Source organism: Nelumbo nucifera, chromosome 8 (assembly GCF_055504915.1).
Source record: "Nelumbo nucifera cultivar China Antique chromosome 8, China Antique-T2T, whole genome shotgun sequence".
In the NCBI taxonomy this organism is placed as follows: Eukaryota; Viridiplantae; Streptophyta; class Magnoliopsida; order Proteales; family Nelumbonaceae; genus Nelumbo; species Nelumbo nucifera.
Window position 1 is genome coordinate 34004672 of NC_142656.1, and position 144179 is coordinate 34148850.

General features: G+C 36.8%; 3 protein-coding genes, 1 non-coding gene and 1 pseudogene across 8 annotated transcripts in view; 2 read left to right on the forward strand and 3 right to left on the reverse strand.

Annotated features, from left to right (window-relative positions):
* The window catches only part of LOC104603183 (calmodulin-binding protein 60 C), a 19141-nt gene extending 13909 nt beyond the window's left edge, over positions 1-5232 (reverse strand). For 3 of the 4 annotated variants that reach the window (XM_019198726.2, XM_010267155.3, XM_088893227.1), the window contains exons 1-3: positions 4801-4960; positions 4438-4694; positions 2937-3012 (exon numbers count right to left, since the gene is read on the reverse strand). In XM_019198726.2, coding sequence (XP_019054271.1) covers positions 2937-3012; positions 4438-4556 — 195 coding nt within the window. In that variant the 5' untranslated portion in view covers positions 4557-4694; positions 4801-4960. Of the gene's footprint in view, positions 1-2936; positions 3013-4437 lie in introns of all 4 variants that reach the window. The other variant, XM_088893226.1, reaches the window with a different exon arrangement.
* Positions 5233-15179: 9947 nt separating this feature from the next.
* On the forward strand, positions 15180-17483 carry LOC104603219 (zinc finger BED domain-containing protein RICESLEEPER 2-like). The gene is made up of 2 exons (XM_010267195.1): positions 15180-16176; positions 17299-17483. Exons 1-2 carry the CDS (start codon positions 15180-15182, stop codon positions 17481-17483), a joined length of 1182 nt encoding a protein of 393 aa, XP_010265497.1.
* Positions 17484-67712: 50229 nt separating this feature from the next.
* On the forward strand, positions 67713-69757 carry LOC104603185 (G-type lectin S-receptor-like serine/threonine-protein kinase SD2-5; annotated as a pseudogene).
* A 7359-nt stretch (positions 69758-77116) lies between these two features.
* Positions 77117-116219, reverse strand: BIO1 (adenosylmethionine-8-amino-7-oxononanoate transaminase). 2 transcript variants are annotated; one of them, XM_010267160.3, is made up of 14 exons: positions 115256-116218; positions 98501-98671; positions 97995-98256; positions 97661-97741; positions 94365-94485; positions 94054-94202; positions 91868-91962; positions 88836-88951; positions 88598-88738; positions 87591-87724; positions 87344-87475; positions 79409-79543; positions 78680-78792; positions 77117-77725 (listed from the first exon to the last, which is right to left on the reverse strand). In XM_010267160.3, the coding sequence occupies exons 1-14, from the start codon at positions 116008-116010 to the stop codon at positions 77545-77547; spliced, it is 2586 nt and encodes an 861-aa protein (XP_010265462.1). In that variant the 5' UTR covers positions 116011-116218; the 3' UTR covers positions 77117-77544. The 2 variants fall into 2 exon arrangements, with proteins under 2 accessions (XP_010265462.1, XP_088749572.1); XM_088893446.1 differs by lacking the exon at positions 97661-97741 and having other exon boundaries at positions 115256-116219.
* Positions 116220-136358: 20139 nt separating this feature from the next.
* Positions 136359-136464, reverse strand: LOC148789845 (small nucleolar RNA R71). Its single transcript, XR_016079925.1, has one exon. It is a non-coding gene; the product is annotated as a small nucleolar RNA R71 (small nucleolar RNA).
* Between the last annotated feature and the right edge of the window lie 7715 nt (positions 136465-144179).

Below are 144179 nucleotides of genomic sequence, written 5' to 3' on the forward strand. Positions count from 1 at the left end.
CCCGGGATCCATGTGAGTAGAGAGTACAACACTGCACCTCTCACTATGGGCTGAGAGGTTAAGTGTAAGACCATTGAGGGTTATACCTGATGGGCTAATCTTGCATCTACCCACAGTCCTTGGGCCTTCATAAAATGGCTGGACCCAAGGACCATTTAGTGTAAATGTTGGGCCCATTGTATTCAATAGTGAATTCGGCCATGCCTTGTAACAGATGCTAGGCTGAACCCATGTGGTTGATGTGTAGATCAATGATAGGGTCCCACGCCATACAAAGAGAGCCAAGCTAGCCAACATTAAAGAGGAAGTGAGCCTGAAAGCTTAATGGGCCTAAAAGCCCATTTCAGACTGGGTTAATTAGATTAATTAAATAGGGGCGGATCTAGGATTTGGATCAACAGATAAGGATAATAGGGTTACTCTTATCCACTTAAAGAGTCCAGATCCAAATAAAGATTTGGATCAAGGAACTCCTATTTTGATTAGGAAGGTTGATCTTTATCTGCAGATATGATAAGGGATTATCTTTATCACTTAAAGAGTCCAGATCCAAATAAAGATTTGGATCAGGAAACTCCTAATGAGATTAGGAAGTTGTCTCTTTAAGGCTATAAATAAGAGAGCAGGGCGGACCTGAAAAACACACTCACTCAATACAGAGAGAAGACAACTCAGTTAAACTAATCTTGCCTTCAGTTCTTTTTCTTCCTGCTCTTGCCGCCCTACCCTATTCGATCTCTAGTTCTTGGATTTGATCAAGATTTGATCTTGATATTGTTTCTTACCAGAAGAAATGATTTAGAAGTTGTGCTCACTATCTCATTCGATTCTTGCTGAAGAATCCCAAGTTCTTGGTGAAGACCTACCTGCTGATCCTACCTCATCCTAAGCTGTGTCATCTTCAGTGGAGGGAGGATTTGGTACACTCTTTGGGTGTGAACACCTACGTTGGTAGGAGCATTCTTGCGTGGATTTCGTATCAGGTATATCCCTCCCTAATTTTGGTTTCAGATTTGGTCCGATTTGGTTACAAGAACGAACCTTGAAAATGCAATTTTCTAAATTGGGAATAGGATTCCCAGATGGGAGTAAAAAAATTTTTGAAATTTCGCCCAACCTTCCTACAGGGTTCGGCCATCCATATGATGGATCTCCCATCCCTTCAGGCACTTCGTTCACCAGCTTCATACTCGCCAACTATCTCTATTCCACTATCCTCTCCCACTCCTCCCTGGCTCGCTCCATCTCCTTCCACCTCGGCAACAAGTTATGCTCTTCCACCCTCTTCTACGATCTCTTCCTGAACTTCTTCTCGATCCGCTCGCCACCCTGTTCTAGATCTACCAATCGATCTCTTCCTGAGCTTCTTCTCGATCCACTCATCACCCTGTTCTAGATCTGCCGACGTAGAGTTGCAAGGAAAGAGAGTGAGGGACCTTGGACGGATGTAGATTCAACTTCAACTTCTGTCTTCAACGGCACCATTGGTGAGGGAGTGGTGTGGTGGGTACAGTTGCAGATTCAACTTCAACTTCCGTCTTCAATGGATGCCAAAGCTACGATTCAATCTCTCTCACTCAACTTCGTCACTCAACTACAGTTTTCTGGAAACTTCAACCTCAACTTCGTCTGCGCTTTGTTCACTTGAATTAACCTACGACGAGATTGGATCATAACTCTCTCTTTTACTCAACGGATGCCAGAGCTACTTGATTTCAATGGCAATGGAATCCACAAGCGACGAAGTTGAAGTTGGAATCGGAGTTGGAGTTGGAGTTGGAGCTCTTCCATCATCTGCCCGGCCGAGTCTACTGGACACAACCAGAGACTCGGAACACCACGACCACAACCACTGGAACAAACTGCGGGTTTCTTCTCTTCTGTCCCAAAGGAGGCTTCCTCAGTTCCGCCGTTAACGTATAGGAAATATCATTGGTGGTCGGACGAGTTCATTTGATGATGATTGATAATTTGCAAGCCCCTGTGAAGGCTGGCAGCTGCACACAGCGACGAACCAACGGCCTCTTCGAACACCGAAGAGTGAAGACGCAGCTGCACACAGTGGTGAACCAGCAGCACCCCCTTCTCGCTTCAACAGCAACGATGAGCCCTTTTCCAACGAAAACAGAGGGGCGGAGGGGAGAGAGAGACGAGAGGTTGAGAATGGAAGGAGAGACCAGAGAGAGATAGAGGCAGACGGGGAGGTATTATTAGAGAGAGAGTGGGGACTCAAGGTACAAGGGCAATATTGGGTTTTAAAAAAATTGTATAGGTCATGTGGGGTCACATGTGCGTAGATTGTGACGGAGCATTAACGGATACTAACGACAGGGGTAGAGTTAGTCAATTGTTAGAAACAATAAGGGCAGTGTTAGTCAATTTTCAAACAATAAGGGTACACTTAATCAATTAGCTAAACCATAAGGGTAGTTTTAGAAATTTACCCTAAAAATAATCACTAGAGTTCACAATCTCAACAGTACCCAAATCCCCTTTTCAACTTTGTAAGTTAACCAAGACATTTAATTGCTCCATTACATTCTTTCCCTATTGTTATGTATGCTGTCCCAACTTACATAGGATCAGATCAGACATTTCATCCATAATAGATACACCTATTTATAGTGGCTGACTGGGAGAGGGAGTTATTCTATTTCTTCTCCCAACAGGTCACTCTAAAACCCTTCTCTTATTCCCTTGCTACACAGACTTCAACAATGCCATAGTCTAACATACAGTGCTTAGAGTAGCATGAAAAAAATTTAAATCATATGATTTGGACCTTGGTAACGATAAAAGGAAAGCTTTAATTGAGCATTTAACATATTTACGCACACAATATAACCACAAGGACTACCAAACTTTTTCCCAAGCATATCAGTAGAATAGTTAGGCATCAAAAAAAAGTAGTGCTAGCACAAGGCCATTGATCTTACAACTCTACGAAGAATGGGCTCCAGTGATGAACAAAGTTTCTGCAAGCTGTCGACCTTGAGAGCTTCGACAATGACACTGCATGTCAATGTTATTTTTCAATAAAATGGATCTTTAGTATACAATCTCTGCGGGTAAACCAAAATAAAGCTTCAAGCTAAACAGAAAAAAAAAAAAAGACCAAAGAAAAAGGGGGAAAGAAAAAGAGAATAAAGGTCCTGCTTAAAAGAAGCCAACAGTTTTAACTGTAAAGTGTGCTAAAAAGATCAACAAGAAACACAAGTGAAAAAATTACCCAGCTTGAACTGTTGAGCAAGAAGCAGCTAAGTAATTTGATTGGGCTAATTGAATACCTTTACTATCTCTCTTCTCAGTCAGACATTCCCATAACCCCAGAGTTAAGTTATCCTGCATTCTTGCTCAATATAAGTATGCTTAAAAACTTTAAATGAACTAGAAGGGAGCATCTAGGGTCTTGAGATAAGAAATGCAGATGGGCTTTAGCCATGTAATCAGCCACCTGTCATGTTTCAGGAATTGGGACCCACTCATGAATGGGTTACAACTTGCAAGTTCCAACTTCCAACTAAAACAATGGTCATGCAAAAATCAAGAAGGCAATCAGGGATCTGATGCACAGATTAATCGTCCATATAGTTATCAGATGCACAGATTCCTCATGTGCTTGCTTAATCTTATTGGGTTTTGTAGCCTGTTGTACATGGATTGGTTGTAGCAACTGGTGGAAAAATCAACTAAACCAGATGTACTTTTAAGCATCATTAGTGAAGCTGCCTTTTAAATACAAAATATTCCCCATAATCTAATTTAAGTGATCAAAAAATTAAGTGATTTAAGGGTTATAATCTTCTGTTCACCCTAATTTTTGCCATAGCTAATCTTTTGGTAATACTCATTTGATGGTGGGACCATGCTCAATAAATGAGACAGGATACAAGTCGTTGGGGTGGGCAAACCAAGACTTAACCAAACTTATTGAATCCTAACAATAAATAAACCTGAGGATTTCAGACATGACAAGAAACATATTGCACCAGATGCAGTTGAAGAGACTTCCGTATGCAACTCAAACAACCAAAACCTTGCCGGTTCTAAGAACCCTAAATTTGATTGACCATTTCACGTTTACAAAATAAAGAAATGAAAGAACCATTACTTTAAGTTTGAATTCTACCACTCCTACGTTTGTAATTACAATTTTATTTTCAGAATAGGACAAAATATTAGCAACAGATAATCTTTTCTTATTTTGGTAAGATAGCAACAGATAATCCAGTTCCACTAAAATCAGCAAATGGTTCCTTAAGTAGAGGTATTCTCTCGGTAACCGCAAGTTCTCATACTTTGGTTTTTTGAGCAAAACTCTTTCCATAAGAAAACTGACAAACATTCACCAAATACAGTTCCAATTGAGCTAAAATAGTTCATAGAAACCATAAACTAGAATCCTAAGCCAAACACAAAAATGAAGAAAACGAGTACCTAGCAAGAGCAGGTCGCTTCTTCTCCGGCTGCCCTTCTTCACCCTCACTAGGGTCTAAGCCGCGTTTCTCCCTGGTCATGGTGTTCGATCTCTCCAAATACCTAGTCTGCCTCTGCATTTAATTCGACTTCCCAGAAAAAAACCCTCAAAACAAAGCTATAACTTCACAGATCTGAAACGAAAACCACACTTTCACTCCAAAATCCACCCAAAATTAAATCCCCAACCACTCCGTACACCAATCTTCCTCCCCGATCTACAAGTAGTCACAGATTCGACTCAGTTTACGTGAATTTCACTATAGTAAAGCTAGAAATAATAACCCTAAATGAACGAAAAATAGAGAGTATAGTCCGTGGGACCTGAAAAGCTGAAACGATGGAGAATTTTCGGTGAGAGAGAGAATTCGAAGACACAATCGGGAACATGTGCGTGGGGCGTGTCTGCGATTGCGAATTTGCGATCTCTCTCTCTCTCTAGGAAATGGGAATTTGCTACTCACGAAAAAAAAAAAATAGTCGGAGTTTGGTTTGGCGGCTGAAGTAGCACTATATCATTTCTTTTTCTCTTGGTCGTCGCCCACGATCGTCGTGAGTTGACGGGTGTTAGATCCTCGCCGTCCGATTCGACAGATTTCACAGCTTTTTTGAGAAATTTGCGACGACACTAAACTATCCAATTACTGCACTCCAAAGTAGAGATATCAAGAATTCGTACGGCGCTCCACACGCGCCCTACGGCCCATCCCAGCTTTGTATCGGAAACATCTTCATGATAAGATGCTCTTAATGCACGCTGAGATGTTTGTGGGGCGCCAATTTAAACTCGGCTGTCAGCTTTGTATTGGATTTTTTTGACTTAAACTTAAAACCGGCATGGCGGCATCCCGTCGGATGCGGATTTGACTCTATCCAATTCGATAAAATTCAAGCTCGATTATATGTAATATAATAATATATATATAAAATTAAAATTATTTAATTTTTTATTTTGGTAAAAAAAAATTGAAAGGGATTAAATTCAATTGTGAACCGATCTGATCCGAATTGAATAATTTGGATCTCACGTCAATTCAAATTTCAAATTTTAGTAATAAGATCAAAAATGGTGTTTTTTGATTGATTCTCACACAAATTGAGACAAAAAAGCATAAAACTAAATGTCTATATGACGATGAACTAACTGCCATTTTTCGAATAAACAAACATAAAACCAAATACCATCTTAGTAATAAGATCAAATTCAGATATATTAATAATAAAAGTATAATCCGATTAAATCCAAATGTGACCCAAATCTCATAATTTGGATTTCATATCAGATTGAGATTTCAAATTTTAATAATGTGAGTGTGGCGATGAGGCTATGTATGGGGTCTTCTTGAAGGACAAATGAAGATCGGGTGCAGGAAGTAGGCTAAATGTTAGGGCAAATGAGAATGATAAGATGATGATTTCATTACGAGATAAACCCCTATTTAGGGGAGAGATCCCAAGGTTCCAAAAAAAAGGAGTCAAAAAGCATTTGATTATCACTAGGAAAGGGAATATTGGATTCGTTGTCAGTTGTCAATAAGCATTGTTAAGGTTTTGCCACGTGTCTCATGAGATATTTCAGGGACGAACTTTCCTCTCGTCTAAGGATCCTCATAATCCACGTGTTATTTCCCTTTGTGACACTTTTAACTGACGTGGCATAAATGACATCATTATTTAGCTAACGAGTCCTTATTAGGCCCACAGAGCATCCCGTCATGCATGTAAATTAAAGATGCATGTGTTTCTAACATTTATTCCTAATTTGCAATGATTCTACGCTTGTAGCGGTTTTGCAATAGCTTTAAATCCCTAAAAAATCAAAATGTAAAACCTAAAAACCCTAACTAATTTTGGCCATTATGAATAATTGAACAAGTTTATTAGATATGAAAGTTTCTTTTTTTCAATTTTTTATTTTCTAATTTTTATTTTAAAATAAATAAAAATTTTGGAAATAATTTAAAAGCAACCCAAGAATGTTAATTGAGTCAAACATCTTAATGGTTAAATCGTTCAAGTTAGTAGTTCTTTGATCATTTCAACGTTTTTTTTTTGTTTGTAAAATAGCAATTTAGGGCCAAAATGGAATTAGTGACCTGATTGGTTTCCAATCCAAATGGTTTGATCGTCCGTTCTAGTCTGGTTTTTAAAAAAGTAACTAAAATACTCATTTTTTTAATTTAAACCTTATTTAATTGTAAGGTTTAAATTGTAAATTGAAATACTACTTTTCACCTCACTCAATTCCATCTATTTAAGTATTATATTTTTTTTGATAAATGAACAACAGAAAAAAAAAGAAACCAAAAAGATAAAAGACTACAAAAAGAAGAGTTTAGCCAAGTAGGTAAACCTGTTAATGATACTTGAAACTTCACAATTTGATTCAATTATCACATATTTGAATGAGGTGTTTATGTAATCAATTTGAATTTTGCAATTTACATCTGATTAATAATAAAAAACTAAAAAATACATAAAGTTTATAGAAAATTTTGGATATATTATTATCATAATTATCATCATTTAGAATACCCACGTGCAAACCCTTTACTTCTTTATTTGAGAAAGAGTATAAAAGTCATTTTATTATAGCTTTAATGGCTATTAAAATGCCTATAATTTTGTATTTAATCCATTTCTAATTGTAAGTGTTGAAAATGTAACTTTAATTACTACTTAAGGTATTAAATCCAATTTTCTCTTATTAATTCATATATTTTGAAGTTATTTTTCACTAATAAATGCTACTAATTAAATCTATGTCAATATTTTTAACAATGTAAACCCATGTATTTTAAAACTGACTCAAAAACAAAACCAATTTTTATCCAGTGGTGGCTAAGCAATTCAACAATCTAAACCATATTAACCAGCTGAGTCATAGTTAAGTATTTTTTTTTTAAATATAAACAAATATAGAAAATTACAAAAAGTAGACACATTTATGATATTTTTATAAATTAAGTTAAAAAATAAGTATAATAAACAAGAATTATTTTTATTGATAATGAAAATGAAATACATAATTTAGAACTAACCAAAAATGAAATATAAAAATTAATAATAAATAGTTCAACTTTTGGTTTAAATGTGTTAACCTTTAATGACATAAATAAATAATAAAAATTAATAAAATATAAAAATATAATATCACGCACATGTATAATATCATATTAAATAAAAAGTACGTGTGATATATTAGAATTATTCTTACATAGAAAAATAAAAAAAATTATAGAAAAAATTGAACACAACTAGAATTCTATATTTACACTAATGTTAAAATTATGAATAAAATTGTGGAACTTTCTTTTGACTAAAATACTCAATTTTGAATTTAGTCCCTATTTAATTGTAAGGTTTAAATTGTAAATTGAACTACTACTTTTCACAATGTTTTCGAACCGTTGTTGACCCGGACGGTCAGACTGTTCGGACCAAAAATTGTTCAGGCGACTGGATTTGTTTTACCCAAACCCAGTATTTGGTAAAAAATTGTTGAATTAGTCAATAAACTGTTGACCCAGACGATTTGACCATTGAACCGTTCAACCTAGAGGATGGTTTGAAGTTTATTAACTTGTCATAACAAAATGAAAAGAGAAGAAGCTCTCTCAGATTTGAGATCTACTGAGATGAGAGAGATCTCACATTTAGAAATCTGGGAGAGAAATTTAAACTCTAGACGACAGATCTACGAGAGAGAGTGTGAGATCTGAGACTGAGAAATCTCATATCAACTTTCATCGCCAGTTTTTTACCATCGTTGCCACTATTTTCGTTGTTATTGCCATCATCATCACTATGCCGCTGTAAGTCGCCGCCATCGTCGCCGTTGCAACTTACAAGTCCTCTTCCTCCTCTTCCTCCTCTTCCTTCTTCTTCTTCTTCTTCTTCTTCTTCTTCTTCTTCTTCTTCTTCTCTCTTCTTAACTCTTTCAGCCAACAACTTTTCAAATACCTCTCATTCAATCTTTATTTTCTCTTATATTTATATGCATCTTACCATAATATTCCAATCTAATGGGTAAGATGGCATATCACTGTTAACATATTCAAACTGTTCAAACCGTTTAACCCAGACGATCGAACTGCTAACCCGAAAACCGGTGGCCAAAACGATTCCATTTCTGGGCCGGTTTTTAAAACATTGACTTTTCACCTCATTCAATTCCCTTTATTTAAATCTTACAATTTTTTTATAAATGAACAAAAGAAAAAAGATACACCAAAAAGAAAAAACACTACAAAAAGAAGAGTCTAGCAAAGTAACTGGTAGGCCTATCAATGATATTTGAAACTTCACAACTCGATCCAATTATCACATATTTGGATGAGGTGTTTATGTAATTAGATTTGGATTTTGCAATCTGAATTTGATTAATAATAAAAATGAAAAATAAAAAAATACATAAATTTTATAAAAAAATTTGAATATATTATTACTATCATTATCGTCATTTGGAATTACCACGTGCAAAGCATGTGCATGCTTACTACTAATACTATAGGACTAGAACGTCTCATCCTTTTTATACTTTTGATGAGGTGTTCTATCTTATCTTGCAATCTCTTTCCTAAGTGAAAACAAGTTAAGATTACTTCACATGTCCATTTCTTATAAGTGAACCTCTAAGACCCCCTTTCCTAACCTAAGAAAGACTAACTATAGCCATTGAACTTCCAACACCCAATTTCAGCCATTAAGATTTAATGCTATATAAAAGCAAACTTCTCTACAAATAGAGGTCCTATCCAAACCTAAGGGACACCACAAGAATCTACACAAGAGATCTTTCTAAGAATGTTGAGATGAAGAAGAGCCTTCCAATGAGTATTAGGTGCAAGCTTGAAGTTCATATTGAGCAATAGATAAATGATGTGCATCTAGCAAAATTTATCATCATCTAGGCTATATTCCGTCATCACCCACATAGCGTTCAGAGGAAGAAGATTTTATCGGTTGCTATCATGTTAGTTCTACTATTCTCTCTTGAATTTTTATCACTTTATTTCCTTCTTTAGTGCAATTCTCAGTTCTTATATCATCCATTTCCTTCCTAGAGAAGTCCATTTGCATATCTATGGATTTGCATCGCTTGGTAAAATAGAAGCATGGGTCATCATTTTGTTTATTTTTCCCTTTTTTTTGGTTCATAGCTTAGATTTTATGCACTTTTTCCTCATAATTAATTTTAGCTACACAACAGGGGTAGTCCATCCTCCTCCCTTAACCCCCAACCCTAGTGATAGTTGGATTTGATCATAGGTCTCCATTCCGACAAGTCAAAGATCTTACCAACTGAGCCACCATCAGTTGGTATTATCAATAAGTAATTTACCTATCATTCATGTCATCATAACAATGTCACTAGTAATTAACCCATCGAAGGGTTTCTCTCTGCGGGAGGGTTTCTCTCTCACATTTATGGATGCGAGTTTTTCTCTCTCACACTCTACATGAAGGTTTCTCTCTCACATCTATGGATGTGAGTTTTCTTTTATTTCTCTTCATATCGGTGTTTGTTAGAGAGGTTCTTCAGACATATTTGAGGGACGACAGTTTTGATCCAAGCCTATGGAGCAGACTTGGGATCTTTGGTTCTATTCATTCTAATCTTCGTTTTCCCTTTACTCTTTTTCTTATTTTTGTTGGGCCATGGTCAAATTTGTGTGTGGTGTGCCTTTGGGGTCTGTCATGGATATCCATTTGTTTTGTAACGATGTTATCATTCATGGTAAGCCATTTTCTAGCGATCTTCGAGTTCTCTCCGGCGATGTTCATGCTCCAATTGTTTTGGTTTCTATAACGACATTGGTGGGTGGTTTTTTTGCACATTTTACATCCCTACAATTACAAGTTACAAATTTTTTTGGGCACTTTTGGCTTTCTGTGGGGCCTATTCCTTGAATATTTGGACAGTGGAGTGTTAGGGAGAGTTTTGTAACAGGAGGCGATCTTGGGCCTCTCCCACTTTCATGTTTTCAATATTGCCATGGATTGGGTGCCATGGTACTTGTTTTCTCTATACCCCTTGAGGGTTTTGCGTAGTTGATCCAAACCCATTTGTTAGGAGACACACTTGCTAGCTTCATCTCTGTTGGAGGCATTTAGCTGACCTTTTTGGTGTTTCTTTAATTTGCGTCAATTGCAGAGATTTCTCAACTTGTTTTTCTCCCGGTGCTCGTGGTTACCTATCTTTTGTCTCAGCATGCTTAACATGCTTTATTGGTTGTATTTTTTATTGCTGTTATTTTTTCTACTTGATAACATGAGCATTTATGAATGAATTTTTCTTTAGGTGTAAAAAAAACCATCTGAGATGCGAATTCAAGTCCTATTGTTACTACTTTTTTTTAAGTTATCATTGTGTTGCGTTAAATAGCAAAAAAAAAAAAAACATCGTTAGTTTCTTGTGCACATTCGATCGGTGATTCATCAACCCAATAGCAGATTAATGAATAAGGTCAGTTTTCCTTTTCTTAGGCAATTTTATTTATTTCATTTCTTTTATTTATCCACCAGTTTAGTAATAAGTTTTTTTTAGATTTTCTAAATATTTGTCAATTTCGTTAATACACTAACACTTAATTTCCTTAATCAAACTTGTTCCTTTGGTTGTCTTAGCATAGTTTGTTTGTTTCTCTTAATTTAATTCACTTGCCTAATTATTTCAAGTCCATTTTTTTTCTCTGGCTTCAGTTTATTTGTTCACCTCATATCACTCATTTGTTTTTTTATTAGGGCTTGCTTAGTTTTCCATTATAACGTCCTCCTTTAATTTGTACACCTCATGTTTCAAGTCCATTATTAGGGCTTATTTATTTTTTAACTTAAGTTATAAAATTATTAAATTGTCCTTACAAATTTGGTAAAGTAAAGGCCGGTTTAACTAGGCACGTGTAGAGTGCCTAACACCTTCTTACATCATTGGACCCACAATACAATCTCTCTTCATTGGGTTAAAGAGTCGTCAAGTATAATGGTTTTTCCTGAAAACTCGGGTTTCCCTAAATTCTCAATTATAAAAATTTAGGTGACGACTCCATTTAAAAATGAACTGACCTGATTAAACCCCTTCTAGGACCTCAGCTTCTCACACACCTATGACATAGTGTTCATTGTCTTCTTCGATAATTCCTCATAGTTTCTGAGATTGTTCTTGTGTCCTCATCCATATCACATCTCTATAGGAATGTTGTAAAATGATAAAGAAAGTAGAATGGAACTTATCGATAATCGCTTTCCAAACTAGAAGTTGTAGGAGTGCGCTGGTGCAAAATTTTGAGACTAGGAATTGTAGAGAGAAGGAGGGCTAAGTCGTGCCACTTTGTCACTCTCCTTAAAACCACATTTTCCCCCTATAGTGCAACCGGGTGAATGCAAATTGGTCGCCAAGATAAAACAACCTACAGGCTACTGGTAGGCGTGTACTCACTTACCAGATCTCCGCGAGCCACAGAAAGATGATGCTCAGATTTATAGAGAAGACTGAGAGGAAGACTTGTCAAACATTGATGATGAATAATTGGGTTGACCAACATCCTTTTTATAGATTGGTCTTAGACCCGAATGGACACAGAGGTGTGCTTTCAGACAGGAGCCTCTTCATAATGGTGCACCTGTTCGAAGAGGCACATGAAGGAAGAGACACGAAGTTCAAAGTTAAAAAACACATTTAAAATTCAAAGAAACACAAAAACATGCCCCGATCTGACCCGACCCGGCTCGGCTTGGCTCAGCGCGCTCGCATGAAAAGCACCCCTATACCCCCCCCTCCCCCCACATTCAAGGAATATCTATAGTGCTCTCCTCCTATGGGTTCCTACCCATATAGAAAGCAAAACTATAGATATACTTTAATTCCACTCCTTTCCCAAGCAATGTGGGACAAGGAGTCTTCCCATGCACTCAAGAGTGGGAAGAGGAAAAGACAAAAAACAAGAAAGGAAGGAGAGAGATTCTTGAAATTTTGAATCTCCCTCCAACAATCCCCCACAATATTCAAAATTACAAGAAGGTCGAACAATCTGATCATCATAGTGAAAAAAGTATTCATGGTGATGTCTTTTGAACTTCAATCAACACTTAGGTATAATAGGCTATGTCACAGAGTACGGGTGGAGTCATACTCCTTCAACCTTTCCTCTTTGTCATAACTAGCTAATCGGCCAACCAACTCAACTCACCAATTCTTTAGTGGTTCTTTTGTTTTGGAACATTTCGGCCTTGTTCCCCTCTTGGAATCATGAGTGTTTTAAAGAATCAGCCCTAGATCTCTCTTACAAGCGGCCACACTTCACACTCACTTAGGTCAGTTATTAGCATGCATTGCACACACTATTCTTAAATAGGGGTGGCAATTTTACCCACAAAATTGGGTCCTTGATCCGCCCCGCCCCGAACGGGGTGGATTTTCCCCGGTCACAAATGCATATGGGTCGGGTTCGGGGAATTTTTTTGCCCTGGACCGGGGACGGGGCGGGGATGGGGTTTGCCTATAAATTCCCAAACCCACCCGACCCTGGTTGTAATTTATAACTACACCCTTATATATATAATGTATTAAACGTATTAGGGTATGAGTAATATGTTCAGTTTCACTGTTCAACTTCAACCTTCGCTCATAGAAGGCAAAATCGCAGTTCGCAGTCGCACATAGCCACATACAGAGACCCAAAGACCTTCATCCTTTACACAATCGCCGACCATCGGGCATCACCGCCACCGTAGAACCACTGACCGCCGTAGCACAGAGTTGCGGCTCAGTTTGCAATCGACCAATTGTTTTCAGTTCAATCTTCAATTGTAGATTGAGAAATTGAGAAGTCTTGTTCGTTCATCGACCGTCAGGCGTCATTGCCATCGTAGAACCGCCGACCACTGGTCGCCGACCATCGTAGCACAGAGTAAACCAGTTTTTGTTTTGAAAATAGGTCTCACTGGTACTTTTCCTTCACTCACTTGTATCCATGCATATAAGAAAACAAGCAAATACATGTACAATGTTTTTCATTAGACGCAAACCCTTTTTCTGTGTTTGTTTTTAATTTTTTATTGGGATCTGTCGTTTTATCAAACATTACTAGATAAGGTGTAAAGATTCCCCTTGTGCAAGTAAAACTTTTGTTAGATACTATCATGTAGTTGTTTCCTGCTATGAGTGACGATGAAGCTGTTGCCTCCTTCTAACACTCCTTGTTCAATCTTTGCACTCCCAAAGATGGACCATCCTCTCAAACCATGATTGAACTCTGGGTTAGCAATGATACCTCCTTCATATTGAGGTCTGTGAGATTCTGCTAGATACTGAAAATTTGGATAAAAGATGAAAGAAAACAAATATTAGAAAACATTAATTGTTTGCAAAACAAAATGCCTATGAATTTATGTTACAAAAAGCACGCCTCAATGCTTACCGAATAGTCATAGGATAAAGCTTCAGCAATGGACCCTATAACCACAAAGAAATAGTCTGCAATAAGTATAAAAGATGAATTTCAACTAATGTAACCTAAGGTTTGGATGGTGAAAGAAAGGAGCTACACTACTCTATAAATATATATTTTTTTCTTTAAGGTTATAAAATATATTAACTACTGCTCTGTAAATCTTGATATTTTAACTATTTATAAAATATATTTTTCTTCTTTAAGGTTAGTCTTGAATCTTGATGTTTGGACAAGGAGATAATTCCAACTCTCTACCAGTACCGGCTAGCCAAAGTGCTATCCCGTTTCCTGCTTCAACCCCAAATGAAAATGATACAACTATAATAGCTCCTCCATATTCAAGCTTTGGGAATGATGTTGGCAAAAGAAGTTCAAGTACCACAACTATAAAGGCATCATCTAAAAAGAGAGTCATTTCTATTGTATGGGAACATTTTAAAAAAGTAACTATTGATGGACAAGTCAAGGTAGTTTGTAACTACTATAATAAGAAGCTTGGTGGGGAATAAAAGAATGGAACTAAACATTTGCACGAGCATTTGCATAGGTGCCCAAGGCGTAATCAACTGGATATAAGGCAACAATGTTTAGGGGCAAGTCAAAATAAGGATGAAAAGTTTAAAGTCACATACAACACCTTTGATCCAGAAAACTCAAGGAGAGAAATTGCTAATATGATCATTCTACATGAGTATCCTTTCTCTATGGTCAATCACATTGGATTTAGGAGGTACTCATATAGTCTACAATCTACATTTATAGTGGTTTCGAGAAATAGAATTAAAAAATATATTCTGAAGATTTTTGAGCAAGAAAAAAAAAAGATAATTAAGTTGTTGGAGAAGAATGAGAGCAGAGTAGCCACCACAACTGACATGTGGACTGCTAATAATCAGAAGAAAGGGTTCACGACCATCACAACACATTTCATTGATGCTGATTGGGTTTTATAAAGTCGAATTATAAGGTATGCCTTTTTAATATAATAATTCATTAATAGTATTTTGTATTCTTAAGTTTTGTCATTTTTTATATTTACTTTTGTTGCTTAGCTTTTTTTTTCTGTTTTATTTATTGTTATAGGTTTGCTTATGTGTCTTGTCCACACACAAAAGAGGTTCTTGTAGATATGTTAGTGGAATGTTTTTTAAATTGGAATATTGATAGAAAGTTATCTACAATTACCGTTGATAATTGCACTACAAATGATGCCATTTTCAATGCCATTTGGATGGAAGATTCTTGAATATGCATTGTTGTGCACATATACTCAACTTGATTGTACAAGATGGATTAGTTGTGATTGGAGATGCCATTGAAAAAATTCGTGACAATATTGTGTATTGGAAAGCAAACCCCAAAAGAGAACAAAAGTTTGAGGAGACATCTCGGCAGTTGCAAATTCAAAGTAATAAGAAGTTGTCTCTTGATTGTAAAAGCATATGGAATTCAGCATATGAGATGCTTCATACTACTTTGATTTATAAGGATGTTTTTTATCGCTTAAGGCAACGTGAATCACAATATAAATGTTTGCCAACTGAGGAAGAATGGGAGTTGGCAAAGGAAATTTGTGGGAGGTTAAAGTTGTTTTATAATGTCATTGAGTTATTCTCAAGAACTAAGTATCCCACAACAAATTTATATGTTCTCAAAGTTTGTGAGATCAGAATAGCATTATCTCAGTGGCTTAGATGTTTATGTAAGGTTGTAAGGAAGATGGCATTGAAAATGGTGGAGAAATTTAACAAGTATTGGTGTGTGATTAATGGCATTTTGGGTGTGGCAGTAGTATTGGATCCAAGATATAAGATGAAGTTGATGGAGTATTTTTTTCCTATGATATATGTGGATGGTGCACTGGATGAGATTGAGAGGATTCGTCAGTTGTATTATGACTTGCTTCATGAGTATCAATTCAAATCCAAGTATAAAGAAGTTGGACATGGTAGTGAAACTTTAGTTAGTCCGGTTTACACATCTGAAAACATTAATATGGAAGAACAAGATCCGCTTTCCAATTATGACTTGTTTATTAATAGGAGTTCAAGTAATTTGACTGTAAAGTTAGAGTTGGACCATTATTTGGAAGAAAATGTGCTGCCTAGAACTTGGAACTTTGATATTTTAGTTTGGTGGAAGTCAAATGGACTCAAGTATCCTACCTTACAAACAATTTCTAGGAATGTACTAACTATTCCTATTTCTACAGTTGCTTCAGAGTCTACCTTAGCACTGGGGGAAGGCTAGTAAGTCTACATCGTAGTAGACTTCATGCCAACACATTGAAGGCATTGATGTGTTCTCAAAATTGGTTGGCACATGAAATTCAAGGTAATGTTATTTAAATTGAATCTTTATATATTGAAAAAAATGAATGTTCATCATTTCACCTTTATAATTTACTTTCTTCTTTTATGTTGATGCTCCTGTTGGTGAGAATCCTTGCACTTATAACACCATCAATAGTGATGGTTCAGATATAGATGACGAGGTATTTAAATAGTGATGATTCTGATATAGCTTTAACTTAAACTCCATATACTAACTCTTGTTTTTTTTTTATTGTTTTAGGAAAGTGGGGCTGTGGATTGAAGTAGAAAGTTGATTGAGTGAGATGGAGCTGCATTTGTGTACTTTGGATCAAGTAACACATTTTCCAATTTGTTGGAAATCTAGGTCATGGTGACAAGCATGACCACCTTTTGATTCTCTAGGTTCTGTGTTTCTAGTGCTGGGTATATATGGTTGTGGGGAACCACTGATGTTACAGAGGTCCTTGCATTGCTTGCTTTTGATAAGTCCAACTAGGATGAAGGGATTAAGGCATGATTGTGGGTACATTTCCTGTCACATATTCAAGCTTATATTTTTAACTGCTTAAAAATATGGAAATGTGAGGTTAGATTTTAGGAGCTTTAGATGCATGAGACATAAGCCTCATGGATTTCTCTTACTTTATTTTTATTTTTCTTAAGAGGAGAAAAACAAAAAGAATATAACTGAAAAAAAATTATTACTTGAACAAGCCTCAAAAGATTTAGTGGAAGTCAACTCATTCTTAAAAACCCTTTTAAAAAACTACAAAGGGCTTTAAATGTAAAATAATTCTTCAAAAGGTTTAGAATATGTTGAAATGTAGACATTAGCATGCATGTACACACAAAGCATCTCATGATGTAAAGGATGTGCTTTCTATTTTCACATGTGAACCTCACAGTGTAACATTTTAGGTGTTTTTATTCGGCCTTGCTTCAAGGTGAACCTCAAGGCAAATGCCCTATCAACTTTTTAAAACACTAGCAATAGCAGTATTTTGAATGAAAAGAAACGGGTGACTTAGTTCCATTGCTGGTTATTCCTTCAGACAAGAAGTGCAAGCGAGAGCAGTTCTTGGAATCAGATGACAGGTCTGTTGTTATAGAGATCCAGAACAAGTCTAAAACTTCCAAGGCCTTTGTTGTTGATGAACATGCTTCCGAGCAACAGGAACATACAGGAAACTTTACAGAGATCCAGAATAACTTTACATACCAATGGTTAGAGATGTAAAGTCACCAAAGGTCATGGGTGAACAGGGACATGAGCCTAGGTCATACACTAGTGGATCCAAATTTGTTGTTGCTTGTGATACATGTGGTAGCAGAAACCATGCAACTATAGGTTGTTCCTTGAGTCATTGATTGCTTCAGCACCTGGTATCCATGCTGACAAGTTGGCATTTTTTACTTGACCCTATGGAACACCAACTAGCTAGAAACTCTCTCAAGGTCTTGAGAGGTACCCAAACCAAACTTAGGTTGCATTTGGAATTCCTTATTTTAAGGACTTAGCTCCTTTTTGCTGTTAAAATGCCCATAAGAAAACTGAGTTTTTAAGTGCAAAAAGGAGATAAATCCTTAAAATAAAGAATGCCAAATGCACCCTTAAAGCTCTCAAGAAATGCAACTAGATCTCATACACTGTATGGCAATGGATAAATAAATATCCAAATTATCTGGAACCTGGCAACCTGCCCACAAAATTGACAAATCAATGACCAAAGAAATTTCCTTATCTTTTATTTTCTAAAATAATGATTTGGCCATTGAATTTGATGACCAGAAAATTAAGGAGGGAATTCTTTCTTTTTCTGTTTCTTTTAGGCTACAGACTGACATGTTATTTTCAGGTACAATTTTTTCTTATTCATAAATGTAGCAATCTTAGCATAATTATGACATGGAGTCAATTAGACCTATAGTAAAATTGTTTCTCTATGTATCTTTCTCTATATGATTAAGTCAAATGTAATTTTTAGCAACAGAAAAAATAAAAGTGGTGAAGAAGCTAATTTTTAATTGGATTACCATCTATAGAACTTGGTTTGTTAATATTAGCACCACATACAGTTTTGAGGTGCCTTAGAATAGCCTCTATCACGAGTGGGGCTCCCATGGTACTACCATCCAAAATAAGCACAATACTATACTGGAGTTCATTATTTATGAAACAATAATAGGCAAATAAATAATGATTTTTTTCTTTGTTTTGCCATAACAAATGAGCCATTTGAGCATGTTCGTTCAGTTAGTGCTGCCCCTATGTGGGGTGGGGTGGGGTGGGGGGTCCTGCTAAGGTGCCTAGCCTAGACCAACTGGTTTGTGCCACCAGATCCAAGAGAGTCCTGTTGATCGAAAGGACGCAAGCAGAGTTGCCCTGGATGGCCAACTTTTAGTGTAATTTCTGTATGGCCAAATGTGTCCTTGCTTTATCTGGGTAACATAGTCCAAAATTCCTATTCTTCTACACATGTAATTTTCTTCAATCACTAGACTGTCAACTAGTTGCCCTCGGGGACAGTCACTGATCAAAAACCATTTTGGCCTTCTCACCAATTGTTCAGAAACTTGGGGTTTGGACAGTTTGCTTTTTATATATTAATGACAAAAGTACCTGAAAGGGTTAAAACGGTTTTTTTTTTTTTTTAAACTTTGTAATGGTTTATTTTTATTTTCAATTTTGATACTGTTTTACTTTCCCTCTACTTTTCCATTTTTAATTTATTTATGCTGTTGCTTTATGACATGAGTCAAATTGTTTAAGGTTGAAAAGTTATCCATAATTGCTAGTGCCACCAAGTAGATGAATTGGTTGGTTTCCAATTCATTTAAGGGGGTAGCACCTGTAAGTTGACTGGCAACCGTTTCTTCTTGTGAACTTACTTCCCTACTGTACTTCTTGCATTTCATTTCCAAGAAACCATATGGAGGGTTAGCTGGGCTTCTCCTTAAGTCATGACCTTATAGAATGCATAAATTGGTTGCATTTTACCCATTATTGCCCACCAATTAATGGAATCCAATTTTCTGGTCAATTATTCAAAAAACCAAATGGTTGGATTGCTCCATTTTCTCTTATGTCTCTTTCTTTTTCTGTGTTACTGTTTACAAGACAATGTGTTCATTTTTTTTCTTGGTTAAATAACAGAAAAAAATATCATAATTTTTTATTGCTGATGTGGCATTTTTCTATGTTTTCCACATTTGGCAGAGCTCCATCTTTTGGTGTTTCAAGAAATGCTCTTGGATATGAAATTCAAAGTGACTGTTCTCTCTACTGATTTCTGAGGAATTGGGCACTCCAAAGTGACTGGCATGCATTTGGTTTTTCCTGCAGTTTTGATTTGCTGATTACGATTTAGTGCAATGTTATATAATAGCTACAATTCCAAACACCATCCGAGTATATCAAGGGCTTTGCAATTTAATTGTAATTAAGAGATTTTCTGGTTGCATGAACTTGGTATTATTGTACGGATTTATAGACATTGTCCTCTATATTCTGGTTTTCTGCAAAATTGGCCTTTGGTGGACATGAGTCATCCCGAAAATGTTGGATAGAAGCAGATTATAAGAGAAAACCATGAGCTCATGAGTTGGTTAATACCAATTTTGAACAATAGTATATACAATAATGTGATCATTTTTAATGCTATTCAATACCCAATTGTATCTAAACTGGATTCAAATATGAATATAAATAAATCAAATTTGGAAATTGGAATTGGATATAGTCATTGGGGCGGGGAAATGTCGGGGATTACCCGTCCCCAAATTATTGCTTGCGGGGCGGGTACATGTCGGGGATTACTCATCCCCGACGGGGCCGGGAATGGGGGTTGAATCTTCACCTCGATATCGAGGATGGGTGCAGGGATTTTAGCTATGGGGTGGGGACAGGTGCTAGGATTTTAGCTATGGGGTGGGGACAGGTGCTGGGATTTTAGCTACAGGGCGGGGATGGGGAGTGCGTGCCCCGCCCCATTCCCACCCTGTTGCCATCCCTATTCTTAACTGATTAAGAGCCTCATGCTCAACCTCCTCAAACTACAGTGAGCACTATCATTGGAACACAAAGTGCTTTCCCAAGTCATCTAGCGACTTGTTTTTACCCATTCAACCTAATTCCAAGGATCTCCTTTCACATAAGTTGGGTGTCCATCACTAATGACTTATGTAATGGGCTTCAGCCCCATTCCTACCGATGCCTCATAAACCACCTTAGAAGTTTGTGGTTTGGTTAACGGATTTGCAAGGTTCTTTGTAGACCATACAAAATCTAGAGCAATTGTATTTTCACTAAAGTGTTGTCTTACTAGGTTATGCCTTAAGTAGATGTGCCTTCTTTTACCATTGTACATCTAGTTCTTGGCTTTGGCTATTGCTACTTGGCTATCATAATGGAGAGATATGGATAGAACTAGCCATGGCCAAAGTGGTATATCTACCAGTAAGTTCCTTAGCCACTCTACCTCGGACCCAACCAATTCTAGAGCAATAAACTCGACCTCCATTGTTGAACTTGTATTGCATGACTGCTTTACCGATTTCCACGACACTGCTTCTCCACTTAGAGTAAACACATATCCATTGGTGGAAGTACTATCCTTCGAATATGAAATCCAATTCACATCAGTAAAGCCTTCTAAAACTAGAGGAAAACTTGAGTAGTGTAAACCAAATTTTATGGTTCCTTTTAAATATTTTAATAATCTTATTAGAGCTTCCCAATGTTCATTTTCTGGGATTATGAGTATGCATACTTAATTTTTCCACAGCTATAACTATGTCTGGTCTTGTACAGTTCATTAAGTAAGATACAAATCCAATTGTACTTGCATACTCCTTTTGTGAAACAGATTCTTCTACATGTTTCCTTAAGTGAATAATACAGCCAAGAGGTGTTTTAACCAGTTTATAGTCATAGTGTCCAAATTTTCTAAGAATAATTTGTACATAGTGTGATTGGTCGATAATAAAGTTTCCTTGTTGTTTATGGATTTTAATCCCCAAGATTATCAGCCTCACCCAAGTCCTTGGTATCAAATTTGGACATTAGAAATTGTTTTGTTTCTTTTACTACCTCTAGACTAGTTTCCATTGTTAGCATATCATCAACATATAAATAGATTATGACTCCTTTATCATTTTCAAATTTTCTATAGACACATCTGTCAGAATCATTTTTGCTATATTCATTAGTTACTAAAACATTATCAAATTTTTCATGCTATTGTTTGGGATCTTGTTTTAAGCCATATAGAGAATTAATTTACATACTTTATTTTCTTGTCCTAGCATTATGAAGCCTTCAGGTTGCTTAATGTATATTTCTTCCTCTAATTCCCCATTTAAAAAAGTTGTTTTTACATCCATTTGATGAATTACAAGTTTGTAAATGGATGCTATAGCAAACAAAACTCTAATTGTTATTGACCTTGCAACCGGGGAATTAGGTGTCAAAGAAGTCTACATCTTTCTTTTGTTTGAACCCTTTAGCAATTAACCTGGCCTTGAATTTATTTATTGTACCATTTGATTTTAGTTTTTTCTTAAAAATCCACTTACAATCCAGTGCCTTAGTTCCAGGTGGAGATCTACAAGTTCCCAAGTGTGATTAGTGACTAAAGAGTCTATTTCACTTTTTATGGTTTCTTTCCAAAATACTACATCAGGTGAAGTTACAGCTTCCTAATAGGTTACTGGGTCCTTGTCCACCAGAAATGTGAACATTCCATCACCAAGTTTGTTTCTCTTCTTTGTCTTTTACTTCTTCTTAAGTCTGGTCCTTGCCTAAGTGAAGTGTTAACTTCTTGAGCACTCAATTGTTCTTGGTTTTTGGTTTGGTTTTGGGGAGGTTCCCTATTTATTATTTCTTTTCTCCAAGGAAAGATGTGCTCAAAGAACTTTGCATCTCGGAACTCTATTATTGTGTTGTTTTCAACAACATTATCAATTGTTTTAATTACAAGGAACCGATAAGCTACATTGTTTTGTGCATATCCAATGAACACATAGTTACAAGTTTTCAGTCCTAATTTCTTTCTTTTAGGTTTAGGTATTCCAACCTTTGCTAGGCAATCCCAAACTTTTAGATAGTTCAAGCAAGCTAGGTTTTTTATTATGCCAAAGTTCAAAATGTATTTGTCCTTTCTTCTTGGGTGGTATTCTATTATATAGGTGACAAGCCGTTAGGATTGCTTCCCCTCACAAATTCAGAGGTGCACCTGAACTAATCAACATTGCATTCATCATTTCTTTCAGTTTTCTATTAAGTCTTTTTGCAACTCCATTAGATTCAGGTTGTTAGAGAGTTGTAGTTTCATGTATGATTCCATTTTCTTCAAAGAATTTTCTAATGGTTTGTCCATCATATTCAGTCCCTCTATCTATTTTAGGTCTTTTTATTTTCTTTCCTAACTGATTTTTTACTTCAGTTTTGTAGTTTATGAAAGCTTGATCAACTTCATCTTTTGATCTAAGTAAAACTACTTTTGCATATCTAGAGAATTCATTTGTAAATGTTATATAATATCTTTTTCCTCCTCTAATTTCATGACATTTTAAGGTCACCTAGGTCACTGTGTATAAGTTGTAACAATCCAGTTTCTCTTTGTACACTTTTATGAGGTTTCTTAGTGAATTTTGCTTCTACACATACTTGGCATTTTTCATTTGTAAAGGTAAAAAGAACATTCAAAACTCCTAACTTACATAATCGTTTTAAATAAGGAGCACTACGGTGTCCTAGTGTAGCATGCCAAATATCAAAAGATTCAACAATATAAGTAGAAGAAGAAGTAGTTTTATTCATAACAATATCAGAAATATTTAGTACAAACAATCCATCAACATTGTATCATTTTCTAATAAAAACATTATTTTTAGTTAACAGAGCCTTGTCTGCTTCAAATGTGAGCTTCAGTCCTAGTTTGCTGAGGAGTGCTCCTAATACCAAGTTCCGTTGGATCTCTGGTACATGCAATACATCATTCAACATTAGAATTTTTCCTGAAATCAGTTTTAGGAGCACATTTCCTTTGCCGATGATCTTCGAAGTTTGTGAGTTCCCCATGAAGACTTGCTCTCCTTCAAACTGAGTTGTATACTCATAGAAGGAGCTACAGTCCCCACATATGTGCTTGGTAGCACCAGTGTCTAGTACCCACTCCTTTGGCTTATCAACTAAGTTTGCCTTAGTTACCATGGTTGCGATAACATCCTCAGTCAAATTGACTTTCGGTTTCCCAGAGTCCTTCTTTCGGTACTGGCAGTCCTTCTTGAAATGTTTGGGTTTGTCACATATGTAGCAATTTCCTTTCTTTTGTTGCTTCTTGAATTTCTGATCATTTTTCACATTTAAATTCTTTTTGAATTTTGTAGTCTTTTCCTCCACCAAATTGGTTTTGGAAAACCGGTCCTCATCTTTCTTTCTGTTCTTTTCTTCTATCTTAATTCAGACCACTACTTGGTCCAAAGTAGTGTCCCTCCTCCTATGCTTTATACTAGTCTTGAAATCATTCTATGTATGTGGCAGTTTCTCTATGAGAGAACTGGCAATGAATTCATCTGGCAGTACCATTTCTTCTTTCGCTAGTTCCCCCACAAGAACTATAACTCATCTATTTGGACAAACATGTCCATGTCTTCTTTCATGGTGAAGTGCAGGAAGTTGGCAATTACATATTTCTTATTTTCGGCATTTTCCAGAGCATACTTATTGTCCAAAGCATTCCGGATTTCATAGGCAAAGTTATAGGAATAAACATTATACAGTTCATTGGACATGCAATTGAGGATATGGTTGGTTTAGAGGTGGTCGATTGTAGTCCAGTGTTTTGCAACAACAGAACGGGTTGTTTCCTCCATGTTTGATGGGTTCAGTTCAGTCAAAGCAAAGGCTACCCCTAACTGTTTTAAGGCAAAAAGCAAGTGTTGTCTCCAATGCTTATAGTTTGTTCCATTGAAGGGTTCAATATTAGAGAAGACGGGAACTACTGACTGTATCCGAATCCTCATGAAAGGGTTAGCAGTGATAGGTTCCATAAATGCGATTTTAAGATTGTTGTAAAATGATAAAGAAAGTAGAATGGAACTTATCGGTAAATGTAAAATGATTTTAAGATTGTTGTAAAATGATTTTAGGAGTGCGCTATTGTAGAATTTCGAGATTGGGAATTGCAGAGAGAAGGAGGGCTGAGTTGTGCCACTTGGTCACTCTCCTTAAAACCGCATTTTCCCCCTACAGTGCAGTCAGGTGAATGTAAATCAGTCGCCAAGATAAAACAGCCCACAGGCTACTGGTAGGCATGCACTCGACTTGACGCGTACGTGTGAAAAGCATCCCCACCCCGCCCTCACATGCATGAAATATCTATAGTGCTCTCCTCTTATAGGTCCCTACCCATAGAGAAAGCAAAACTATAGATATACTCTAATTCCATTCCTTTCCCAATCAATGTGGGACAAGGAGTCTTTCCATCCACTCAAGAGTGGGAAGAGAAAAGACAAAAAACAAGAAAGGGAGGAGAGAGATTCTTGAAATTTTGGATCTCCCTTCAACAAATCCTTGGCCACCTCCTTTCTCCCTCAATTTCCCCTGTTCGTCATGGGTCATCACAATTGTCAACGGAGAACTCTACCACCTCAGTTTTTCGTTGATATATTCTATGTTCCTTTCAATCCCATTTTGTCACCTTTAACTCTTCTCCATATTACCTTCCACCCTTTCATTCCCCTTCTCTACTCTTCCCCGTCAACTTGGTCCCAAATCAATTCATTGTTCCCTTGTTCTCACTGTCCCCATTAGAATTAGAATACCGGGTTCCAGTTGAGCCTCCAACACTTGTGGTAAGAATCGAAGTTCGCCTTGGACCATCTAAAGATGGAGTCAAGCTTGAGAAGGTTGATTCAACAGTGAGGCTTGCAACAACAGTTCGTCTAGGTCAAAACTATAACCAGGGACAGGTGCATACTCTACTATCTTTAGTTAGTTTTTTTCTTCTCTTCTACTTATAACATGCTAATCAAATCAGCAAGAACTTGAATGATTATCAATTGTAGATAGTGGTATGATTGAGTTAGCTCTTACAATTTTCAAGTCTCTATGTGTTCAAGTTCAGTAGAACGAGAATCAAATTAACCTTTCCTTGCGTTTAAAATTTTCTTTTCTTTTTCTTTGAAACTAAGCCAGATCCCTGTTAGCTTATAGTCATTTCTTTATGTTATTTATATGCCAATGCCCCTCAGTTTTAGATTGAAACATTCATTTCTTTACGTTATTTACAGGCTAATGCCCCTCAGTTTTATTGATATTCCTTTGCTTGTTCTATGCATTTGGTTCTATATTTTTGTGGTTTGATTTGGATAGCTGATAATGTGGAGTTAATCATATATTTGGATGGCCACATGGAAAACTTTTTGAAATCTAATGCTAACTGTTTAAATCTGGAGTTGCCAAATATGTCTTAGGCCATGAGATCTTAGATCTATTTTGAGAGCCTGTGATTGCTAATGATTGAACCATCCTATTTTGAAAGCATGTGATTTCTAATTATCCTATGCTTCTTTGTTTGAGAAAGGGTATAAACTCCATTTTATTATAGGTTTAATACTTGTTTTAGTGGCTAATAAAATGTCCATAATTGTGTATTTAGTTCATCCCTAATGGTAAGGTTGAAAATGTAACTTCAATTATTATTTCCTACCTCATTAAATTCTCTCTCATTAAGTCTTATACTTAAATTATTAACTCTCATTTTCTCTTATTAAATTAAACCCATATATTTTAAAACTGACTAAAAAACATACCATTTTTAATCCAAGTGGTGGCTAAGCAATTCAACCATTTGAATCAAATTGACCAACCTACGAAGTCATAGTTAGGTAATAAAAATTTTAAAATAGAAATAAATATAGAAACAAAAAAAATGTAGAAAAAATTAGACACATTTATGATATTTTTATTAATAAAATTAAAAAATAAGTGTAATAAACAAGAGTTATTTTTATTGGTAATGAAAATAAAATACATAATTTAGAAATGACCAAAATAAAATTATTTTACTATTTGGGAAAGATCAAGAGTTCAAATTTTGGGTCAAACATGTTAACCTTTAATGCCATAAATAAATAATAAAAGTTAATAAAACATAAAAATACAAGAATGAAAAAAATACAAAAAATTTTGCAAAAAATATTTAGGCACATGTATAATATCATATTAAACAAAAAGTAAGTGTGACATATTAGAATTATTTTTACACAAAAATATAAAAAAGTTATAGAAAAAATTGAACACATCTATAATTCTATATTTACACTACTATTAAAAATATGAATAAGATTGTGAAACTTTTTAGATCTTTTGACTAAAATACTCATTTTTGAATTTAGTCCCTATATAACTATGAGGTTTAAATTGTAAATTGAACTACTACTTTTCACCCCATTCAATTCCCTCTATTTAAATCTTACATTTTTTTAATAAATGAACAAAAAAAAAAGATACACCAAAAGGATAAAATATTACAAAAAAAAAGAAAAATCTAGCTAAGCAAGTAATCCTGTCAATGATACTTTAAACTTCACAACTCAATCTGATTATCACATATTTGGATGAGGTGTTATGCAATCATATTTGGATTTGCAATGCACATCCAATTAATAATAAAAAACAAAAAACAAAAAATACATAAAGTTTATAGAAAATTTTGGATACATTATTACTATCATTATCATCATTAAGAATTACCACATGTAAATCACGTACACACATATATTTTAAAATTGACTCAAAAACAAAATCATTTTTAATCCAAGTGGTGGCTAAGCAATTCAACTATCCGAATCAAATTGATCAATATACAAAGTCCTAGTTAGGTAATAAAATTTTTAAAATAGAAATAAATATAGAAACTTACAAAAAATGTAGAAAAACTTAGACACATTTATGGTATTTTTATTAATCAAATTAAAAGAAAACAAGTTTAATAAACAAGAATTACTTTTATTGGTAGTGAAAATGAAATACATAATTTAGAACTGACCAAAAATGAAATTATTTTACTGTTTGCGAAAGATCAATTGTTTAAATTTTGGGTCAAACATGTTAACCTTTAATGTCACAAATAAATAATGAAAGTTAATAAAATATAAAAATATAAAAATAAAAAAAATACACAAATTTTGTAAAAAAAGCATTAAGGCACATGTATAATATCATATACTTATCATATTAAACTAAAAGTAAGTGTTACATATTAAAATTATTTTTACACGCAAAAATACAAAAAAGTAATAGAAAAAATTAAGCACATCTATAATTCTTTATTTACACTACTATTAAAAATATGAATAAGATTTTAGAACTTTCTTTTGATTAAAATACTCATTTTTTAATTTAGTCCTAATTTAATTATAAGGTTTAAATTATAAATTTAACTACTACTTTTCACCTCATTCAATTCCCTCTATTTAAACCTTACATTTATTTTTGATAAATGAACAAAAAAAGATACACCAAAAAGATTAAATATTACAAAAAGAAGAATCTAGCCAAGTAGGCCTATCAATGATATTTGAAACTTCATAACTCGATCTGATGTAATCAGATTTGGATTTGCAATCCATATTTAATTAATATATATATATATATATATATATATAGATAAACAAAAAATAAAAAAAATACAAAAAATTTATAAAAAAATTGAATACATTATTACTATCATTATCATCATCTATAATTATCACGTGCATACTTACTAGTCTATATTATATATAAAAGTGAATGTAATGTGGAACTTTTTTTTAACTAAAATTACCCTCTATTTCATTGTTTGAGAAAGGGTATAGAATTCATTTTATATAACTTTAATGTTAGCTTTAATGGCTACTAAAATGCCTATATTTGTGTATTTAATCCATTTCTAATTGTAAGGGTTGAAAATGTCACTTTAATTATTATTTTCCACCACATTTAATCCCCTTTCATTAAGTCTTATACTTAAGGTATTAAATCTCATTTTATTTTATTAAATACTATATTTTTAAGTTATTTTTCACTAATAAATGCTACTAATTAGATCTATGTCAATATTTTTAACAATATAAACTCATATATTTTAAAATTGACTCAAACACAAAACCATTTTTTATCTAAGTGGTGGCTAAGCAATCCAACCTTCCGAATCAAATTGATTAACCTACAAAGTCATAGGTAAGTAATAAAATTTTCTAAATAAAAATAAAAATAGAAGATTACAATAAATTTAGTAAAACATTAGACATATTTAAGATATTTTTATTAATCAAATTAAAAAAATGTGTAATAAACAAGAATTATTTTTATTGATAATGAAAATGAAAAACATAATTTGGAACTAACAAAAAATGAAATATAAAAATTAATAATAAATAGTTCAATTTTGGGTTAAATGTGTTAACCTTTAATGTCATTAATAAATAATAAAATATAAAAATATAAAAATACATAAATTTTGCAAAGAAAAAAGCTTGTTGGCACATGCATAATATCATATATTTGTCATATTAAATAAAAGGTAAGTATAATATTTTAGAATTATTTTTTACACTCAAAAATACAAAAAATGTAGAAAAAATTGAACACATCTATTATTCTATATTTAAACTACTAATAAAAATGTGAATAAGATTGTGGAACTTTCTTTTAACTAAAATCCTTAGTTTTGAATTTAGTCCATATTTAATTGTAAGATTTAAATTATAAATTGAACTACTACTTTTCACCTCATTCAATTCCATTTATCTAAATCTTACATTTTTTCTATAAATGAACAAAAGAAAAAAGATACACCAAAAGGATAAAACATTACAAAAAAGAAGAGTCTAGCCAAGAAGTAGCGTTGGACAGTTATGCCCTTAGCTGTAATCAGATTGATGTATCTTTTGACATTTATTATAAATGAATAAAGTGCATAATTGATTCATGTCATTGTGGTGTGTTTCTGTATTTTTACCCATAAATTGGACACTTATGATACTCGTGTTAGTTTAGAATCTTCGCAGCCGTTGGATAGATCTGGGGAGGTCTATCCTGCCAAGGCTGACACTGATGTGCCACCAAGCTGGTTGAGATGGCTTGTCTCAGCTGCCAGGGTGAGACCTGAGGTACATATAGTGTAGGTTTTCTTGAAACCCTGAACCGAACTAATTTCCAGCATTGCCCTGGACCCTGGAGAAGATGGGCAAAACTGGAAAATTACACCTAACCCCTAGACTCGATTATGGTACTACACTAGGTGTCGGATTGGGCTATCTTTGATATGCCAATCAGTGAGATCCTTAGAGGGGGTCAAAACCTGGGTATGTTGGGGCAGTCTGAGAATTAACCTGAGTGGGTGATCATAGTGACAGAATCAGCCCCTTTGTCGGACAAATCGAATGACCGGGTAATGCACTCTCTCTAATGGAAACCTAAACTATCGGAAGTTGATTTCAAACATTGGGATTTGTTTTTGCAAAATATATATATATATATATATATATTATGGTTTCAAAATGTTTGCAAAAGGTTTTAATTCCCATGATCCATGTGAGTAGAGAGTGCAACACTGCACTTTGCAGTCGAGGGAGAGGTCCTCTCTTGTCGGGTAGTGTTTGATCATTGAGGGCTGAGAGGTTAAGTATAAGACCATTGAGGGTAATACCTGATGGGCTAATCTTGCATTTGCCCACAATTCTTGGGTTTTCATAAGGTGGTTGTATCCAAGAACCATTTAATATAAATGTTGGGCCCATGGAGATGGACTCAGGGGTTCACTGTGACATACAATGAATTCGGCCAGGGCTTGTAACAAAGGCTAGGCTGAACCCATGTGGCTGATATGTAGATCAATGTTAGGGTCCCATGCCATACAAAGAAAGCCAAGTTGGCAGCAGATTAAAGAGTAAGTGAGCACATATGCTTAATGGGCCTAAGGCCCAATTTGAACTGGGGTTAAGTTAGTTAATTAAAAGGGGGCGAATTCAGTTTTAAACTATTTAGGAATAGCTGAAAGATAAGAGAAGTTTTATCCATTTAAGTGTCCAAATCCAAATATCAGATTTGGATTAGGAAACTCTCTCCTAATTTAGGAGGCTGATCCAGAGAAGGCTATAAATAGGGTGCAAATTCTTCCGATTTAACACACAACAGCAAACCTGTAGAATTCTTCCCCAATTCTTGCCGCCCCTACTCAGTTCGATCTCCACTTGTGGATCTGATCAAGAAGAGTTCTTGATATTGTTTCTCAGTAGAAGAAACAATCTAAAGTCGTGCTCACTAGCCCTTGCTGAATTCTTGCTGAAGAATTTAGGTTCCTGCTGATGAACCATCCTACTGATCCTGCTTCACTACACATTATGTCATCTTCAGAGGAAGCGGGATTTGGTCTTTTCTATGGGTGTGAATACCTGCATTGGGAGTTACTGTTACATCGTATCAGGTATCTCCCTCACTATCTTTTGGTTTCAGATATGTTCCGATTTTGGATTCAAGAATAGACCTTGAAAATGCAGTTTTCTAAATTAGGGAATACGATTCCCGAATGGGAGAGATAAGAATTTTTTAAATCTTTTCCAACCTTCCTGCAGGGTTTGGCCATCCATATGATGGATCTCCCATCCCTTCAATGGTATCAGAAACAGGTTCAATTCTTGAATCGAAAATAAACCAGATCTAATCTGCGCAAATCGGCAAAAATTGTTCTACCCAATTTGTGCAGTTTGCAATTTTGCTGGAAAATTGGTTCCCAGTTTTGGGTGAATGATCTGAAAATTAAATCTTTGTTAATCTGCAATATATTTAGAATTGTTCTATTTATATTCCTTGGATTTTGGGCTGTTCGTATGGTGGAGATCAAAATCTTTTATTGGTGCAATGAATCTGCACAACTGCTGTATTCTATTCATTCTTGGTCTGTAAATAATTTTTTATTTTTTAGATGGAATGTATAGGATTTGATTCTGATGTAAATTAATAGAGAAATTATGTTTTTTTTTCTATTTTATTTCGTTGGAAGAAGAAGCTGGTTAGCGTGGTGGAGAAGACATTTGCACAGATGAGAAATCTGCAATCTGCGATTTGCAAAAATCAAATCTACAAGCTGCGACTAACCTTTTTCTTGCAGGTTTGGATCCACACGAACAACCCACTGTTATGTTTATTTGCTGATTATTGATTGCCATTTATCAGCCATGATTAATTTTCAGATTGTCTTGAATTAAATCTTGAATTAAACACCAAACCCTAAACCCATTCGACTCAGATTGAACCAAACTAGTTGGACCAAATCGGTGGTTCAATATGGGCTGTTCACAGCCCTGAAATTTCATATATGGGCCGAGGGTTTGATGGCTAATTGCAAGATGCAATTCAGCCCACCTCTGTAACACCCTGTTTTAATTTGTTAAAATTGCTTTAGCCCATTTCAGCATAAATGCTATATGGGCCAAATTGTTTTTTGTAGTTCAGTCCATATACCTAGATAATATTATTTGATAATATTATGGACTTTAAATGGGCTGAAAAGGTTTTAAATTTTAATTATGGGTTTTACAGTTATTTAATTGATTGGATCAATTGTGGCTTTTCATGCATGTAATGCATGTGACGTGATGTGCTACGTACACAGGCCATGAGTACTTGGCCCATGTTAACTCAATAGTGGCTATTTCGAACACCATGGCTGAATGCACATCATTGCCATGGTGTCCTTAAAGATCAATGGATGATCTCCCTTCTCAGTGGGGCCCGCTTTAGTTTCTCCCCAAGAGGAACACCCTGGAACCCTAGTAGTATTGGGCCCACTTTGAATCTAACTTTAAGGAAGTCAATGGGAGCCACTTTAGTTTGACCTAAATCAGATCTAGGGGGTTATCCTTTTCGTTCTCTCTAATAAATAAAAGTTCATGTGATAGGGAATTTCATATGATGAAATTTTTAAAGGCCTTCCATCATTAGTATGAATGTTGGCTGTATTGGTGGGTGGAGATGCACCATAAAATTGGGCTATCCATCTGCTAATGCAGTTGGATGGATTGCTTCATAAGATGATAGGGGCATCATAGACCGATGTGGGAGGGGTCTATCCTAAAATGGAAGACTTTCTCACGGTACCTTAATGTTCGCAAACATGATGGGTGAGCACTTATTGGATAGAAATGTTTAACCTAAAATGGTTATGAACCTTGTTTGACAAAGGCCAAAGGGAAAGCTCATATGATGAGTTGATGAGATCTTTCACAGAAGGTGGTGGGGTTTTGTAGCTAAAACAGTTGGCTCCATGCACCCTTTGTGGTTTCCCACATTTCCAGAGACACAACTGTCTCCGTTATTGAGATTGGAGAGAATCTCATAGATGCCCAAAATGGAAATGGAACATAGATTAAAAGCCCTTTCTATGTGATGACATGAATCAATTAGGTTGTGGTGTTAAATCTGCTTTGCCTTTACTAGAAATGGCAAACAGAAACTTTACACTCAAGGGCCCTAATTATGCTGACTGGTTTTGAAACCTTATGCTGGTTTTGATGTCCGAGAAATTGGAAAAAATTGCTAAGAACCCTGCTTCGGATCGTCCGAGTGACAGAGCTTCTGAGACCCGAATGAGAGAATATCAAGAATGGGAAGAGAAAAATTCTCTTGCCAGGTGTTCTATCATAGCCTCTTTAGACAATCTGATACAACGGCAATTCGATAAGATCAAAGTGTCTAGAGATATATTGGATAGTCTGAAGACTATGTACGAAGAGCATAATCGTTCTACTCGACAAAAGGTCTTAAAATTGTTTATGACTGAGAACCAATAGGTTCATGACCATTGTCTAAAGATGATGGGCTATATTAATGAACTGGAGGCTCTCGCATCAGGGCTAGATCATGACCCCAAAATTGATGTTGTTCTTAATTCCTTGCCTCCGTCCTTCAATCAGTTTATCATGAACTACAACATGAATAAGCTAAATGTTAGCATTCAAGAACTCAACAATATGTTGCAGAGGGCTGAAGAACTGGTTAAGAAGGATAAGATGATAGCCATGCTTGTTGAAGGTGGCAAATCGGGCAAGAAAAAGCGGAAGGCTAAAAGGAAGGCTCAGAAGAAGGGTAGCAAAGCCAAAAAGCAGAAGAAAGACAAGGCATCGGATGTCTGTCACTTCTACAAACAGACTGGCCACTAGAAGAGGAATTGTCTTCAATACCTGGAGGCTAAGAAACAAGGTATGTTCGATTCTTTCATCATAGAGACCAATCTGTTGGTCACTTCTGCATCCTGGTGTATTGACTCCGGGGCTTCTACTCATGCGTGTAACTCACTCCAGAGGTTCAAGATAAGTAGAAGACTGGGTGATGAAGAGGTGACACTTTACTTGGGGACTTCTGCAACTGTTGCAGCTACAACCATAGGCACTGTAGAATTAGTTTTCAGAGAAGGGATTATTGTACTGAAAGATTGTCTTTTCGTACCTAATTTAAGAAGAATTTTGATTTTTGTCTCAAATTTGTGCATGGATGGTTATTCCATTTTGTTCAGTAATGTGATTACTATTAAACGGAATAATAAGTTCCTAGCATATTGGGAACTTGAGAATAGTCTTTATGTTCTTCATCCCTCTCTGGAGACCAACATTACCGAAACTACATCGGAAATAAACCCCAAGAAAAGAATCTGTGATACAGTTTGTCCCATGTGCCTGTGGCATTACCGACTTGGCCACAATATCTTAGATTGTATCACAAGGTTGGTAAATGATGGTCCTTTAGATTTTCTAACTATAGAAGATCTTCCAACTTGTGAATCTTGCCTTTAGGGTAAGATGACAAAACGACCATTTATCAGTAAGCCTGAAAGATCTAGAAGCACACTTGACCTGATACATACTGATGTATGTTGTCCCCTGAATGTTAGGACACATAATCAGCATGTTTATTTCATAACCTTTACCGATGATTATTCTCGGTATGGTTACGTGTACCCAAGGAAACATAAGTCTGAATCCTTTGAAAAGTTCAAAGGGTTCAGACAAGAATTCGAGAAATAGTTAGGAAGAGAAATTAAAGTTCTCTGATCAGATCGAGGTGGTGAGTATCTCTCTGACGAATTCAGGGACTACTTAAAGGACAATGGGATAGTATCACAATTAGCTCCTCCCACTACACCACAGTTAAACGATGTATTGGTGAGGAGGAACCGGTCTTTATTGGATATGGTCTGATCACTTCTCGTCCACTCAGAATTACCTACATCCTTTTGGGGATATGCATTGGAGACTGCGATTTACGTGCTGAATCGGGTTCCAACCAAAATCCATTCCAAAGACTCCCCATGAGCTTTGGACTGGTAAGAAACAAAGTGTGAGACACTTGAAGATTTGGGGTTGTCCTGCACACATTAAATGAACAAGTACTGGCAAATTGGAATCTAAGACCAGTCGTTGCCTATTTGTAGGTTACCTATTCTATGATCTAAAAGAACAAAAGGTGTTTTGTAGTCGAAATGTCTGTTTCTTAGAAGAAGATTACATCCTAGAGAAGCTTTAGCAATAAGTTGTTCTTGATGAGAAGAGGCAGGAGTAGTGAGAGATGTCCCACAAGCTCCAGATACTCAACCTAGAAGGTCTATCTCGGTATCCAGGCCTCCAGTTTGTTACGACTATGACCAAGAAAGTTATTTGGTGGAAGCCACAACAAGTGATTAGGATCCTACGACTTATGCGAAAGCTATGTTGGACATAGATTCTCTGAAGTGGGTAGATGCCATAAAAGCCGAGATGGACTCGATGGAGACCAACAAGGTCTGTACTCTTGTAGACCCACCCCCTGGAGTGAAAGCAATTGGTTGCTAGTGGATTTACAAGAGGAAGAAGGGCCTAGATGGTAACATTGAAACCTATAAAGCTCGTCTTGTGGCAAAAGGGTACACTCAGAAAGAGGGAATCGACTATGAGGAGACCTTTTCGCCGGTGGCTATGCTAAAGTCTATTAGGATCTTGCTAGCTGTAGCAACATACCATAACTACGAAATTTGGCAAATGAATGTCAAAACCACATTCCTGAATGCAGATCTTACTGAAGATATCTATATGCAGCAACCACAAGGATTCATTGCTACAGGTCAGGAACACATGGTATGCAAAATTTACCGATTCATATTTGGACTGAAGCACGCTTCTAGTTTGGCTTTGAGCAGAATCTGGATGAGCCCTGTGTTTATAGGAAGACTAGTGGGGATAAGGTTACGTTCTTGGTTCTGTATGTAGATGACATTCTACTCATTGGGAATGATGTAGGAATGTTAACTACAGTAAAAGTGTGGCTTTCACAATAATTCTCCATGAAAGATTTTGGAGAAGCCACCAATATTTTGGGACTTTGACTCTATAGAGATAGATCAAAGAGGATAATTGGATTATCCCAGTCTACTTACATTGACAAGATTGTCAAGAGATACAGTATGGACAACTCCAAGAAAGGAAATGTTCATTTCAAGCATGAAGTCACTCTCTCCTAGGGTATGTCTCCCAAGACTCCCGAGGAGATTGAGGGCATGAAGGAGATTTCCAATGCCTTAACCGTAGGGAGCATCATGTATGCCATGCTGTGCACTCGTCTTGACATTGCTCAGGCAATGAGTGTGGAAAATAGATACCAGTCTAACCCAGGACAGGAACACTGGACAACTATGAAGAACATACTGAAATACCTTCGAAGGACAAAAGAGTTTTGTCTGGTATTCGATGGTGGTTCACTACAGATCCAATGGTATACTAATGCCAATTTTCAGTCAGATCCTGATGATAGAAAGTCAACATCTAGATACATCTTTACGATGGGGACCTGTGCAGTTAGCTGGAAAAGCAGCAAATAAGGTTTCACCGCAGATTCCACAACCAAAGTTGAATACATTGCCGTAAGTGAAGCTGCTAAAGAAGCCATTTGGATGAAGAAATTCATTCAGGAATTAGGAGTATTTCCACCCAGCACATCACCCATTCCACTGTTGTGTGACAACATTGGAGCTATAGCTTAGGCTAAGGAGCCACGAGCCCACTTGAAGTCGAAGCACATCGAGAGGAAGTACCATGTACTACGGTAGATAGTTGGTAGAGGGGACATCCTAATTCAGAAAGTAGCGTCAACGGAGAATGTAGCTGGCCCTTTGACTAAGCCGCTTACACAGAAAGTGTTTGAGAAACACGTGGATAGTATGGGACTCCGTCTTATACCTGATTGGACCTAAGTGTAAGTGGGAGCTATTGGACAGTTGCCGTTAGCTCCAATCAGATTGATGTATCTTTTGACATTTATTATAAATGAATAAAGTACATAATTAATTCATGTCATTGTGGTGTGTTTTTGGTTTTTTACCCATAAACTGGACACTTATGAGACTTGTATTAGTTTATAATATTCACAGCTGTTGGATAGATCTAGGGAGGTCTATCCTGTCAAGGGTAACACTAATGTGCCACGAAGTTGGTTGGGGTGGCTTGTCTCAGCTGCTATGGTGAGACCTGAGGCACATGTAGTGTAGGTTTTTTTGAAACCCTAAACTGGACCAATTTCCAGTATTACCCTGGACCTTGGAGACAGATGGGCAAAACTGGAAACTTACACCTAACCCCTAGACTCCATTATGATACTACACTAGGTGTCGGATTGAGCTATCTTTGATATGCCAATCAGTGAGATCCTTAGAGGGGGTCAAAACTTGGGTATGTTGGGGCAGTTTGAGAATTCACCTAAATGGGTGATCATAGTGACAGAATCAACCCCTTTGTCGGACAAAGTGAATGATCGGGTAATGCACTCTCTTTGATGGAAACCAAAACTGCTGGCAGTTGATTTAAAACGTTGAGATTTGTTTTTGCAAAACATATCTTTATATAGAGATATACATATACATACATATATATATATATATATTATGTTTTCAAAATGTTTGCAAAAGGTTTTAATTCCTACGATCCATGTGAGTAAAGAGTGCAACACTGCACCTTGCAGCCGAGGGAAAGGTCCTCTCTTGTTGGGCAGTGTTTGATCATTGAGGGCTGAGAGGTTAAGTGTAAGACCATTGAGGGTAATACCTGATGGGATAATCTTGCATCTGCCCACAGTTCTTGGGTTTTCATAAGGTGGCTATATCCAAGAACCATTTAATGTGTCATTTTCAGTGGAAGCGGGTTTTGGTCTTTTCTTTGTGTGTGAACACATGCGTTGGGAGTCACTATTACTTCGTATCTGGTATATCCCTCACTATCTTTTGGTTTTAGATCTAGTCTGGTTTTGGATTCAAGAACGAACCTTGAAAATGTGGTTTTCTAAATTAGGGAATACGATTCTCGAATGGGATAAATAGAAATTTTTGAAATTTCGCCCAACTTTCCTGCAGAGTTCAACCAATCCATATGATGGATCTCCCATCCCTTCAAGTAGGCCTATCAATGATACTGGAAACCAATGTTTTCAAAACCGGACCTGGTTGGATGATCAGACTAAAAAACCAGGAACCATTTAGGTCTCTGCTTTTGGTTATACTATAGATCGCTTTTCTTAAAAAAACTTTGGAAAGGTCAAAAAACTACTAACCCAAGCGATTGAACCGTTAAAACCATTCGACCCGAACAATGGTTCACAGGTTATATGTTTTATTTTTCTATATTAAAAAAAAATTCCACCAGTGTCCCCTTAGAATTGATAATTGGGGTTAGTGTTTGAACGTAAATCATTTTCGTTCTTCCCTTATCAGTTGCTCACTTAGCTTGACCTCTGATGGCTTGTGGTGATAGCGACCTATGGTGAATCACGACGACCAATGATCGGTTGTTGGGGCTCCATGTACGGTGGCTTATGGTGAATGCAAGGTTTGCATTTCTTAGTTCTCACTTTGAGTTTGAGTTGTTGATGAGTGCATAGTTTTGTAGTGGCAACCGCAATTTAATCAATGGTAACAACCATTTACAAACTACCAACAACCAATAACCACCACCAATTTCATCAACAATCTACGATAGTTTTGCAGTGGCAATTTCTTCTCCTGTACTGATGAGTCTATAGTTGCAGCAACGATTTTAATCACTAGCGACCAAACAACAATCCATTGGTGGCAATTTTTCCCCTCTCTATGAACCCAACACCGTCACACCTCCATTATCGGTGGTGATTTTTTTGTATTTTATTTAATTTTTATGGTATTGTTTTATTATTATTTTTTGTATTTTATTGAACCATCGAATCAGAAAACAGTGCCTTGACTGGTTCTATTTCTGGGTTAGTTTTCAAAACATATCTTGAAACTTCACAACTCGATCCAATTATCACATATTTGGATAAAGTGTTTGTGTAATCAGATTTGGATTTTGCTATATACATCCGATTAACAATAAAAAACAAAAAAAAAAAATATAAAAATGAAAAAATAAAAAATACATAAAATTTATAGAAAATTTTGGATATATTATTATTTTCATTATCATCATTTATAATTGCCACATGCAAAACACGTGCATGCTTACTGATATATATAAAAGGGTAAATGTAGTGTGGAACTTTTTTTGGAATAAAATTGCCCTTGATTTCTTTGTTTGAGAAAGTATATAAAAGTCATTTTATTATAACTTTAATGTCAGCTTTAATGGGTACTATAATGGCCATATTTGTGTATGTAATCCATTTCTAATGGTAAGGGTTGAAAATGTAACTTCAATTATTACTTTCCACTTCATTTAATCCTCTCCCATTAAGTCTAATACTTAAGTTATTAAATTCCATTTTCTCTTATTAAGTTCTATATTTTAAGTTATTTTTCACTAATAAATGCTACTAATTTCATCTATGTCAATATTTTTAATAATATAAACGATCTATTTTAAATCTGACTTAAAAACAAAATCATTCTTTATTCGAGTGGTGGCTAAGCAATTCAACAATCCAAATCAAATTGTTCAACCTATGAAGTCATAGTTAGGTAATAAAGTTTTTAAAATAAAAATAAATATATAAAATTACAAAAAATGTAGAAAAAATTAGATACATTAATGATATTTTCATTAATCAAATTAAAAAATAAGTGTAATATACAAGAATTATTTTTATTGATGATGAAAATAAAATACATAATTTAAAACTAACCAAAAATGAAATACAAAAATTAATAATAAATTGTTTAACTTTTGGGTAAAATGTGTTAACCTTTAATGTCATAAATAAGTACTAATAAAAATTAATAAAATATAAAAATACAGAAATGAAAATATCCATAAATTTTACAAAAAAACATTCAAGCACATGTGTAATATCATGTATTTATCATATTAAACAAAAATTAAGTGTGACATATTAAAATTATTTTTACACAGAAAAATATTAATAAAATTATAGAAAATTTTGAACACATCTATAATTCTATATTTACACTACTATTAAAAATATAGATAAGATTGTGAAACTTTTTTTTGACTAAAATTATGGTTTTAAAAATTGACCCAGAAACGAAAAACGTTTTGGGTTCTGGTTTTTGAGCCAACGGTTCAACCATCTAGTTTGAGCGAGTGAAATCGGTAAGATGTAAAATATAATGTAACTTTTTATTTTGACCATTAGGTTAGATTAGGTTAAAGTTTACCATATATATACATTATTTTGAGAGGGGAGTGTGAGACTTTAAGAATGAGGCAGTTGGTTAAAGTTGAAAGTGAGAAAAAAGAATGAGAAGAAGAATAAGAGAAGCAAGTGTCATCTGAGGTGGTTGTCACCATGTTCATCGAGCATTGCTGCAGAACAGTTTGCCCTTAGAAGAAGGAGAAGAAATCAGCGGTGGTAGTGGCAATTGTCTCTTTGTTCATCATCACCACCACTACAACACTGCTAGCCTTCTTCTTACATTTCCCTCATCTCTCTAAAATCCCAAATCATTTGCTTCATTGGTGTATCTCATATTTTAATATAAGATCGATGTTTAATCTCTCATCTCTTGCATCGATTTTTTAATTTCTTCATTGGAGTTGCAATTTTTTGTTGTTACAACTAAACCATCCGGATCAACAATTCTCTAACCATTTTCAATGTTTTTTTTCAATAGCAATTTAGGGCCAAAACGGAACAAGTGACCTTACCAGTTCTTGGGCTAAACGGTTTGACTGTCCAGTTTGGTCCAATTTTTAAAACATTGATTAAAATACTTATTTTTGAATTTAGTCCTTATTAAATTGTAAAGTTTAAATTATCAATTGAGCTATTACTTTTCACCTCATTCAATTCCCCCTATTTAAATCTTACATTTTTTTTATAAATGAACAAAAGAAAAAGGATCTATACTATATATAAAAGTGCAGATGTAGAGTGGAATGTTTTGGACTAAAATTATCATTTATTTCTTTGTTTGATAAAGGGTATGAAAGTCATTTTATTACAACTTTAATGCCAACTTTTCATGGCTACTAAAAGGCCCATATTTGTCTATTTATTACATCTCTAATTGTAAGGGTTGAAAATGTAACTTCAATTATTACTTTCCACCTCATTTAATCCACTATCATTAAGTCTTATACTTAAAGGTATTAACTCCCATTTTCTCTTATTAAATCCTATATTTAAGTTATTTTCACCAATAAATAGTACTAATTAGATCTATGTCAATATTTTTAAAAAATTAAACGCAAATATTTTAAAATTGGCTAAAAAACAAAACCATTCTTTATCCAAGTGGTGGCTAAGGCGTTAAGCAATTCAACCATCCAAATCAAATTGATAAACCTATGAAGTTATAGTTAGGTAATAAAATTTTAAAATAGAGATAAATATAGAAAATTATAAAAATGTAAAGAAAATAGACACATTTATGATACTTTTATTAATCAAATTATTTTACTATTTGGAAAAGATCAATTGTTCAACTTTTAGGTCAAATGTGTTAACATTTAATGTCATAAATAAATAATAAAAATTAATAAAATATAAAAGTTCAAAAAAAAAGAAAAATACATAAATGTTGCAAAAAAACATTTAGGCACATGTATAATTTTAATTAATTACCATATTAAAAAAAAATAAGTGTGAAATATTGGAATTATTTTTTTTTACATAGAAATATAAAAAATATAGAAAAATTGAACACATCTATAATTCTATATTTACACTACTATTAAAAATATAAATAAGATTGTGGAACTTTATTTAAATCTTATATTTTTTTGAACTACTACTTTTCACCTCATTCGATTCCCTCTATTTAAATCTTATATTTTTTTGATAAATGAATAGAGAAAACACCAAAAAGAAAGTATTATAAATAAAAGAATCTAACCAAAAAGGTAAACCCATCAATGATATTTGAAACTTCACAATTTGATCGGATTATCACATATTTAGATAAGGTGTTTATGTAATAAGATTTGGATTTTGCAATATGCATTTGATTAATGATAAAAAGCAAAAAGCATATAAAAACAACAAAAAAAAAACACATTTATAGAAATTTTGGATACAATATTACTATCATTATCATCATTTAGAATTAGGGGTGTTCATGGGTTGGTTGGGTCAGTTCAAATGATTTTTTTAACCAACCCGACCTTGTCGGGTTGCTTATTCACCAAACCTAAATCAACCCACACTGAAGTAAATCTGACCCAAACATGAAGGGTGGGTTTGTCGGTTTAGCTGGCTGGTTTGGGCAATTGGAAAATGAGAAAAACCAAGAGGTTGTGTAGTATTTAGTGTGTACAACAAAAATTTCAAACTCTCCCTAAGTTGAGTCAAACTTTTCCCCATATTCCATTTCCATGTTTCCTTTTCTGTGTAAACCTTTTAACTTGAAAAACAAAGTAAAAAAGAGAGTAGAAAAATATTAGAAAAAGGAAATAACAATTCCAAGACAAATGAAATTCCCCATTTAGCTAATGTTACTTAAATAAAATTTACTAGGATAGGAAATGACTAGGACTAAAGAAAGTAAGAAATAATAAGATAATAGCCAAGGATGGAAACACTCTACATTAGTGTTGACACCCAATTTTTGCTCCCTCCCTTCACCCTACCTCTTTGTACCCCCCTCTTAAACCCCAAAACTTAGAAACACAACCATATCAACTCGAGACATTCCAAAACCCAAAATACCCTCCTTTGACGCAATCCATAGGACAAATAACAACATTGAGATCAACATCAATGTACGATCAGACACTATTTCCGAACATGGAAAACTATAACTTAGTTCACATCAATTTTTATGACTAAACTATAAAGATCCAACATTCATCATGCCAATTTCCTTACTAATGACCCCAATCTATGTGATATTCAAATTCCAACTCCTCCAAGATAAAATCCAGCATATCCATCACCCCAAGATCACTAGGAAACAATCAACTAGCGAATCCCAATACGAATCTACGACATCCAATCGTAAAAATATCAAGATCCCATTCTGATGGTCCTGAACGATTACCAAGGTTAATCATATCTTTCTCATATCAGAACCATCCACTTGAACACTCACCCTAATCCATGCCCATCTACCAAATTGTAGCTCAACATTCCCCCATTTGGCCCATCATTAAGCTTAGATCCTATTTTAGCAAATCTCATTAATTGGAGCTTACCATCTGTCATCCCAACCTCATATGGCCAGTCAGACCTTACCATTGTTTTCGGAGACCCAAAAAAAACATAGCATGTCAAATTTCACGACCAAACACCTTCATTTGACCGTTGAAAAAATAAGATTCCATTTTGAACCCTTTCGTTAATTGGAAAACCAAAAGCTAAGACCATGATTTGAACCATATCAATCAATATACTTCTCTGATCAAAGATCCATCACTTCCATTAGATTCAGGATGTTCAAAAGTTCCAACTTACCAAATTTCATCAGAAAATTCCCCAATTTGACCCTTTATCAAACAAAGATTTTATTTCAGCAAATTTTATTGACTCGAACTTGTCATCCACAGATATCACTCATCCAAACCCCATTTGTCCAATCAGACCTCACCACTATGCTCAGAGATCCAAGAAACCCCAACACGCAAAATTTCACATCCTAATTCATCTGTTCATCGTTAAACTAGAAAGATACCGTTTCAACACACCAGAATAAATTGCCACGTCATTTGTCCCAACCATAAGCCTTAAAAGAGTAATGGCTGATATCAGACCCATTCTTGACTCATTAGAACACTTGGACCAATGAAATAAAGCTTAATAGGCTTAAAAAACTCAAAATACCAAACAAACCCCTACTTAAAGTTAAGAAAAGACAAAACCACATTTAAAAGTTCATCAAATTTATGTTTTTTGCCACTGTCAGCCCCAAATACGGGGTTGCAACGTCTGGCACGCCCCAAGCTCCCGTTGTATACACAAAACCCATGAAAACCACCCCCAAATCAAAGAAAACGTTTCACCAAACAGGAAAGCTTAATTGAACGTCTATTTCTTTGAAGAATCTTTGCCTATTTTCTGAAAAACCTCTGTTGAATCCTAGTCTTAGGCACTGTAGCTAAGCGAATTTCAGACCCATCTCCCTCTATTTTCTCTATAAATAGAGGCCTAATTCGAGCTCAAAGGGAAAAGGAGGAAGGAAACCCAAGAAAGGCTCCTAGAGAGAAAGAGAGAGGGAAGAGAGCTCTCTCCTAGACCATATACTGCCTCTTGTTCACCCAAAATTCAGAGGTGCTCTGAAACATCAGATTCTAAACTTGTCTCCTCCACCTTCAAGCGGAGGGTGTTGCAACCAGAAACACTCTCTAGCTCAAGAACCCAACTAAACTTCATTTTGTCTTATCCCTAGCTGCTGGAAAGCTCCCGTCAAGGTACATGTGAAAGGTAAGTCTTCTTTAGTCTTTCTGGGTTGCTTGAGGTTCTAAAATGTTGGAGGACCATTGTTTGCAATTTCTTCTTGGCTAAGAATAGAGACAGAGAGGTAAGGGTCTTAGGGAAATCAGTACTAAGATTCGATAACATCACCTCAAAATCAGTCTTAGGAGAGGTTAAAAACATGTTCCTCCGGATTTAAGAAATTCTTACAACCATTTCTGTTGCGCTCTGAACAACTCCCGTATTGGGGTTACTATAGCAGCTTGGAGAGAGGGGTGCCTAACATCTTCCCTTTCCCAATCCTTTGAACCTGAAATCTCTCAGTTATGAGCCTTTTCCATGGAAAACGGAGTCACTATCAAAGACTTTAATTGAGTTTTTGAATCAGAAAATGAGGGCCTATTTCCTATAAAAAATGGGTGGCGACTCCAACTCTTTGAGCCGACCATGAGCTTTCCAGAGCTCATAGCTGGTGACTCCACTGAGGAGAATTGGAACCTTTACTTGGAGTTGTTCAAACTTAGTTTCTTTTTGTTTTGCGTTGGTAAGTTTAAGACTTGCTATTTTGTGATTCAAAATCGCACCTCAAGAAGGTTGGGTGTGATAGACCTTCCTAGTGCAATCACCCAAAGCCATTCCTATTCTAAAATCGCACCTGAAGCTTCACCTAGAATCATACCTTTGTCGAAATCACAACCAAGGTCTCACCCGAAACACTTCTTCAAAATTGCACCTCATTTCATCTTTGCCATAGCCTTAAAGTCCAAAATCGCACTTCCTTTCAACCTTTTTGCAACCCAGAAATCCAAAATCACGGTCCCTTTCAACCTTATCGCAACCCAGAAGTCCAAAATCTCACTTCCTTAGAGCCTCATCGCAACCCAGAAGTCCAAAATCGCACTTCCTTAGAGCCTCATTACAACCCAGAAGTCCAAAATCTCACTTCCTTTCAACCTTATCGCAACCTAGAATCCCAAAATCGCAACTCAGATCAACCTCATCACAACTCAGATCAACATCATCGTATCTCAGATCAACCTCATCGCAACTCAGTTCAACCTCATCGCAACTCAGATCAACCTCATTGCAACCCAGAAGCCCAAAATTGCAACCTAGATAAACCTCATCACAACTCAGATCAACCTCATCGCAACCTAGTTCAACGTCATCACAACTAGGTTCAATCTCATCGCAACTCAAAAGCTACTCATCACACCTTCTCCTTACTCATCACACCTTAGAACCTACCCATTGCACTGTATTTCAGTCTTATCGCACCTAATTGCATCCACCCATCCTTCCCGTTCCCTGTTATCACACCGCACCCTTCGTTGTAGCGCACTAACTGTCTACTACGAATAGCCTTCAATATAGTAGAAAACCTAGTTTTTTTTTGCTTTTTTGTTGTTTTTTTGGTTTTTTTTTTCTCCCCCCTTTCCCTCTTTTCCTTTGGTAATCTCTCAAAATTTGTAGTTTTTGCTTTCTCTATAATTGAAAGTGTTTAGCTTAGTTTTGGTAGTAGAAAATTGCATTTGTTCCTTATTCTTTAGTTAAAAAGCATCAAGAGAACTTAGCTTCTATTAGATCTCCAAATGTTGCCACCTGGAGACTTGTAGGATTGCTTGTAAGCTTGAATATGTGGCTGCATTCTCCCCTTCTTTTATTTCTTTTATGTTCATTTCTCTGCATGCTTGAACACTCACAATCACACACACTCTCATGTAAATAGAGTTAGAATCCCATTCCACCTATTAAGGGAATGATAGTAGGTGTTTGTAGTGTAAATAGGACTAGGACACTATGAGTGTTGCACTATGTGGTTGCCATCTTTAGAAGCAGGATAAAAAAATGGAGCCCAAATTCTCTCTACTCATAAAAACAAACAAACAAACAAACAAACAAACAACAAAAAAGAAGGGTTGACTTTCATTAAAAAACACTAAAACACTATAAAAGCCAAGTCTAAGTCCAAGCTAGATCCCAAGTAACACCTACGCCCAAATTTCCAAATGTAAGATAAAAACAATCAAAACCAGTTAGATAAAAAAATAAATAAATCAAAACTAGATCTACAATTTCATATAAGATTCAAACTACAATAATAAAAACTTTAAGGATAGGAAATCTAGGAATTAAGATCAAAATCAAAGCTACAATTATTAGAATCTAAAACTCTCAAATAAAATGACCATCTTCTGACTCTAGGTTTTTGTTCCCTATCATGGCTAAGTAGATGCATGACTCTATGAGCTCAGCTCTTGAGAGGTAGCATCAAAAGACCATTTTGACCCCTTTCATTATCTGTCCTAAGTCCATCTCTTTGCTAAGTAGATGCATGACTCTATGAGCTCAACTCTTGAGAAGTAGCATCAAAAGGTCATTTTTGACCCATTTCATCATTTGTCATGTGTTCGTCTCTTGGCTGAGTAGATGCATGACTCTATGAGCTTAACTCTTAAGAAGTAGCATCAAAAGGCCGTTCATTTTGGGGTATCATATATCCTATGGCCATCTCTTGGCTAAGTAGGTACCTAACTCTATCAAAATGCCACCTGAACCCATTCTAAGTATTCAAATTCTGGGAGGATCTATTTGATATATATGGTAAAGGGTCTAACCCTCCCTTGACTAGTATCAAAGGATTTTTCATTCCCTCAACTGAACTTAGGCCAAGTAGATGTTTGGTTTTATGAGTTACTCTTGAGAAATAACATCAAAAGACCACTTGAACCTTCATACCTTCAAAACTCCGGGATGTCAAGTAGGTACACATATGGTGTAGGGATTGACATTCCCTTGGCCAGTATCGAAAAGACATTCTCACGATCATTCATAAAATTTCAAGCTCAAATATCTTTATTGCTTAACTCAATGAGTTTGCTCTTAGGGAGCAATATAAAAAATGTTGTTGTTTCATAAACATGATACAAGAATTAATTACTCTCGGCATTTCCTTCACATCCTAACATTTTCCCAAAACCTAAGAGTATTTGTTGATCATAATTACAACACTACTTGCCCATGTCCCAAAACTAATAATAAAAAATGTACCAAATAGCATCAAATCCCAACACCTAACTCACAATAAAAATCTATAGAAATCTATCCATAAAATGAAGAGAAATAAAATTGTCAAACCATCAATTTCTATTGTAAGTCTTATCAAATAAAGTCTCTTTATCAAATCCTAACTCATATAATTTCAAGTCAATTGCAAAAATCAACATTCCACAAACTTAAGCAAATACCAAAGTTCATGAATGCTCTTAATCGAATTCCTCAAACCCCAAAAGATTTTTCAAAGCTTCTTTAAACATTGTATTTGTTTTCCAACTTCAAGATCAATCTTAGTTTTTTTTTTCTTTTTTTTTTACTTTCTAAATGCTTTTTAATTTTCGATAGAGGTCCACTAATTTAAGGGCATCCCCCTTGCATAACCTATTCTAGTTGACCATAGATTCTTTCTTTCTTTCACATCCTTTCTAGGTTCCCTTGACCCACTCCAAGGAAGCCATCCTATCTAATCACTTACACATCTAGCCTTCTGAGGACTCCTTCAATCAATTGCCACCGTAGAATTGACAACCCTAGCACTTCACACCAAGTCTATTACCACAACCTTACCCATAGCACCTTACACCCTTGCAAGTCAGGTTTAACATCAACCCATTCTTGCTTAGTTTCCAATATCTAGGTAGCTAAGTCATAACGACCTCAATATATCTAGGTGCATACTAGGTAGCCAAGTCAGATTTTCCATTGTTTTTTCCCGCACTTCATCATTTGCATGAGCATATTGCTTGTCATCGCATGTTGCATCACTAGAACTAGTCCTTAGCCCACACTAGTCTGTTCCCACCCACTAGATGCTTACAACCTAGATTGATACCTTTATAGAACCAATAGCATAGGCCCTTTAGACAACCAAGTTTAAAACATCTACCTAGCCTAGCACCAATAGAGTAAAACCAAAGGACAATGATTCAAAACAAACAAAAATTCAAATCCCTCTTAAACTAAAAGGAACCCTTTCAGGATCATCGTAGAACAAGCCTTTCATCAACCTCTTATGAAGGACATACGAGCCTTCCAACTAGAAAAAAATAATCAAGTGTCCTCACCCTAACCTAAACTTTCTTAAAAATGTTAAAATCCAAAAATTCCACAAGTATAATGGATCTAGTTGTCTCAGAGCTCACATCCTCCTTTATTGTACAAACATGTTGCAACTTGGATCTAAGAGCCTAAAAGGAGTTGCTTTGGATTGGCATACCTAGCTCAACCTAGACACTCAGAGGACATAGGGAAAATTGGCGGAACAATTTATTAATGTTTTGTTTGGTTTAAAGGAAAAGGTAGGGAAACCCCTACAAGGTTTGTAAAGGTTTCCCTACCTTTCCCTTCCTTTCCTTACTTTTTCCTTCAAACCAAACACAACCTAAGAGTTTTGTTGATCTAGAACACCTTAGGATGACATAAGACAAGCTTTCCTCAATCACAAAAGTCTGGTGCACACATCAAATGGGGAATTAAGCAAAAGAAAATCCGCATAGCATCCACAAATCCATTAGTTGAGATCAAAAAACCTATTGTAGTTGTCACTATACATCAACCTTCCCCTTCAACACAGAAACATCGAACTTTAACTAGAAGGGTCAAGAGATGATTCACTCCCCTCCCTCTATAGTCTCAATTGCCACCTCGACTGATTGAGAATGATTGAGAACAGATATCTAACACCTTTGTCACCTAAACTAATTCCCAATCTCCTACCAAAGAGCTTTAAGATGGACAAATATTGCTCTTATCACCAAGGACCGGGGCACTCGACCAATAATCGCACAGTTCTCAAGGTCAACATCCAAGATCTAATCAACGTCGGATAATATCCCTTAAAACATAACTAAAATGTGTAATAAAAATTGTAACATTTTTAACAACTACGACTAATATGATCCCTCACAAGGGGTACATAGGCAACCTGGGTAGTGGCGCTTGAGTGCGATTCGGATAAACTAATAAAAATAAAACCTTAGGACTCTCAACTAAACACCTTTTAGCATCTTCACCTAAAGCCCTAAGTTTTCTACCCAGACACTTTAGGTACCAACCCAAATAGTCTAGGCATTGCTTGTATCATCTTTGCATTAATTCCATGCATATCCGCATTCCGTCTAAAGTCTAATGCTCTTAGCAGGAAAGATGACCTCACCTACCAAAGATCACTTCGAAATCCAATAAGAGATTGAGGGACTTTGAAAAGCAGTGAACCTGTTAACCTTCAAAGTTGATTGGCTAATCTCTTGCACAAGGGCAATACCACCAGTTTTTTTTTTCAAATCCTACACCACCGCCTCAACCAACCAAGAAAGAAGTGAATAAGTTCAGCACATTACCTTGCCAACCTTCCCAACTTTTGCCCATCTTGTTCGAAAAAGGATACCTTCATTTATTGCCTTGGAAGCCTCCTACAGATCCAAGGAATTTCAACCAAAATGCATATTGCACCTACAATCAAGGACCAAGACACGAAACCAATGAATGCTGGCAATTGAAGTATGCTATCCAACACCTCATTGATGATGGCTAATACAACCTTGAACTCAAACTTATGGACATGTTGCCACCCAAGGAACATTTGCATTGAACTTTATTTTTCTTTGTGTCGTAAAGCTCAGTGTACTCAGTTTTTACTTAATAAAATCTTGCTTTGTGTCTTTTATCAATCTATGTTTGTGTCTCAATGCTTACTCCCAACAAAACAACGAATTCAACTAGGCCCAATTTATCCTTCTAGTGTATCCAAATTTGATGATAAAAAAATTGCAACAAGTCTCATCGATATGTTCTTAAGAAAAATTGATTGCTAAATGGAAATTCAAAAAAAAAAAAAAATTCAGAGAAGGGATAGCCCCGAGGTTGTAGAAGCACTGAACGAAATAGGGCATTAAATCGACTTTGCAGCAGCTACTTCTAAGTCAGCATAGGGCATCAAAACCAAATATAAATTGCTCATTGATCAAAGAAAGGACTGGAGGCCATTTTTGGTCGATCATTTCCCTCGGTCCCTCATCATTCATTTAGACGATAGTCAGCCCCTTTGAACCTTTCTTCTAAACCATTCTTTGACAAAACCCACAAGTTTCCAAAGATGCTTGAATCAAAAGGGAAGCTCAAAGGGCCAAAAAAAGAGGAAAAGGGGAAGAAAAAGCATGAAAAGAGCATGAAAAAAAAGGAAAAAAAACTAGGGGAAAGTTCACTAAAGGGCCCCAACATTGTCAAAGAATAATACTTCTCGCTTGAAGGATCAATGGGGACAAGCTTAACATGTATTTCATTTCACAAGTCATACATCTATCAAGAGGCGAAGGGAGGCCATTTATCAATTATTTTACCTTGTCTTTGATCCAATAACCAATCCTCTGAACCTCTTCTTTGAATAAACCCCTGTCTCAAGAAACAGATGTCAAATGTTCAAATGCCCTTACACCAAGTCAAAAAAGGGAATAAAGTCAAAAGAAAGTGCAATTTTTGAAAAAAAACCGGGGCAACTAAGCTAAAGATCCATTCTCAATTTCATCCTAACCCCACATCATTCTTCACCCTGACGAGAAGTCCTCTTGGATCAAGAAAAATGTAAGGCTCATGGCATTGAAAGACATAAAAAGCATCTCTCATCAAAAAAAAAAAAAAGAGAAAAAAGGGAAAAGAAGAAAAGCCAAAAAAAGTGCTAAAGGCCCCATTTGTCAATTCAAGCATCTAAAACCTATGCCAAAAGAGTATTTGAGCCTCCTATCTTTCGATTCTAAACCATGTCCTAAGCTACATTTTGTCCCATCTTATAAGACCTCCTCAATCTTTGAGAGATTAGCAAATTAACCTTGAACACACAATTTTTCGTTGATGGAATCAAGTGAAGGCACCCTAGATGAGAGAAAAAAAAAAGAAGAAGGAAAAAGAAGTTGAACCTGAAAACAGTAAACCAAGGGCAAAAAGAGCAAAAAAAATACAGAAAAAGAGAATGATACATTCCAAAATTGGGGCAAGCATATCAAAGCACAAGAAGCTTGACTCAACAAAGCCGTGGAGTTTCAATCTATGCACGAAGAGGAAACTACCTATTTCAAGAACATTTTCCCAAAGTGAATTTCTAATTGGCATCTAACATTTTTAAGAAGCATGTCTCTGAAACCAATAGTGCATCTACCATAAAATCTCACACCACTTTAAGGGTAAGCAAGATCTTTTGAGTGTCATTGTTTTTTCAAAACTAAGCTATCACCTTTCACTTAATCCTTGTCAACCTCTTGTCATCATCTTTCTGGCTGACATCATACGTATTATCCTTTTCTCTAGTCCAAATGTTTTAAAATGGCCAATCATCACAAGAAAAGAAGAAAAGGGTCCTCACGCGTTTACCATGCTTTTTAAATCATCCATCTTCCAAATAATCATGTCATCTCCTGCACTATGGCATACAAATCAGTGTTTGATCATCAAATTTATTATGAAGTCCCTCATGGCATCAAAGTCCCTCATGGTACTAAAGTCCCTCGTGGCACTAAAGTCCCTCGTGGCATCAAAATCCCTTGTGGCACTAAAGTCCGTTGTGGCACTAAAGTTCCTCATGGAACGAAAGTCCCTCGTGGCATCAAAGTCGCTCGTGGCACTAAAGTCCCTCATGGCATCAAAGTCCCACTTGACATTAAAGTCCCTCGTGGCACTAAAGTCCCTCGTGGCATCAAAGTACCTCGTGGCACTAAAGTCCCTCATGGCATCAAAGTCCTACATGGCATTCAAGTATCTCGTGGCACTAAAGTCCTTCATGGCATCAAAATCCCTCGTGGCACTAAAGTTCCTCATGGCACTAAAGTCCCTCGTGGTATCAAAGTCCCTCACGGCATCAAAGTCGCTTTTGACAAAAAAGAAAAAATTATTGCATCATCGCATAGCGAGAAGCTCAAAAGCATTATTTTTTCTTGCATTTAAAGCATCCAAAAATTTGTTTTCTAAAAAATCCAAAATCTTTCATCCCAACCATCCAAAAATTTTTATACAAATCTCCTCAACCATCAAAAAATCATTCATCAAATCCAAAATTTCGGCATGTACCTAATCCGAAGTTCTTTCCACCTAAATCCATCTGCCTTCAGGCATCATCAAATATCGTCGAAATCTCTCGCTTTATGCGATCCACCTTTGGGCATAATCGAATACCCATCAAATATCATCGAAATTTCTCGCTTTGTGCAATATGCTTTCAGGCATAATCAAATACCCATAAAATATCATCAAAATTTCTCGCTTTGTTCGATCCATCTTCGGGCATAACCGAATATCCATCAAATATCATTGAAATTTCTCACTTTGTGTGATCTGCCTTTGGGCACAATCAAATACTCATCAAATATCATCGAAATCTCTCGCTTTGTGCAATCCACCTTTGGGCATAATCGAATACCCATCAAATATCATTGATATCTCTCATTTTGTGTGATCCGCCTTCGGGCATAATCAAATATCAACCCATCAAATATCATCAAAATTCTTCGATTTGTGTGATTCGCCTGTGGCATAATCGAATACCCATCAAATACCATCAAATTTCCTCGCTTTGTGCAATTTGCCTTCGAGCATAATCGAACACCCATCAAATATCATCGAGATCTCTCGCTTTGTACGATCCGCCTTTGGGCATAATCAAATACCCATCAAATATCATCGAAATTTTTCGCTTTTTGTGATCTACCTTCGAGCATAATCAAATACCCATAAAAAATCATCAAAATCTCGCTTTGTTCGACCCGCCTTCGGGCATAATTGAATACCCATCAAATATCATCAAAATTTCTTGCTTTGTGCAATTCACCTTTGGGCATAATAAATACCCATCCAAATTCATCAAAATCTCTCTAGCATAATCTCTTACCTATCAAAAACCATCAAAATTTATCACCTTGTGTGGCTTGCCTTCATGCAAAATCTTGGAGTCAATCAAAAGTAGTCACTTGGCCTTATCCAAAAAAAAACTCCCATGTGAGATACCTTCGGGCAAATAACTCAAAAACTTTTTGAGCATTCCTGAAATCAATTGTAGAGTTCAAAAATCTTTTTCCCCTGATGCATGGCAACATGTCCAGAAGCACAGAAAGCTTGATAAGTCATAACCAGACCACCTTATCCTCAAACCACCCTTGTAAAATCTTAATAGTCATAACCAGACCACTTTAACATCGTACACTTTGCACCACATAGTTTTCATTGCTCGAATTATCGAAGCTTTAATGCACAACTACCTATGTCAGAATGACAACATGCGCTATAGCAATCACATGACCTTTGTCAAGTTTTCAAAATGGTTTCCTAAAATGATTTCAACATCAAACATAAAAAATCAAACCCCAAAACAAAAATCAAAATCCATATTAAACTTCCATCAAATATTTTCAAAAATCAAAACCTGTAAAAACTCAAAAAAAAAATCAAGATCCATATTAAATTAGTAAACTTCCATCACATATTTTAAATAACTTCACCCAAAAATCAAAATCCATAAATCAAACAACTAATCAAAGCCCATACAAATTCAAATCAAGAGTCAAAACCCATCAAATATTTAAATTAAATGATACCCGTAAAAAATAAAATATTTTCAAAAATAAAAACCCATAAAAATTTAAACAAAAAGTTAGAAACCATCAAATATTCAAATCAAATAGCCAATTTCAAAAATCAAGCCCATAAAAATTTAAATCGAAATCCAAAGTCTAGCAAATATTTAAATCAAGTAAAACCTGTAAAAAATCATATATTTTCAAAAATCAAAACCCATGAAAATTCAAAATCCATCAAATATTTAATCAAAATCAAGACCTGTAAAAAACTCAAATCAAAACTCAAAATCCATCAAATATTTTATCAAAATCAAGATCTGTAAAAAACTCAAATCAAAAACCAAAATCCATATCAACTTATTAAAATTTCATCAAACATTTGAATTAAATAACAAATTCGATCTTCAACATCAATTATGAAAAACCTAATCAAAATTTATAGGCTTTCATCAAATCATAAATTCAAATGCCACAAACAGAAAAAGGTCAAACCAATACAAACTTAACCTTTAGGCACCCAACAAATAACAAATTTTAAATCCATAAAAATAATAATAATAAAAAAACTTAACAAGCTTTATCCCATATTAAAAAATATCAAATCTTTCAAAACATATGCATGCATTAATCAAAAATCAAACATCAACTAAGGCTAACTATTTTTGGTATGGCACCACTATGTCTTTCTCGTGTTTGTTTGATAGTTGCAATTGCCTTCCAAGGCTTAGGACAGTAAAACACCTTCCAAGCAAAGGCTTTGCATTACATCAACTTCAACCTTGATTGAAATTCTAGCAGCAAAATCCCCTCCTCCAAACTCTTGGCCCTCACAAAAATCTTTGTGTACTTTTTTTCTTTGTTGCTCCGCAGCCTGCTACCTCCAACAAAGAGGGGCAGCTTTTAGCACCCAATTTTTGTTCGCTCCCTTCAACCTATCAACTTAAGACATTCCAAAACCCAAAATGCCCTCCTTTGACGCAATCCATAGGACAAATAACAACCTTAAGATCAACATCAATGTACGATCAGACACTATTTCTGAACATGGAAACTATAACTTAGTTCACATCAATTTTCATGACTAAACTGTAAAGATCCACCGTTCATCACGCCAATTTCCTTACTAACAGCCCCAATCTATGTGATATTCAAATTCCAACTCCTCCAAGATAAAATACAGCATATCCATCACCCCAAGATCACTAGGAAACAATCAACTAGCGAATCCCAATACAAATCTATGACATCCAACCGTAAAAATATCAAGATCCCATTCTGATGGCCCTGAACGATTACCAAGGTTAATCATATCTTTCTCATATCAGAACCATCCACTTGAACACTCACCCTATTCCATGCCCATCTACCAAATTGTAGCTCAACATTCCCCCATTTGACCCATCATTAAGCTTAGATCCTATTTTAGCAAATCTTATTAATTGGAGCTTACCATCTGTCATCCCAACCTCATATGGCCAATCAGACCTTACCATTGTTTTCGGAGACCCAAAAAAAACATAGCATATCAAATTTCACAACCAAACACCTTCATTTGACCGTTGAAAAAATAAGATTCCATTTTGAACCCTTTCCTTAATTGGAAAACCAAAAGCTAAGACCATGATCTGAACCATATCAATCAATATACTTCTCTGATCAAAGATCCATCACTTCCATTAGATTCAGGACGTTCAAAATTTCCAACTTACCAAATTTCATCCGAAAATTCCCCCATTTGACCCTTTATCAAACAAAGATTTTATTTCAGCAAATTTTATTGACTCGAACTTGTCATCCACAGATATCACTCATCCAAACCCCATTTGTCCAATCAGACCTCACCACTATGCTCAGAGATCCAAGAAACCTCACCCTTGATGTCATAATTATGTAATAAAAATAAAAAAAAAAGATGAAAGAATATTAAAAATTCGAAAAACTTGGTAGAAAACATTTGGGAACATCTTGAATATTGTATATTCATCGTATTAAGCAAAAATAAGTGTGACAAATAATTACAGAAAATTTTGGAAATATATTATTTGCTATCATCATCATAAAAAATAAATCCATGTGCAAATCACATGCACACTTAATAGTAACTAATAAAAATGCATAGGAAAGTAAAAAAAAAAAATGATAATGTATAAATAAATAAATAAGTAGAATAAAGTAAGATAGATAATGTATAGATAATAAAAGCTAAAAAATGTCTAAACAATAGAATAATAGTGAAATGTAGTAAAAAATATATCTATATATATGTATAATAAAAGAAATACAAAAGTAAAAGAATAATGATAAAATAATAGAATAGAATGTGATAAATGTACAATTAAATAATTAGTTAGTAGAAAAAGAAAAAAGAAAAAATAATCATAATGCATAAATATAATAAATAAGTATATAAAATAAAAGAGATGGGGGTAAGTTTCTTGTTGTGATGGGGGTAAGTTTCTTGTAGTGATAAAATAAAAGTAAGTTTCTTGTAGTGAAAAAAAAAGAGAAATTATTTTGTTGAGCTGACAAGTAAGTTATTTTGTTGAACATGCACAACTACAAGTAAGTTTCTTGTAGTGAAAAAAAAATAATGATAAAATAAAAGTAAAAAAATAAAAATAATATGAACATAAAAAAGAGATGGGGGTAAGTTTCTTGTAGTGATTATTTCTTACACTATTCTTTGTTGAGCTGACAAATTATTTTGTAGTTGTGCTTATGCACTTATCCTTGTGCTTGTTCTAAAACATCCTCGTGGAGTCGACCTATTGGGAATAAGAGCAGAATGCCTAGCCCCTACTCTCTTTCAAGTTTTACCTGAACTAGTTTAGTTGGTGCCTCGGGATTTGAGTCACTATAAATCGAATTGATTTTTGAACAAATTCGTAGAGGTCTTATCACCTCCATCTCACTTAACTGATGGGTGATGACTCCAAATCAGCCCAAGTTAGGGCAATTTCCCAATACTCATACTAGTCAAAAATACACTTTTCACATCCATTTTTAGTCTAGCAATTTCCCAACGCTCACACCTTCTAATGTATTCTAGTCTAGCTATGGGTGTGTAAGTTCCAAGAAGTTCATGAATGACACAAACAAAGGAGATTCCACCCATTTTTAGAGGAAACGAGTCTTCATTTTAGACTTAGAAAACAAAATTTTATTTTGACAATTTGACAAATTGTGACTCCATTTGCTCATCCAAAAGACACTTCACTAAGAGATATTGAGTTCAATTGGATTGAAAGAGGGAAGGGGTTATAAACCACTCCCCAAGTTGTAATGACAATCTAATTCTAAGATTTCCTAGGCTTAATTTCCAAAGAAATTTTAGTAAGAAAATTTTTCAAAATTCTAAAATCTTGTAGAAAAAATCTTCTAGTTCTTCCTAAACATGGTGTGATGAAATGCTATCAAGAATTAGGTACTAATTTCCTTAAGACCCTTGCCTCTTTACCTCTTTACCCAAGTCTAAAAGAAGTTAGAACTGCAAACTCCCCAAGTTTTTGAAAATTTAAGCAACCTATAACTGCAATGAACAAAATAACTACTTGAAAATGATATAGATTATCTTAAATGAACTTATTAAGCAAGTGAATAAGAGTGAGAGGCTTACCTCTTAGGTTTCACCTTGACAGAAATTTCCAATAGCTAAATTGGGTTGAAAATGCATTTGAAACTGCAATGAGCAAAGTAACTACTTAAAAATGATACTAAATTATCTGAAATGAACTTAGTAAGCAAGTAAATAAGAGTGAGAGGCTTACCTCTTGGATTCCACCTTGATAGAAATTTCCAATAACTAAATTGGGTTAAAATTGCATTTGAATGATTCCTTGAGCTTGGGGGCTGTTTCTAATTGATCCTCTAAGTGAAATAGGAGAGGGATTTATGTCCTCTCATGGCTAATCATAATCAGAAAGTGTCAATGAAACTTTATGGGCAAATTTGAGACACATAGAGGAATTGAAAATGAGAGAAAATGCATTTTTAAAGTTAGGATGGGTAAAATAGGTTTAAAACTTGCCTAATCTCAAAGCTAAGACCCTAGAAAAGGCATTTTCAAGTAAAAGGTTAAGGATTTTAAATGAAGAAGGTTTGGAGTCAACGTTTTTCCTTACTTTGGGTTCAATTTCGAGGTGTTTTGTGCATCCTATAGGATTTTGGGCATCTCATGTTGGGATAAATGAAGGGAAAATTTAATCAGGTGTGTTGAAATAGAATCTTTCTAGTTTAACGACCAAATAAAGGAATTGAATTACGAATCTTGATATGTTGGAGTTTTGGAGTCTTTGAACATGTTGGTAAGGTCTCATTGCTCAAAATGGGGCTTTGTGATAGACATCTATAGTTGATAAGTTTCAATTAATGAGATTCATTAAAATAAAATCTTGGTTTAATGATGGGTCAAATGAGGGAGTTTGGGATTAAAATTTGATGGGTAAGCATTTTTTAATGTTTAGAATTTAATGGAAGGGACAAATACTTGATTGGAAGTATATGTTAAAAGATTTGGTTTAGATTAACATTTTAGCTTATGGCTTGTCAATTAAAGGGAAGGCATAAAATGAAATCTTATTTATTTTACAAGGAAACAAAAGAATTTATGGTTGAGATTTGATAGGGGGTTTGGTTATTTGGACTGTAGATTTTGATGTGGTTTAATTTTAAATATCATATTAGAAACTTTGATAATCAAAAGGTTAAACAAAGGAATTTTGAGCTAAAATTCAATGTGTGGGCAATAGTTAAGGTTACAATCATGTGGCGAGTTCAAATCTGGTAAAGAAATTAATGATCTTGGTTGTTTCCATTTTGTTCATCTAAGGCCATTAGAATGGAATCTTGACAACTTTTATGGTTGATCATTAGAGATTTGAGACAAGATTTGATAGGTGATCACATCTTAGTGTTTTTGAAGTGGTGTATGTTTTGCATCTAATTTTTTAAGTCAAGCTTTAAATATTGCAATGCTCGAGACTATTAAAAGGAAAGTTGGTATGATGAATAATGCATCTTTGGAGTTTGGTCATGAAATTTAATGTGTCACCATTCAATTTCCGAAGTCCAAGGTTTGTGTTTGATTTGGATACTAACGCCCATGCACAATGACTCACATGATTTTAAACGATCTACGATAACTGGATAACACATTTCTTGTATGACTTGCTTATACTGCTTGCAAAAACTCTAGATGTTTATAACTTGTCCATTGTTTGACATATATGTAACATAATCAAGACTTTTATCACACTTGGTTACTAAAGGATTTGAAATTTTTATAGTTTGTACAACAAGATTCATTTGTAGCCTCTTTTACCTTCTTGTTATACTCACTCTCCCCCTTAGTTCTAGGCTTCCTAAGAACAACACTGTATAGTTTTTTGAATCTATTATTCTCAAAGGAATTGAAGTTTAGAATTACTTTAGTGCTGATTCCTTCCTTTGTTAGTGAAGACTTGCAATCATTAACATAACTATTGATGCATCCATAGAATCATCCTCCATTAGAGATTGTTGTTTTTCTACATTCTTTTAAGGTAATCTCAAGAATCCCATCCACTTCCTTTGAAGCTTTCATATATGAAATGTTTGCATCACATTCCTCGGTTGAGGATGGGTATTCTTTGTGGTTGACCATCATCTTTGTTGTATTGTGTTCTTTCTCCTTAGGCACTTTATCTTCATCCTCTTCTAAAATAGATGCCATTTCTAAATGCTCACCATGTGAAAATTGTTCTTCCTACAAATACAAATCATCTTCCTTGTATAAGATGCTAGTAGTAATATTCATAAATTTAGTCCCTTCATGCATAAATTGTAACATATGCCAAATTTCATATTTAAAGGTGCATGAAGTGACCTTATTTAGCTCTTCATTACTAAGACCTCTTTTTAAGAGGTTCATTACTCTTTCATTTACTTTGTCCCTTGTTAATAGACCTTTCTTAATAGTTTTCCATGGATCATAGTCTGGGGAAATGAGGTAGATCCTCATTCTAGCCTTCCAATATATATAATCACTACCATTGAAAATAAGAAGCAAGAATATTGAGTGTTCCTCAACAAATGGAGCACTTTCTTGCATATCCATTATTCACCAAGCTATTAAGCTTTTTTAATGGTGAACCTACTCTAACGCCACTTGTTAGGATGGATGGCCTTCCCCAAGACGTGGTGAATTGGGTATGGCTTAAAGAACTTCACTCAAAAACTAGATATAAGCCTTCTTTAAAGAATAAACTAGATGTAGTGGAATAGAAGGCTTAGAGTGTGTGTGGGCTATGATTAAAGCAGTTGAATAAGAAGATTGATAACTCTGCATTTTGATGCCTTAAGGGCATCATTTCAGGGGTATTTTCAGCCTTAGAATAGTCAAAGTATGCCCTTTTCCCAGTTAAATTCAATGTTGTGACCTCTAAGGGTCTCTGTGCAAATACTATGGAAAACTGGGGACGTTACATGGCTGAAATGCAGTTTTTGGGAAGCTGGTGTGAAGTCCAACTGAGAGAGGGGTGTTTTTGTGAAAAACTGAGAATAGGAGGGTGCCTCCTATCTGCTAAACCCAGTTTGGCGCCCCTCTACTGTATTAGCATGCTCCCCTCTCCTTAGCAAATCCTAGGGTGCCTTTTAACCCATTCTTTTCACTCTTAGCAAACTCTAGCCGCCCCCAGCTATTTAATCTCCACCTTCCACTCCTAATCTCCACCACTCATTCTAGGGCACTATTTTTGTAGCTTTTAAAACCTAAGGCGCCACCTAACTGCTAATCCTCACCATTCAGCCCCTAACCACTATATCTCAGCCCTCCACTCCATCTTATATCTCAACCATTCACTCTAGGGCACCACCCACCTCTTTTAATCTCCTCCTTTCAACCCTAGGCACCTCAATCTCCTCCATTCATTTTTTGGTGCCCAAATCACAGCCCTACATAATATTGGGTGCCATCTTCTTCTATTCTCAGCCTTAGGATCACCGCAAAACCATCCTAACCCTCCATTAGAAACCCTAAGGCGCCCATAACTTTGCTAAAACCCAGCTGCCACCCCCCTCTTTCTCTCTAATCCCAAATTTATCCACCATTCTCTATAAAAAGGACCCCAGGGGCCCTGGAGAAAGGGTTGGTCAATTCACTCAGTTACAAGGCTAAAATTTCTTGAGGAGTTCAAGGGTTGTAGAAGGGGAGGACGCCCAGTTCTTGTCAGGAGGGGTTCCTGCAAGCTGTTCAACCAATCTGCAACTACCGCCACTGGATCTGATCAACCACTCTTTTATTTTCTTCATTTTCTTTTCTATTATTTTTATTTATGCATTCTTTTAGATTTAATTCTTGTTCGTTTCTCTGTTTTGCATATCTGATTTCGTCTACTTCAAGGCTAAGGTGTCTCTAGGGGTTCGAGGGTTATAGAAAGGAAGGACACCCGGTTCTTGTCAGGAGGGGTTCCTGCAAGCTATCCGGCCGATCTGCAGCTACTGCCACTGGATCTGAATTCTGGATCAACTTTGTTTATGTCTTTTATTTCTTTTGTTGATTTCCGCACTTTGTTAAATTCTGAATTTTAGTTATTGTTTTGTTTAATTCTGAATCATTTGATTTCAGTAATAATAGATTTTATTTTCTTATTTTCTACATTTCTCGATTATATTCTCTTATCCGAATCTAAGTACATATTAATTTTTTCCCTCACTTCCCTGTGGATATGATCTGTTCTCATCCCTTTACTGTGTTAGTATTTGTTTGAGAATCGGAATAAAATTATAAATGTTTAAACTGGTGTTCCGAAGTATTTAACAACACGCTTCCGGACACACCAAAAATTCAAATGGTAAACTAAGCAACTGCTTTGAATCAATTGCAAGAACAATATAATACACTTATATAAAGTAAATGAATAATATATTCAAATAACTACAACTAATAAACATAACTCACAATAGCAGCAAGTAAAAGTAAATGAATAAGAATGTAAAGAATAGCTACAAATGTAATCTTTGTGCAAAATGTATAATTAATTCATTAAATGTGAATGAACAATAAAAGTAAAGTAGTTGTATGTTAATGCTTTGTTAGTGCATATAATAAAATGTTGGTAAGAAAAGTAAATAACTATAGAAACTAAAGCAATGACAAAATAAAGCATAAAGAAAATAAAAGTAACAATGCATACAAAACTTTTATAGAGGTTAGGCCAACCCCAACCAACATCCTTTACCTCAAGAATCCCTTGAGGATTTCCACTAAACCAACTAGACTTCTGGGCACCAATAAAGACTGTACAACCAACATAGCTTCTGGGTGCCTAAAATGAAGGGATGGGAGATCCATCATATGGATGGCCGAACCCTGAAGGTTGGGTGAAATTTTCAAAAATTTCTTTTCTCCCATCCGGGAATCATATTCCCAATTTAGAAAACTGCATTTTCAAGGTTCATTCTTGTAACCAAACCAGACCAAATATGAAACCAATATTAGGGAGAGGTATACCTGTTATGGAATCCACGCAAAAATGCTCCTCCCAACGCAAGTGTTCACGCCCAAAGAGTGTACCAAATTCTCCCCCACTAAAAATGACACAACTTAGGATGAGGCAGGATCAACAGGTAGTTCTTCACCAAGAACCTCTAATTCTTCAGCAATAATCGAATGGGGTAGTGAGCACAGCTTTAGAATTGTTTTTTCTAACAAGAAACAATATCAAGATCAAATCTTGATCAGTTCCAAGAAATGAAAATCAAATATGGTAGAGCGGCAAGAGTAGGGAGAGAAAACTGAAGGTAGAAACAGTCAAACTATGTTGTTGTTTTTTCAAGTCCGCCCTGCTCTTTATATATATAGCCTTAAAGAGATTATCTCCTAATCTGATTAGGAGTTCCTTGATCCAAATCTTTATTTGGATCTGAACTCTTTAAGTGATAAAGATAATCCCTTATCTTATTTGCAGATCAAGATCAGCTACTCCTAATCAAATTAGAAGTTTCCTGATCCAAATCTCTATTTGGATCTGAACTCTTTAAGTGGATAAGAGTTATCCTCTTATCCTTATCTACTGATCCATACCCAGATTCACCCTTATTTAATTAATCTAATTAACCCAGTTTAAAATGGGCTTTACGCCCATTAAGCTTTCAGGCTCACTTCCTTTTAATGCTGGCTAGCTTGGCTCTCTTTGTATGGCAAGGGACCCTATCATTGATCTATACATCAGCCACATGGATTCGGCCTAGCCTCTGTTACAAGGCCTGGCCGAATTCACTACTGAATACAATGAACCCTTGAGTCCATTACCATGGGCTCTTAATGGGCCCAACATTTACACTAAATAGTCTTTGGGTCCAGCTATCTTATAAAGGCCCAAGGACTGTGTGCATATGCAAGATTAGCCCATCAGGTATAACCCTCAATGGTCTTACACTTAACCTCTTAGCCCTTAATGATCCAACACTGCTCAACAAGAGAGGACCTCTCCCTTAGCTGCAAGGTACAATGCTGCACTCTCTACTCACATGGATCCCGGGAATTAAAACATTTTGCAAACCAATTTGAAACCATAATATATAAGTATATCTCTATATAAATATAATTTGCAAAACCAAATTTCAAACAGATTTGAAATCCACTACCGGTAGTTTAGGTTTCCATCAGAGAGAGTGCATTTTCCGATCATTCACTTTGTCCGACAAAGGGGCTAATCCTGTCACTATGATCACCCACTCAGGTGAACTCTCGGATTGTCCCAATATACCTAGGTTTTGAACCCCTCTAAGGATCTCACTGATTGGTATATCAAAGACAGCCCAATCCGACACCTAGTGCAATACCATAGTCGAGTCTAGGGGTCAGGTGTAACATTCCAGTTTTGCCCATCTGTCTCCAAAGTCCAGGGCAACGCTGGAATTTGGTCCGGAGGGTTTCAAGAAAACCCACATTGCATATACCTCAAGTCTCACCCTAGTAGTTGAGACAAGCCACCCCAACCAACTTGGCAACACATCAGTGTCAGCCTTGGTAGGATAAATCTCCCCAAATCTGTCCAACGGCTGTGAAAATTCTAAACTAACACGAGTCTCATATGTATCCAGTTTAAGGGTATTAGACAGAAACACACCATAATAACATGAATCAAATATGTACTTTATTCATTTACAATAAATGTCATAATGTACATCATACTAATTCGAGTTAAGGGCATACACTGTCTAACATACAATACCTTGTAGAACTTACGATTGCTTACCCAACCTAACTTGGTAGAACCTATAGGTGTTGACCCAACCTTTAATTGTGTTCACATCTTCAATACCTTCTATTCTCAGATAGTATTACAATCAAGCACAAAAATCACAATGCCTCTCAAATAGGCACATCATACAAAAATAACACAAACTATTCAAATGCAAGAGATGTCTGAACACATATTCAACTCAGTGAAGAGATTCACAATAGTTTTGTGGGAAACAAATAAGCCTAATGGCCACTCGAATTTTCTCATAAGATTGAACTAATGAAACTTAGAAATCTTTTCAAGAAATAATAAGACTTACAAAATTTGCTTTCAAAATTATATAATATATACAATGTGGGCTCTTAAAGATTTCATGTCAAAACCTCTTATTTATAGATGTTGAAAGCAAGTGACTATTTTCTAGCCATTGGGAACTTGAATCCTCAATAGAAAATGTTTTCAACTTGTTCCCAACAAGATAGAAGGAATTCCGAGTATAGAACTACTTGTCATACCTTCTAAAGGTCAAATTATTGTCATAGTAGTTTACTAGAATAGGTTGGTAACCGACTGCTAGATGAAGGGAGGAATCGATTGGTTTGTTATACCATGTCTTGGCTATGATAGGTAGTTGACTATAGCAAATTGAGTAGCCAACTATTGAATAGTGTCAGAACCATGGGGCAAGGATAGTCTAGCTACGAAGGTCCAGAGGAATGGGTTTAATGTATATATAAAGGTAATGGATATTGGGTAACTAATGGGTCCCCATATGGATATTGGGTCCTATTTATAGTGTTTTGGGTTATTTTCTAGAGTTTTCTCGTTCTTTCCACTTTTCCCATTTTCCCTTGTATACATGTCTAATTAATGCACGTGTTCTTAATTATCATTCTAGAATATTCTTAAATATTATTATTCTAGAAAGGTTATAAGTCTTGAACTGTTAGTGTATTTGTAAATAATTAGTAGATAATTGATTTGACTCGGTCCATTCTAACTCGAATTTATGATGGATTAGTCGAGTTGATGTACTCATATAAATCCACTGTCTACATTAGCCCTCTGCTTAACAATGGCAAATCCATTTGTTAAGCAGAAAATGTGTTAGGTATTAGCCCCCATTTTGGGAGTGTGGTCACAAAATGATGCTTTCAAAATTGAATATATTTTTATTGTTGAAGAATTTTGTTACAAAATTAGCCTCCAAAATTCTAAAGAAATTAGTGAAACTTAGCCTCCAAAGTTCTAAAAAAATTGTGAAAAAATTAGCCCCAAATGTCTAAGGAATTTTCTGAAAAATTAGCCACTAAAATTCTGAAGAAATTTGTGAAAGATTACCCCCCAAATTTCTGAAGAATTTTTTGAAAGATGAACCCTCAAATTTCTGACAAAATGTGTGAAAGATTAGCCCCCTGATGTTTGAGGAATTTTAGAATCATTAGCTCCCGAAATTCTAAAGAAATTTGTGAAAGATTTGCCCCTAAATGTCTGAGGAATTTTCTGAAAGATTAGCCTCCAAAATTTTGAAGAAATTTGTGAAAGAGTACCCCCCACAACTTAAGTTGTGATCATGGGCTATGTAATATCTAAGTATGAATACATGGCTATAAGTGATGAGTATAAATGTTAGGCATAGTATGTCAATATGTCATGTGCGTATACCATATGAGTTGAGTGAACTTATGTGAGTATAGCATGTAAATATATTATATATGGGTTTGGATGTATGAAGTATTATTCTATTGATGCCTGGGGAGACCAGGTTTTTTCTTGGATTGCCCATGGCGACTAGGGTTTTGATAAGTTCCTAGGGAGGCTAGGGCTTTGACATGATCTGGGGAGACCAGGGCTTTAAAAAGTGCCCGAGGAGGCCAAGCCTTTGCTATATGTATAATTACTGTGTTGTGAGGTGCAAGACCTTTTGCAATATCATTGAGCTTTTGAGAAACAAAGCATTTCTATGTTATAGCATTGAACTTTTCTTTTGATGGTAAGTATGATCATTGAGACACAGAATATTCTTTTGGAATTACTATCTAGCCGGAGCTCCCGGAGTTACTAGTTTGCCTTTGGGCCTTTCTTTTGATATAGTTGGGCCATTGGGGCACAAAATCTCTTCTAAAATTACGGTTGAGTTAGAGCCCCCTAAGTTACTGGTTTGTCATTTAATGAATTTAAAATATTTATTAAATACAAAAAAATTAATTATAATATTTAATAATAAGAATATAAAATATAAATAATATAAAAACTTTTAAATATTATTAAGATAATGAAAAATAGATTAAATAATTTGGAGGTATTGAAGCTTCCAAATAACAAAAATATGTAATAACTTTCAAAAAAAATATTTTTAATAGATATTAAAAATTGAATAATAATTACAAATATTATTATGCTAATAATAAAAACATTATTTCACTTTTAATAATTAATAATTCCAAAAATAATTTTCAAAAAACTAATATTTATTATTAATAATTTTAAAATCTTTGTCTATATCTATTATATATTTATGTATACTAAATTTAATATTTATTGTACTTTTAGTAATTATTTGTTATATTTGTATGATAAATTTATTTTTGATAATTATTGGAGATTAAACTATTATTGTTTAACTTTTGAAATTTAATTTATTTTACTTATTGAATTTATTGTATTTTTTTATAAATTTATTTTCATTATAATTTATTGATTAATATTTGTTAGAAATAAGCTATTATTGGAGATTACACTATTTATTGATTAATTTAATATATTTTTAATATTTATTTACTGTATTTTTGTTATAAATTTATTTTCAGTAATTATGTATTTTCACTATAATTTTTGAACAATTATTGAATATTAAGCTATTGTTATTTGTTAGAGACTAGACTGTTAATTTAGCTGAAATTAATTATTGTTATTTTCATATTGTAAAAAATATTAGAAATAGAATATAAAACATAAATTTTTATTAATTATTTAAAAAAAATAGAATATAAAAAAATTGTCTACTCTTATTTGTTTTTATTGTTTAACTTTACACACCCCCCCCCAAAAAAAAAAAAAATACTTAAGTATTTTCATCTGCCAAGTTGTGAAACTTTGTTAATTCATTTTTTTAGGCATTTGGTGATAACCCCTCCCCAAATTCAGTAGTTGTGTGAATCGAATATGCTGGAGTGAATCAGCTAACATACCAACTGAGCCATCCCTCAACTAGTTGTTAATTCATTAGAAATAAGAGATTTTTACCACTACTGACTACATATCTCCAATCCAGATCTGCTGACCACAACACATTGTTGGCCACATTCATCCAGCCTCATAACAAGAATATCCACTATAAATGATATGAGAGATGTTCCCAATGTGTAGCTAGATGAATGTGACCAGCAATGTGTTGTGGTCAGAAGATCTAAACTCCCTATCTCCACTACCCATTTTACCTAGGCTTTTACAGTTTACCAAAAAAAGTCTTTGAAGTTTATAACTTCTGTGATAATTGATTATTAAAATTAGTTACTCTCTTATTAATAATAGGGTAAAATACAAAAACCTCCCCTGAAGTTTTTGACAATCATAAAAATCTCCCTTGAAGCTTCTAGCAATCATAAAAACTTCTCCTATAGTTTTACTTTAGCAAAAACCTCCCTTTTATTTTCAAAAAAATCAACAAAAACCTCCCTTCCGTCAATGATAAGACAGAAAACGTTAAACCCATGATAATTTTTTTCAAAAAGCCTATTTTACCCTTCAAAAACTGACGGGAACAATGATGGAAACCATCCACCGGCAACTCTGTCATGGGCTTAAACATGAAGGATACAGGAAATCTCGTGCTCTTCGACGGAAACAATGGAGCCGTCTAGTAGTAGAAGGGTAGAGGCTCACAGCCAGCATCTCATCTTCGAACTGGTCTACGGGTGTCCTATCACTTTTCGTTACTAGCAATGGAGCCGTCTGGTTTGTTTGCTCTTCGAACTAGTCTACAGGTGTCCTAGTAATGGTTTGTTTGCTCTTTGAACTGGTCTACAGGTGTCCTAGTAATGGTTTGTTTGCTCTTGCTCTAAATGCAGGACCGAGCTATGTTAGATTCCTGAATGGAAATCTTTCTCTCTACATATTGTTCGCCGAGCCACGCCAACTTGATGATACAATTCCTGTGAAACCAGCAACCTCGATGCAGTACATTAAATTCGGGTCAGATGGGCATCTGAGAGTTTACGAGTGGAACTCGACCTCAGGGTGGACGGAAGTGGGCGATCTTCTGACAAAAGATTTATCTGATGGAGAGTGCAGCTACCCAACTGTTTGTAGGAATTATGGTATTGGCTCAACTGAGCAGTGTAGTTGTCCTGGAGGAACTGGTAACAACGATAGCTATTTTAGGCAACTAAGTGATTGGCAGTCGGATCTCGGCTGCTTCGAAATTACTCCATTTTCTTATGAAGCTTCTGAAAATCACAATTTCAAGACTTAAAAGATGTAACTTACTTCACCTTTTTCGCCGGGGATGCAAACACAACTGAAACGAGTTTGGAGAATTGTAGGCAGGCATGCTTGAATAACTATTCTTGTAAGGCTGCTTTGTTTCTGTACCATACCAATGCTTCCGCAGGTAGTTGCTTTTTGCCAACCAAACCTTTTTCATTGGTGAACAATGATAAGAACAAATGTAAGTATAATACGTCTGCATTCATTAAGGTGCAGATACCAGATGTTTCTCCTACCCCATCCCTTCTTCTTGAAAAGAAAACAAGCCAAACTGCAATAATATTAGGGTCCAGTCTTGCAGCTCTGTTTTTTGTTTTTATTGTAGTTTGCATCTTAATTACTCTTTATAGGAAGAAAAATGATGAGGAGAAATATGAGGAGGATGATTTACATCAAGTACTAGGAATGCCCAGGAGATTCTCTTATCAAGATCTCAAAGATGCAAAAGAGGATTTTTGTAAGAAGCTTGGAGAAGGAGGATTTGGATCGGTTTTTGAAGGGACTCCCGGAAATGGCACAAAAGTTGCAGTGAAGTGTTTGGATGGTTTGGGCCAAGTCAATGAATCGTTAAAAGCTCTTTCGATGCAAGAAGTAGACACAGTATGAAATTGTTCCTTCTTCCAAATCAGGTCCCAAGTTCATGCCGATTCCTTCCCCAAAACTCAAAAGTAATGGGAAAAGGTTGGTATTGGTATTACCAACATTTGCACCATTTCCGTAGGTCGCGGGCTTCATTTTTCTCCACATCTCTGCAGCACTGGTATGCATCTTCCCAGATACATTCTGCCTAGCCATCAAAAAATCGAAACCGAATGCCGTCAATCGCTCCACTGAAGAAATCGACCAACAGGATGAAGGACAGTCGTCGTCCGATGAAGAATCATCAACCAACAGGATGAAGCACGATCATCATCCGGTGAAGAATCATCGCCAGAAGATGTACAGAATATTCTGGGAAGTTAAATATTCTAATAATTCTTCATCGTTCGTTCTTCACCCATGCTCATCTTCAGATTGCACAAAGATGAAACTACAATAATAAGGGGGGGCAAAGGGTATTTTAGTCAAAATAGGTGTACAATAACTCCTAATGGGGTAAAATAGGCATTTTGAAAAAAAATTATCATAGGTTTAACGTTTTCTTTCTTGATCATTGACGGAAGGGAGGTTGTTGTTGATTTTTTTAAAATAGAAAGAAGGTTTTTGCTAAAGTAAAACCATAGGAAAGGTTTTTATGATTATTAGAAACTTCAGAGGAGGTTTTTGTATTTTATTTAGATTAATTTGTTAAGCCGTGAATACATATTTTAATTACTTTACTATTTTCCGATGTTTCCTAAGCATATCGTGGTATTTTACATTCCCCATAAACCACTAAAATACATATTTTAATTACTTTGCTATTCACATTCCCCATCCCACTAATATCTTAAAATTGCTTTTTAAATGCTCTTTGCGTTTCCAATAAATTGAGCCTTGGTACACAGTGAAACAAGAGTATACCAACATTACCAAGTCTCAATGCATACACATTCCCATACATTTGCTTCAATTAGGAGTTATCATTCTTGGTTTGACCTGAAAACCCGACCTGGGCCCGAGTTTTTTGTGTGCAGGCAGTAGGTGACCAGTGCCTGCATTATGCCCAAAAAATTCCAGCCCAAGCTTAGGTCAAACATTTTAAGTCGAGCCTGCAATATAATATAATATATTTTTTAAATATTAATATATAATATACATAATATTTCTATGTTATAGTAGTATATTATGTATTATATTTAATAAATTACATACACTTCATATCTTATATATTATATATTTTGTATATAATATATATGCAACTATATTTTATATTATATTAAGCATTTATTATTTTATATAAAATATAAAACTTTATACATATAAATGTGTTAATACAGTCAACACGTGCCAATACATGAGAATAAAGACCATTGCCATACTTGAGAAAGCTCAATGAAGGCCTTTAACTTTAACCATAAAAGGATAAATAAGCCAAGCCAAACCAAGCTAGGAATTAAATGAAACTTATGCCTTATTTTTTGTGTTATAGTTCCAAAACCTAACCAAATCCAACCTGGCTTGGGTTTAAGTAATATTTTTTTCATGTATTATATATTATTTTATTTAATTTAAAAAATCCAAATAATTAAATTTTTATCATTAGATATAATGGGCCGAAAGTCATTAGGCCCAGAAAGCCTATAAGCCTGACCTAACCCATCCCATGATCACCCCTAATTCCAATACAAATGAAATTGTAACACAAACGAATATGGAATGTAAAGTTAAAGGAATCAAGCTAGGAAAAGACTCTCCTCCAATTTCTCACCTATTGTTTGCTGATGATGTCCTCCTCGGGAAAGCAAATAGAGAAGAGGTTACTGACTTTAAGGACCTCCTAGAACACTTCCAAGAAATGTCAAGACTTTAGGTTAACTTCCAAAAATCTGGTATCTTTTTCAGCTGCAACACACCAACTAAACGTGCTAGGATGATTAGAAGACAACTAAAATTCTCCCTCCTAAGTCCATATAGCAAATATCTAGGAATCCCTCTCTTTTGGAAAAAGGAGAAGAAGTAAATCCTATGGATTTGATTTATGTGCACACCTACCGTTGAGGGAAGATTCATTTATGTGCATGCCTACTTGTCATAAACGATTGACATTATTACTTTTCTCGGTTTTGAAGACAAATCAAGTACAAACGTTTAATTAATAAATAGAAGGTTTACCAAATACATATGAAAATGATAAACACTTAAAGTGGCATCCACGAACAAATTGTATGCTCCAAAAGATAAAGGTGGTCCAGGACTAGGCAGTCTAACATTCAGGAATAAGGCCCTCATTACAAAAATGAACTAGAGATTTGTCACAAAGCCATATGCTTTCGGGGTCAAAGTCATAGCAGGCAAATACCTTAAAGGGAAGTAGTCCTTCACAAGGAAAGCCCCTCTCTCAACTTCTAGAGTCCGGAAAACTATAGTAGAGTCTTGTAAAATATTTTACAAAAAATTGTTCTCAGACCTTCAAAATCTTCTCACGCAAGTTTGGGATTTTCCTTGGATTGAGTCTAATGGAAATTACTTTGCCCCTATTGCCCTCCCCTTTGAAGAAGGATAGCACAATACTGTCTGAGGGTCTGTTTGCCAGGGAGGAGTCTTGTGCCTTCGCAGTTGCGTTTTTTTCTGTGTAGGGGTCAGTGCCCCCTTCTAAGAGGTTGCAAGTTCCAGATTCCATTATTCAATAACCCATCTGCTCAGGCACCCAGGTGGGTAAGGTCGAGGTCGAGCTTCGTCGCCGAAAACACGAGGCCCTTTTCCTTAGCGAGAAGGAAGGGAAGGTGCACACCATAGCTCTCCTGGCTGCCCTTCCCATGGGGGACAAGGCGCGTGAATCCATGCGCGGCTGAGGCTGCGTGGAGCTCGGCCAGCACCGCATACCACCCTGGTCTTAGTGAGGTGGCATTCCCTTCAGCATGTTTGTTCTACCATAAATTGTGTCAAGTGGAGGGCCGATGCCAGCTCTCGAGCCTGGATGAGGAATTGCTCGCTTAGAGGGTCTCTCTGAGGCCGAGGCCAAAACCAAGGGCCAGCCCGTCAGCTGCGACCAAGGTCTGTTAGACTCCCTGTCAAAAGGGGTGAGCAGGTGTGTGACCTCTAGCGGGCCATATGCCTTGCGCCAACATCCGGTTCAAGCGTGTAACCTTAGTGAAGGTTGTATGCCACAGCCAGTCGATTGTTTGAGGGCGTGTGGCCTCCGGAGGGTCGTATGCCTTGGGTTGACGTTCGGTCCGGGCGTGTAACCTTGGTGAAGGTTGTATGCCGCGACCAGCCAATTGACTGAGGTGAGGGACCTGGCAACTTGGCATATGACCTCCCAGGGTCGTGTGCCTTGGATCGAGGTCCAGTCCGAGCGTGTAACCTTGGCAAAGGTTGTATGCTACGGAAGGTCGCTCGGTCGAGACGAGAACGTATATGCTGAGGGTTTGAGGTGAGGTAAGAGAAACTTGCTTTATTACAAAATGTTTACATGGTCGGCCGAGGCCGAGTTCTTGTGGTTACATGGTCCGGCCTGCGGTCACGCCCGAGGCCAAGGTGTTGCTGATGAGTGACTGATTACAACTGTTGCTGCTGGGCTGAGGTGATGAGGTCGGTGTCAATGTACTGCTTCAGATATCCACGGCGGATGAGGGACTCAATCTCGTCCTGGAGATCGTAACAGTCTTTGATGTCGTGGCTGACGCGCAGTGAAACGTGTAGTATTTTGTTGGGTCATCCCTCTTGGGGCTCCTCTTTCTCTTTCGAGGCCACTTTATATACTCCTCCCCTCATACTTGCATGAGGATGTGTGCTCAGGTAGAGTTGAGCGGCATGTACTGGTCGTAGGATGAGGCCGGCAACTTCCTGTTGTTGTCACCGCCGCGACTGTCTTCATGTTGGTGGTCACCATGGTCGTGGTCGGCCTCTCCACCTCTGTACTTGTCGGCCGAGGCTTCCTCGACAGCGATGTACTTCTGTTCCTTTTTCAAAAATTCCGCCTTTGTTCTAGGTGGTATCTTGGCAACAAAGCACTTAAGGGTCGACCCGAGGAGGAGGCCTTGGGTTGCTGCATGCATGGAGACCATGGGGTTGAGGTCGCGAACCTCGAGTTCTTCTTTCTTGAAGTGGTCGATGTAGGACCGTAGGCTCTCGTCGTGTCGTTGTCGAATGGCCATGAATGCGATGATGGCCTTATGACATCGTTGGCCGCTGATGAAGTGAGCAAGGAAAGGGTTGGCAAACTAGTCCCAAAAGCTGATGGAGCAAGACAGGAGCCCAGGGAACCAGCGCCGAGCTGCCCCCTTGAAGGTCGCCTGGAAAGCTCGGCACATCAATGCGTTAGAATACCTGTACAGGAGCTTGAGTGCTAGAATCTCTCCAGGTGTTCGTCTGGATCCGAGGTACCATCGTAAGTCTCCAGTATGGGAGCTTTGAAATGATGCAGAAGAGGTTCCAAGGTGATGGTGGCGGTGAAGGCATCCATCCTGGTGGAGGGATACTAATTTGCCAAGGTGTCACCTCGGCTCTCCTTGACTTGTCGAATTTCATCCTTCATCGCGCCGAGCTGTGCCTATAGGTCGACGATCTGCTGGCCGACGGGTACCTTGGCTTCGTCCTAGTATCCTTAGCAGTGAGACGGGCCAGTTGCATCTCGGTCCCTTTTGGCCCGTCGATCATCGAGGTAGTCTCAAAGGTCCGAGGTGCGAGGTGGAGGTGGCGTTTCTTGTTGGCGACGGTGTCCTTGGCTTCGGCGTTGGTCGCAAGACCGTATCAATTCATTCTCCTTTCAGACGAGAGGTTGGAGGGTTCTCAGCGGCTGACTCACACTTCGGCCACTTCCGCCAGACGTCAAGGGGTTGGCCTGGTAAGGTCTGACAAGGCGCTTTGCTGGTGTAGCCCACGAAGGGTGTCTATTGCGATGCCCTAGGTTTCCAACAGGGTGGCCACCTTGCGGGCAACCTCCTACTGGTCGCCCCACCTCGTTCAACCTCTACGTGAGGTTGTCAAGCCAGTCGAGGACTGTCTGGAGTTGGTCCCTGGTGACCAAGTTCTGTTTAGTTCTCTTGTTTCTAGCCATTTCGCTGGAAGCTGAGTTGTAGTGCTGGGAGGAAGGCTTAGCAGTCGTTCCCACAATACAGTTAATTTGTTTTGCTTCCTGGATAGGCTGGCTGGTAGATGGATTCAAGGGGCACTGAGGCTGAGGGCTAGAGGAGCTCAAAGTGCATTGTAGCTGAGGATTGGTGATGTTTGCCCAATGTCAGCCGAGGTCGGATGAGGCCGAGTACCTGCGAGGAAGGGAATGTCAGAGGCCTCGGGTGATAACCCGAGGTGGGGACTCCGACGGTCAAGTTAGTCAGGGCGTAGAAAATAGGGCGGACGAGGTCCCTAGAAAGCTAGAGAGAAAGAGAGTTTGGAGAAATGAGAGTCTCGACTCAGTCTTAGATCCCTTACCTTGGGGGAGTCATGCCCTATTTATACTTGAGATCGCTTGAAGGCAGACAGATGTGGATGGTCAGGATGCGGTCAGGATGCGGTCTGAGCCCGCCGCATGTGGTCGCGCCATTGGTCCCACGCTGGGCGCTGACCTCCGCCCTGCCTAACACGCTGATTGGCTCTGCCCTTAGCCACATGTCAACGCGCCAGAGGCCTGCCTAAAGTGCCTACATCAAGGATTAAAGATCTAATCCATCATGACCCCCTAGGGTGGAACAAAGGATGATTCAAGCCATTCTATCAGAGTTGGAAGATCAGGTCCTCAGTATTCCAATTCCTTCAGACCAAAAAGATAAATTCATCTACACAGGATCCAAAAATGGGGAATTCTCTTCCAAGCAAATCTATAATTCCCTTTGGGAAAACATGGATACGGGCCTCTCAAGAAAACAGTGTCAAATGGATAAAACTTTCTTGGAAACTCAAATATCCTCCGAAAATCAAGTTGTTCATATGGAGACCATCGAAGGCTTTGTCCTTTGCAAATCTGACCTTGTGAACAGAAGAATTTTGGACAATGCCATTTGCCCAGTATCGTAACATGAGGACGAAACTCCTCTGCACTTATTACTTTGGTGTCCCCTTGCTCAAGCTGTTTTATTTGCCAGTCCTTGGTCCCTAATTTTCCCTCAAGGTCTATCAACTTTCTAGGAGGCTCTCTTTCCTTGGTCAAAAATTTAATAACAAAATCCTCCTAAATCAAGTGTTATCCTGGTGTGCATTTGCTTGGTACTTTAAAACCATTATAACTGGCCTTAGGCAAGATCAAAACAATGACTTTAAAACCATTATAAATTGTGATGGTGCTTTGGCCTGATAGTTCTAGATAACAACCGTAATTTTTTTTTGTGCTATTGGTAACAAGCTTAATGTTGTTCGCAGCAAAGCTGAATCAAGGTTTAAAATTTCGTCACATATCGGCTTGTATCAACCGATACGTATCGTTCCAGCAAGTTTTCGGTACGGTACATGGTATCAAATTGAATATGCCGTATCTATTCATCGTATTAAGGTCGTATCTTTCACGCCTCTAGGTAGTGGAATGCCTTTGTGTTTTAAAACATTGATATTTATTTTTTTTTAATTTTTAGAATAAAATATGCATAATAATTATTTCATCTATTATGTCCATAAATCCATTCAATTTTTTGTTACATATTTACTTTTCTTAATTTTAATTTAATTTTTAAAATAAAACATACAAAATAATTATTTGAATAAAAATAAATAATTATTTAGTTTTTAGAAAATTAGAATAAAATATGCAAAATAATTACTTGATCTATTATGTCCATAATTAGATAGTATGTTTCTATTCCCAACTTCCTGTTTATTGATTATAATATGTTTTTTCATAAAACCCACTAAAATGTGTTATTTTTATGCATAAATAGCTTATTTATGTCTTATATTTAGTGATATTGATGTTTATTTATGATTTATTAGAGTATTTATAGCATTTTTATGTGTTTCCATGCATATCTTAATTTTTCGTCCATATCCATACATATCCAAGGCATATCCCGATACGCCTCTTAAATTTGCCTTTCCGATACGCATAGCATTTCCGATACTTTAAACCTTGAGCTGAATGCATGGCGGTGCAAGAAAATTTATTTTTTGTGAAGTCAATCGATTGTTCCAACCTTTTTGTTGAAACTGATGCAAAAACTCTTTAAATTTGATAACTCTTATCTTATTACCTGGAGACCATAAAGAAACTCTTTAAATTTTTTGTATGTAAATATTAGCTTTAAAAATAGAACTCTAACTTATACTCAAAGGCTGACCCAAGAGGCTTAACATTCGGGAATTTTTTGGTACCGGGAGAACTTACCCAGCTGGTTGGACTCTGGTGACTTTGTCTGCTTTTAATTAAATCCTATGTTTATTAAAAAAAAAACGACTAAAGCCTTGAAGAAAAACAGAATAAAATATCTAAGCACCCCTTCAACAGGCCTAGGTGTTATTTTCAAGGTTGAGTCCCTAGATCCAAATTCCATACAAGCAGCCGCCAAAGTTATAAATAGGGGTGACAACGAGTTCGTTTGCTAATCGAGCCTAATATAACTTGGTTTGTGAAGCTCAGGTGCCTAATCAAGTTTTTACATATATATACAAAGTTCAAAGTATCGACACGTATTGGCTCGTATTGGCCAATACGTATCGTTTCAGGATCTCTTCGATACGCCCCTATAGTGGGTGTATTAAGGGTTTGCCAGTTCAGGGGGTGGAGCCCTAAATCGGCCCCATTGAACCAGTTGCAAAAAAAAATAAAAAAAAGGCATCAAAAGCTGTATCGATTCGCCCGATACACCCATACTGGCGTATCGAGCATATCGATATTTTAAACCTTGTATATATATATATATACGTACATACAAACATACATACATATAGCATTTTTATTTTTATATATAATAATAACTAATTATTATAATTATTAATTTGTAAATGTCAAATAAAAATACATTTATATATATAACTTTTTACTTTTATAAAGCATTTAACTTGTAGATGAGCTCGAGCCAAGCCGAGCTCAAGTTTATGAGCTTTTGACTCGAGCGCAAATAACTAGCTATTCAACTCGGCTTAGCTCGAATCCACCCCCATAAGCTTGAAGACAGCTGTAAACACCAATTATAAATGGGCCTCAAGGTCCAAATTCCAGACAAACAAGGTTCTAAATATCGATACAAGCTTAAAGTAAAAAATCGGTGAATCACCTACACCGATATGATACATATCAGACAAGATGGGCCTCAATATTATCCCTGGCTTGACCCACTTTAAAAATAGTTTACCAGGAACCACTATAAAATTTGCTCCTAAACCTGAACACAATGCAGGTGCACGGTGCGCCCAAGAGCCGGATCAGGATAGACCAGCCGACTGCCTGTCATATCTTGAAGACTTGCATTTTTTGTCATGAATATATTATCAATTATGGTAAATAAATAATAGGTGCCATAGAATCAAAAGTACATGACAGAACGTTTGTAGTTGCATGTTACAGGCTTATAGCCATTGAATAGCATTATCGCAGTATCTAACTTACAAGACCGATATTTATGCATTAGCTTGGCTGAATTCATTGAGTCTCCTGTGAAGTTTGCTGATTAGCTGACTACAGATTTGAGGAGATGTGCATGGACCACACATTAGATAAATAACATTACCAAGAGGCCTCAAATAAACACCATCTTCACGAAGCATCCGAACAAGAGAGCTCGCATACAATGATCCATACCTGCATAAAATCCAGAAATTAAGATTTATGGACAAGTAATACACCATGAAAGTCAGAAAAATTCTGTTGGAAGAAACAATTAAACCCAATTTTCTAGCTCATAGCCAGTAAAATAAGGCTTCTATGATGATGATAACGAAGATACAAGAATATAATAGGAAAATGGATTTGTTTGCAAGAAATACCAACCAGCTAACATCGATATGTACCGTTCTCAAGTACTAGGTCATCTATGAAAATAAGTGGTGATAGTTAAACATTTTTGAAGTCAACTAACATCTGTCATTAAAAACTCAAAAGAATAACATTTTATGGTCCATCAAAGAGCCAGAATATAGTGATAAAAGGTCTGCTAACAAGATCAAATAGAATCAGATATAAGGTAGATCTAAATCCAAATTTGATTTGTTTATAATTGAATTCAAATTGCAATCACCTATTGATAGTATAAATAGATTAAATTAGAAAATGATCAAAATATTATAAATTATTAATAAAATGAACTAAAAATGGCTTTAATATTGTATTTCATGAACAAAATGGAATGAAAATTACTTGTGCGAATAGTGAAACTTGAACCTATCACCTATCACAGTTTAGTATAAACACAACATTCAAACCAATTTCACTAATGGATATAAATTTTAAGAATATACAAGCATAAATATTTAAACTGAAACAAATACAATTATATAGGGATTTAAATGGATTGAATACAAATTTGATTCTGGAAAATCTGATACCATTTGCAGCCGTAAATGGGGAAAATTGCATACCAAGGAGGATGTATTAAATGTTTACTCAAGACAGTGGTTATAGGGGTGTAAATTAGGTAACCAATTTGAAGAATTTCCCTTAAAGATTTAACAAATGCTCAACCCAGGGCCAACCAGGGTGTACCGCTGAGTGTCAACAATTGAACTCAGAAAGGAATAGAAGCTAATGAGATAGTACCCAGCATCATGGCCTTCTGCACATAATTCTAGAGCAAAAAGTGTTCCTAATGTCACCACCCTCTGCACTGCTGGATGTAATGATATCTGGTGTACAAGCTTCGCATCCCATAACTGCAAGTATACATCATAAACAGATAGAGGAAGCTCATGAGCAATGACTCTAAGCCTGATAGATAATGTTTGATGAGAATAAGTTGAAACAAATTCATTCATCAAAAAAATAAGTTGAAACAAATTGTTCATGCCACTGAAAGCAGATTGACATTTTTCCTTCGAAAATTAGAAAAAATTTACGCATGATAATAAAGAATTAGAAATTTAATAGTTTCTACAATAAAGAAATATAGAAGGAAAATGTCTCTGGTTGTAGTATTAAAACTTTAAAAGATATAGTATCATCATAACCAGATATAATGTAGAATTATATATGAAAATGCAACTTCAATTTATGATGGTTAACAAACTAGAAATAATTTTTAGTGAACAAAAATGCAATTAATGGTCAACAACAGTTAAATCCTCATTCTTCTATTTGAAATAAAAAACGGACTTTGTAGTCCGACTCTGGATAGATTTTTTTCCTTCTGTTGAAACAATATAAATCATAGGAGATGGGACTAAGACAAACTTCACATATAAGCCCTCTTGCCTTGATTGTTTAGTGTTGGGAGAGCATCCAGCAACATGAAAACAACATATGAAACAAAAGTTTCTGCATAATTCATACCTCTCTAAGCCGCCTTCCTCTTGCAATGATATTTGAGTTTGTCTGGGGATCTTTAAACCATCTTATGGCTTTCGTAGCAGCTGTGCAGCCCATTGCATGTGCACTGTAAGAATGCCCATGCAGAAGAGCCATGAGCTAAACCAAAACAAAGGAGAAAATAATCATTTCCTTTCTGTGAGAGAGAGAGAGAGTATTGTAAACCAGCTATGCTCATTTACATAGAATGCTTACATACCATGCATAAATATGCAACTCAAAACAGGCAGATTATGTGACTTGCACTTTTTTTAATTGCATTTTCTGAAATTTCTGAGGTAAGGAAATCTTCTAACTATTTTCAAATATTATTTTCTTGCTCCTTTCTTCTAGATTATTGATGTCCATGCTTATGCCCCCAGAATTTTCTTTCAAGCTGAACTTGAAAAGCCCTGTTCTACCAAATATTAGGGCTTTTATGCTGGAAGAGTGTACATGATGGTCGGCTGCTAAAATGTGTTCCATAAGAAATGCAAGAACAATAAGCTTCCCTGTTCATATGCACCTTGTGCTTGGCGTAAGGTAAGTTAACCACCTCTTTAACTACTGTGATTTTTCTATGAGCATATGCCTCTATTAGCATTCATTGGTGTCTATGCCTGACTATGATGCCCAGATAAGGGTACTGTCATGGATGCAGATACAGGAAAAATGGACAAAACTCCTTTTCCATAATATGGTTTTTCTAACACCAAAAAAGTTGTCAATGCTTTAAAGATATAATTTTTTTTCCTATTATGGTTTTTCTAATTTCTAACACCAAAAAAGTTGGGCATGAACAGGTATTTGGGTACCATAGGTGCCTGATATGCAAAGTCTTTTCCATAATATGGTTTTTCTAACACCAAAAAAGTTGTCAATGCTTTAAAGCTATACAGTTTTCTTTTTTATTATAATATGTTTTTCTAACACCAAAAAAGTTGGGCATGAACAGGTATTTGGCTATTTATCACCATCCAGTAAGGGAGGGAAAATCATTTTGACATCCCTTGCTATTTTATATGATACTTGGGAGGCAAGGAATACTATGTTCTTTGTTATAGAACTCATTCCATTATGACTTTTTTTTTATCTTATCACCCTCAAATCAGCCCATTTATGATAGGGGATGGGCTTTAGATGGTTTACAATTTTACATTGATTTTCAAAACAAAGGTGCAACTGGAGACTGCATTCTATTGCAAGCTTTTTGGTCTATCACTAAATAACTGTGCAGGCCCTCTCCCCCACCAACAGACTTGGAAAGAACTGTTGAAACAATTGCAGCTCCCTAGGGAATATGATTATCATTTAGAACCAGTGGAATTTCAAGAGATCATGGAAGTATGGTCATCCTTCATTTATCAGGATTCAGGCCAGAGTTGTATTAGTACAGTAATACTATCAATCTGTGATTTTGGCAACCCAGGGACAGAGTTTGATGTACTCCATGTTCAAACTCGTTAAAGTTGTGGGGTGGCTCTCAAGTGATCATGGGTGGTAGAAGGGGGGTCGGTTGATCCCAGGAATTTCAAAGGCTTCACTCTGGATGCAAGAACTTTGAGAAGGGTGATTTGTTATCTCCCAAGGCTTGGCCACCAGTTCCTTTTGTTTTCTTATTGCCGGTATTTATAGTGTTCTCTTCCGCTCTTCTCTTTCAATAAATCCTTGATTATTTTTTCAATCAAAGAAAAGCATCAAGCAATAGAAAATGCTAACTTAATTACAAACACAAGATAATTTAAACAAAAAAAAAGTACGAATTTAAAGAGAGCATTTGTTAGAAATGGTATTTGATGCAAGATATATTTAAGAACTCTTCTTCATAAAAAAAGGATAAACCTTAACATAAATAAGCAAAAATTATGACATGAAACAAGTATTGCGGAGAACCAATTTGGATTTATGCCAGGGAGATCAACCATGGAAGCTATCATTCTTTCGAGACAATTGATAGAATTTAGAGATAAAAAGAGAGATCTACATATGGTGTTCATTGATCTAGAAAAAAACTTAAGATAGAATTCATAGAGGGATATATGGTGGGTCTTAGAAAAGAAAGGGTCCCAAATGGTTACATAGAAAAAATTAAGGACATGTACGAGGGTTCAACAACTAATGTTAGAGCACCTGAAGCTAGGCTATCAATAAGTTGGTTCCACCTTATCAAACCGAACCAATTATATCGGTTCAGGTTCCGTGATTTTGTCCCAATTAATAATTGGGTTAGTTCTGGTTCTTGCTTGTTCCAAACCGATTCAGATCACAACTGATTGTTTTCTTAAAAATACATAAAGGTTTGTTCTTGATTAATAACAATAAGCTTTATTAAAGATATGAAACTATAATTACAAGAGGGATGGGGATGGGGGAGGTAAAGCATCTTAACTCCCCACCAGCACATTACAATGAAAGGGGAATTAGAAATTAGCCCAAAACAAAGAATCCCTATTCACCCCCTGCTTGGCTAACCCATCAGCAATTGAGTTAGCAGTTCTCTTCACCTAACTGTACTTCATCTCAATGCCCCTAGTAAGCCATTTGAATTTTTTCTTTTCATTATTGTAGCTCCACATACCATTGTTGTCTTCCTTTAGCCATCTAACCACCACCTCCGAGTCACCTTCAATGACCAATCTTCTGATGTTCAACTCTGTTGCTCTTTGGGTTCCTTCTAGAGCTGCACAAATCTCAGCCCTAAGGGAGTCACCTTCTCCAATTGGGCCTGAAAACATGGCAAGAATAATACCTTTCTCATTCCTAAACACTCCCCCAATCCCGAAAGGCCCTAGATTCCTTATGCTACTACCATCAAAGTTCAGTTTTATGAATCCAAAGGGTGGAGAGGTCCAAGAGTGGCTGGGAGTCCTCTTAATCTGGGCAGAGTTAGCTATCTCTTTCCAATTTCTCACAGAGTTAGCTATCTGTGAAAAGTTTCGAAGATTTCAACCAATGGGCCACCCTTAAGTGTATCAGCTCTAGCAAGTTTTTAATGGTTCTTTCCTTGTATGAAAAAATTCATGAGTTTCCCTTTTCCCATAAAAATCAACACATGACCTTATAACAATACAGGCCCATCTCAATTACAAAGCCTGTCTTTTATTGGTCTTCAGGGTCCATCAGGATCTGATTATAGCCGGAATAGGCATCCATAAAGCTCAGGAGCTCATATCCTGAGGTCGCGTCCACTAGGCGATCTATGCGGGGTAGGGGAAAGCTGTCTTTCGGGCAAGCTCAGTTCAGGTCTGTATAATCTACGCACATACACCACTTGTCATTGGCCTTCTTTACCAAAACCGGATTCGCTATCCAGCTCGGGTACTGGACTTCCTTAACGAAGTCCACTGTTAGCAGCTTTTCCACCGCTTCATCTACTATTTGCCACCTTTCTGGCGTGAGGTTTCTCTTCCTCTGTCGGACGGGTCTAAAGTAAGGTCAACATTAAGTCTATGAGTTATGAGCTCATGGTCTATGCCGGGCATTTCTGCAACCGACTAGGCAAATACATCTAAATTATTTAATAGAAAACTTACTAGTTCAGAGCGCATAGGCTCTGCCAGGCGAGCTCCAATTTGCAGTGTTTTTTCCAGGTTCTGTCTTGGAGACAGGGACCGTAACAATCTCTTCTGCTGGACAAGCTCGCTCCTCAATATTCTCTAGAGGTGGCTCCAAATCTATGTCGGTGGCTATCTTGCCTTTTGCTTTTAAGGCTGCTACGTAGCATTTTCGTGATTCTAACTGATCACCACGCAGCACGCCTATTCCAGTTTCTATAGGGAATTTTAATGCCAGGTGGTACGTTGAAACGACAACTCGGAGAGTGTGTAAGATAGGTCGCCCCAGTATTGCATTATAGGGAGATGAGGTGGCAACTACTAGAAAGTCATGTTCGAAACGTAGAGTGTGAGGAGGCGAGCCCGCCTCGACCGACACTCTTATCTTACCAACGGGGCGGACTACCTCACCGCTGAAACCTACTAGTGGGACATCAATAGGCTGTAAATCTGTCTTACCAAGCTCCATACGCTTGAAAGCTTCCAAAAATAAAATGTCAGTCGAGCTGCCGGAGCCAACCAGGATTCCCTTTACCTTGAAATCGTTGATCAGCAGTTTGACTACTAGAGCATCATCATGTGGGTACTGGATCCCAGGATCCCATGCATGTCATCTTCAGTGAAATAGATCACTTCTTCTCGGGGTCGCTTCGATGGGTTACTGTCTTCCTGTTCCAGCTCCCTGACCGAATTCTTGCTTGCTGAAGTAGTGCAGAGAGCGATAATCGAACCTCTAGTAGTCATGTTTATGGTCCCTCGAACCTGTGTTTCTAGTTGCTACTGATTTCGGGGAGCTGGCTCCTACTCCCTGTTGGCCTAAGGTTCTTCTCTACTTGTCCCTTCCTCAGGTCGCCGCTCGTCTTTGATGAATTGTCTCAGGTATCCTCTCTTAATGAGATCTTCTATCTCATTCTTCAGGTTCTAGCAATGCTCCGTATCGTGACCCACATCCTTGTAAAAGTGACAATTGGGTTCCTAGTAGTAGGGTCCCCCCTCATCTTGGGTGGCCATTTCACATAACCATTTGACTTGATCTGCATTAAAATCTCCTTCCTTTTAGTGTTCAGGGGGGTGAAGGTCCAGGTGTACACAGGTGGTGTCGTTGACCGCTTGTTTGAACCTCTGGCTGGTGACTTGCTCCTCCTGCACGGCGAGCTACTACGCCTGCCTTTCGGCGATTTGCTCCTCTTAGGGGATTGACTTCTTCGCTTGGTCTTACTGCTACTCACTTCTTCCTCTGCTCACTTTCTTTTTCCAAACAGGTCGGACTTCGAACCCACTGCCTCCTCGGCTTTCATGAACTGGTGTGCTATGTCGAGAACTTCTTCCATGGTGGCTAGAGGGCGCAATTCAATCTACCACTTTAGTTCGGGGTGTTGTACCCCATTCTTAGCTGCAATAAGTTGTACGGTGGGCTCCAAGTCCGGGATCTAAAGGCGCTCCATGTTAATTCTTCTAATATAGTCCCTTAGCGTCTCATTCGGTTTTTGGATCACATTCAGTAAACAGGTCGCCGACTTGGAGTGCCTCTTGCTTGTGGCGAACTGATTGATGAACAGTTGGGCGAACTGGTCCTAGTTCTTGATGGAACTGGGGGCTAGTCTGGAGTACCAGAGCCAAGCTTCTTCCTTTAAGGTTGTCAGAAAAGCTATGCACATACTTACGTCGTTTTCTCCATGGAGTAGCATGAGAGCCTAGAAGCTATTGGCGTGTTCGACCGGATCTGTCTTGCCTTTGTAAGATTCAAGGGTCGGTGCCCTGAGGTTCTTCGGCCTTGGGGCCTCAAGGATTTCAGGGGCCAACAGAGTTTCCCGAGTTAGGCGAGGTGGTTCGGAGAGGCAAACCATCCTACGGATGGCTACATTGTCTCCTCCCTTCTGGACTTCACATCCTACCAAGGCAAGCTGGCTTTTCTTCCTAGTGCGGTGTGTTCGCCTCTTGTGTCTCTTCTCAACACCTTCAGTCAAACTGGCGGCGTCAATCCCGGTGGGAACCTCATCTCGGCTTTCCACCGAGAGCTGATTATCATGGGCTGCGTCATCAAAGCGGTTTTGGTTGTCATCTCTATTGGGGACTTGAATCTGGCTGCGAACTCGCGGAGGGATCGGATCTTCCTGGTCGGTCTGGTTCAAACCAGCATTCTGTATAAGTACCTACTGAAGAGGTACTTGCTGACTGTCCCGAGGTACTTGCTGACTGTTCCGAGGCACTTGTTGACTGTTCCGAGGTGCTTGTTGACTGTTCTGAGGTACTTGTTGAAGGGGTACCTGCGGAAATCGTTGTTGTTGTTGTTGCCCCCTGCTATAAAGGCAAACCTATTCTCCCAAGATTGTAGTTGCTCAGTCATCCCTTGCACGCACCGTACTATATCGTTGAACTGGTGCACATCAACCACTACGGGAGCTGTTGTGGGCTCAACCGTAGAGTGAGGCGCGTTCACATTGTCCAGTCGCCCAGTTGGGTGTAAGGGAACATTAATCTGACCAATGATAACAGTAGGGATTTGGCCATTGATGTTGTTGTCGTGGGTAGGGGGATTGCTCGAGGATGCCATTGCTGAATTTCTGAAAGTAAGAAAAGGGAACTTTGCTTTTTGTTGTGGATCCCACAAACGGCGCCAATTGATGTCACGCAATCCGGACGCTCCCTTGTGTACCGTGATTCAGACTCTGACTAGATGTCAATCTGGCTATGCCGAGCTATGTGGCCAAGCTATGTGGCCGAGCTGATGTCTGGATGTCCGAGCTAAAGCAAGCTGCAAGGGAAGAAAGATGAGTGCCCGGGTAGTTTTTACCCGGAGAGGGCACTTCGATGCTTAAGTCAGTAGGTGAATGGGAATTTCTCTGAGAGTGTGAGAGAGCTTGAGAGTATAAGTGCGCGTACCTCCCCAAGTGAATTATGGGCTCCTTTTATAGTCATCAGGGGCTCAGGATGCTTTGGCAACGTTCCTGAGCTACTAGCGGAGATGTTTCCACAATACAAGGCGTATTAATGTGTCAGTTACAAGATCTGTGCAGCGGTTATAGTTCGTTCGCTTAGATTGTGGCGCACGATACGATGAGCTACTCCAATGGTCATGATATTGGTGCACCCTCGGTAACGGGGTGTGGGTGCAGTTAGACGAGCTCACCTTCGTGGGTCGCCTCAGCTCAACTGACTCCTTGGTGAGGTTGCCAACAACCTTAGGGCTCTGCTAGCTCGCCCTTGCCGAGGTCGAGGTCGGTCTATGCGAGGTGCTCCAAGCTAACCTGTTGACTTAGCACTACGTTGTCGATAATGGCCATGTGTCGTTATTTGTTTGGGAGGACCAAATTACCCCTCATTGGTAGGCATTCTCTACAATAAGTGATAAAATGAGAGAATGTAGACTTAGATGGTTTGGTCACATTTAGAAGACCATCAACAACACTCGTAGGTAGTGATTTGTTGCAAATTGAAGGGGCTAAAAGGGCTAGGGCTAGACCAAAAAGGATGTGGGTAGAAGTAGTAAAAAGTGGTTTAAGCACAAATAATTTAACAATGGATAGGATTTAAACAAAATGCAATGGAAAAATAGGATTCATTAAGCAAGTAGATGAATATAACAATATTACCAAAATTTGGGATGATAATGATGATGACTTGGACGATGATGATGATGATGATCAGAAACTTTTTTTAGAAACTGAAATATCAGATAATATAGCAATATTACCAAAAGCAAGTACATACCAATGTTTTAAAATGTGGAGGCCGAGGCATTCCACCACTTGAAGGCATGAGGCATTGTTCAAAATGTAAGAGGTATAGACCTCCCGAGCGCAAAGATGCTTAAGAGGAGGGGATGAGGAGGAAGGAGGAGGCGTAAGCCATCCCTTCCTTCTCTTTTCTCTTTTTTTCTTCTTTTTCTTTAGTTCTCTCTTTCCCTTCCCTTTCTTTTCCTCTACTTTCTTGAGTTTGACTATGATACCGGAAAGACATAATGTGGAAAAACATATAGCCAATCAACTGGTATCAAAAGAGATGACCAATCAGAGGTATTCATCAAAATTCATGGGGGTGCTTTAATTGGTCAAAACTCTTCCGGTACCATGCCTCATGCAAAAGGCATGTGAGGCAAAGCCTCTTGCACCTGAATATACACTTCAGAGGTATCAACACCTCTGGCATATGCCTGAGCGCATTTTGGGGGAAACTCTCCAGGTGTATGGCTCCCATGCCTTCTAAAACACTGGTACATGACAAAGAAACTGCCCTAAGATGAGCTATTTGGCAGTCTGATGATTACAAAAATTTAAATCCACTTGAAACTTGATGGATGACCTATCAAAGATACTAACAGATCCGTTATTGTCATACTAATGCCAAAGACAAAAAAAGGATATACCTTGGAATCTCCTTTAAATGCATCAAAGATAGCTTCTGTCGCCAAGGTGGCAGCCAAGGGTATAACCCCACCAGTCATAAGCTTTGCATAGCAGGCTATATCTGGTGTACAACCAAGTAGTTCTGCTGCAGACTAGAGAATGAAAATCCAAGCCCATTAATTATACAACTATAACCCCAGTGAATCAAGAGAATATATAATAAGAAAGAATAGCAATCATAAGTAACAGCATATATCAGCAGCTCACCTCAGCACCAAGACGCCAAAAACCTGTAAAAACTTCATCAAAGATGACAGGAATTTTCCGATTTCGACACTCTTTGACAAGCATTCGCTGAAAAAGTGGATCAACCATATGCATTCCACCAGCAGCATGTATGACTGACAATAAATAAATAAATAGACTTAACAGCTGGATAAATCACAGTATAGCAAGCTCTCAAATTATCAATCTAGATGTGAATAATTGGTTCATGATTGTGAGTGCATACAGGTTGCAAATGCATAGGATTGTAAGAAGTGGGGTGATTGCTCAGTTAGTGTAATCAACATGCTTTTTTCCAGTGTAAACAAGATAACCCATGCCAATAGTCAACCTGATGCTACAAGTTGTAAGGTGTGTTCATGCGAGTAAAGGTGCAGTCTTTTCATTTTCTTTAATTACCCGACAGTCAAATAGCAATAACAATAAGTTGTAAGTTGCATATGCATAAGGTCATAGGAAGAAGGAACTATTGCTCAGCTAGTGCAATCAAAATGCTTCTTTTCAGTGCAAACAAGGTAACCCGTGCCAAAAGTAAACCTGATGCTATCAATACTTATATTTCACTCACTTTCTTCCCCTTTTGGGGGGGGGGTCTTCCAAATTGTGGAGTGCATTCTTGCAAGTCAAGGTGTAGTCTGTTCATTTTCTTCCATTACTACAGTCAAATACAGTAATAAGTTGGTGATTGTGATTAGCCAAGTGACTTAACCTATGTATAATAAAATGTCATGAGAAGAAGTAAACAATGGTTCTCAACTGTCTTCTCCCCATCCCCACTTGCACTACATGGCACAAGTGCATCTTCTTGATGCTATAAACAGATTTCATATTCATACATGCCCAAGTCCAGTATAGAATGAACAAAGAAAACCTAGATAAAAATTAATTTAATTCTGTAAGGCAATAAAAATACAGGCTTTTATTTCCTAATGTCATGGAAAAAATGTAATATGATGAGCAGCGAAAAAAAAAAAAATGCACCATCTTGCCTGGCTCTATAATCAAGGCTCCAATATGATCTTCCGATCCCAAAAATAGGCACAGTTGCTGTGTTATATATGTTGAATAGCTCCTTGCGAGATCAGAACTTTCCCTGCTCCCATTGAAGAGTTCCTCACATGAATTGAAGACTGCAGAAAATGCCAGCTTCAGATAACACAGAAGAGGACAAGCCAAAGAGAAGTTAAAAATGAGAGCAACAAGCCAAGGAGAACGTGCTTCACTTACTCATATTTTCAAGCTTCAGACTTTTAGATTGTAGCACTTCAGGTAGGGAAATATTCCAACTCCCATTGCAGATAAACACTGTAGGAGGATCTAGAAAAAGGCCCCTCCCTGTATACCTAAAAAGAGAATGAAATTTAAAAAAGAAAATGCAGTGCATGTTTTGAATCATTTCCTTCTTACCATCTATCTGTCAAATGCATAACAAGGATCCGAGTTTTAAACCCTAATGAAATAAAAATAAAACATAGGGATAATTTATAAAAGGTTGAACAGCACTTCAGTACACTAGGATATCATGGATAAAGTGATTTTATGACCATAAAGAAGTGGACATAAAGCAGAAGCATCAGAAAGAAGAACCCAAGGCTACCAGTAATCCCAAACACAATGTAATAAAACATTGAATCCAATGTTTTGAAATGTGGAGGCGTGCAAGGCGTCCCACTACCTAGAGGCATGACAAAGGGGCAGGGAGCAAACCACTTTCTTTCCCCTTATCTTTTCTTCTCTTCCCTTTCCTTTTCTTTCCTTTTCTCTTTTTTTTCTTCTCTTTCTTTTTCCTTCCCTTCCCTTTCTTTTCTTTTCCTTTCCTTTCCTTCCCTTTTTTTTCTTTTTTCTTTGCATGAGGCGTATGCCTCTTGCACCTGAGGCGTACGCCTCAGAGGTGTCAACGCCTCTGGCATACGCCTTAGGGCGTTTTGGGAGTGCCTCGCCTGGAGGCACGCCTCCAGGCGTATGCCTCCCATGCCTTTTAAAACACCAATTGAATCAATAAAAATATAATAAAATATTGAACCCTGCCGATCATTAAAAATAAACAAAAACATCGAATCTTCCAACATAAAAATTAAGATAGAGGCACATAGCCATGTTCCAAAGGGAAATCTGTTCCTACAAGTCCATGAATGCTCACTATAACCTTATGTCATAACCTGCACTCTTCTAAAGACAATCTTCAAAGCCATTTACCCAATAAAGTCTCACCTAATATGTCTCTTGCTTTACCTTGGAAATCCATCATTACCATTCTTCCCACATTTCTTAACAAAAGAAAACCAGTCCAACAATATCTTGATTGTAAAACAAGAAAAAATAAAGAAAGAAGGAAGAAGAAGCTGTTCAGGAGAAAGAAGAAGAAAGTGGAAGAAAAGGGGAGGAGAAGAGAGCTGAATCATATCTCTCTCTATCCCTAATCACTTTATATATGCTGAAATAAATAAAAAAGACTGTTTTTTACTCCTCCTGGAGACAATGAAGCCTGATGATATTCACAGCAATGAGGTCTGTTTCTGTCTTGTTTTGGGTTAGACACATGCAGTGGTGGTGGTCGCTCAATCTTTCACTAGGTGGGAGGGGTGATGCACTTCTTTTTCCTTGTTGTTTGCAACTGATGGTGAACCCCCTTGCCACTACCTGTCCAAGTCCGGTCACCTGATGGACTTGTCCTTTTTGTGCATTCCCAGTCTAGTGAAATCTTGAATCTCTAGGTTCTCCAACACTGATCTACATCTTGGATGCATACCTTGAAAACATTCATCCACAAAGTCCTTTTCTTTGACATATTCATCATACACATGTTGTATGGCCCGCTTAAATTTCAAGACATACTCTACAAGATCATCTGCAGTTTTTGAGAAGCAACATGGAGAACTTCCATTGTCATCCTTCACTACATGATGTGCTTAAGAACTTCTCCAATAATTTTTCCCTGGATCTAATGCTCCTCAGGGCCAGATTCATGAACCAGGTATAGGATCATACTGTCAAGGTCTTTCAAAACTCTCAGAGATCTCTTTCGGAAGCATAGGAACCTAACACATCTTCAAATTGGATGATATGCTCTCTCGCACTGCCACTCTGACCATCATACAAGTACCATTGCTGAGGCATTGTGTACCCTTGTGGGCAAGGTTTTTGTGCTATAGTTACTGAATAGGGTTTCTAGTATAAACTTGCTCTCTCAATTTGCCAAAATTTCCACCAATAACCAATAAGATACCTCCAGCTGGATTTGGTTTTGTGCTAGTGAAGGAAAACTGATGTTCTAAGGCTGAGGCGGGGTTCCATTGACCACCGCTACAAGTTTGGCTAAATTGAGAATTTGCCGACTCCATGATGATTGAATCTGGCTAGATTGGAGGAGATACTGCCACACACTACCCCTGTTGCAGTTGTCAAAGTATATCATCATCTCTTTTGGTTGTTGAATTAAATCTAGCTTTTCTTCAGCTCGATCTTGCTGATCCATTAATCCAGACACCTTGTGGACCAGATTTTCAAGATCAGCATATTCTCCACCACCTTCTTGGACTACTTCTGTAAAGTGAGACAAGTACTTAGCCAATTGTTCTTCCGCCACCAGTTCATCTGCTACTTGAGTCCACTGTCGTACCATTGCTACTGTTCTTGAAGATAAAAAAATGAACCAGAGATTCTTGATGTGAGACAACAGGCTGAGCTGGGCTGTCTATGTTTGAAAGTTGGAATGGTAAGTAGGAAGACCCCAAGAATCTCCCCTCAGACTACAAACTGAAAAGCTTCCATCCAAAAGTGGACAAAGAGAACAAGTAGTGCTCCCTTGCATATCTTTACTTTATTGGTTTTTGTCTTTTCCCCATTATTAATATTTATGGGATCACACACTCTAAGTTTTCATGTCAAATCCCCTTTTCCACGCTATATCATATGTCCTTTCTTTGCAGTCACAGCATTCCCTTCCCGCAATCACACGTGTTAATAACTCTTTCATCCTATTGTATTTCAATTTATCTAAGGTAACCAAAAATGTTGTCAGATTCTTATCGGTTTGATCCCAAAATTCACAAAATAGCTTATTGAACTTGCAGGTTTGTTGCTGTGAAATTATGGAATCCACACGGTTTACTGGCTATAGCCTTTGGCAAGGCCCCATTCTTACAACAGTTACCAATCAAACGGTTAAAAAAAACTAGAACTTAAACCAAAAGGATAGAATTTTCAATAATCAACCATTAAAAAGGATTCGAAGTACCAAATTAACTATGAATTCATACCATGGTTGCTGAAGGAAACCCGTATATGAAGATGGTGCCTGTGCTTCCATAGCACCCAAAGTATCACCATGGTAAGAACCACTGAGAGCAAGAACCTGAATCAAAGAAAATAACAATCAGCATAACCTCCATTACTAAATTGTTGACATTTGATTGACATGAAGATACATGGTAAATTTCATAATCACAACAGCTGAAACGCAGTGTTCCTAGCCCTGACTTCATAATTACATCTTTTTTTCTTGTTTTTATGATGAAAGAAGCCCTTTATTAAGAAGAATGAGATATATAACACTAGCTGAAATGCAGTGTTCCTAGCCCTGATTTTCTTTCCCTTCTCTTCCCTTCCCTTCCCTTCCCTTTCCTTTTCTTTCTTTTTCATTTCCTTTCCTTACCTTCCCTTCCCTTCTCGTTCCTTTCTTTCTTTCTTTCTTCTTTTTCTTCTTTCTTTCTTTCTTTCTTTCTTTCCATATGAACCATGCATAAGGTGCATGAGGCATATACCTATAGTACATACACCTCATGCAAAAGGCATTTGAGGCATACACCTCAACCTCAAGAGGCATCAACGCCTTTGGCATGCCTCCCTAGGTTTGCACCTTGCACCTCAAGCCCAATTGCATTCATATCCTAAATGCATTCATTTGGGGCTTTAGCCTAACTGAAAGGACCTTCAAATGATTTTGGTGTCGTTTGACAAGTCTTTTTTGAAAGATCTTCTGGAAGATCTGACAGCCAAAAGACATAAATGAGCTTTTACATAAAGATCTTGGCAGCCCATGGACCGTTTGGTTGGAGGCGCATCTTTCCGCACAAAGATGAGATGAAAAAATGTGAGAAGCTCCACTTCTAGCTTCCTGAAATAAGCTCGAATCAAGATCTTTGTGTCTTTTTGGGGCGCAGTCTTTCAGCGGCTAGATCTTCCCCCAACCAAACAGGAAAAGACGAAAACGCGGGCTTCCGGGCTTCTAAACAGACAACTGCCCACGCAGAAAAACGTGCAAACAAGGCCTTTATAAAGACTACCAACCAAAATAAAAAGCACTCTTAGTGCACCTAGGCAAGGTGAGTGCCTTTTTGAAGCAAGGCGCAAGGTGAGGTGCACGCCTTTTAGAAGCAAACCGCAAAAATACAAAAAAAAAATTAAAACATAAAAAAAAATGTCAGAAATTCAAAAAATTCAAAAAGATCAAAAAGTATTGAACATATATTACTAAAAAATATGAACTTAAATTTTAAAATAAATGTTTTAAAAAGCCTATTACCTAAAATTAAAATACATAAACACAACATGTAAAGCGTATTCAAATGAGAATTTAAAAATAAAATCAAACATATAAAACATTTTGAAGTATGTAAGAGCTTGTTCCATTTTAAAACATTTTCAAACATATAAAAGCGTCCGCATTTTAAAACATTGGTTTAAAGGAAGCAGGAAAACAAAAATTTTATGGAGCTGCATCCCTTTTGCAATATACTAGACGTTATGGAAGGAAAGAAACAAATGGCTATTCGAAGACAAGTCCAAAGGCATTGAAGCTGTGGTGCCTCAGTAGGAAAGCTTGTTTCAAGCTGGGTCTCGATTCTACCAGAGTTTGAGCAATTTAATAGTGCAGATCTAGAAGAAAATTTCTGGGGTGTTCTTGAGATCCCAGCCTGCAATGAAAACATGTTTTCATAGCTTCAGTTGTTCGGGTGTTACCTTAACACCTACTAAAGTAGTATCTTTCTTTTTATTTAATAAATTTTTTCTTTACTCTTCAAAATAAATAATATTCCTTAACTTCCATAGATTTTCCAGTGTTTTTTGTGGGCTTCCATAAAATTCCACAAATGAATTGCATTTCCATCGAACAAAGTTTAAACCAAAACTGAAGTTTGCAACATTGCCTTCATACAATATATCAATTCAAACACATGTAATACATTAAACTATGCATCAAATTGTGCATAAATCGCATTGTTATCATAAAGTTAATGTATTTAGAAATGACAATATTAATATGATTTACAAAATGCCTAGATGCTACTTTTCTTTGCATGTAGAAATTCTTCAGTGATGTAAACTTTTAATAGCAAATGTGCACCAAAATCTTACTTCTGAGGCTTTCATTACAAGAATCGGATCCATGGGTTCAAATTATTCTGTTCTAAATGTAATATAGCCTCCAATGAATAAGACCTACCTTGAACACAAGAGATCTTTCAACCAAATTTCCTGTAACAGAGTCCAGAAGGATCCCATGATCATGTGAGAATTTGCGGAATGCCATCTTTAGAGCAATTTCAATTGCTGTTGATCCATTGTCAGAAAAGAAAGCTCGAGAAGCCCAACCTGCATCATAAACATCTAATGATATCACTGTCTTTTCTGTACAAACTACTTGAGGTAAAATGAGATGTGAAGTCAATCACAAAGAAGTAATGATCACACATTTCAGTTTGACAAAATAAGTGGTAGAAATTGAGAATGCAAAGAAAATTTGAAATAACTAACCTTTCCCCACACCTTCAAGCAAAAGTTCTGCACATAGTAAGGCCGGTTCATAAACATTCTCAGGAAACATCACATGTCCAAATCTTGCAGCAGCGTAACCCATATCTCTTGCAAGCTCAATCTGAAACCACCTAATTAAAGCAAATTGTAAAGAAAAACTCCGAGTACTTCCACCTGGAGAATATGAAATAGAAAAGATTTCTTATTGCTGATTGCTGAATTGCTGTTACTGTTATTGTTTTTTCTTTCACTTATAGGTGGAAGGGGTATTATTATAGTCGCTGTAATATTTTTTTATTTTGCTCACATATAAATAGCAATTAGTAGGCTGGTAGAACCACAAGATTCTGCACCCCTTTTATTTGTTTCTCTCTGTGACCTCTCTTCTTCTTCTCTACTGCTCTTCCTTCTTTTCCTTCTTTTTCTTTGCTGATTTCTCTGTAAAACCTAGTTTGATTATGAGCTGTTTCAGCAAAGTTGGTATCAGAGCAGGTTTATGATCAAGTAGCATTCCCATGTGGACTTGATCCAGCCAGCTGCATGAGACTTTCCTAGGGCTGGAGTTTACATCTCTTGTAGCTTGATTCTTGGAGATAATTGGAGAGTTCAGTTGCTGCCCAAGGTGTTTTTTGATCTTGGAGATTGCCCGGTGACCAGGATGAATCAGAGGAATCAGTTTAATTTCTTTTATTAATGCTGAATACTAATTGAAGATGGAATTTCATGAATGCCCCCAATGGGCAGCTGACTTGATAAGCAATAAAAAGAAATAAAAGGTCTCCCATATACCTAAGGCCCAATATAAGAGAAGACAATTTAAAGATAAAACAATAAAAAAAGGCAAATTAAGGCCCACCCCGCCCAATCTTTCTACACTCCCTCTCGAGCTGAGCATAGATGTCAATCATGCCCGGTTTGCTAATACCATGCTGCAGCTTTGCCTTTGATACTCCTTTGGTTAAGGCATCTACTAGTTGTTCCTCAAATGCAATAAAAGGCAATGCATACTTCTCCTAAATCAACTCTCTCCCGTGTAAAGTGTGTATCCACCTCAATACACTTTGCCTTATCATGTTGAAATGGATTATGAATAATGTTGATGACCACTTCATTATCACAATACATCATAGGTTTATCATAATCAATGCCCAATTCTTGTAGGAGAGACCTAATCCACAATAATTCTAAAACTCCATGGGCCATAGCCCTATATTCTGCTTCAGAAAAAGGTCTAGCCACTATAAACTGCTTCTTACTCCTTCAAGAAACAATGTTCTCATCCCAATCTACATTTATGTAGACTTCTATTTTCAAGTGACCATGTTTGGCAACAACCATGTGTATCCCAAGGAGAATGCATAAACTAACTCTAAAACACTCCCCTATCGACTAGCAATTCATCATCAGTGGCAAACATATGATTTGAATCAATAGGGGTAGATATAGGTTTAGCACCAAATTCTCTAGTGAGAAGGTCAAGAACATCTTGCATTAGGAAATGAAGATGCCTTCCTTGGACCAAGAAACCTTAATTCCCAAGAAATATCTCAATTCACCTAAGTCCTTATTTTCAAACTTCATATTGAGGAAGCCCTTGAGTCTGCTCACTTCCTCGATATCACTGTCAGTGACTACAATGTCATCCAGATAAACAATAAGGAATGTCACCAAAGTGTCTCTCCTCTTAACAAAGAGGGTATGACCTAACTAAGTCTGAGTATAACCAAACTGAATTAATACATTCCGGAACCTCTTAAACCATGCCCAAGAAGAATACTTAAAACCATAAAGGGACTTCTTTAATTTGCATACCTTCTCTTGCATCTCCTTCCCATACATCCAAGAAGAAGACACATATACACTTCTTCATGAAGATCCCCATTCAAGAAGGTATTCTTCACATCAAACTAATAGAGAGCACAATCAAAGCATGCTACTAAGGAGAAGAGAACCCATACCGAAGTAGTCCACTCCAAACATTTGTGTGTATCCCTTTGCCACCAAACTAGCCATAAACCGTTTCAATAGAACCATCGGCATGATATTTGAAAGTATAAACCTACTTACATATAACCGGTTCCTTCCCCTCAAGCAACTCAACAATATCCTAGGTGTCATTCTTATGTAATGCTTCTATTTCAGTTTTCATAGCACCCCTCCATTCTAGTTTGGCTAATGCTTTTGAAATGGATTTAAGTATAGGCTACAAAGAAACAAAGGTTAGAAAGGAATAATAGGATGGTTAAAAAAGGATATAAGAAAGGTGTTTAAAGATACAATGGGTTGTACATTTTCTTTTACCCTTTCTTATTACAATAGGTGGGTCCAAGTCTCGAAAAGTGGATGAGGGTGCAAAACCTATTGTCTCTTTATTCGAGCCCCTATCAGCCGCTAGGTTCAAAGAAAACAAAAAAGCACCAATTATCCTGCGCTGCAAAGACTCATAGGAGCTCGACTAAATCGCGCACCATGGATGTTACTAAGGTTTTCTCGCGGCTAAAAGATGGTCTAGTTGGTGTGGGCACTAACTAACAAGTACAAAAGAGTGCATATAGGAAGGGGAGCAAAACAAAAAGTTTCTAGACATGGGGCTTGGGGCTCAGACCGAAGAGGAGGTTGGACAGCTAGATTGCAGTGGTAAGAATAAGCAGGCGGTGAATGCACCTGCAGGGGAGGTGGTGTCAAGTGGAGTTTCAGAGGAGAAGATTAGGGAGGGTGGTAGTGAAGTTGAAGAAAGATCTTGTGAGGCGCCTTCAGAGGGGCAGGGGATGAAGCAAGGGAGTATGGAGATAGAGAATTTGATAGATAGGGAGGTTAAGGTGGGCAAATCACTAGGCTTATTTTTGTTAGAAGGAGAGGCTTTGGTTAGAAGAGTTTTTGAAGAGTTGAGAGGAACAGAAGGGAAGAAAATTTGAAGAAACCCATTACTGAAGGAGGCGAAATTTGAATGAGGAGGGTGGACAGGAGGTGTTTCTTGACGGGGAGTCGTGAAACTGAAGTTGAGTAGGGCCTGGGTAAACAACTATGTTTTGGGGGAAGTTTGTGTCTGCTTTCTGTTGTCCCAAGTAGTGAATTTTATAAGTATTTTTCTGTTTGTCCAAAGGGGAATGGGAATCAGGTATGTAGGTGTCGTCTTTTGGGGCTGGTATTTTGATTCTTTTTTTGTACTGCTGATACACCCTCTGCACCCTATTGGTGGCTGTATATTATTTCCTTTTTTTAATAAAATTTTTCTTTCACCAGCAAAAACAAAACTACTACAAGAATGCAGTACAGAAAATTTGCATATCAGCGACCTGTAGGGTAGTATCAGGTCCTTGAGTCCACCAACTAGCACAAGCATCAAATTGTTGAGTAATAATATCAGCATTCTGAACCTACATTGAAAAAAATAAATAATTAAAGGCTTTTTAATTTACAAACAAAGGAACTACAGCCATGTTCTGGGAACATTAACTATGAGATAAGGAAATGCTTCATGACTGAGCAAACTTCCATTCACCAACCATAAACTTGTCCACAGAAATATACCCTCAAGTTCAAATAAGAAATACAAAAGCAAAACATAAACCACTTAACAAATCAGATTAAAATTTTCTAACAAATGAAGTAAAATAGCTTCATACAAACCTTATGGACTGCAAAGTTCTCACCACAACGTGAATCTATAACTGTGACAATTTCTTCAGGAACAAGTTTATGCTGTGTAAATGGCCACCAAAAATTATCTCTTGCCTTTTTTGGCATGTTCTGCAATCTCTGCAATCTTTCCAAATAAGCAGAAAGCATCATCTCTTTAAGAGAACCAAAAATGCTCTGAGATTCATCAAACCATTCCATAAGGTTGTCTGATTGATCTTGTGGAACAGGTGGAAGAACAAGTACTGGTACCCTAAAAGAAGAAGAAAAATGAAAAGATATCACAAGAGACGCACAGAAAACCAGGGCTAGATATAGAAAGTACAACATAAATTCCCTTGGGTGGGGAGGGAGACAAATAATACAGATAACACATAAAAGCATCTTCAAAAGTATCATACATGTAAAGTAATGCTCAAAAAGAAGAAAAATGGAACATTATACATGCAAAAGTTTAACCCAGGAGAAGAACTGAATCAATTGACATAGTCAAGTACCTGTGCCGGAGATAAGACAACAAGGGAACCTCATTTATTAGACCATGATCGTCAAAAATAACAGCAACAATATCATAACCACGTAGTTTTAAGCTCTCATAGGCCGAAATAGTTCCAGAAATTCCTCCTAATCGTCCATCACCAACAAGAATAGCAGGCAACCTGAAAGGTCTAGTTTTCAAACAAATGTAAGAACAACATAAAACTTAAGGACCAATACCAAGTATAATTATAACTCGGAAGAATACATGATAGCTTACCAATAAAACATTAACATATGTATATAGGCATGTGTATATGAATGGACATGTACATATACTTGAGTTGTAATGCAGAAAAATTAGAAAGAAAAATAGCAGAATTATAGAACAGAAAGATAAAGAATGAATGAAGAACAAAAAAGAAGAGAAAGATGGGAGGAAATAACCAAATCATAGAGAATGTTATGCCTCCTGCCATGGTTCAAAGTATCAATATTTACTGCCATATCATACAATATGTATCAGTATTTGGGGGGACAGATATGCCAAATACTGGGAATTAAGGGAAGTATATATGCTGAAGGTTAATATCATTAGGCAGTATCTATTATTGGAATAGACTGTCAATAGAAATATATATAAAAAAAAAGTACTAAGACTTTGATACACTCAAACTTGAAATTTCAGTATCAAACATGTCGACACTTTGAACCTTGCCTCCCATTGCTATGTATATCCCTTGCTGGAAATAAAAAGGTAAATAACAGTTCCAGAAGTTTATTTCATTCTTATTTGGCTTTTCTTATATGTCGGCATGCCATTACTTATTTTTTATATTGTACATACTCTAGTAGGCAGCAAGGTGTTTTTGTAATTTTGCTCACCACTTAAATAATAAAAGATGGGGATATTCTTACTGCCCTAGTGAGTTTGTCCCCAAACTTTCTTTTCTCCCTTCATTCTTTCTCTGTTCTCTTCTTCTACTGATTTCACTCCAGCTTCATCATTTTTTTTTTATCAGCAACACAAAGAAGAATTTTATTAATAGAAGAACAAGGAACAGATTACAACAAGGAGTTGTGAAAGGACAGTCCAAAACAGGACTAGCCCCCCCCAAAAAAACCTACAAATGTACAAATTGTTTCTTTGAACCCCTTGTTTAGCTAAACTGTCAACCAAGCTATTTGTAGATCTCCTAATCCATCTAAATTGGATATTCAAGTCTTTTGAGATCCATTTGAAGTGCCTGAAATCATTTTTGGGCTAACAAATCACCCCTTCACCTTTCGTCAGCCATCCCACTACAATCTTAGAGTTACCTCCAACAATCAGTCTATCAATGCCAATTTCTTTTGCTTTTTCCACTCCAAAAACTGCTGCGAGAAATTCTGCTTTTACCAAGCATCTTTGTTCAATTGGGCCAGAGAACAAGGCCCGAAGAGCACCATTTCCATCCCTGATTAGTGATTACCACTCCAATGCCAGAGGACCCCAGGTTACCCATACTGCTGCCACCAAAATTCAATTTTAACCATCCCCTCCCAGGGGGGACCAAACCTCCAAAATTTTCTGCTTTCCAGGGGAAGAGACAGCTATGGCCCCCCAATTCCTGAAAACATCTCTCCAACTTAAAGTCCTTGAACATTGTCAAAGTTTTGACCCAATATGCTACTCATAGAGTTATGATTTCAAATTTCCTTAACAGGAAAGGAGGGGGAGAGGAAGAAGAGGCAAGGGATTTAAAAGAGGATTTATAGAAGGAACCACCCAGGGTAAGGGACCACACACGATTATCTCTTCACTCAACATCAAAGAAGAGGCAAGGGATTTAAAAGAGGATTTATAGAAGGAACCACCCAGGGTAAGGGACCACACACAATTATCTCTTCACTCAAAATCAAAGAAGACTGATCCCAGAATGCTTAACAAACTAGAACCTAGAGGAACCTCAGAATCTCTTAAGGTTTTTAGGAAGGCCCAAGTTCTAATTCAACCTAGAAGAAGAAAGAGGGGGAAGAAGGAAGTCCGCAACCACCAATTTGGGAGAAAAGGGGGGTTATTAGTGGTGCATGGCACCAAAATACCAAAAAAAATAGGAAGTCCGCAACAGGTATTTCTTTAAAAGAGGAAAGGGCAAAGAGGGAAGTGTAGAGAACAGTGGGGACCATAGTGTTCTCTACAGGAAGGGAAGCCATCTTTAAGAGGGGCTTCCCCTACCCAAACATCTTCCGAAAATCTTAATTTTAGAACCAGAAGCAAAATCATACCTTACATGACAAAGGAAGGTGGAAAGGATATCATGTATAGCTTTCCAAGGTGCAGCAAGAGTAGCTCTGTGTAGGCAACCGGCATGCAAACTATTTCTTGAAAGCCCATGAATACTAGCCACCACTTTGTGCCACATTCTCTCATTTTCCACAGGAAATCACCATAGCCATTTACTTAGAAGAGTCATATTTTTCAAGCTTACATTGCCAATTCCCAAACCCACCCTCTTCTTCCTTCCTTCTAACCACTATATCCCATCTGATCCAGCGATCCTTCTTACCTCCCAAAACTCCCAAAGAAAATCCCTCATGAGCTTCTCAATTTTTTTCACCACTGCTTGAGGCATCTTAAACACTGACATGAAATAAACTGGGAGATTACCTAAAGTAGACTTGATCAACGTTATCTCCCCCCAAAGAAATATAATTCCTTTTCTAGCCAGCTAGCCTCTTCTCTACCCTATCCACAACTGGATTGCAGAAGCTAACCAACCTAGGGTTGTCACCTAACGGTAGCCCTAGGTATTTAATTTGCCACTCCCCACTCTCACACCCCAGGATCTCTATGCCATTACCCCAAGCTCATCTTCTTCTAAGTTGACACCTGCCACCAAACTTTTAGTCCAATTAACTTTCAAATTAGGCATATTTTCAAACAGAGTAGCCACCAATTTGAAATTTTCAACTCCCGTTCTATTCTCCCCATCATAAAAGATTAAGATATCATTTGCAAATTGCAAATGAGTAACAATTCCTCTATCTCTCTCTATTGACCAACCTCTAAACAACTGCAAGGAGTTAGAGATCTTGAAATCAATTAAATAAGAACCTCAACCACCACATTAAAAAGAAAGGGTGATAGTGGACCACCTTGACTTAATCCTTTTATCCCTTCAAAAAAATCAACCACCCACTCCCCCCACCAATTAACAATTATTGAAAATTGATTAGTATGCAGCCAACCCCTAATCCACCTACACCACTGATCCCCGAAGCACAACTCCTCAAAATGTTGATTAAAAACTCCCAACTCACTAGGTCATAAGCTTTCTCAAGGCCAATTTGATTGCCACACCCTTTCTCCTTGATCTTTTTTGGGTTTCAACACTCATTCGCAATTAGAATCTAGTCAATAATCTGTCTATCCTGAATCAAGCCACCTTGAGACTGAGAGATGAGGAAATGGAACACCTTTTTGATCCCCAAAGATAACACCTTAGCAATTAATTTATAAATACTTATGACAAGACTTGTTGGTCTAAAATCTTTCGGGTTACAGGCATCAAACTTCTTTGGAACCAGGGCTAAGAAAGTTGACTTCATTCCCCACCTAATAACACCTCTTCTGCAAAACTCCCTAAACACTTTAACCAAATCCAACTTAATTATGTCCCAACCATCTTGAAAAAAAGCCATCATAAATCTGTCAGGACCTGGAACCTTAGATCTATCCATTGCAAACACTACCTCCTTAATCTCCTCTTCCTCAAAAGCCTTTTCCAAAGCTTCCACTTACAGGCTTTCTAACAATTCCTATTCCAGACAAGCCACTGACCATCTAGTATTTAGGGGCCTCCTAAAAATTGATTTAAAATGATCCACAAAGGCCTTGGCTATCTTTGATTGGTCTGTAATTTTTACTTCTTCCACCACTAGAGAAGAAATTAGGCTCTTCCTTCTTTTTCCATTAGCAATAGCATGAAAAAAATCTAGTATTACCATCTCCCTCCTTCATCCACTTCTCTCTAGATTTCTGCATCCAATTCATTTCCTCCCTTAATAGTGTTTCCTCTAACTCCTTCAACTTGCATCTCAGATCTCTCTTCGCCTAAAAGGGAACTCTCCGCTTCCTTCCAGTCTAAATCCTCAATTTCTGAAATTAAGATGGTTTTCTTTTCCTCCTATTTCCCAAAGGTCACTTTATTCCAGTCTTTAGTTTCCTCCTTCAAACATTGAAGTTTCCTCAAGAATCTTTGCCCTTCCCACTTAGGCAACTGCCTCTGCTGATTCCACCAATCTTTCACTTTTTCCTTGAAATCTAGGTGGGTCAGTCACATGTTCTCAAACCTAAAAGGGGCAGGCCCTTACAAGGTGCTCTGTTGGAAGAGACAAATGGGCCAATGGTCAGAGGTAATTCTAGGTAATGTTCTCTCCAATGATCTTCAATGATCTTCCCAAAATATATCTCCAATGATTTGGTTGGTGATTGGACCAAGTGAACCTAGCTCGTCCTAGAGGAAAGTCTCCCAAGAGGAAGGAAACGATAAACTCATTAAATTTCCTCGTGCTGGTGGTCTCCCTTTGCCTTGCACTATTTGATTCAGAAACAAATCTAGTCACGTTAAAGACTCCTCCAACACACCAAGGGCCCTCCCAAAGCCCCCTAATGCCTGCCAGCTCATCCCACATTACATTCCTTACCCTGTAAGAGTTTGGCCCATAAAAATTCATGAGAACCCATTCGAACCAATCTTGAGCGTTCCTCAATTTCAACAAGATTGTAAAATTTTCAATCAACTCTTCAAAACAAAGAACAATTTCTTCCATCCATATAGTAATTACCCCTCCTGAAGCTTCCCCAAGGAGCAAAGCTCCAAGTAATGCCCTTTTCTCCCTAGAAACTTCGAACCCATCTCCTATCAACTTCCTAAATTTTAGACTCTTGAATTAACAAAATATCAGGATTTTCCTTTTTTTTAGGAGTGCTCTAATTGTTCTTTTTGTGGCACTCCCCATTCCCCACATAGCGCTAAATTGAGGAAACTTCACAATGATTGGAGTTTGTGGCACTCCCCATTCCAACTAATAATCTTCACAATGATTGTTAGAGTTTAAACCCATCCTTTACCACTTTACAACCCACCCCTCCTCCCTCCCATAGCGCTAAATTTCTTGTCCCCTTCAACGTTGTTTATGAGTTTCTCTACTTCATCTATTTTCCTTCTCCTCTTTCCTCCCAAATCTTTACTTTTTCTATCAAAGGATTTCAAATCCTTAGGGGTTTCCACCTTTAGTCCATCTTTACAACCAAATTTTCCACTTATCATCTCCTACACCAACTTCCTCATTCAGAGTTGAGACCTCCTTCATTTCCTCCTCTTCCCCCACCCTTTCCTTAGTGACCTGTTTCTAACCATCCTCCATTAAGTTAACCTCTACACCCTAGTCTTTTGTTACCTCCACACCTCCCATACCTTCTCCCCCCTCTTTCCCACTCCTTGAGCTACCACCTTCAACACCTTCTCTCCTCCATCAATTTCTTGCTACAGCCTACCTCTAATTCTCCATTTCCACTAGATCCTTCCCCTAAAACCACCTTATCATTAACTTGCAGCAAGCTTAGCAAACCAGAGCAAATGGTGGGAGTCAGTATACCTGCCAAAGCATCAAATAGAGACATTAGTACCAAAAACCAAATCCATTGGGTTATAAGGGTTACCTACCGGGGGAGGCAGACAATATAGGCACAAACTGCAAGTCCTCTGCAACCCCTACTTTTTCCTATTCCTGACCACGGTTCACTCCCCCTACTGATACAGTTTGAGAATCTTGGAGAGCATGTTTGCATTACCTTATTTGACTTCGACCTAGGTGCCCCTACGAGGTTGTTAATGGAAGAGTCATGAATCAAATGTTGATACAACATCTAGACACCTTGCCCTTGCCTCTGCCCTATTAACAGATCCTTCCCTTTTTCGAGTCTCAATGGTCCCCTGTTTTGTTTGGAGATGAAATTGTTCGCCGCAAACTGTTCAAGTCGCGCCTTCATTTCGTTTTCATTTCCTACTGGAAATGAACTCAATTTCTCCCCATTGTTGCCCTAAAAGCTCAGTGGAGAAGTAAACTAATACAAGTTTCTCCCCTGTTTAAGATTGTTCACCTCAGTGTTTTAAAAGCGCAAGTAGTTTGAAAAACCAAGAGAGCACAATTCCACTCCTTTTCACACAAACTAGCCCCTCCAAGGGCAGCCCAGCAACTCCCAATTCCCAAACAAGAGAAGGTCCACAAAAACAGTCCAAGAGAAGAACTCCCAGAGAAAACCTAGAATCAGCCCTAGAGAAAGCCTAAAAATCATAACCACTCTCTCTAGAGGATTCTAAAAACACTTCTAATAACTGTCGGTTTCAACAACAATGTGAAATCTACCCAGAAAAACCTGAGTGCCACCTTCAATCAAAGGTTTAAACCCTAAATCTCAAACTGACCTATTTTCTATGACTCTTCCTGGCCACAGGACATCTCCAAGATCTCACACCCTGGGCACCTCCTATAATCTCCACTGATCTCCAAGAATCAGGCAATGGAAGATGTAAACTACAGCCCTAGAGAATTCTCATGTAGCTGGCTGGATCAAGTCCACATGAGAATCCAAATCAATCCCAAACCTGCTCTGATACCAAGTTGGCTGTAACCAATGGTAATCAGACCTGTGTTTTGTAAGAAAAACAGCAGAAAAAGAGAACAAAGAGAGAGAGAGAGAGACCAAGGGAGAAGAAGAAGCATAAATGGAAAGACAGAAAGAATGAAAGTAAAAGGGGTGCAGATTATAATGGTCCTGCCGCCCCAATGAATTACTATTTATATTAATCAAATAGAATAGGTACAAAGACAGGAAAACCCATGCTGCCTATATGAAAGAGAGAAGCAAAACAAATAATAATAAAACAGCAACAAATAAGCAACAAGTAGTGGGACCACAAACTAATTAACTGTATCTCTACACAGAGTATATAATTAATGCCACAACTGATTCAGAAAACCATATAAGAGCAGATACTGGTTCACCTAATATTACAGAATTCCAAATGTCAAGAAACACCTAGCTAAAACCAATTTAGGGGCCAATTTGGTGACAGATGAAGTGGCCTAACTTATTTCTTTGTCTTTTATTGGATAAGATAATTAAATAATAAAATATTCAGTGGTATAGTAGTCAACCCAATTTTAGCCTCAACTATTAAGGAGTTCACAATCCTCTTAACTTAATAACTAATTCATCTAAAAGACAGAACAATGAATCATTCAGTTCAGCCACTTCAACTGTTATCAAAAAAACTATAGAAGAACAAAGCTAAAAGTCCTTGACCCTCCAGCAGATATTGAATTGGAAATCTGCACAAAAATAGGGCCTAGTTACTGGACCCTAAAATCCTTATTTGCAAACTTTTTGAGTAATAGAAAAGCTAAGAATGGTTTGGGTTACTAACTAGTTTACTTCCATCCACCTTCAAGCATGCAGTCCATAAACTGGCACTATGCACCAAAAGCCAAAACTGACGCCTTATTTTTTTTTATGCCAAAAAGGCAAAACTTACCCATTCCCCATCGCCTTCCCCTTCTTGCCCTCCCCATCGCTTCTCTCTTGAGTATCTCGGATTGGGCTTGTCCCTATTCTAGGGTTGGTGTTTTACCCACTACAAAGAACCACTTTGGGAGCACAGTGCTCACGTGACAATTAAAGGATCATGTGAGGGCTTAAGAGAAACTGGCTCAATCGGGCAGTCTGCCCTCTTAATTGAACTAAGGCCACTACCTTTCCCACCTTTTTTAAGTGCATCTATACAGGATGCCTTCCAACCAATCTCCACCATTCGATTATGTTCATATACATTTGAAAGACATTCCACTACCCTAATGAGTAATGAGACCCTTCAACTTTTGACTTGCATTATCCTCTAAAAGTCCACACTTGTCTTTCATCCAGCCACATCAATGCCTTCTTCCACCTTCACCCCTTCCTTCCAAAGTGTCGTTTCAACTTCTAACACTATCCACACCTAGACCTGTTCATGGGCCAGGTAGCCCGACGGCCTGGCCCGGCCTGGCCCGCACCCCGGTTGGGCTTGGTCATATAATTAGACCCGCAGGCCTGACCTCGGGCCTAACACAGTAAGCCCGACTGTGTTTCGGGCCGGACTCGAGATTTGTCAAAAAAGCCCGGCCCGAGCCCGGCCTGGCCCAACTCAGTATTATATATTTTATATATTATATAAAATATATAAATAATATAATATTTATTAAAATATATATTTATAATTTAATATATATATATTTTATTATTTTCTTTATAATTTTAATCTCTCTCTCTCTATTCAGCCACTTCAACATTAATAATAATAATAGTATAGGCTAAATTTCGAGCCCAGGCCCAAGCTCGGGCTTCGGGCTTTTTATGAGGGTCAGGCTCGGGCCCAAGTTGTAGGCCCGATGGTCGGGCCAGGCTCGGGCTCGGGCCTTAGAAAAATTTGTTAATACACAGTAAAAGCCCGGCCCGACCCGGCCCATGAACAGGTCTATCCACACCTTTCACCACCTCCTGCCGATGAACACTTCCAACAACTGTGGCACCAAGTCTAGTTTCGCTCCAGCAATCTTCAACTTTATTGTCTTTACCCAGAGCACATCTTTACGATCAAAGCACCACCACACATCACTACTACCCAGCTGAGGACATCATCGGTCCACAGGTTGAACGAAAGTTCAAGGATTTTGATATTAAAACTTCCATCGCCAACAACTACTTCTAGTTTTCTATCACTGACCTTCCGTACCTGGTATTCACCATGGAAATCTCCTCTTGAGTTCCCCAAAGTCAAAGATGGCAGCCTCCTCCTAGAGCGGAAGCAAAAAACTACAGTTCTTTGGTAGGAAAGTTATCACATCATCCAATGCTCCTTGCCAATCTTCCACTTTTCTTTCTAGTTTCACAACCTTCCTCTTTTCCCAATACTCTATATTTCCTTCTGCCATTAACTTCAAAAATAGAGAAGCACCAATCATTCCCCTCACTAGTTGTTTGTTTCCTACCTCTCTCTAAGACTCCAACTTTTTTTAGCTTCCCCTTCTTCAACTTGGTTTACTGGATTCTTAGGCATCTTATTTACAAGCCATCTTCTCTGCATAGCATTGGATCTTCTCTGCATAGCTTATCCAATGCTTCTACAACTAGTATTCACCCATGTTTGCTTTTCCATTCAACGAAACAAACCAACTAACACCTACCATTTCCACACATCTCACTTCTCAATGAAGAAGCCTTTGTTTTTACACTTTTTTCTCCACAACAAATTTCTTCCCTTCACACATCATCTCACCCTTCCTTCCAGTTGCAATGATTGCTTGACAATGCCATTGATGAATCCTTTGAACCAACCTGTTGCCATTTTTCTTAGAATCACCATTGCTTGTTTATCCTCTTAAGTGTTGGACCTCCTCTTGCTCCCTCAAAGAGGAATCCCTTTCTTTCCAAAACCACCTTCTTCTTCCACTTCATCGTCGGTGAAAAGCACCCTCCAAGTTCAGAACCTGTCATCACAAACTGGGAGGAATCTCTTAGAAGTATAGATGCAACAAAGATCCGGCCTTGACGAGGGATAGAATGGAAGTAATCTCTTTTTTTTTTTCTTTTTCTTTGAAACCATGGTTTCAAATATCGCCAAATGTCGCTAATGTCACCCGACATATGTCGATGTCGAGGCTCACCGACATGAAAATGGATGGTAATATAAAAGTTACATTATGTCGGTCGACATTTCCTATATTTCAGAAATGTCGACCAAATCGGTCCAAATAACCAAAAAAAAATACAGTTTTTCCTATTATGTCGACAGGATGTCGACTAATGTCAACAGAATGTCGACTAAGGTACATTAAAAATATAATATATTAGATATTATATTAATATAATACAGTATATTAATATAGATTATTCCATTAATAATTTTTATTTAATATTCAAATAAAATATTTATAAAAAGAATTAACAAAATATAAAAACAAAAGAATAAATTAATTACTTTATAATATAAAACATAAAATATTTTTCAAGCAATAAAATATTAACTAGTTAGTATTTTTTAAAATATTTATTAAAATCAGAAAATGTTTATTAAATTTTATAATAAACCATATTCTACATTTAATATAAAAAATCAGAATAAATTTAATAAATTCTATACTAAATCATAATTTATTATAAATTTAGTATTAAAAATCATAATAAATTCATTAAGTTTTATAAGAAATCAGAATTTATCATAACCTTAATACTACAAAAAGGAGAATCAGTTTATTAAATTTATAATAAAACATAATGTATTATAACTTTAATATTTAAAAAATCAGAATAAATGTATTTCTATATACTAGTATGAAATAAATATATTAGAATTTATAATAAATCAGAATTAAAAATAAGAAAAGAAAATATCAGATAACCTTGTAAAAAAATCAAAATGCATAATAAATCAGTAAATCGTCATTTACTAATTTGTTATTGATCTTAGTTTCTTAGCTTTATATAATGGTTGGGAATAAGACAACAGTCTAGAAATATGTATTAATGTTTCTTTTATCATTTTACAAAATATCTTTGCATATTTCCACATATTTCATAATATTTCCACAATGTCTCTAATTTTTACAATATTTCCCCTCAACATTTCCGACATATGTCCTATATTTTGGTAAGCGACATTTCCATCGACATCGACATTTTAAACCTTGTTTGAAACTCTAATCTGACTTGACCCTACAAGTTGGTATCAGAGCAGAGTTTTCACTTCCTTTTTTCTATCACATGATCCATACACCTCACAGATCAGAAATATGTATGGGGCTATGAGGTGCTGATCATATTCAGTTTGGATTGCCTGGTTTAAGGATTTGGAGATTTTTCAGTCTGTCTTGAAGCCTAGAGAGAACTCTAGAGATTTCTGCCCAGAACCAAAGAGAAGCAGAGATTTCCTGATCGTGGATTGCAGCAAGTTAGTTATCTGTTTTGACTGTGTTGTTTAGACTTGGTTTAACCCATTAGAATCTGAAGAGGGAGCAAAAGCAACCAAGTTTGTCTTCTGGAGTATCTATTGGTGCAATCAGTTTTTTTGTTCTTTCCAGCTTCAATCCAGGTGTTTTCAGGACTGTGCAAACCCAGAAAGTGACTGTAGGTCACTTCTGTCCAGGTTTTTTCTGTTCTTTTCATCTGCACCCAACAGGTTTCTTCCCTTCTAGATGATCCACTAGCTCCCAAGTATCATTTTTGATAAGGGCATCCATCTCAACTTTCACTACTTCCTTCCACTCAGGCACCACCAAGGCTTCCTATATTGTTTTGAGAATGAGTATAGCAACAATGGATGCTAAAAAGGATTTATATGATGGTGAAAGATGATCATAAGAAAGAAACTGGAAAATGCAATGGGCAGTAAATGAGGTACAATGGTGCTTCCCTTTGTAGACTGCAATAAGAAGAATAAGATCATCTGAGGGAGGCTGACGCTTAGTGGTAATAGGTATGTCATCTGCAATATTAGTGGGTAAAGGAGTTGTAGTACTTGGATCTGGTGCTGCAGAGGAGACTGGGAATTGGCCTGGACTGCTCATGACTGAAACCAACCTACCTCCACCACCTGTGAAACACCCTCAACTCTTTGCACTTTTGACAGTACCCAACACACTCCTTCATAGACTGGAATAGGCAATGGGACTTCTAGGGCAAAAACGCACTTCTTACCACTCTCCCCCTTAGCTTAAGCCCTAGGATAACAAGGGACATCTTTAAAGAATGTAACATCCATAGACACAAAACGAGTCCCAAAAACTAGATCATAACAACAATACCCCTTTCGATTTTGTACATACCCAAGAAAAATACACTTGGTTTCCTTAGGATCAAATTTAGAACAATGAGGTCTAAGGATTTGAACAAAGCAAATGCACCCAAATGTCTTAAGGGGAATAGTGAACAAGTCCTTTTCTAGATATAACAAGTTAAAAGGAGCTTTCATAGTTTCATATCCAAAACTTGTGAAGGAACCCTATTGATGAGATAGATCGTCGTGTGGATACCACCCCCCTAGAAACATATACAAACATAAGAATTCACCATGATGCTCTTAGCAACTTCCAAGATGTGTCTATTCTTTCTCTCAGCTATTCCATTTTGTTGAGGTGTATGCTCAACTAGGTTCCATTCATCTCATAGCCAATTCCAATCACCTTCCTTGTCACTAGATCTTGGAAGACACAATGATCAAGAAAAAATGCCATTGAGCAATTCTAATTTATACTAGTACTACTAACTAAAAGTATATTAGTAATGAGCTTAGGAACATGTAGTATTGTGGACAAAAAAGATGGCATCAAACACTTTGATGCTTCCCTTGCCAGAAATAGGAACAAGAGAACCATCAATAATGGATACTTCGCCTCTACCAGAGGACAAGTAATAAGAGGTGAATAAAAAAAAGGCAAATTGGTCATATGATTACAGGAACCCAAATCTACAGTCCAAAAACGGATAGTGTCACCTAGAGTTGAGGCATAATAGGCAATAGTCCTTGTACCTGAGAGTGCAAATGTTGAAGATGCTAAGGTAGAAGTACAAGGTAAAATAGCCATTTAAGACTGTCTAGTAAAGCCAACATCACTCTCTAGATGATTCAAAGCAGATCTGACTACAACCAAGGCATTGTTGGAAACTTTGTATTAGCAACTACATTGGCATTCCCTTTCTTATTCTTGATCCTTGTCGGAATAAGATGAGGATGAAGTTTCCAACAAGTGTCCCTAGTATGTTTTGGCTTCTTACAGTAGTCACAAAACACCTCCTTCTTTTCTTCCTTCTTCTTCTTCTCTTTATCACCTCCAAACTTTGGCTTTACAACTGCTAAAGCTGATTCCAAAGGTGGAATTTGCAACATAACCTTCCTCCTACCTTCCTCCTACTTTCCTCATTGTATACTACTGAGTAGGCATGAAATAAGGTGACGCTACCTCTGTAAGGAATTGTTGTCTCACAATGTCATAGTTTGAATTCAATTCAGCCAGGAATTCAAACACCCTATCTATCTCAACAAGCTTCCTACATATTGTTGCATCCTTTTGGCTCTCCCACTGAATTGTCTCCAAGTGATCGACCTTGAGTTCGGATTTGGTCCTCACAAAATCATCCTTGGACCTACCTCACAACCATTTCCAACCGTGCATTGGGAACCTCTTAGTCCTTGTATATTTTTCTTTTATCAATAAACATGTTTATTAAATTTCAGATTGTGAACAGTTTATACAACTTGGTGATGGGATTATTGATCCCTTTAATCACTCTATTCTATCACTCATTACAGTGCAGCCCAAAATAGTTGTTGTCTCAATGCCCCCTGTTTTGCTAAAACATCAGCTAGCCCATTTGCACTTCTTCAGACCCATTTAAATTCAGCATCAACCTCCTTTGCAATCTTTTCCACTTCCCTAATCACATTAGTCCTTATATGTTTTTATTCATGGAGAGATATCCCAATGCACGGCTACAAGGGGCTGTTAGGACGATGTGAGGATGGTTTTGTGAGGACCAAATCCAATTTGGATCAACCTCACGCCATAATGATTTCAAGGTGGAGAAGTAAACTAATATAAGTTTCTCCCCTGTTTAAGATTGTTCACCTCAGTGTTTTAAAAGTGCAAGTAGTTCGAAAAACCAAGAGAGCACAATTCCACTCCTTTTCACACAAACTAGCCCCTCCAAGGGCTGCCCAGCAACTCCCAATTCCCAAACAAGAGAAGGTCCACAAAAACAGTCCAAGAGAAGAACTCCCAGAGAAAACCTAGAATCAGCCCTAGAGAAAGCCTAAAAATCATAACCACTCTCTCTAGAGGATTCTAAAAACACTTCTAATAACTGTCGGTTTCAACAACAATGTGAAATCTACCCAGAAAAACTGAGTGCCACTTTCAATCAAAGGTTTAAACCCTAAATCTCAAACTGACCTATTTTCTATGACTCTTCCTGGCCACAGGACATCTCCAAGATCTCACACCCTGGGCACCTCCTATAATCTCCACTGACCTCCAAGAATCAGGCAATGGAAGATTTAAACTACAGCCCTAGAGAATTCTCATGTAGCCGGCTGGATCAAGTCCACATGAGAATCCAAATCAATCCCAAACCTGCTTTTATACCAAGTTGACTGTAACCAATGGTAATCAGACTTGTGTTTTGTAAGAAAAACAGCAGAAAAAGAGAACAGAGAGAGAGAGAGAGAGACCAAGGGAGAAGAAGAAGCATAAGTGAAAAGACAGAGAGAATGAAAGTAAAAGGGGTGCAGATTATAATGGTCCTGCCGCCCCAATGAATTACTATTTATATTAATCAAATAGAATAGGTACAAAGACAGGAAAACCCATGCCGCCTATATAAAAGAGAGAAGCAAAACAAATAATAATAAAACAGCAACAAATAAGCAACAAGTAGTGGGACCACAAACTAATTAACTGTATCTCTACACAGAGTATATAATTAATGCCACAACTGATTCAGAAAACCATATAAGAGCAGATACTGGTTCACCTAATATTACAGAATTCCAAATGTCAAGAAACACCTAGCTAAAACCAATTTAGGGGCCAATTTGGTGACAGATGAAGTGGCCTAACTTATTTCTTTGTCTTTTATTGGATAAGATAATTAAATAATAAAATATTCAGTGGTATAGTAGTCAACCCAATTTTAGCCTCAACTATTAAGGAGTTCACAATCCTCTTAACTTAATAACTAATTCATCTAAAAGACAGAACAATGAATCATTCAGTTCAGCCACTTCAACTGTTATCAAGAAAACTATAGAAGAACAAAGCTAAAAGTCCTTGACCCTCCAGCAGATATTGAATTGGAAATCTGCACAAAAATAGGGCCTAGTTACTGGACCCTAAAATCCTTATTTGCAAACTTTTTGAGTAATAGAAAAGCTAAGAATGGTTTGGGTTACTAACTAGTTTACTTCCATCCACCTTCAAGTATGCAGTCCATAAGCTGGCACTATGCACCAAAAGCCAAAACTGACGCCTTATTTTTTTTTTCGCCAAAAAGGCAAAACTTAATTGAAAAGTGTTCAGATTACAACAAAGACAACCATCAGCAAAATCAGTCAAAGAAAAACAGAAAATTAGATGCGAACATGCAACTAGAGATGGACTAAACTGTTGATCAAAAGCACAAGTGAAACCAAATACCTAGGGAGGATAGTTGCAAGATCTCTGCAAACAGCATGAACAGATTTAGAATGCCAAAAAGGAGGACAAACTAACTCCAACAGAGAATAATCTGACAGCAAACTCCCACACCAAAGAAACCCAAGATGCCATCACTTACACCATAACAAGCGGGGTTTAAGTGAAAAATTAATTGCCAAGATAACCCCCATCCTAGGCAATAAAACTTCCAATATCCAGGTTTAAGTGGAGAAAAGAGAAGTGCTGAGGCCTCATCTTAGGATAACAATATTGAAGGCAGTCTTGAAATGGTGCTTGCCAAAGAGAACGCCATGCCAGCCCAGTATGTCATAAAGAGATTTGAATAAAGCAACCAAAACCATCACTTCCCTTTTAACCCTACAAAATTCCATAAGCATCACAACTATAATAGCCAGAATTGCCACATCATTTAAACTGTCTAAGATAATGGTGAAAAATGCGCCCTCCATCACACCCCTTCAGATCTTTGTTGAATACAAACCACACAATGACCCAAATGAACTTTGCCGCTGGAGAGAGACCTGGCTCCAAGATTGCCGGAAATATTCAAACAATATAGAAGATGGGAAAAAACTCACCATAATAAACTCCAACGCCAATATCCGAAGCCATAGATGTCCATTTCTTCACACCAGAAGCGATAATTAGTTGGGCGTAGATTGCATATAACATTGCTCTAGTATGACTCCCATTTGTAACCGAAGTGCCATGACAAGGATCACTGGAAAATGGAACAACGGACTGAGGAACAATGGAAAATTCAACATCACCAATGCCAATCTCACCAGAAACACTATCCACCTGAACACTAAAATAAATAATATCACTAGTATAGACTCCACTTTAATGCTTCCAAAGAGGTATCTGAAGAAAGGAGAACAGACACCCAACACCTCCATCAACAACCCAACAGCAGAACACAATGAAATACGATACACAAGGAAGCAAAGCAAGATAGAACAAGAGTGGGAGAGATATGGGGTGCAGAGGGGGAAGAAGGAAACCTTGCACGAAGCGGGAGGAAACCTCACTCTACGCGAGAGGAAAACTTGCAGAAGGCGAGAGGGAAGAACGAACACCTTGAATCACACCGCCACTAACCATCAGCTATTTATGAGTAGTTATCCACTAGCGATTAAACTTCACCCAACTGCAACTAACATTAACAATTTTTAAATAATTTTCATTTCAATATTTCTTCCGTGGGTGTATGTTTTTTTTTTTTTTTTTGCTGCTAAAAAAGCTTCCGTGTGTGTATGCATGTGTGTTTATTTTTACTTTTTATTTTACTCAGTCGTTCATAATTAATAACAAGGATCAGGATTCTTATCTGAATTTCTTAAAACAGTATAGAAACAAAGCACTAATATCAGTACATTCTAACTCGTAACTGTGTCTTTGGCCCTGCTTCATGTGAATCATCAATCCATCCAATGTAAGTTGCTTTGTCAAAAACGGGAAGATAACAAAACAGAAGATACCTATACAAGTCACACTGTAGAGTACCGGAAGGCCCTGGACTCGCCACACCCCCTGCCGTCTCAATCAAGCTCCAAATTCCTTCCTTTCGACCATTACTTCCATCATCCACACCTAGCCACATACACCTCTGCAACGACTCCAACAAATTCAAATCTTGTATAACTGTTCCTTCTCTTTCCGCAGCAAGATGTGGCGAAATCGCCTCCTTCCATCCATAAATTGTCTTACAGACCAACTCTGACCCCACAACTTGAGTCTCCTCCCCCCGCATTCTCATCTCCTCGTACCAACACAAATTCTTCAGCCCATCCTCACTCCGTTCCAACTTCTCATCTTCACTTCCAGCACCCAAAAGCTCCTTCGCAGCCAAGGCAGAAGCTTTAAGTGCATGATTCGAAGCAACAGAACTAGCCTGACCCCGCCTACGGAGAAAAATCTCCGAAAATTTGCGGTAAACAAAGCGAGAGTCAGAGTCTGCAGGGAACCCTGTCTGAACAGGCTTGATGTAGAAGAATTTGGCAGGGTTTGAAGAAGCAGCAGAAGAGAGAACAGAAGCAGCGAGGCCTGTTGAAACTAGGGTTTTTCCAACACCTGTGTTTGAACCCCAGACCATGTAAGTAGGATGAGAGAGGTCTACATTTATCTCCAATGAAGAAGAGGATGGAGTCGAAATGCATCTCGAGCAATGACGAGAGAATAAGTTGTAGAGAAGCCGACGACGAGAATTCTGGAGTAAGGCAGAGAATGCAGACATAGCGAAGCCCTACGAGTAGTGTACGTTTGCTAGAAAGAGGGGGTGAAGAGGGAAAGAAAGATTGGCAAAGAAAGGGCCGTGAGGCGATGATGTTCATCTCTATTTATTTCTATTCTATGATATTCGATATAACATGCGAACGAGCGAATGAGAGTGTATAACTTTTGTTGGACTATTCTTTGGTAATTGGTACCAAGGCTGTTCATGTTAGTATGTTACGTAGTCAGAATTCAGAAATGTTGTGGGTTGACCGATGCAATTGCTGTTTTTTATTAGAAAAGTCAAACTTTGATTTAAACAGTAATGATGTGTACTGCATGCATTTTTTTTTTTGTTGAAATGATTCGTTTATGTGCTTGACAATTAGGCCGATACCGGCCCAACCTTGTGGCTGTGTTTGGTTGCAATGTAAATTATTGCAAATAAATTTGCATTGATGTAAAACTATGGCAGTGCAAATTATTTGAGTGTAAATTTAAAATTCTGACCTAGTTTTATTTTAAATTTAAGATTATTTTGTTTGATTGCAATACAAATGAAGTAAATTAAGGCATGGAGCAGAATAAATTAAAGTTGAAATTTAAAACAAAATTAAACGTGATTTGCATTTTTTTATTCGCACTCCTTTGCATTTGTACTAGTGCAAATAAAATTGCACTACAACCAAACACAACCTAATATTCAATCCCATTATTTTGGATTTGAATGATGTATTTATGTAAGTGGATTAATAATCTCATTGGATTGGGATTCAATTCCTTCCAATCCATTTAAAATCATAACTAGGGGACTCGTGCGATGCATGATGTTTGTTAAACGAATTTGAGGCAAAAGGAGTTGGAGTGCAACTTGTGTGGGCAAATCCGAATTAGATCTGGCTCAATCAAAATTTTTGTATAAGTTGGACTTGAGTTTTCAAAAAAGAAGGGCTTGAGCTAAGAAAACTCAGGCTTGCATTGAGGCCTTGAGTAGGCCAAGCCCAATTTGACCCAACCTAAGCATGCCCAACATTTTATGATATAATTATCAATTTATTATACCTAGAAATTGGGCTACGAAGCTTAACATGCCCAAGCCCAACCCAAGATGTTGGGTTAAACTCGAGTTGTGCCTAGGTTGGTAAATTTGGGCTTAAGCCTTAGGTCGAGATTTGATAGTTAGTGTTGGGCTTGGGTTAACCCTCAACCCAGCCCAATCCACCCAAGTTATACCCCAAGAATGAGCATTGTGACATTCCTAATAGTATTAGTTTTTATTTTTTATTAAATTATATTAACTTTACAACATTTTTATTTAGTAGTAATGTTTTGAAATTTTGGAATGGATTAGGGTATTTTAAACTAATAATAATAAGTTTAAAACTAATAATTTTGTTATCTTTTGAATTTTATCAACAAATATGTAGTATCATTTATTTTTAAAATGAAGTTTAAATGGATATCAACTTATAAGATTTAATTTTGAAACTAAACTTTTATTACTTTTTTGTTGCTTTATTAATATACATGTATTAATTTGTATTAACTTTATTTTTAAGTACAAACTTGTATTAATTTAATAAATATTAAATAGCAATGAATTACAATAATTTTTTTATATTTTACACTAATTAATTGTTAAAAACCAAAAAATAATAGTCAAAAAATAAATATGAAATAATAATAATTGTTATTATCATTAGTATAATTATTATTTAATACTACAATTATTATTATTTATTATTGTACTTATTATTATTTAATAAAACTGAAATACTTGTTAGTGTAATTATCAATGTAATTATTATTATTTAATAAAAACCCAAAATCTAGAAGAATACATGGAAGAAAAAATGAATATGGGTTAGAATATTTAGAGACCGATCGAAAACAATAATCGTCATGACCCATTTTGTGCTACCACTATAGCGAAACATGCAAACAAGGTTCAAAGTATCGGAAACGCCAAGTGTATTGAAAATACAAATTTAAGAGACATATTGATACACATTGGATAGGCATGGATATAGACGAAAAATTAAGATATGCACGGAAACGCATAAAAACACTATAGGTACTCCAGTAAATTAGAAATATACATCAATAACATTAAATATAGGGCCTAAATGAGCTATATATATACATAAATATCACATCCTTTAGTGATTTTTATGAAAAACAATATATTGTAATCAACATATGAAAACATAAGGGAAACATAAGGGTATTCTCTAATAAGGTTATAACTTATAACTACAAAATATAAGCTTAATAATTATTTAATGAAACATATTCTATATTTTCTAAATAACTATTTATTTCTTATTCAAATAATTATTTTATTTTTTATTACAAAAATTATAACAAAAACTAAGAAAATAAAATGTAACAAAAAAATAATTTTATGGATGTGGTAGATCATCCATAGATTTACAACATGGTAAATATTAAGGTAAAATTAGAAAAAAAGATAAATATTACAAAAAATAAAAATAAATATTTTACAATAAATTTCAATAGATCTACCAAATAAAAATTGGAAAATTTTATTTTAAACTTACAAAAAGTTAAAAAAATAAATATTTTTATTCAAAAAATAAAAAATGAATATTTTAGAAATTTCAATAGATCTATGAAATTGGTAGATCATCCATAGATCTATGACAAAATTATTCTTCATGGGCACATTACACCAAAAATATAAATTTTTTTTTTTGTTATTTTTTTATTTATTCTAAATTTTCTTCAAAACATAAATAGATCTAATTAAAGCACAAAAAATATAGGATTTTCAACACAAGGAGAGAATATAAATAAATAAATAAATAAATAAATAATATATTACCAAGCATTAGAAAAACACAAAATATTGTAACATACTATTGAATAAATTGAAAAAATATATATATTTATTTTTGAAATTTTTGTAAAAAGTTGAAAAAAAAGTCAAAATCTTGAGTTTTGGAGGTTGCTTTTGGATTTTTTTTAAAGATTTTACAATCCAACAATGTGTAGGGATGATTTGGTGAGTTTGGAAGAGAAAGAAGGCATTTGCGAGAGTTAGAAGCATGTTTTTTTTTCTCAAAAAAATTTAATTCGATTTTTGCCTACAAGAAATCATACTACATTGGTTGATACACCCCGATACGACTACGATACAATCTTGATACACCCCAATACAAGTCTGATACGCCCCCAATACACCCCGATACAGTCACAATACGATATCGACATGATAAAAAGATACGATACAAATTATTTTGTAGTGTTTCCCGTGACAACCTCTTAAAGATACAATATGTATTAACCGATACGGGTTAATACGTTGCGAAATTTTGAACCTTGCATGCAAGGTTAGAAGTTAATTGGTTTTGATTGCACGAAACACCAAAACCTACCCATTTGACACCAATCACCATTATTTATACCAATAAAATGTTTAAATGGTGGCCTTAAAGGCTTAAGCAATAAACATATGGAAAAGATACTCCCACGTCTAGGGGTTTTTGGTTGGTCTTTTATCGTGGAAAACCGAAAAGATAAAAAAATAACCCATTTGACGCTAGAGGCCATTAACCAAAGACTTTATTATTTCAAAAGACACATGTCCTAACCAATTATACCACAAAACAATTTGACCCTTATTTAACCGACTAGGAGACTCTGAATATGACATCGAGAAACTACTCTTATTGTCGAGAATGTAGAGACCATCCACTGATCTTCCTCTACCAATCGTCCTCCCACAAGTTAGGTCCTAAAAAATACATGAATCATGAAAAAAGGTTACACAACAGTTTAATGAATTTGTGATACTACTAATCGAAAGAAGGTAAATAGGTAACTAAGGGACATGCAAAACATTACTCAGGTTAAGTCCTTAAGGAAGGGATATTGATCCCTAACCTGCAATGGAAGAAAAAGAGCCATCTGCAAGTCTCACTTTATCCCTTCTTGACAAAAAGTTATAAGAACTGAATAGGTTTGGCTTACCGATCATGTGATTAAAAGCCCCTAAGTCAATGACCTAGGGGGAATCTGTGGCTGTGGAGACATGGAAGGTAGAAGCTGCATTACCTGATGTAGACGCAAATGAAGTAGAAGGGTTACCAGCAGCTGATTTGTCCATTTGGCGCAAGGCCTTACCATATGATTCTAAGTGACTACGGAAGGAGTTCATAATGTCTTCCTTGGGGTCAGAACCAATGAAGTGTTTTTGAGTAGTATCAGTTGGCACCACAACAAACTGAGTTTCTTAGGTTACCACATTTGCTGCGTTGTGTGTTGTATTAGGCTTCTTCTGACTCTGTACCTTACCCTGTTCTTGGTTCTTTACAGCCCACTTTGGTCTCCCATGGAGCTCCCAACATGTGTCACGCATATGTCTTGAACGACGGCAGTGAGTGCAAAACAACTTATCCTTATCATCGGCTTTCCTAGAATCATTTTTCTTTCCCATATTATTTCCACCCATTGCAACTAATGCTACCTATTGCTTCCCCTCAGTTGTAACCATCACACTCCGCCTACTTTCCTCATACTAAACAAGGGCATACACCTCTTAGACTGAGGGCAACTCTTTACTTCCTAAAATTTGAACTCTTAAGGGTTCATATATGAGGTTTAGTCCCAACAAGAAGGCAAAAACCCGCTGCTGAGAAACCAACCTCTTATAGGCTCTAGCATCATCCTCATGTTTCCATTATATAGCCTGATAGTGGTCCAATTCCTTCCACACTGAGGTAAGAGCTGAATAATAGGCTAATAAATTGCGGTTTCCCTGTTTACAAGTTGATGATTCAACTTATAACTGGTAGATCTTAGTAAAGTGCCTTTGCTTTGAATAGGTGGTTTTGGCATGTTCTCATATCTCATTTGTAGTATCTACCCACATAAAATTCTTTTTCACATCAGATTCCATGTCTAAAAGAAGTCGGGGCATAACCATATTATTTTCTTGGTCGCACTGATCATCTCCAGCCGTTCCACTGTTGGGTTCTTTCACCCTTCCATTTATGTAACCAGCTTTTCCCCTTGTTGTTACATAAAGTTTTACACCTTTGGCCCACTCCAGATAGTTCAGACCATTTAAAGGAGTGATCAGCACAGGAAACGTCATGCTTTCAGTCCCCATACCTGTTGTACCACGGGTTGATGTAACCCCAAATGATGTAGAATCATCATTCGCCATTTTCAATGGCAGGTTTACAAGCCAAAACAGAAAAACTGCAAGTGCACAAGACTGGTCCTCACACCAGTACTACTTCTAACAATCACAATAAAGGCACAAAACGCCACACCCTACTTCTGAAAACATGTACACACTACTACAACACATAAACAGTCCAGGAAGAAGAAGAACACTGTTGTACCAAGTATACTGCTATAAATTCCACACTTCACACACTAATTCTAGCACATACCTAGACAAAGGGGATCACACACCCCTGTATAGCACCGGAACGAAAGTGCAAAGAACATAATCAGGTCTTCATAGCATCAGCTGAAGGTCAAAAAAAGGAAGTTTGTAGGTCTTCACAACATCAGCCGAAGGTAAAAAACAGAAGTTTGTAGGTCTTCACAACATCTATTGAAGGTTAAAAGGAAGTTTTTTGGATCTTCACAGCATCAGTCGAAGGAGGCAAGGAAGCTTCACAGCATCGGCTTCCACCAATTAGGGTTACATTGGTGTTATGACCAAGGAAGAACCTAGAAGAAGTGATGAAAGTTATTTCTGATTAGTCTGATTTGAAAATTTGTCTTCACAGTCCAAGAAAAGAAATTGATGCTTGGGTTGAGTTAATACTTCTTAGCGAAAGAAAACTCCTATTGCCCAGCGTGTTGCTTTGATACCATGTAACCATACGAAAAAGAGGAATAATAGAGAAGAGAAAGAGAAGAGAGGAGAGGGGAAGAAGAAAAAGAGAAAAGATGTGAAGGGTCGAAAGTATCTATCTGGCAACACCCAACTTCTCTTTTTATTTAAATGTTTTATAACAATTATAAGAAATTGCAAATAGGCCCTTGGCAGCACACCCTAAACAAAAAGAAAAGAACATGCTGCCAGTAGTCTAAGCTGACAACAATGTAACAACATCAATAAAGAAAAACAATTTAAAACCAACAATAGTGAGTTTGGGAGAGAAATAAGGCTTTTGGAGAGAGTTAGAAGCATTTTTTTCTCAAAAAATTCAATTCGCCTTTTGCCTATAGGTATTGGTTGATACACCCCGATACGGCTACATACAGTCTTGATACACTCCAATACAGGTCTGATACGCCCCCGATACGGTCACAATATGATGTCAGCATGATGAAAAGACATGATATAAATGATTTTGTAGTGTTTCCTGTGTCGACCCCTTAAAGATACAATATATATTGGTCGATACGGGTCAATATGTTGCGAAATTTTGAACCTTGCATGCAAGGGTAGAAGTTAATTGGTTTTGACTACACAAAACACCAAAACCAACCCATTTCACACGAATCACCATTATTTATACCAATAAAATGTTTAAATGGTGGCCTTAAAGGCTTAAGCAATAAACATATGGAAAATATGCTCCCACGTCTGGGGCTTTTTGGTTGGTCTTTTATCGTGGAAAAGCAAAAAGATAAAAAAATGACCCATTTGAAGCTAGAGGCCATTAACCAAAAACCAAAATGCATTGCAAAGAATAAATTTCATTTTAAATCTTAAAAATATCAATATAACAAATTTGTTGGGATTTTAAACGTTTGAAACCAATATATATATTAAAACAAGGAAATCTAGAAATTTTCTCCTTTCTTTTTGAATTTTTTAATTTTCTTAATCCATGTCATTTTTGAAACTACCAATTAGAAACTCTATTTTCCCAGAAAAATCTTCCTAAAATCTCTCTCTCTCTCTCTCTCTCCCCCCACACACATACGTTCCAATTACCTAAATAATCTAATATCCTAAACAACCTCCCCCACTATCTTCAACTTTCTCCTAAGTTATCTCTAATTTAGTAGAGAGCCTCTCTCCTAAATTATATCTAATTCTTATTTATCTTCTCTCCCACTTTTTATCTAAATCTATCTAAAGAAATTTTTAATTAAAAATTTAATAATTATTTAAATATTCTAACAAAATTATATAATAAGTTTAAAATATTTATTAAAAAGATAAAAAATAATTATAATTGATTTAATAATATTCATATTATTAATAATTATATATTTTTACAAAATTCATCATGAAATTATTTACAAATAATATAAATTGTGATTTTCTAGATTATTCAATCTAAATGTTAATCAAATAATAAAAATCTAACACTAAAAAATGAAATATTATTTAAACATTTCAATAACTAAATATCTTAAATAGAAAAATATTAAAATTAATATTTTAAATCAATTAATAATATATTTTAAATAGTTATAGAAATACTTTCAATTATAATAAATAGATTAAGATTTTAAATATTTAGTTAAATAATTAAATATTTTAATTAACAAAATATTTAAATAGTTAAAATAACAAAATTATGTATTAATAGTAAATATATTTTCAATAATTATGTATAAATCTATTTTTTGTTTTGTAATTTAATAGAAAATATTCAATAATTATTGGAGTTTAAACAACTATTATTTAGCTTTTCAAATTTAATTTATTGTGTATTTTTGCTTTAAATTTTTAATAATTATTGGAGATTAAACTATTGTTTACGGGTTGGTTCTATTCAGTTGTAGGTTGTTTGGCCAACCAAATCAACCTGATCAAGTTGGGGAGTTGGTCACTCAAGTTTTATTGGTTTGGGTCAATTTTCGGTTTGGTCGGTCGGTTCAAAAGATTTAAACTTAACAAATTAAATTTAAAAATTAAGTTTAGATTCTAAAAAATTACAATGGCATTATTAAAAAGTAAATTTAAAAATTAAATTTACGATATAAAATATTTTAGCCTAAGAAATATTAGAATTTTCCCACTTTCCCACTTTCCCGTCTCCACGAGGATCCTCACTCCCCGTGATTCTTTATAATGTCAACCATTATGTTTTTGTTTTTTATTTTATTTAAAAAATAAGAATAAAATAATCAAAATTTACAATCCCATGGGGGGGATCAGGGTCCCTGCGGGGTAGGGAATGCTCAACAAGGATGAAAATTTCCCCATTTTGATCCTCGCGGGGAGATAATCATCGCCATCTCCACCCCATCAGGGAAATGGGGAAAATTGCCATCCCTAAGTATAATAAATAACCCTATGTAAAATTAATTATTGTTAATTTTGTATTGTAAAAATTATTAAAAATAGTATATAAAATATAAATGATTATTAATTGTTATATAAAACAATTGTGCACTCTTACATGTTTCTATTGTTTATCTTTAACTTAATAAGTCATGTGCACCGCATGGGTCCCCGCTAGTTAGATCATTATGTTTGGGTTTGGGTTGGGTCATTTGCCCTATCCTAAATAGTTTTAGTAATTTTATATTCTCAATAGTTAAATTTTTAGTTGTTTTCGCTATTAATTTTTTCTAGTAATTTTAGTAACTTTTATTTTCATTTTTAATATTTTTAGTAATTAAAAATATTTGTTAGTAACTAATATTTTTGGTATTTCTAATATTTTCAGTTACTTAGTTCTATTTTTTAGTTGTTTAGTTCTATTTTTAGTTTTTTAATATCATTAGTTATTAGTTATTTATTTTTATTAAATATTTTTTTCATTCAATAAGATTTTCAATAATATAATTATATAATATTATAAATACTAGAAACATTAATTAGTTATTTTCAGTATTTTAATATTTTTTAGTTATTTTCAGTAATTATTTGTAAATTTCAATATCTTAATATTATAAGTAAAATTAAAATTTTGCATCGCCTCCCAAGTATGTTCTTTGTCCATCCACTCTTTCCAATGATCCTTGTTTAGATCTTAAAATTTCAAATGATCCCTGTTTAGATCAAGGATATTTCCCATATGGACCATTGCAACACACCCAACTATACATTTACCATTTACATAGGAAGCATCAAAGTTTATTTTAATGGCATTTAAACAAGGACTCAACCATTTCATTGGCATCTATATTTTCTTTCTTATTTTCTTCCATTGGAAGAAGATTTAATTTCCCCAAAAGAATTTAGCTCTCTTTCAAGAATGATGGCAAGAGGCAAACTTTTGTTGTTACATATCTTCTCATCTCGGTTCATGCATGCCATAAAGGATGGTGAATTTTCTTTTATATCAGGGTCATGACAAGGATTGGTATCACAATATGAAAGATTCATCCCTGTCTCCGGTATTAACTATTGAGTGGTTAAGTCCATTTGTTAGCTTGAAAGTCTTTTGGGTTATCATCCACATTTGTTTTCTATGGGTACACTTGACAAATATATGATTTAAATCCTCCTCCTCCTCCCCACATACATTGCACGATCCATCGATTTCCATTCCCTTGGTCAAGAGAAGAATTTTAGTTGGGAGTTTATTACTTAGAAGAAGGTACATGAATGTCTCATATTTGGGAGGGGTGTTAGGCTCCAAACTTTTGCAAAATCATTTGAAATCCTAGAGGGAATGCCATCTAAGGATTTGGCTTTCATGTAAGCTGATTTATTCAAGAAGTTTCCTTTGGCATTTGGCCACCAAATGATCCTATCCTCCTTTGGGGAAAGAAAGAAGAAAGATGGTTCTTATGCTCTCCCAAATCAAGGAGGAACTAAACTTCTAACCATTTGTTCCTTCCAAATTCTCCTCTCTATGTCAATGACTTCATTGACTTTCAAATTTGCATTTGATATTGTATCCAAATTGACACAATTTCTAATGAGGGTATCATCCACCCAATTGTCATTCCAAAAATTTATTTCTTTTCCATTGTCTACTTACCATCTAATACCTTCCTTTAGCAATTTTCTAGCGAGAATACCTCTCCAAGCCCGAGAATGATATTTTTTCTTTTTAACTTCCCAAAAGATTTCTCCTCTTAAAATATTTCTTAAATACAACATGGACCCAAAGGTTTTCCATTTCATTAGAATTCTCCACCCAAGCTTGGTGTGAGCTTTGGAAAACTCAAGGCCGGCACAAACAAAGGAGTTGCTACCCATTTAATTTAAGAGGAAATGGGTCCTTTGTAAATTCTAGAAAGTTGGTTTTGTTTTCAAAAATAGTGACTCCAATCTCCATTTGAAAGGCACTAATCAAGAGGTTCTAAGTCCACTAGGATTGCGAGAGGGAAGGTGTTAGGCACCCTTTCTCCAATCTGTAAATGACAACCTGATATAGGAGTTGTTTAGGCTTTCAACTATTGAAAGAGTTAGGATACATCTTTTGGATGGCCAAACCATGCTAAATGGCTAGGAGAAATTTCAAAAATTTTCTAATCCTTATGGGAATTGAACAAAGTTCATTGCCATTTTAGGTTAAACCTTTTTAACTAGTAAGTGTAGACCCATCATATCAGGAGCCCCAAGGTACCATAGAAGAGTCTTCCATTTTAGGATAAGCCCCTCTCACTAGTGCATCTCCACCCACCAATTTAGCTCGTTTTCATACTATTGACGGAAGGCTTTCGGAGATATCATCTTTATGATATTCCATATCTCATTGCACTTATATTAATCATGAGGGAACGTGTATATCAATCCCTAGGTTAGATTTGGGTCATACAATAGTGGCTTCCATCGACTTTCATAAAGTTAGATTCAAATGGGCCCCTAATGGGCTAGGGTTTCCACGAGGTTCCTCTTGGGGGGGGGGGGGGGGAGTTATTGAAGGGGTCCATTAGAAAAGGAAAATCATACAATGACCCATGGGCATCATGGCAATGATGTGCATTCATCCATAATGATTATGGAGAGCCACATAAATCAATACATGGGCCAAGCACTTATGGCCTATGGACGAATCACATCCATTCAATACATCATATATACATACATAATTGATCCATATCAATTTAAAACTTGTAAAAACTAGATCACATGCACATACCCTTTAATCTAACTTAAAAGAGTTTTTCAAGTATGAGCTGAATTGGTCCATGCAATGGGCCATCAAACCCCTTGCCTAGGTCAATTTTGGGTCACTCAAACAATGACCCAAGGGGTTGTGATCAGACCCCAAAGAACCATAGGTTCGGCCCAATAAGATTGGACGAAAACTAGGTTAAATCGGCCTAGAGTTTAGTTTCTAAAACATGCATTAATTCACATAAGTAATGATATGAAATTCTTAGTTATGATTCACAATAACATCAGCAAATAAATAGTAGATAATCAAAAATAAATGGATAGGGCTAATAGTGTGATGGTTCGAATCCAATCCAGACAAAAATTGCATCCCTACAAAACTACAATCTGTAGATGGATCTCCATCTATAATCTTTGTCATCTTTGCAAACTATGACAATTTTTTCGATGTAAAAAAATATAGAAAAACCTAATGCATTATTTCTAGAAGGTGTGCACAGATTTTGGCATCATCAAGAATTTGATCTCCATCACACTTTCAGTCCAAGAATTCAAGAATCCATAATAGAACAATTATATAATATATCAGAATATATATAACAAATTTTAGATCATTGGCCCTCTCTAATAACTGAATTCTTAGAGGTTTCTGCTAATTGATCAAATCAGCTAGACTAGTTCTTGCTTATTTTAGTTTTGGTTTAAATCCGATTTGGTTTAGTCCAAGGGCTGAATCTAGTTGGAAGAGTTAGGATCCATCTTTTGGATGGCCAAACCATGCTAGATGGCTGGGCAAATTTTCAAAAATTTCCTAATCCTTCTGGGAATCGAATTCCCTATATTTTAAAAAATTGCATTTTTCATATCGATCTTGCACTGAACCGGACCAGATTTGAAACCAAACAAAGAGAGAGATGTATACCTGATATGGATTCCATAGATGTAGATCCCAAGGTGGAAGTTCATGCCATATCAATCCTAAAACCAGCCTCAACTAAAGATGGCATAGTATATACCTGAAGCTGGTTCAGCAACACAATTTTTTTCAAAACTGAGATCCAACTACTTAGATGTATACTTGCTTAAGCCTCCACTAATCTATATCAGTCCCAAATAGCTGATGTCAAATTGGCTAAATCTGGGAGACAAAGAGGAGCAAAGAGAACTAAAAACTACAAAAGTATGTTGTATTTGGTTGGTTCACCCCTCCTCCTTTATAATCTCTTATGGAACTATCTTCTAATCTAATTAGGAGATAATCCAGATCTAAATCATATCTGAACTCTAATTAGAGATAAACCTTATCTTCTTATAAGAATATGTGTTCCATACACAAATTCGTCTCATGGCACATGACAACTTATTAATCATACTAATTATGGGCTTTAGGGCCATCAGATATAAGGCACACGATCCAAGGTGTTGCAAGGCCAATTTAGGCCTCATTTGTATGGTGTGGGACCCCACAATGACCTCATAGAAATCCACATGGGTTCGGCCCAGCCTCTATGAAAAGGCTTGGCAAAATTCACTACTAATGCAGTGAAACCCTGAGCACATCACTATGGGCTCAATATGGCCCAACATTTACACCTAAATGATCCTTAAATTTAGCCATCCTATGAAAACCCAAGGATAATGGACTCCTGTAATGGTCTCATGCACTTAACCTCTCGGCCCATAATGATCAAGCACTGCCCGATAGGGAATGACCTCTCCCTTAGCTACAAGTTGTAGTGTCACACTCTCTACTCGGATGGATCTTGGGAATTAAAACCTATTGCAAACATTTTTTCATTAACATTGATATTATATATATCATAAATATGTTTCGCAAAATCAGATTTCAAAAACAGTTGAAATTCACTACCGATAGTTTAGGTTTTCATTAGAGAGTGTAAACCCTATCGTTCACTTTGTTTAACAAAAGGTTGATCCTATCACTATGATCACCCACTCAAGTGAATTCTCAGACTACCCCAACATACCCAGGTTTTGACCCTCGATGGACATCATTGATTGACATATCAAAGACATCCTAATCCAACACCTAATGCAATACCATAATCAAGTACGGGGTTATGAATAGCTTTCCAGTTTTGCCCATCAATCTCCAAGGTCCTAAGCATAACTGGAAAATGGTTCGGGTTCAATGTTTCATCCAAACACACACTGCATGTGCTTCGGGTCTAGTTTGGCAACACATCAGTGTCAACCTTGGCAGGATAAGCTCCCCAAGTTTATCCAATGACTATGAACATTTTAAACTAACATGAGTCTCATAAGTGTCTAGTTTAAGGGGTAAATATATAAAAACATACCAATATTAACATGGAACAATAATGTACTTTGTTCATTTACAAATAGATGTTCATGTAAATCAGTCTGATTGGAGCTAAGGGCATATGCTGTCTAACATCAACTTCGTAAAAATTCAAATTAATAAAGGTGGAACTATAGAACTTGTGAATAGGATCCCTACTAGCCTCATTTAATCTCAATTTTAACGGGATGTTATTAGGAATTAGGAACTAGTTTCCCCTAAATGCCTCGCCTCTCTCCCTTTAATTCCGAAATTACAAGTAGCTTAAAGAAACTTTTATAGATTTAAAGATCCAATCTCATCATATCCAACCTTGAACCACCACAATACACAATAAAAAACAACTAAATAGCCAATGGTTAACCAAAGGAACTATAAGATATCTTAAGAGACTTACCTCTTTGGGAATAGCTTTACTTGAGTTTATCAGTAGCAATTTCAAAACCTATGAATGACATTTTTGAGGACTTAAGCAGAGATTATGACTTGAAATTGCTCCGTAATGCAAGAAAGTGAACGTTGGAGTGCGATCGTGTGACTGTATGGTGATGTCGCACAATAATAATCATCTAAAGGGAATTTTATAGATTTAATGGTAAATTTAAGGGTATTTGAATCATAATTTATTTTCTTGGGGTTTTGACATATTATGGAAAGAATGGTGGGGTTTTATAAACCTAAACTGCTCCATTTCTTAGTAGTGCATACCCGCTCCCCATTAACCAAATGAAGGGGTTTTCTTTCAATGTTGTTTTTCCATACTATATCTCTTTAACTCTTATCTATTGTAGACACCCCATTTTTGTGCTCTTCAGTTTTTTTGTAGCACTTTTTGCTTAAAGCATGTTTCAGTTAACTGCTTAGCCGACCTATGATATTTTTTGAATCTTAGAAAAATTTGAACTCTAGAATCCAAAACCATTGGTATGTAGATGCCAAAAATCGAAATCTAATGATGCCAAGACCACCTGAATCCAACAACATTTACCCTTTTATCCTAAGACCCGATGTCATAACCGATTCCAATCGTCCGATCAGAGTCATTTTGATCTTGAAAATCATCTCAAATCAAATCATAAACCCAAGACCATGGGTACGTAAATCCCAAAAATCCAAATTTGACACACCAAGACCACCCAAATTTGACATCGTTTACCCCTTCATTCTAAGACCTGAAGCCAAAACTGATTACGATTGTCTTATTGGAGTCATTTTGTTTCTGAACCTCATTTCACATCAAATCAGAAATCCAAAACTATAGGTGCTTAGATCCCAAAAATCCAAATCCAACGACACCAAGATCACTCAAATCCAACACCATTTACCCCTCAATCTTAACACCCAAAGCTGAAATGAGGTACGTAGCGCCATTTTGATTATGATATATGTGTAGAGCTTAAAATTCTGAGTCAAAACTGATTATGGTCATCTAGTTGGAGTCATTTTGATCCTGAACCTCATATCACATCAAATCAGAAATCCAAAACCATAGGTACGTAGAGCCCAAAAATCCAAATCCAATGACACCAAGATCACCCAAATCCAACACCATTTACCCTTTCATCTTAACACCCAAAGTCGGAATCGATTCTGATCGTTCGATCGGGACCATTTTTTATCCTGAACCCTATCCCACATGAAATCTGAAATCCAACCTTGTATATGTATGGAGCTCGAAATTATGAGTCTTGAAGCTATACTAGACTCTTGAAGCTATATTAGATTCGAGCCCTCTGTTTGGAATCCTCTTCACAATATTTTCGAACTTGGGCATCCCACAACCAAACGTTTCCCCTAGCCTTTAGGATTATCTTAAAATCCAAGATTTGACCAGAGATAGGAGCTGCCAATGAATCAAGCCAATCACCTAAACTTAGATTGTCCAATTTAGGTAAATTGGTGAAGTCTTCCACTTATTGTCTTGATTGATGGAGAGGACCTCTCTACAAGTTGTCTTGATAGCCCCTTCCCTCAAACAATCTCCCTCCAAAAACCCTTCAAACCTCAGCCTTTGATTTCCCTTGGCTCCCGATCTTAGGTAAATTGGTGAAGTCTTCCATTTATCGTCTTAATTGATTAAGAGGATCTCTCTCAAAGTTGTATTGACAGCCCCTTCCCTCAATCAATCTCCTTCCAAAAACCCTTCAAACCTCAACCTTTGATTTCTTTTGGCTCCCGATCTCAACCCTCCACTTACCTCTCAAAAATCTATAAATACCCCCTTTCTCACACTCAAGAGACACACAATCAAGCCTAGAGAGGCTACCCTACACTCACTAGTCTAGACAATACCCCCTCACGTCCCAAGTAGCTTCACACCCATCACTTCCATCCCTCACTCTCTCTATCTTTCCCCATGTCCAAGTTTAGCTGAAGTCATCCATAATATTCTTGAACACCCTCTTACAAAAAATTAAACCCATGCTCTTTTTGTCCGTTTGGAGCTTAATGATCATATAGTGCTATAGCTTTATCCAATTTCCAGAGGTCTCCTTACCATTCGAGTACATTCAAGCATACCTCTCCCTCGACTCCCCTAGACTTGTATTGAATCGATCAAAAGGCATGAGGGGAGACTCAAGGCATTAGCTGGTGGACGTTTGATGATCGAAGTTGAGATCTCCATTCTCTAAAGATGATGATGGGAATGCACCTGCACACACCGATTCCAATATGTCATTGAGCAAATATTTTCTTCAATTTGCAATATGGATGGAAATTTTATCCAAGGCTCCTCTACCATGTGGCATTACTTATAACATTTGAATTCTCTTGATATCCGTAGACATTATTTCTTCCACCTCTTAGTTTTTTTCTTTTTTTTTTCTTTCTCTTTTCTCTTAGGCTATATTTAGTTTGAAGGAAAAGGTAGGAAAAGGAAGGGAAAGATAGGGAAACCATAAAGAAAAAAACACAACAAACAAATAGCAAAAACAAGAAGAAGAATGACTGAAGGAATGAAGGACAAATAATGTGTGCAACTTTGTAACAATTATCTCACATTAAACAATTGTGGTATATTAATTTTTGGTATTCTATTAAATCTTGAAATATGTTATTAAATCTTTCAAAATGTTCAAAAAAAAACTTTTTGTTAGCATGTTACAATTGTGCTTTGTGGGAAGTTTGATCATTTTGTCCTGCTAGTCTTGATAATTGATCCATTTATTGTCACTTGTTTTTCTTTGTGCTTTTTACCCCGACTCTCCAAGGGTTTTACCTAGGAGGGGCATTTTTTTTCAACAATATCCGGTTTTTGCAAATTTTACCCCAACTCTGCAAGGTTTCTACTTAAGAGTTTTTTTTTTTTCCAGTAGTATCTAGTTTTCGCAAATTTACCCTAGCTCTGCAAGGTTTTTACCTAGGAGGGGCATTTTCAAAAAATTATATAGTTTTCACAAATTTACCTCGACTCCGCAAGGTTTTAACTAAGGATGGGCCTTTTAAAAAAAAGTATCCGGTTTTCAGAAATTTACCCCGATTCTGCAAGGTTTTTACCTAGGTGGGGCCTTTTTCAAAAAGTATCAAATTTTCACTCTGACTTCTGATGAGTACATAATTTACATACAATTTATAAGGATTTATGCATGATTTTTTTACGGTTTGTTTGAGTATCACCCCATTTCAGCTTAATTTCAGGAAATATTTCAGGGGAAACCAACTCAGGAGAAAGAAGGCATAAAACAAAAAGAAAAGAGCCAAATTTGAGGTAATTTAGTCCAGCTAGAACCATGGCCCAGCCGAGAGAACAAGAGAGGTTCACTCGGCCCATGCAGCCCATGCTACACTCTTTGGGAGAACCCAAAGAGAGAGCCTAGCAAGAAAGCCAATTCGGCCCAGCAAAGAGGAGGCCCATTTCAACTCAAGAGCAGTCCAAAAACAGCCCAAATTTCAGCCAAGGTGCAGCCCAAGAAGAGCTAGGGGCGGCAACTTTTAGAGAGTTCAAGAGAAAGGGGCAGCATTTTCTAGAAGGTTTAAGAGGAGAAAAGGGCAGCAAATTCTAGAAGTTTCAAGAGTGGCTAGAGGTGGCAGCTTCTAGACTCCTTGAAAGCCTATTTAAGGAGGTCTCTTGGAGGGGAATGGTGTCCAATTGCCTAAGTTCAAGTCTCATTGGTCTCTTGGGTTCAAAATTCAAGGAGAGGAGAAGAGAGAAGGAGCTGAGGAGATCCAAGCATTCTAAGAAGAGAAGAAGGTGAATTCAAAGGAGGAGAAGCTTTTAAGAGATCTAGGTCACACTCTTACTTAATTTTTGCATACTTTGTGTTCGAATTCAGCTAGAGATTATGTAATTTCTCCATCTATCTTTTTTTCTTGCTGCAATGGAAGTTTGATTGTTGTAAATTCAATTCTGTAATTAGTTTTCTTGAATCATTCGAATAGATCAGATCCAACTTTGAGTTTCTTGATTAGAATATTAATTGTAGAACTGATCAGTCGAACTGCTATCTTTCAAATTCAGATATGAAATTTCAGATCTGTAATTTGTAATGTTTGAATTGCTTGAGAGAGAATTCAGACATTCATCATCCAGTATTGGCCAATCTGTTCTAGACTCTTGGAAATTTTAAAGTGCTTGAGAAAGACTCTAGAATTTCATATCTGCTACTCAAGAACTGAATTGAATGCAAGATTATAGATAACTTACACAATTCAGTTGGTGATCATTCAATCTGAATTGATGCCCTTTAATTGTTTGATCTAATGCATGCATGAACGATTAGATTTTTTATAGAGATATAAGAATCATCATTCATGCATAGGATGAACATGCCCTTGAAAGAGGTTGTTCATTGCCTTGGGGTTTCACCAAACCAAAGTTGAATCAAATTCTATCCGAATGATTTAGAGAGCTAATTGCTAAATCATTTCTAGGTATTTTTAGCTTATCCTCTCGACTTGAATACAAGGTGTTTGAGCCAATTTTAACTAGATTTTCATATTTGAATTAGATTTAGAATTTGGCTATCAGATAAGAGTAGGCTGATATAATACTAGTAGTTGCTACATAAGTCCTCGTGGGAACGATACTCTATTCATCACTCTACAAGTTGAGTGGCTAGTGCACTTGCTAGTGTCACCAAGACGCACCATGTTTTTGGCGCCATTGCCGGTGACTTATTGTAGCAATATTAGAAACTATTGGCCACTGTTAATTTGATTTTTAGCTCTGCATACATTGCTGATTTTTAATTCTGCATCTTAGAATTCAGATTTGAATGCAGTAGCTTTCATTACAGATGAAGCTGGTCTTCTTTCCTATTCCTGAATTGCTTCATCTTTGGTTTCTGTTTTAAGTAGTTTAGTTGATTGCTGGTTGTGTTTGTCTCAAAAGAAAAAAAATAGATAAAAGTTGAATTGCTGAATTGTTTCATCTCATAGGCGGCTAGTGCAGTTCAGATCTGATTACCTTAGCTGTGATTTCTGAAATCGAAAATCAGATCTGAACTCATTATAGTTGCTATAGTTCCATTAGTGTAGCTGCTCTTTTTGGTCTGCATATTTTATGAAAACAATGTGATTCAGATCTGATTACCTAACCTATCACTTCTGCAATCATATTTGAACACATACCGAAATCAGATCTGTCATAACTTGCTTTCAATTATGATTTAATAAGATCTGCTAAATCTCTGAATTAAAGTAGGTTTCATATCTGTATTTGTGATGTAGTTCAGATCTGGATCTATTTAGTGGCTATACTAGTCATGGTAGCAAGATTCAAATCTTTAAACACTAACTCTTACTGCTGAAATCACATACCAGATCTGAGCACACTGAATGTCTTTTTACTGCTGATTGATTTCGGTTTTGTACAAATTTGTATACAGCACGCTTCATTGCTAATATCAGTGGTTTGTCTTGCTGATTTGCTCAGTTTTTAGCATGGCCACTTCAGTAGATGTTTGATGATGCACAACTCATAAAAACAGTGGGGTTAGATCTGATAGTTAGTAGCCTTTCAATATGGAGCTCAGACCTGAACACAACTATTCTACTCTCAATAACTACTGATTTCAGACCTGTACATTGACCTGCAATAGTGTAGTTTCAGTAGCTAGTGATTTCAGCAATGGAATTAGATCTGTACAATGAGAAAGATTTTGTAAATTGCAGTAGTTATCTGATTTCAAAGAGAATTTGTAAATTGCTACTGATTTTTTATCTGTATATTGCTGTTCTCAATAGATGTTGAGATTTCAGATCTCAGTAATTAATTTTCATTGCTGATTTCAGCAATGAAATCAGATCTGATATTGAGAGAGAATTTGTAAATTGCTGTTCTAGTATCAGTAGCTACTGATTTCAGATCTGTATATTGACCTTTAGTAGTATAGTTTCAGCAGTTCAGATCTGTGTAATTAATTTTCATTGCTGAAATCAAGAAGATTGCATACTACCCAAGGTATATACAGATTGGAACCCGAAGAGCAGCCTAAAGCTCTTGATTTCAGTCTTGTTTCAGATCTGTCTGCAGTAGATTTCAGATCTGTGGATTGCTATTGAGCTTGGAATTTTGTATTCTTAGATAGCATTCAGTATTTGCCTTGTAAATTGCAGCTAGATTAGGACTACTGATTGGTTAAATAATTTACATTTCTGAATTGTGTATATTAGTCTTTTTATTGCTTTGACTTCTACAGTTTATGACAAGCAGACCTGAACTGGAGGAAATCCTTTACGATCCGGAGAAAGTCAGAATTGAAATTGAAGAGATGGCTGAACCCAGAACTATGATGGACTATGCCAAACCAACCCTAACTGGGGCTGCTTCAAGCATTATAATATCGGCCATTGCTGCTAAAAATTTTGAAATCAAACAAGCCATAATTCAAATGATCCAAAACACAATCAGTTTTGTGGCATGGCTCATGAAGATCCAAATTCCCATATAGCCAATTTCTTGGAAATTTGTGACACCTTCAAGCATAATGGGGTAAGTGATGATGCTGTTAGGCTGAGATTATTCCCATTTTCATTGAAAGACAAGGCCAAGGCTTGGCTGAATTCATTATCAGCCGGATCTATAACCACTTGGGATGAGATGGTTGGCCGATTCCTCTCCAAATACTTCCCTCCATCTAAATGAGAAATGACATCACCACTTTCTTTCAACAAGAGGGAGAATCTCTATATGAGTCATGGGAACGTTATAAGGAGTTGCTAAGAAAGGTCCCTCATCATGGTTTTCCAATATGGCTGCAAGTGCAGACCTTTTACAATGGTCTAACAGATTCCAACAAGACCATCCTAGATGCGGCAGCCGGGGGCTCCATCAACAATAAGACTCCTGAGGTGGCCCATGCACTCATAGAGGAGATGGCAGCCAATAATTACCAATGGCATTCAGAGAGAGCTCAAGTGAGAAAGCAGCATGGTCTCCACAATGTAGATACATACACAGCTTTATCTGCTCAAATAGGTGCACTCAGTAAGAAATTAGACGAAATGCAGATGTCAGCCATGCAGGTGCTGTCCATGACATGTGATTTGTGTGGGGGAGGCCACATCAACACTGAATGCCAAGTTGGCAATCAGTTTAGGTAGTCTACAGAATATGTTGACTTTGTCAGCAACCTTCCAAGGCAGCAAGGATATCAGTGCCATCATTTTCACCTGGGATGGAGAGGACACCCGAACCAATCATGGTAGAATCAGCATGCACCGAAGCCCTTCTCCCAAAGTTTTCATCAGCCGAAACAAAAATCTAACCTAGAGGAACTGATGACAAAGTTCATAGCCAGTGCTGAAACCAAGTTTCAGAACCAAGAGGCTTCAATAAAGAACTTGGAAAATCAGGTTGGGCAGTTGGCGCAATTGATCTCAATGAGAATACTGGGCACTCTACCAAGCAATACAGAGGTGAATCCACGAGAACAAGTGCAGGCTATCACTTTAAGAAGTGGTAAGGAGCTGCCAGAAGTAGAGAAGAAAGCAAGGGCTGAAACCAAGGCAGATGTAACCCTTGAAGCCAGAACCCAGAAGAAGGGGCAATCCGAACCGCAGCAAGAAATGCACCAACAGCCGCAAGTTCCCTTTCCTAATAGGCTGAAGCAACACAAGCTAGAAAAGGAATTCGGTAAGTTCCTTGAGATATTTAAAAGTTTACATATTAATATTCCTTTTGTTGATGCTTTAGCCCAGATGCCACGCTATGCAAAATTTTTGAAGGAGTTATTGGCAAACAAAAGGAAATTGGGAGATGTGGCTACGATTGCTCTAAATGAAGAATGCTCGGCAATCCTTCTTAACAAGCTGCCTCAAAAGCTTAAAGATCCAGGGAGTTTCACTATCCCTTGTACTATAGGCAGTTTAAAAATTGAAAAAGCATTATGTGATTTGGGAGCTAGCATAAATTTAATGCCATATTCGGTTTTCAAGAAATTGAGATTGGGAGAGCCCCAACCATTAGATTTGCATAGCAATTGGCTGATAGGTCCATCAAGCATCTTTGGGGGATTATAGAAGATGTGTTGGTTAAAGTAGATAAATTCATCTTTCCAATTGATTTCATTGTAATGGACATGCAAGAAGATGTGGATGTCCCTCTCATCGTAGGGAGACCTTTCCTGGCTACCGGGAAGAAAATGATTGATGTCCAACAAGGACAACTCAGCCTTAGGATACAAGATGAGGAAATAATTTTTAAAATGTCTAATGCCATGAAACATGCACCCTCTAGTGATGATTCTTGTTACATGATTGATGCTATTGATGATGCAGTTGATGATTGCTTCTAGGTGAGTAGATCGGCTTACCCTCTTGAACTCTGCCTACAACAAGGAGAAGTTGAAAAGGGAGAAAATGAAGAAATAAACCTCATGATAGCATACCTGAATGCTAAGCCTCAGTTCCAGGGGAAGGGATTTCTCAAGTTAGAAAACTTAGGAAAACCACCAGTACCAACAGGTAAGCCGTCATCTCAAGAACCCCCCACCCTTGAACTGAAGCATTTACCACCCCACTTGGAGTATGCTTTCTTAGAGGCACCATCAGCTCTACCTGTAATTATATCAGCAGCCTTGAGCCCATTGCAAAAAGAAAAATTGCTAAGCTTGTTACGGGAACACAAAATTGCATTGGCTTGGAAGGTAGCAGACATCAAAGGCAATAACCCATCAATATGCACACATAGAACTTTGATGGAAGAGGACAACAAACCCTCGGTTTAGCCCCAAAGACGCCTAAACCCGAACATGAAGGACCATCCTCATTGCCCGATACTCTCTAATTTTAAAATATCCATTGCCATGCATCACCCGACACCTTTAAACCCCATCAAAGCCCCTTGATTGAAAATCCAACAAATTTTAGACGCTAAAATGACCATTTTACCCCTCATATATAAAGATTCCAAACCGAGGGCTCTCATTGGCCGCTACTCTCTTATTACAAGATTTGCATTGCGATACACCCTCCGATACGCCAAGACTACGCCATCACCTTCCAAAACATCCTAGTTGACTATCCTCCTTTTTTGGACCCAAAATGACCATTTTACCCTTTCATCAAGAAAAATTCCGATTCGATGCCCCATGTTGCTCGACACACTCTAAATCATGATTTCTCGCTCTGACATACGCCCCATGGCCATGAAACCCTATCATCACCCATTTTGGACACCTTAGAACCCCCTTGGAAAACTTCATTACAAAATTCCCCATTTTACCCCTTCATGTATGAAGATTCCAATTCGTGCAATCTTGTTGTTCAAGATAAACCTAACATCTTGAGTTTTAATCTCAGCCATTGAGTCCTACACATCATACCCCCTTGGACTTGCTTTCTCATTGCAAAAGACCCCCTTTTGTTTTTTTCACTTAAGTCCCTTCACATTTCTAGAAATCACCCCAAAGCCCTCACTAAACCTAGAATCAATCCTAGCCCTAGATTTGACCCCCCCTTGCTTCTCCACCCTAGGATCGGCCTAACCCCCACTTCCACACCCCAAAACCCTAAATTCTAAAACCCTAGCCACCCTCTAGAAGACCCCAACCCTAGCCACCCTCTAGAAGACCCAAACCATTCTCACTTAAACCCTAACTAGACACTAACCAATTCGGTCCAAACACAACTAGACTACCCCAATTCGGTCCATTCCCAACTGACCAAACCAATCCCACTCCATTCGGTTTTAAAAGAAAACCTAAGAAAAAATAAAATAAAAAAAGAGAAAAACCAATAATACAAAACCAACTGAACCAACCCTAGAAAAAAGGAGACATTCCTTCCTCCTCCCTTCGACTCATCTCTTCTCCTCCTTCCTCCTCTATTTCCCTCTCTCCCACTCTTCCCACCAAATTGGAACTTGTTCCCTCAAGCTTTCTCACACTCTCCCCACTGAACCCTAGACCACCGAACTGAACATAGCCCTCGTCTCCACCTCCCTCAACCACTACCAACACAACACCACTGAACTCTCCTTCCCGTCGTCTTCTTCCTCCTCGCCCTTCACCTCCTCCCCAACTGAAACACTGCCATCTAATCTCCATGCCCCAACCGAAAACAAAAGAAAGGAAAAGGAAAAACAAAAAAAAAAGTGACCACTCACCATCCTAAAGGCGAGAAGGAGAAGAAGAAGAAGAAGAAGAAGAAAGAAGAATAAAAGAAGATGAAGAAGAAAGAAAAAGGAAGAAATTAGGGCTCCCCTCAGCTTCAGTAATGGTAAAACCGAACTCATCCAGCCTCAGGCTTACTCTCATCTTCTCCCTCACCCATTCTTACCTTATCAGACCTGAACTCCCCACGACGAAATCCAAAATCCCCCTTCCATCTTCTCCCTCACAAACTGAGACCTGAAAATACAACAACCGAACCGTCTCTCTCATCCATTCAATTCTTCACTCTCTCAATCGAACTCTTAGTAGCCTCTCTTCAACTATACCACTGAACTCCCCTGCCATTTTTCCACCATTAAACCACTGTTAACCTAATCTGAACCCCTCACCATTCCTTCATCATCTTCATTTGGTTTAGATACCTTCAATCCAAGATAGAGAGAAAGCCCTAGAAAGGAAACACCAATAACAAGACAAATTCGTCCCAAGGCTGAGAAAATTTCAGCATCATTCACCACAATCAAACCCATCACCATTGCAACCTACTTGATCAAAGGCTAAAAAGAGATGAGTTGTTCACCTTTTCTTTATTTGTAGTTTTTTTTCTTCAATCTTACTAATGTTCTATGTAGCTTTCTATTTTCAGCATTGTTCTTTTATTTATTCAATGATTGACACTTTTTTTAGTTGATTTCATGATGTTTAAATGTAGGAAACATTGGAGTGAATTGTTAGAATATTTGAATGAAGAATATATGTCTCTACTAGTGTTTTCTTTAACACAATGTCAATCAATCAATTGCTGAAATGTCTTTGGCTTCTTATTTTTTGAATTTCGTTCTATTTTATTTAGAGATGATGTGCATGCTGCTTTTGATATTTTTGTTATAATTATTGGGATGTCCATATTTTACAATGTTGATTTTCTTTTAATTCCTTAATTTTTAGATTTAGTTTTGCATGACCCAGAAATGATATGCATGCTTGAATCTCGCATTCTCTGAATTCGTGATATTCTCTTGAACCCAATGGGAGTGGAATCCCATGGGGAATAAACAACTCTTTTTGACTCAATCCTTCTACACCTCAAGTAGGAATGTGGGAAGCTTTGGATAAAGAAGGGGGTGGTTGTGTAGACAATCGTCCCTTTGCTCCTCTATGAGCTCCCTACACCCAGAAAGAGCCAGAGGAGGAGATGGAGCCACATGAGAGGATATCCCCTTTGTGGTATAACCTTCTTTGAATTGGTAAAGGGCTTTAAGCTATCAATTATCTTGAATTATCCTTAGTTTGGCATACAGAAGATAAGAAGGGGAGATGGGTGTTTCATACCTTTCCTCTCCCTCCCTTGGATGTCTTGAATCATGCCTTAATCTTGGTTTAGGAGTTAACTCTTTCTTTTTCTTTGTTTCTAACTTAGGAGGCCCATCACTCCCTTGTTCAAGTTGTTGATGGGTGGCGGCTCCTCTCATGGCCATGAAGCGACACTCAATTTCAATGGGATGTACACACTAACAATTAAAGAGTCATGCTAAGATAGACAAATAAACAAATGAATGGGCTAAATTAAAATAGATCTAGAAAAAAACCTTTAAGCTAGGCTCAAAATATGCAAATGATCTACTATACCGTAACATGCCAAAAGAGAAAACCAATTAAGAAAATGAGTGAGAGATAAAATAAAGACTATATTAATGAACAAACTAAAGAAATGATAGGTCACAAAGACTATAATAACAAATGAATAAGAAAAAAAAAAGAGTTGAGGAGCTAATGCAAATTAGATGACTAGTAAGGAATGGTAGGAAAACATGTGAAATGGCTAAATGTGCAACTAGTAACATGGTCATATCGTGGACATCAGACTACAATCATGTAATTTAACAAAACTAAACTAAAGAAGAGAACAAAACAAGCAGCCACGAAAATAGATGAGAGAATTTTCCAAATACTAATAGAAAGAAAAAGGTGGAAAGGGAGAACAATGGAGCTAAATAAGTTTAAACATGATTCATGCAGATTATCTAGCTAGATACGGTGTCACTTAAGTGTAAAAAAAAGTAAAAAAATAAATAAGCATACCAATGAAATACAAAACAAAGAAAAGAAAACTAAATGAATGAAGAGAATATACGTTAAACATGAAATTTAACACAAGCTAGCCAATCTTAAGATGAATCATGATTGAACTAATAAACTAACCAAAAGAGGAAACTTGCAACCTTAACAACAAAGTTCATCTTCGGATAGATTGTTGACTAATCCTACTCAATTACTTACAAAGAAAAAACAAAGGTTGAATAGAAATTATGTTGATGGGGTTCTATTGGGCATACCTTTTTCAAGAACTTAACTAGCAGAAATTGCCTTTCTCTCCATTGATGCATTCTCTATGACAGTGTAGACATTTTCAATGATTTATACTTGGAGATTTTTGTAGTATGTGCTCTTGATCATTCATTAGCTGTTCTTGGGTTTGAATTGTAGTCCAAGCATTGGGAAACATGTTGGATGACTGTAATTTTCTACAACATGATATTTGCTTCAAGAAGGCTTCATACTTCTTCTCATGAATTGAGGCACGATCCAAGGGTGTTCTTTAGCTTCGAACTGATATGGGGGACTCTAGGGACGTTGGAGAGTGAGTGGAGAGGCTTTGTGACATGGGTAATAGCCGTGGGAGTTGAACTCTCTCTCTACGCTAGCTCGTGTAGGTTAGATTGTGTTTAGAATGTGAGAAAGGGGTGGTGTTTATAGATTTTTTTGAGATGGGAATGGAGGGCTTAGATTGGAGACAAGGGAGATCAATGGATGAGGTTTAAAATTTTTTGGAGTGAGATTGATTAAGAGAATGGGCTGTCAAGACGGTTTTGGGAGAGATCCTCTCAATCAATAAAGACAAAGAGTGAAAGATTTCACCAATTTACCTAAATTGGACATTCCGAGTTTAGGTGATTGGATTGATTGATTGGAGGCTCCTATCTGGTCAAATCTTTGATTTTAAGATGCTTCTAGAGGCTGAGAGGAATGTTTGGTCGTGGGATGCCCTAGGCTCGAAGTTGTAGTGAAGGGGATTCAAACAGAGGGTCAGGATCTAATCTAGCTTCGGGTCTTAAGATGGAGGGGCTAACGGTGTTAGAATTGGATGATCTTGGTACCATTGGATTTGGAATTTCGAGCTCCATCCATATGAAAGATTAGATTTCAGATTTCATGAGTCATAGGGTTCAGCATCAAAGATGATCCCAATCAGACGATCGGAATTGGTTCCGGCTTCGAGTCTTGAGATGATGGGGTAAGCGGTGTTGGATTTGGGTGATCTTGGTGTCGTCGGATTTGGATTTTCTGGCTCTACACACCTATGGCTTTATATTTATAATTATATATGGAATGAGGTTTAGGATCAAAATGAGTCCGATCGGACGATCAAAATCATTTTCGGCTTCGGGTCTTGGGATGAAGGGTAAACGGTGTCGAAGTTGGGTGATATTGGTGTCGTTGGATTTGAATTTTTGGAATCTATGTACCTATGGTTTTGGATTTCTGATTTGGTGTTAAGTGAGTTTTAGGGTCAAAATGACTCTGAACAGACAGACGATCAGAATTGATTCCGGCTTTAGGTCTAAAGATGAAGGGGTAAACAGTATCGGATTTGGGTGATATTGGTGTCATTGGGTTTGGTTTTATAGGCTCTATGTACCTATGGTCCTGGAACCTTGAGCCCCAACTTTTGTAAAATTCCAAAAATAGCCCCATGTTGGCTGAGAGGTTAGCTGAAGCATGCTTAAAACTTATAATGTAGTAGAAAACTAAGGAGCGGAAAAATGGGTTGTCTACAGATTGCCCCTCTTTGTTGAAGGGTGATAATCCGAACAACAAATCTTGAGGAGACAACCCATTTTTGCGCAGAAATGCGATGGAATGACTATCCTGTTCAAAAGAATGCTTATTGAATTTTTTTTTCACGACAAAGTGTTGATGATTGAAAGAAGATTATTGTTTTTGATTGAAAATGATTCCCTTAGAATCTCCTCATATGGTACATTCCCATAGATGTCTAGCACTCATTCGGCTGTTAACAAAAGGATTGTCATACACAGGCCAATCCCCAGATCTTCCCAAAGGGGTTATTGAAATGAAATCTCTCACCTACAATGTTTGTGTGGCTGTCTAGGACTATGGTCGCCCTTGCAACAGAGGAATTACAGAATCTCTTGCTGGCCAATTCCTTGAGATTTTTTAGATGATTTGATAAAAAGAAGATGAAAAAGGAAAGATGACCTTTGTCTATGAGAATTTTTTTTCCAGAAAATTATTAAGTGTAGGAAATAGGGGTGGATTCAAGC

What these genes read in the sequence shown, in the direction of transcription:
- BIO1 (XM_010267160.3), bottom strand. Translation starts at nt 116,010, where the DNA reads ATGTCTGCATTCTCTGCCTTACTCCAGAATTCTCGTCGTCGGCTTCTC. An exon ending in TTGTCTTATCTCCGGCACAG is followed by an intron (nt 98,257 to 98,500) that starts GTACTTGACTAT and finishes TTCTTCTTTTAG; the next exon opens with GGTACCAGTACTTGTTCTTC. An exon ending in CATTTAAAGGAGATTCCAAG is followed by an intron (nt 79,544 to 87,343) that starts GTATATCCTTTT and finishes GTTTTGGTTTAG; the next exon opens with CTCATGGCTCTTCTGCATGG.
- LOC104603219 (XM_010267195.1), top strand. Translation starts at nt 15,180, where the DNA reads ATGCATTGTTGTGCACATATACTCAACTTGATTGTACAAGATGGATTA. An exon ending in TACCTTAGCACTGGGGGAAG is followed by an intron (nt 16,177 to 17,298) that starts GCTAGTAAGTCT and finishes TTATTCCTTCAG; the next exon opens with ACAAGAAGTGCAAGCGAGAG.